Source organism: Drosophila willistoni, chromosome 3R, assembly GCF_018902025.1.
Source record: "Drosophila willistoni isolate 14030-0811.24 chromosome 3R, UCI_dwil_1.1, whole genome shotgun sequence".
In the NCBI taxonomy this organism is placed as follows: domain Eukaryota; kingdom Metazoa; phylum Arthropoda; class Insecta; order Diptera; family Drosophilidae; genus Drosophila; species Drosophila willistoni.
The window spans coordinates 32392115-32495589 of record NC_061086.1 but is presented as its reverse complement, the minus strand read 5'-3'; the positions used below and the strand labels follow the sequence as shown (position 1 = coordinate 32495589).

The 103475-nt window shown below is 38.3% G+C and overlaps 17 protein-coding genes and 1 non-coding gene across 23 annotated transcripts; 10 read left to right on the top strand and 8 right to left on the bottom strand.

The window, feature by feature from the left end:
- Positions 1-13296: 13296 nt before the first annotated feature.
- On the top strand, positions 13297-15003 carry LOC6649685. The gene is made up of 3 exons (XM_002072250.4): positions 13297-13365; positions 14311-14486; positions 14790-15003. Exons 2-3 carry the CDS (start codon positions 14358-14360, stop codon positions 14871-14873), a joined length of 213 nt encoding a protein of 70 aa, XP_002072286.1. The 5' UTR covers positions 13297-13365; positions 14311-14357; the 3' UTR covers positions 14874-15003.
- On the bottom strand, positions 14711-16397 carry LOC6649684 (protein suppressor of variegation 3-7). Its single transcript, XM_002072249.4, has 2 exons — positions 16305-16397; positions 14711-16243 (listed from the first exon to the last, which is right to left on the bottom strand). The coding sequence occupies exons 1-2, from the start codon at positions 16334-16336 to the stop codon at positions 15187-15189; spliced, it is 1089 nt and encodes a 362-aa protein (XP_002072285.1). The 5' UTR covers positions 16337-16397; the 3' UTR covers positions 14711-15186.
- A 412-nt stretch (positions 16398-16809) lies between these two features.
- On the top strand, positions 16810-21333 carry LOC6649683 (protein suppressor of variegation 3-7). Its single transcript, XM_023179831.2, has 5 exons — positions 16810-17661; positions 17730-18287; positions 18345-18695; positions 18756-19655; positions 19722-21333. The coding sequence occupies exons 1-5, from the start codon at positions 17000-17002 to the stop codon at positions 20833-20835; spliced, it is 3585 nt and encodes a 1194-aa protein (XP_023035599.1). The 5' UTR covers positions 16810-16999; the 3' UTR covers positions 20836-21333.
- Positions 21334-21445: 112 nt separating this feature from the next.
- Positions 21446-24118, bottom strand: LOC6649682 (TBC1 domain family member 5). The gene is made up of 6 exons (XM_002072247.4): positions 23272-24118; positions 23113-23206; positions 22793-22962; positions 22591-22733; positions 22150-22532; positions 21446-22096 (listed from the first exon to the last, which is right to left on the bottom strand). The coding sequence occupies exons 1-6, from the start codon at positions 23997-23999 to the stop codon at positions 21605-21607; spliced, it is 2010 nt and encodes a 669-aa protein (XP_002072283.1). The 5' UTR covers positions 24000-24118; the 3' UTR covers positions 21446-21604.
- Positions 24119-24818: 700 nt separating this feature from the next.
- On the top strand, positions 24819-26242 carry LOC6649681 (GTP-binding protein Rheb homolog). The gene is made up of 5 exons (XM_002072246.4): positions 24819-24951; positions 25119-25190; positions 25380-25587; positions 25656-25785; positions 25850-26242. The coding sequence occupies exons 1-5, from the start codon at positions 24903-24905 to the stop codon at positions 25937-25939; spliced, it is 549 nt and encodes a 182-aa protein (XP_002072282.1). The 5' UTR covers positions 24819-24902; the 3' UTR covers positions 25940-26242.
- Positions 26243-27064: 822 nt separating this feature from the next.
- On the top strand, positions 27065-28448 carry LOC6649737 (zinc finger protein 813). The gene is made up of 4 exons (XM_002072245.4): positions 27065-27373; positions 27437-27951; positions 28018-28152; positions 28222-28448. The coding sequence occupies exons 1-4, from the start codon at positions 27242-27244 to the stop codon at positions 28433-28435; spliced, it is 996 nt and encodes a 331-aa protein (XP_002072281.3). The 5' UTR covers positions 27065-27241; the 3' UTR covers positions 28436-28448.
- A 3-nt stretch (positions 28449-28451) lies between these two features.
- LOC6649736 (transcription factor Ouib) lies at positions 28452-29851 on the bottom strand. The gene is made up of 4 exons (XM_002072244.4): positions 29632-29851; positions 28972-29576; positions 28645-28890; positions 28452-28577 (listed from the first exon to the last, which is right to left on the bottom strand). The coding sequence occupies exons 1-4, from the start codon at positions 29776-29778 to the stop codon at positions 28463-28465; spliced, it is 1113 nt and encodes a 370-aa protein (XP_002072280.1). The 5' UTR covers positions 29779-29851; the 3' UTR covers positions 28452-28462.
- A 195-nt stretch (positions 29852-30046) lies between these two features.
- LOC6649735 (26S proteasome regulatory subunit 6A-B) lies at positions 30047-31601 on the top strand. Its single transcript, XM_047009277.1, has 4 exons — positions 30047-30063; positions 30125-30359; positions 30420-30840; positions 30900-31601. Exons 2-4 carry the CDS (start codon positions 30150-30152, stop codon positions 31553-31555), a joined length of 1287 nt encoding a protein of 428 aa, XP_046865233.1. The 5' UTR covers positions 30047-30063; positions 30125-30149; the 3' UTR covers positions 31556-31601.
- On the bottom strand, positions 31596-35155 carry LOC6649734 (protein sel-1 homolog 1). 2 transcript variants are annotated; one of them, XM_023179843.2, is made up of 8 exons: positions 35075-35155; positions 34247-34698; positions 33443-34188; positions 33208-33382; positions 32999-33147; positions 32601-32935; positions 32332-32536; positions 31596-32268 (listed from the first exon to the last, which is right to left on the bottom strand). In XM_023179843.2, the coding sequence occupies exons 2-8, from the start codon at positions 34659-34661 to the stop codon at positions 31840-31842; spliced, it is 2454 nt and encodes an 817-aa protein (XP_023035611.1). In that variant the 5' UTR covers positions 34662-34698; positions 35075-35155; the 3' UTR covers positions 31596-31839. The 2 variants fall into 2 exon arrangements, with proteins under 2 accessions (XP_023035611.1, XP_002072278.1); XM_002072242.4 differs by lacking the exon at positions 35075-35155 and adding an exon at positions 34840-35034.
- Positions 35156-35388: 233 nt separating this feature from the next.
- Positions 35389-36615, top strand: LOC6649733 (phosphatidylglycerophosphatase and protein-tyrosine phosphatase 1). The gene is made up of 4 exons (XM_002072241.4): positions 35389-35526; positions 35777-35920; positions 35976-36296; positions 36361-36615. Exons 1-4 carry the CDS (start codon positions 35515-35517, stop codon positions 36487-36489), a joined length of 606 nt encoding a protein of 201 aa, XP_002072277.1. The 5' UTR covers positions 35389-35514; the 3' UTR covers positions 36490-36615.
- On the bottom strand, positions 36607-37579 carry LOC6649732 (succinate dehydrogenase [ubiquinone] cytochrome b small subunit, mitochondrial). The gene is made up of 4 exons (XM_002072240.4): positions 37439-37579; positions 37219-37334; positions 36979-37160; positions 36607-36916 (listed from the first exon to the last, which is right to left on the bottom strand). Exons 1-4 carry the CDS (start codon positions 37479-37481, stop codon positions 36712-36714), a joined length of 546 nt encoding a protein of 181 aa, XP_002072276.1. The 5' UTR covers positions 37482-37579; the 3' UTR covers positions 36607-36711.
- A 69-nt stretch (positions 37580-37648) lies between these two features.
- Positions 37649-39975, bottom strand: LOC6649731. The gene is made up of 3 exons (XM_002072239.4): positions 39834-39975; positions 39322-39740; positions 37649-39259 (listed from the first exon to the last, which is right to left on the bottom strand). The coding sequence occupies exons 1-3, from the start codon at positions 39892-39894 to the stop codon at positions 37862-37864; spliced, it is 1878 nt and encodes a 625-aa protein (XP_002072275.3). The 5' UTR covers positions 39895-39975; the 3' UTR covers positions 37649-37861.
- A 1204-nt stretch (positions 39976-41179) lies between these two features.
- On the top strand, positions 41180-43417 carry LOC6649730 (lipid storage droplets surface-binding protein 1). 2 transcript variants are annotated; one of them, XM_023179720.2, is made up of 8 exons: positions 41180-41299; positions 41375-41673; positions 41733-41943; positions 42077-42214; positions 42351-42547; positions 42625-42815; positions 42878-43055; positions 43122-43417. In XM_023179720.2, exons 1-8 carry the CDS (start codon positions 41296-41298, stop codon positions 43293-43295), a joined length of 1392 nt encoding a protein of 463 aa, XP_023035488.1. In that variant the 5' UTR covers positions 41180-41295; the 3' UTR covers positions 43296-43417. The 2 variants fall into 2 exon arrangements, with proteins under 2 accessions (XP_023035488.1, XP_046865228.1); XM_047009272.1 differs by lacking the exon at positions 42077-42214 and having other exon boundaries at positions 41187-41299.
- LOC6649832 (probable oligoribonuclease) lies at positions 43300-44582 on the bottom strand. 2 transcript variants are annotated; one of them, XM_047009275.1, is made up of 2 exons: positions 44457-44582; positions 43300-44212 (listed from the first exon to the last, which is right to left on the bottom strand). In XM_047009275.1, exons 1-2 carry the CDS (start codon positions 44492-44494, stop codon positions 43609-43611), a joined length of 642 nt encoding a protein of 213 aa, XP_046865231.1. In that variant the 5' UTR covers positions 44495-44582; the 3' UTR covers positions 43300-43608. The 2 variants fall into 2 exon arrangements, with proteins under 2 accessions (XP_046865231.1, XP_046865232.1); XM_047009276.1 differs by lacking the exon at positions 44457-44582 and adding an exon at positions 44316-44345 and having other exon boundaries at positions 43300-44244.
- Positions 44583-44638: 56 nt separating this feature from the next.
- LOC6649831 (methylthioribose-1-phosphate isomerase) lies at positions 44639-47829 on the top strand. Of its 3 annotated transcripts, none has more exons than XM_047009273.1 (6): positions 44639-44744; positions 45815-45980; positions 46481-46716; positions 46787-47022; positions 47092-47255; positions 47316-47829. In XM_047009273.1, exons 2-6 carry the CDS (start codon positions 45849-45851, stop codon positions 47643-47645), a joined length of 1098 nt encoding a protein of 365 aa, XP_046865229.1. In that variant the 5' UTR covers positions 44639-44744; positions 45815-45848; the 3' UTR covers positions 47646-47829. The 3 variants fall into 3 exon arrangements, with proteins under 3 accessions (XP_046865229.1, XP_046865230.1, XP_002072272.1); XM_047009274.1 differs by lacking the exon at positions 44639-44744 and adding an exon at positions 44758-44799; XM_002072236.4 differs by lacking the exon at positions 44639-44744 and adding an exon at positions 45644-45737.
- Positions 47830-47892: 63 nt separating this feature from the next.
- On the top strand, positions 47893-49441 carry LOC6649830 (lysyl oxidase homolog 2A). The gene is made up of 2 exons (XM_002072235.3): positions 47893-48775; positions 48832-49441. Exons 1-2 carry the CDS (start codon positions 47911-47913, stop codon positions 49068-49070), a joined length of 1104 nt encoding a protein of 367 aa, XP_002072271.1. The 5' UTR covers positions 47893-47910; the 3' UTR covers positions 49071-49441.
- Positions 49442-50983: 1542 nt separating this feature from the next.
- Positions 50984-77303, bottom strand: LOC6649829 (G protein-coupled receptor kinase 2). The gene is made up of 11 exons (XM_002072234.4): positions 76681-77303; positions 54715-54810; positions 54525-54645; positions 53820-54449; positions 53655-53760; positions 53398-53587; positions 52291-52539; positions 52062-52219; positions 51778-51987; positions 51437-51700; positions 50984-51369 (listed from the first exon to the last, which is right to left on the bottom strand). The coding sequence occupies exons 1-11, from the start codon at positions 76730-76732 to the stop codon at positions 51277-51279; spliced, it is 2169 nt and encodes a 722-aa protein (XP_002072270.1). The 5' UTR covers positions 76733-77303; the 3' UTR covers positions 50984-51276.
- A 17636-nt stretch (positions 77304-94939) lies between these two features.
- Trnar-ucg lies at positions 94940-95012 on the top strand. Its single transcript has one exon. It is a non-coding gene; the product is annotated as a tRNA-Arg (tRNA).
- Positions 95013-103475: the final 8463 nt, after the last annotated feature.

Sequence of the window (103475 nt, the reverse complement as noted above, 5' to 3'; positions counted from 1 at the left end):
CTTCCTTTCTGTTTCTGTTTCTGTTTCCTTTTCTTTTTCGCTTTCGTTTGTTTTTAAAATTTTTTGGCCAATGCTTAAAACACAAAACGAGAGAACGAATGATAAAAAACAAAGCGGCTAAAAGCCAAAGGGAAAACAATACAATACAGAGGCAACGACTGAAGCAGGCCAAAGGCAAAGGCAAAGGCGAATTTTGATGTTTTTTGATGTTATTTCCCTTTTGTTTTTGTATACACGTTTAATTGATGAGTTGAAGAGGGTAGGCAAATGGGAGGCGAAAGTGGTGGGGAAGAAAGTGGCAGAGAGGAAGTCAGTTAATTGATACTGAGGCCAAAGGTGTGAGAGACAGGTGTCTATTATAGTCGAAATATTTCAGTTAACAGGATGAGGGTAATAAATGACACGAAACGAACCAAGAAAAAGGTTCAGCAGCAAAACCTTTAAGAGTCTAGATTAAATTGCCTAGAAAAAAGGAAGAAATTTAAAACAGAAAATCAATACAACATTTAAATTCAACATTATAGATTCTTTACAAGTAATTAAATTTATTTTCCAACCGATTAAATTACAACAACAACAACAACAAAATACAGCTGCCAGCTGTTTGACCTTTAGCGACGTTTTCATCGACCTCGATCATAGGTCATTAGCTAAATGTCTGGCGCCAAGCAAACTATAAAACAAATGCACGGGCGTGGCATTAAATTTACCCAAAAAACAAAAAACAAAAGAAATGTTTCAAAGAAGAAATAACCACGGCCCATAAGAAACTCAACTTATACATATTTTATGGTTCTATATAATGCACGGCAACTCGATTTAATGTCATTGTTTAGTAACAAATTTAACAGGTTACACTTATGTTTGTAAGTATTTATTAGGATATTTAAATTTTACTCTTTCAAAAGGGATTTAAAAACTTGCCTAAACATACCGATAGAATAAGTATGTATGAAAAAAAAACTTCTAAGGTATTTAATTAGTCAGAGTTAAAATTTTTACCATATTACATATTATTTTTTGTTTCTTAGGTGATAATTTTGATAAAACTGAAGTTTAATTAGGGCAATGAAATAATGGGTTATTGATTAACTTTTAAGAGAGTCTTTAAAACTAAAAGTCAGCATATAAAACTCGAGTCTGTGATATCACTAGCATAAGCTTACTCGGTCTGATTTAAAGTTTTCAGTAGTAATAATTGTCAAACTAACTAACTAACTGCAATGTTTTAGATGTTGCTTTGCTATTTTGCACTTGATTTAATTTAGCTATCTCTCAGTTCATTAAACTCACATTGTGTGCAATTTAAAAGTGGAGATTCATCCCACTTAAAAACACATTTTTTGCAAGTGTACACGCAAAAGTGGAAAAAAAACAAAACAGAATTCGCACAGCAGGCAACCAGCAGGAGAAGCAGTATCGACAGGAGGGGGCGGACGATATTTCGCCAGGTTTTTGCATTGAAGGCAGCCACGGGCTGGCGCTTAGTTTTTATTGCATGGCGCCGCATGTGGCGCCGAATGCCGCCGACTGCCTAGCGGGAGAGCTTCGAAGAAGTGGAAGGTGAACCAACATTAAACAAATGCCGCTTGGCCACGTCCGGTGCACGATTTTAGCTTTAGAGGCTTTACGCCATGTTCTATGCGACGAAGAAGTCGTCGTAGTCGTTGTCGTTGTCGCTCGTTAACGCTGAGACGCTCAATTTAGTGGGACTTATTCAGGTCTTGTGTTATTTTTTTCGCGCTCTGCTTGGCTCATTTGTGGGATTGACCTTGATGATATCACCACCTTCCCTCCTAGTGAAATCTCTCTTGAGCGAGCTTCAATCTCACACGTGCCTGATGTCTGTTTTCTACTGTTCCACCAACACACACACACACACGCACACACACACATTCACACACTCATCTCTTTATAATGTGGTGTCGATGTCTTGGGGTTTCAAATTACCCATGGGTGTGCTGCACTTCAGGCCAAACAAAAATCAATAATCGAGAAAATGACAAGTCAAATGCCAACAGCAGCTAAGCTGACATTTCTGGCTGCTCCTGCTCCTGTTCCTGTATCTGTTCCTATCCTGTTCCTGATAGCTTTAATACGCACTTGCAATTGGCCAAAAAAGACTCTCACACCAAGACTAACAAAAGTCTCTGTGGATAAGGTCATATAAAATATTCGACTCATTTTATTTCCCACAGGTTTGAATACTCTACACAGCACTTGATGGTCGATTTTAAAACCGTTTAATTAACAAAATATATATTTACATGTATCTCTTAAAAATGGAAACGCATTGTTCAATTTTAGCTTGTTAAGAAAAATAAAAAATTAAATATTTAGCCTGTTCTTTATCTAACGGTTCAAATCTTTATAGAATATAGATAGTTTTATTAATTGCCAGTGGTTAGCTTAATATAGCAGTTCAAAATTAAACAAACTCTAAGGGATCGTATTCAAAAATTTGGAATAATTCAACTGTTAAAAAGTTAGTTACCCTAGATCTTGAAAATCACCAAAGCGTTTACAAAAAAAATGTAGTATACTTAATTTAAATATGAATGATTAGGGAATCCCGGAGAGAAGGAAAATAACCCAAACTTCATTCGTTGAATTGAAAATATGAACTGATTTTATTTACAAAAGTACGGAGTTTATATAGGAAATCTTAGGCTCTAGTAGGTAACAATTGTTCTTAAGGAGATCTTATTCTAGTACGACTCACACCCACGTATTCGGGGGTTGAAAAATTATTTATTATTATTTTAGGCACGGCGTCGGCCACTTGACATCCTGCCGTTGTGATCGTTTGGGTTAGTTTACAATTACAAGTGTTTTTCCCACAACGCGTGTGGCTGATTGTAATTCTAGTCATATGCTAGGTTAGTTGTTTGTGACAAAAGTACAGTTGTTTTATATTTTCTTTAGTGCATCTGATTTGGTGAAGCCGCTTCAGATGAACACGATGTTTATTCTTAAACAGTTAGTAAGCCTAGATCTTGATCGTTTACAAAAAAATGTAGTATAATTAATTTAAATATGAATATAATTAACGTGTGGAATTTCACATTTTTTGTTAAAGTTGAGTCTAAAAGGTTTTTAAGGTTGCTTAAGATTAAACATCGGAGTCATCTGAATCGGCTTCATCAATTCAGTTAAACAAAACAAAAATTGGGTCATGAAGAAAAATGCCAAATTGGCATGATATTATGACATATAAACAATTTTACCCCCGGATGCGAGGGACATTAAAACAAGTATTTCTTTAGAAAAATTGTCGACTCGTAGCTTCTAAGAGTTCATATATTTCATATATGTGAACACAACACTTTGATAATAAAATCAGAATAAAGATTTTGTTTTTTTCTTCTCCCTGGAATCTCTATTCAAAAGTCGTGAAATTGGAGTTCAGATTATATGCAGTTCTTGGCTTCTTTAAGTTAATTCAAACTATAATTTTAATAAGCAATCTTTTGTTGTTAGAAAACAATTCAGACATGTTTTAGTAGAAAGCGAAAGAAAACATATTTTGTGAAAAATTTCTAAGCAATGCGAGTGTTTAACTGACTCTTCTGTATTATTATTTATAGGATAGCAATATGTTGATTAATTTGATACAAATATGTATAAACATTTACTGCTACTTTGGGTCAAAAGATAGATAGGTGTGTGTGTGTGTGTGTGTGTGTGTGTGTGTGTGTGTGTGTGTCATTAAAAGAAAATAAAAAGCTGTATGGCCACCATTGGGATGGCAGCAACTCTCGAATCTTTCAATGATTATAAAAAAAGAAGAAAAAAAAAAACCGAAAAGGAAGATGTCTGAAAATGTCAAATGTGAGCTTTGCTTTCATATAAAATGACGCAAGAAATGAAAAGCGGCTGCCTTTGGGGTGCTCATGATGTCAAAGGGCAGCAACCGAACAAATGGTGACCCAACTAGTGACGTCATGGCTGTGAATAAAATACCAAAGTTACTGTGTGAGAGTGTGTGTGTGCTTTTGAATGAATGCTGTGGCCATTACTGGCTATAGAATCAACATCAACATACAAAGGCTCTTCGAAATGTCATCGTTCATAGTTTGTTTTGTTGTTGTCCCAGCTCCAGGCTGAAAGATAGTCGGCATTTTCCAGCTAATTACTTGAAGCAACAATGCAGCCTGAGAACAACAACATCACTTGGAAAATTTTCTGACATATCACGCAAATGCCATATGTTGCTGCTATCTAATCATTGAAACGTGTAGACAATTTCAGTTATTCTACTATCTCTCTCTATCTCTCTCTCTGCGTAAATGCAAACTAGGCATCAACCTCACGCATCATTGGCCAACACCAACAACAACAACAACCACGACATCAACATCAACATCATGGCATAGCCCATAGCCCAAGACCTGTGCCTTGATAGGCGATACTCGACCCTTGTTGTTGTTGTTGTTGTTTGTAGGGTCTGCTATAATTAAGTTCATAAAAGCGTAAGAGTTTTAATTGGGCTACTTATTACAATAATCAGTGTATATGCAATGTGGTGTGGGCGTGCTCCCCATCCTAGAGCAGAAGGGGAGGGGGGGAGAACATTGTGCTGTCGATGTTGTGTTGTTGACGTTGATGGAGGGCAGCACAGAGGATGCTTGGATTGATGGGGCATGTGCGCTCGTGTGCATTTGCCTGCGTTATTCAATTTATAGTATAAGCCAAATTGCAGTAGCAGCCGGCAACAACAACAACAACAACACCAGCAACAGCAACAGCAGCAATCACAACGAAAAACAAATACGTTGAAAGTTAAATTGAAATTTAATTGGCATACGCATCAATTAATTTTTATTTGTTACATTAATTAAAATTATCTATCTATTATTTACACACACACACACACACACACACACACAAATTTGACGCTTGTCAATTAGATGAATCTATATAATTATGAAACAAGAAGCATTCCAATTAAACTCTGATGAATACAACTTAATTGCAATTAATAAAATTATGCAAAACCATCAATTAAAACGTTCCCATCAAAATACTTAATAGAACTTTAAATGTTTTAAAGTTCAGACGAAATTGAATCAATGGCAAAGTGTTTTAAAGCCAAACGCACTCTCTGGCCTTAGACGGGCAGTTCATTTGACATAATCGCGGACCAGATAATTGTGCAGTCATTCCAAACAGTTTGAATGTTGGCATCGCATACTCAAAATCACAATTGGCTATGTGAAATGCACATGAAGTTGGCTTTAAATAGATGTGCCTTATCCAACGATATGCCTAATTACATTTGGATTCATATACTCCTATCCTTGTGAATTAATTACACAGCATTTAGCACTTTGAAATGACCTGCTAAACCGAAAATCTAATTGCTTATCACGTTATCCTAATGCAGGTAAACATCTGACTGACCTCTGGCCTGCTTTAAAATCTGTTTAATAGATTTATTTAATTGCTTTAATCAATCTCATATTAGAAATTCTGTCGAAAGGAAAAGGAGAAGTTTTACTTTAAACTGTGGCGTTTGAGGACAACATCTTACTCTAAGATTCATCTTTGATATTAGCTTGCTTTTACTCCTTTTTTAACTTGTTCATCCATTACAACTAAAATTGTTAAAGACAAACGTACAATCGCTTAAAGTAAACTTCAACAACATAGTCGAAAAAAAAGAAGACAACAACAAGTAAAACAAATAAGAATCACTGGAAAGGTAAAACGATTTCCAAGCTAAAAGCCAAACAATCATACTAGAAAATCGCGCATACGCCGCGTATTCCCAAAGACGCAACAGAACTTGATGTTTTGTTGTGTTTCTTTTTATTTTTTTTTCTTTTTTTTCGTTTTTAGCCTTTTGCAGGTTGACTGGCACTTGCTTTTATTTTACCCTGGGTTATTTTTTAAGCCCTGCAACCGGGCGCACCAGGCACCAAGCACCAAGCAGCTTATTCCCCATACACCCAGCGAATGTTCGTGTTCCATGTGTGTGTGTGTGAGGCTGAATGTGTGCGTGTATGTATATAAGTATGTAAGTGATTATCTGCATGTAAAAATGGCATATCAAAGAACAACATATATATACCCTATATACTTGCATACTTTTCTCGTGAATGCGTATTTGAATATGCACACAAAATGGAGGGGAGCAACTGACTTTAAAGTCCCCATTGGGGACAAGCGGGAAATGACAGAAGCTAGGGGCGGCATTTTGACTCCCATGAGTTTCCAACTGTAACTATGTACGCCTTTTGTGGGGCACTTAGTGTAGTGCATACATATTCCCATAAGGAGCAACCAATAAAATCTAATGAGACTGCAGCACCAGACAACTTATTGCCATATTATCGCCAGGCAATGGCCAAGATGGGAAACGCAAAAGGAAGAAAAAAACACACACACACGAAGAAAGGAAAACCAACTACAACTACAACTCGTAGAAGAGAAGCAACCATAAAAGTAGCCAAAGCACAGACAAATAAAAACAATAGCATAAAACTAATGTTTAACAATTTCTGGGCCTGCGTTGTGCCATTTCTGATTGTTGTTGATGTTGTTGTTGTTGTTGTTGCTGTTGTCTTATTCGTGCTTTCTGCTTGTGGGTTTTGCTGTCATCGCCCATCGTCGTCATTGTCGGTTCGTTAAGACAATGATGGCGGCCCTAAAGCCCCCGAGGGTATGCAATAAAATTGCGTTTTAATGCTGCGCCAACTGTCGAGCGACCCATTTACATTTATCATCCATGGCAGCAGCTCAAGTGCACAAAAAGGACACACAACCAACCAAACATTGCCATTGCAAAAGTATTCATTTCTTTTTATCAACACACACATTAAAATACTCTTAAACTCAATAATATTATAAATCATCTCTATCGTTTCTTAATCTCTTTCTAAAACTCATATATCTAAAATTCAAATTAAAGACAGAACCAACCAATTTCTGTGTCTATTTCTTGAAATGGTTCCAAAAAACAAGCGTACAATCTGATTCGTATTGACTAAACAACAATTCTCTTGAAACTTTCTCAACATTCATATTTCTCATCTTAATTTTATGCCTTTTGTTTTTAGTTTTATATGACTTTTACTATTGTTTTATGGCATTTTATTTGCATATTTTTGCTCATGCTCCTCTCTGGTTAAATTCGAGTTTTATGTGTTTGTCGATTTTCAGCAAAATGTCAGACAAGACAACAACAAAGAAAACAAGCGAACAAAGCCAAAGAAGCAGATTGCACCACCTCCTCCGCCCTCCCGTAAGAGCTGTAAGCTGCCTTCTCTGACTACATGGGCAAGGATCTGGGAAAGGAATTTTCTTTTGCCATTTGCATTCAATGTTCATGCCACCAAAACAGAGAAACAAAACAAAAAAAAAATACAAGAAAAAATGGCGTCGAACCGACGAGGCGCAAAATATTATATATATTTTTTTCTCTTTGTGTGCAACACACACACACACACACACACACACAGTAGAATGAGGTAAAAGAACCAAAAAACAAAAAAAACGTAAAAATACAAAACAATTCTCAAGTGTTTCACGCTTTAAGCTTTGCGCCTTTTGCTGTGTTTGCTTTTGAGTGAGAAATTCTCCGAATTTTCCCTTATGGATGCCCTTTCAGAACGGGTGTATTAGTTTCGCAAGCTCTCCTGTGTTCTTCAAATACAGAGTTCCCTTCTGTCAAAAGTAATTGAATTAACTTGGATTAAAACAGTTTCCATGATAGGACACCCTTTTATCGAGTAGCTAGATATAAACGATCTTCATTGTTGTTCGCCTGAACTTTATCACTGATTTCTGTGCAATGCATTCAAAGTTCTCACGGGTTAAAGGCTTCCTTTGTGAGTTAATCACATTTGCAGAAAATACATTCAATAAAAAATATATATATATTCGCGATATACATACTTAGTAGTGCTATGATGTATGTTAAAGTGGTGCTCCCTATTGAAGTACTATGTTGTGTGTGTGTGTGGGTGCTTGTTAGGGAATTTTGAGGGCGACAGCTTGGATATTGTGAGGGCATTGTATGACCGACCCCTCAGCTTAATTTGCCAGTGCACATCTCCTTTTCACTGCTACTGTCTCCTCTGTTAGCCCTCGTCGTCCGAGTTTGAATGCAAATGTGCAGCCAAACGGTAATTGTGTACAAATGCATTCCATTGTGCGTGCAATTGATTGTCATGGTGGTCAGACCACCGTATATATGTACATATGTATGTATGCATATGTACGATTGGACTGGGGATAAGCCAATGTATAATAGAACGGATATCCATCCATGACGTTCAAAGACGTCAGTTGTTCGTTTTCAATTAATTTCCCAATACATATTCGATGCCTTGAGGACAGGTGAGAATACAGCAACGATCAATTTCACTTTAATTGATAATGCATTGAAAGGTATTTTAATTAATTTTAGTTCTCATTCATAATAACAGGCAATTTAATTAAATATATACACAGTTTGTTGTTAAAGTTCTTCCTAAGAATTCCCCATGCAAACTATTTTTCAATCAATAACCATTTTTATGTGTTATAGAAGTAAAGAGAACATTTTTGGCATGTCTTGTTTTTTTTTAAATTTAGTTTATGACATTTGTTTTTTATACTCATATTGTATTTGTTATGTGTGGCAGTAAAGCGGAATACGAAATCTACATCGGGGCATTTGCATTTACAACATAAATCTCAATTTAAAATGCACTTCACATAAAAAGATATAAGCCAGGTATCCCATAAAAACAAGCCGAACAAAAATCCAACAAAATCGTGTACATACAAATATAATAGATAATATCTATGTATGAGTGTTTCTATGTGTGTCTGTGTGTGTGTTTATGAGTATGTCAATCTCTCTATTGGATAAATCAGTCTGTGTCTAGGCATGTAAATAAGGCCCCCATCATCATTGAAGCTGCTGGCACCGACTAGAACAGAAACAATATGTATCAAAATGAATCCGACACGCAATCGCATGAATCTGGGCAACTAATCAGCATTTGTGTCTAATAAGCTGTTGGCAGTTGATACACATCTCTACCGCTGCTGCTGACGACGATGATGATAATGATGATGATGATGATGATGATGACGATGATGCCCAGAGCACACTCTATGAGTAAGTGGAACCATATGCCTATCTATGGGTATGATCATGTATGGGGTTAAGTGTGATAAATCGACAGTTGAATTAAGCTGAATATATGTGCATTTGTTGTATATGTATGTGTCTCATTTCTATGTGTGTGTGGCTACTGCTGGAAAACTATGTGAGCATATTCTTTTTAAACAAACTAAAGCCAGAGGAATCGGAATAAAAATCAGATGCCAGAAAACAGATGAAAAGAAAAGAAAGAATACAACACAATATTTGTGTTCCAAATAAAAAGTGTCTTTTCATCAGAATTTTAAATGTGCCCCCCCTCCCATCTCAGGCGACCAAATAGTATGAGTTGCCAAAAAGGTACATATATATATATTCCAGAGTGTGTATGTGTGTGTGAATAAATATGTATACGCGTATATGTATTCAAATGTATGAGAGTGGGTACAGGTGTGCGCGTGAGCCGACCGAGCGGAAGTTATGGAGCCTACGTGCCCTACAAAAAAATAAAACACCAACAAAAATTAGGCTGTCGCTTTCGCTCTCAGGTAGGACAAGGAGGCAGACATTGAGGCAGCCCCACGATGTAAGCCTGAGCAACGGGCACACGAGAACGCCATTCGATGAACCACCAATACCTATACCAATATACCCATATACATATGTACATATAAACATATATATGTATGTATGTAAAGAGGAATATGTAAAGCATCGAATTATGAGACACTTTCTCTTACTCCCATGAAAATATTTAGATGGTTTGTTTGTTTGTGTGCGTGCCCCAAAAATTTGTTAAAGACTTTACAGATCACGGAGCTCATCAAAAATCGTTAAATGCAAAAATCGAGCAAAAAATATAAATGACAGAAACAACAACAAAAGGATATATGTATGTATGTATGGAAGATACAGGACAATGGTTAATGGAATCCCTTAGTAATCGTAAACATTTTTCACTCACCTTTTTGTGCCTTTTGTGCGCTGCAAGACAAGTAAAATTCTCTGTGATTATTTCCTTTTCTTCTTCTTATTCTTTACTACATGTCACTGTATATTATAAAAATTATATTTTTTTTCTTTTAGTTTCTTGCTGTGAGAAAAATTATATATATTGAATTTTTTTGCGTATGTTTTTTTTTAAGTTATGATTATATTGGTTTTTTTTTTTTGCACAACAACATTTCACATATCACCAAGGCAGACACAGAAGGAATTCTTGCCCAAGTGTCTATAAGTGTGTGTGCGTTTGAATTAGAATTTTACTAGTGTTCCTTTTTTTTTATCTTTTTTTTGCGCACTGTGAATTTTGCCGTTAAGTCTTTTTTTTTTTTTTTGGCAAGCGTGTTTGGGTGGCTTTGGGGTCTGTGTGTTATCTCAGAGCTCTTCCATACAAAACACGACGATGTCTCTAGCTAAACTGAACCGAAATGCCATCGCATTGCGTACTTTAAACCGTTCGACGAGACGCTATGGCACACGGATGGGGCAAAGGAGCCAAGAGTTCGGAATTCGTTTGGTCCTTTCTCTCTCTCTCTCAGTCGCTCTCGCTCTTGCGTTGGCAGCTAAAATAGCGGGAACTGCGACTGGTGGTCATCTTTCATGGCTGTTAAACATGGTGGTCGTTTACCGTTACTGTGCTAAAACTTTTCTCTCGCAGCCATCTCTATGTATATATTCTCTTTCTCTCTCTCTCTCGACATTAATCTGCCGCTCTCTCTCTCTCTCTGAAGCTATGGGCCACTGTTATACACGCAAGCCGCATCCGCTCTCTTTGTATATTTTGCCTTTTTTTTTATTGTTGTTGTATTTTTTGCTCGACTCTCGATATTTTTTGCGGCGTTTGTTGTTTGTATGCTTAACGAAAATTTCATTATCTCGAGTGGCAGTTTGTTTATTTATTTGTTAAGCAGTTTTGGGGCCGGGCCAATTTATTGGGCAACAATTTTATGGGATATTATAAAGGAATATTATATCAACGAATGACAACTGAAGTGGCGTATGTGTTCAGACATCTGATCTCAAGTCGTAATAACCGTAAAAAGATCGAAAGATCAAAATTTCCGCTAATTAATATTTAGTCGGTCCTGGTTTAGACTAATATTAGAATTCCCCATCAGAATATGCCCCACTGTGAGGACCCCAAAAATCGATCGCACGTTGTGCGGATGTTGTTGTAAGTGTTACAAACACTCACCCATACAAAGGCAATAGCTCTCTTCTGCACACGGACACACACTTAGGCATACAAACACTCACACACACACACACATACACGCTTACTGCTGCAGCTGTTTTTATGCCGCAATATATGCTACATATTTTTTCTTTTCTTATCATTTATCAATGTTTACAAATTTAATATTTCGAGTATTAATAATTTTATTAAATTTTATTTCTATTGTTATTTTTTGTAATTTTTATATATTTTAAAAGTAACCGCCAGTTATAAAAAAAAAACAATGTACAGGTATATTTAGAAATTGCCAAGACCTACAGAAAGCCGTCCAAACAGCGACGACCACTCACGACAGAATGCAGAGATTGCTGGCAAAGAGCTAGAATAAGAAAGTAAACGAAAGAGGACAAGAAAATACCTCGATAGGAGGCGCAAAGCAACGCAATCAGCGAAAAGAGAAAGCTCAAAAATCCAGCCCGCGCATTTGGTTAAATGGTGGGTGGTTATCGATTTCGCCGGGTTCGTAACCATAGATGTGAAACTTGAATTCGCCCCGCTTCCAACAGCCACACTCTGTTAATTCTGAATGTCCGTCAAGTTACCGACACTGTTAAACTCGAGTTAGCGACGGTCCTCTGTTAACCCTCTGTTAATTTTTTTGTATTTTTATGTTTTAATTTTTCAGCTATTTATTAACGTTTTTTAAACAAATAAAGCCTTAAATTATAAAAAATATATGAAATTTTCGTTTTAATTCAGTTTTGGGGGTTTTTGAGCATTCCATGTATTGACAATTTCTCCTCGAAAAAGTCCTTTTTTCGCTTTCGTGTATATCCTTTCCAAAAACATGGCTCAATGAAGATTAAATGCCAGATTATCCCTCAGTTATTCATCTATATCCCCACCAAGTTTCATTATGTGGTTTCATACAGTTTTCGAGAAAATTGCATTTTTATGAACCAACCACGATTTTCCCCATACAAAATGTGCCAAAAAATAGATAGATTTCAACGGGCAAAAACTAGCTTCAAACAACACGGCTCAATGAAGATTGAATGCCAGAATCCTTGAAGGACTTTCTAGAGTGGGTTGGGAAAGCCTCAATACCCAATAGCGTAACGTTTTCGAAAAAAATGCATAAATGTAAGGGTACCTCGGTAAAAAAAAATTTTTCTTTAGCAAAAGCAATTCGCCGATCATCTCTTCTTCTTTTTCCTTAATTCGCTCAAACTAATTGTGTGAAAAACACGATATTTACTTTTATCGAATAAGCTCCTCTTAAAAATTCATACCGATATTGGCGCGTCTTCCATCTTTAATATTGTGAAATTCGACTGCGTAAAATCATTTGTAAATTGCAATGCCCAAAGAAAATTATAAGCAAAAAGTGGGAGATGTTTGGCTGCGGGCTGCAGAATTTAAGGCTTGGCTCAGGAAGGACCCAACCGACGCCACACGGGCATATTGCAGTTATTGCAAATGCACCATTACAGCCAAACTAAGTGATTTGCATGCACATGGTGCTACCAAAAAGCATGCTGCATCAATGGAGGGCCATCTGCAGCAGAACAAAATACCCTTTCTGGTTGAATTGCCGTCAAGAACAATTGAGCAGGAGGCAGCGCTTTGCCTATTTGCGGCCCAACATTGTGCAATCACCTCCGTTGATCATTTAAGTAATATTTGTATCAAAAAGTTTGATGACAGCAGCTCTGCGTCGAAAATAAAACTACATCGTACAAAATGTACATATATAATTAAGAAGAGGAGTCCATTGACGATTTGCCTAATATAATGTAAAAAACAATATCATTTATGTTTAATAAACATACCGAATGTATGGTATATGTATATAAAATTAAATCCACTTTTTTTCAACTTTTTTTTCTTGAAAGCAGCTTTTTTCAGCTTTTTTTTTCGCTGTTCCACCTTTTTTTGCTCAAAAAAAAATGACATCACTGTCTGTTAACTCCGACAGGGCGAAATTCCTCTGTATGGTTGGGCGAATATCATTGTTGTTTTTGCTTCGAAATTCAAAAGTTGTGCGATCGGAATCGGTCTTGTCTGAAAAATCAAATAGCATTTGCAGGTGAGTTTGTTTACTTGATTTGGTTTCTTTGGCTGTACGTGGGCGTAAGTTGGTAATTGATTTATAAATTTGAAGCATTGTTTAGCCTAATAAGATTAATTGACCTAACCACAGGAACTAAATCTTTGTTATTCTAATTAAACAAATCGTTGAAAGATGCATTAAACCGGTTTTATAACATGTTTTGATATTAGATGGGTCTTTAAATGCAATGACCTAAACCTGATGGTATCATAGACACACCCAATAAATTTAAATATTCTATATACATACTACAAATTGAAATTTGCATAATGACGACACTTGTTTATGTGAAACAATTTAATGTTTAATTAAAACAAACATTAGTCAGTCAGAAAATAAGCGGGGCCTTTTTCAATTGAAAGTTTTCCTTCTTTGGGCAGGGGGCAAGGCAATGCGATAAGCAATTTCGAAAACAAACCCAAATCGGTCAGATATATGTATGTATGTTTGTCACGTCAAACATTTCAAAGTCAGAAACGAAAAGTGAAATGCATGTTTATACACAGTGAATGAAAACATTTATATATAGAATATATATAGACATTTATAGTAAGCATTTGAATGCAATTTAGTTGTTTGACTTTGCACATTTATATATATAAATTGAGGACATTTTCTATTTATCATTAAAATCAATGAAAATCTTGCTAAAATAAAAAATTAGATGTCAGACAAACTCAACACGGCTTACTCATTTGGAAACCCCATTTATTGATAGATAAGAATCAGATAGGCCAGAATATGAATAATTGCTCATACTTTTTCGTGTAATTCACTCTTTTTGAAGTGCCGAATTGAGAACAACTAATTTAATTATGTTCTCAAAGAAATAATCTCATTCATTTCATTAGTCTCTGTGACTATCGCATAATCTCCACTCAAGTGTTTGTAAAAGATTCCCTTTCATTTCTTATCTTTCAGAAACGAATTGCATTTAAACAAAACATAACCCCCACACACTAACAATTATGGCAAATCCATTGTGGTTTATCTTCTGGCTTTTGGTCTTCTGGTTCGTTTCGTTCTTTGTGGCATTCTTCTGTGCCTTCTTCTACATCTGGGTGTATGCATTCGCCTCGTGCATTCCCGCCTTACAAGTAAGTGTTATATCAAGTCAATGATGTCATCATTCGTGTATACCCATAATTCTTGCGTACAAATGGGTGGGGTGGGGGAGGTGTTGGCCACTATCACTATCGCGGCAACTGTAGATTTTTAAGCAATTATTCATTGTGTCGCTTATCAAACGTTTCCATCCGGCAACGGAATTCCTACGCCAAGTAAATGGGCTTACACTGTGATATCTAAACTATATACTATATAAATATCCATGTGAAATGTTCGTTCTGTTTTTAGTTGAATTTTTCTAATCACAACTTTTAACATTTCATTTTATTTAGGGCATTGCAGATATATTACTTCAGGGCGTGCAGTTCCCATTCTATTGCGGCAAGGCTATGCTGGAGGGAAAACCGGCCTTTTAGGTCTCATAAATCAATCTATGCTCACACTTCTTTTTACACATAAGCGCATCATAATTTATATGTATTTCTAACTTGTCAGCAGCCTTCTTTTTTTAAATGATAAAGTGTAATTAATTGTTATTTTTAAAAATGGTCTTTTCTTAATCAATCGCTAATGTAATGTTAGCCTAGACATTGACGAATCGCCAGCCACTTTATTGAGGTGTTCCAGAGGCGTGACCGGATTACAGCCATCCCGTTCCTTCTGTCAAGGGCATGAGCAACGTTTTGAACTGGTTCCAGAGTGCAATCAGGAGGACGGCGATGCTCCACGTCACTTTGTAGTGGAAGCCACCGTGGCAATCTGCTGACTAGAGCCAGGTCCATCGGGAGCTCCGGCAGCAGCAGAAGCTAAGAGATCTAGGGCAGGGGGGCCGCCAGGGGTTTCCTCCTGCTCGCTGATAGCGCGCAACTCCAGCTCACCAATTAGTTGCATTACGCGTATTTTACCCTCCGTAGCCAGCTTTGGAGGAAGGGATTTGACTGTAGCGCAAATGCTATCGAAAAAGAGTTCAAGAGACCCGCGCTGCTGTGACTGGTATTGGTAGGGCACTGTCAATTGCCGAGATGCACACGTTTCTGGTTGACGCGGACTTGTGGTAAAAGAAGTGACGGTGGATGCTATGGGCGTTATAGTCGCCTTTGAGCTGATCTCATTCGACTGCCCAGCTATTGGTATTGACGCTGCAGATGCTGCTGCTCCTTCAGCCGCTGTGCTGGCCATCTTTGCCAATGGAGCGGCTATCTTCTTTATGGTAATACGGCATGGCGTTGTCGAAGGCGGCGGTGGGATTACCCCAGTTCCTGACAGCTGGCAATGCGGCATTTCATTAATTGACACGTGAAGTGGCAGATAGTCCAACATGCCGGAATGTTGTGAGTCTGACTCCGAATCACGCCTTTGCTGTTTTAGTGGCGGCTCCCCTTCACCGTCATCGTCTTCGTCTGCTGGAGGATCAGCCTCATCACCATCCGCCTCAGCTGACTCTTCTTCTTCATCATCCTCGTCGTCGTCGTTCTCATTGTTCGTGGCTTCAAAGGGCAACATAGCCTCATCATCATCATTGTAATTCCATTGCCTTTTAGCCTGCTTCATTTTGGCTTTTCTCTGGGCATTCTCAGAGTGTTTCATGCTGCCCTCATGTTTGCCCAGATCCGAGCGCTTAGCACTCAGCCTGCATTCGCATACAGCACAGAATACAAAATGAGGATCGGTCTCGTCCGGCACGAGCCATGGATATATTGATTGGTATTCTGGCTTTGTTTTGGGTCTTGGATACTTGAGCTGGGCGCAAGGCCTCCGTGGCCGGTACTCTGAGCGTAAAGCATCACTAAAATAAATAGTCAATGCTGATTAAAATTTACTCCAATCGAATAGTTAATAGAACTTACAGTCTTTCCTGAGTTAATCTTAAATTTGACATTTTTTAACTTTTTTCTTACAAAATATAAACAATTGGCACGCAGTAAAAGGACGCGACTCTACGATATCGTTATCGATTTTACGTTCGATAGTTTTTTAGTGGTGGCACTATCGACAAACAGAATCTGGCTAATATCTTTAAAAATAAAACTTTGAATTCTAATCCGTAATTATATAGTCGAAAAATTAAGGGATAGTCTAGAAAAAACTTGCCAATTATTTTCCAAGAAATTTAAATTGCATTTGGAACCTCCAACTTTTCCAACCTTAAATGTAAAATACACAGCGTGCTTTATTTGAATATTTATTTTCAAAAGGGTTGTAAACGATTAATTATCACTTTTAGTGGAGATTGGATTGTCTTTAATTTTCCATATACAACTCAGAAGTTTTGCGATCTAAAATAGATTTTGTGTATAGCTTAAAATCCCTCTCAATTCGTAACAATTTATCGACATCCATGTCTCACACGAGCAGCTTGTTACATCCCTATATATAGTAGTCGTCCCTGAATTTGCGAAAAAAAAAAGTTTCACTTCGACTGAAATATTGTGGCTTTGAGATTTAAGTTATATGGAAATCAGCAAACCGAAAAAGGGACTCTGGGATTGATCAGAACAGAGTTTCTCAAGTGAAAGTGACGACGAACGATCAGACACAAAAAATGCAAACTGGAAGAATAACCGCGTCTCAAAATCTTCCCGATGCCGGCAACAAAATGGCGTCAAAAACGATTCAAGAACACGAGCTAAAAATCATGGATGTGGAGGGAGCCGTGACAGTCTGTGAAGAGCCAAGCGTGACCATTGAAGTGGACGAAGATTCCGGCGAAGATGTGGATAACAACAATGTGTCCATCATGCTAGCCGAGCTTGAGTCGTCCCTGAATGGGAAGTCTGCTGACAAGTCACTGGATCCTCTAATGGAGGAAACCATGTCGGCCAAAGTAGAGCCCAGCGAGGATGAGGGCGAGTGCAACCCTTACCACGATCCCATGGGCTTGCTGTCACGCCTAGACTCCAATCCGGAGAACGATAGTCAGGACGACGACGACGATGTGAGCGCTGATGATGGCAGCAGCGGCATCAGCTTAAAGTCCCGCAAACAGAGTGAGTTCTCACGCTGGCTTATTTGGATGAAACGCTGGCCGTGGCTGCTCCATGACGAAACCGATGGCATTTACGCCTATTGTCTATACTGTAATACGACTCTTAGTGTGAACAAGCAGACAAAGTTTATCAAACAGCACAACTTGTGCATGTATCACCAGGAGAGGGAGAAGAACTACTTGGCCTTTAAGCAAATGGAGGCCAAGAAGAATGAAACGTAAGTGAAGACCAAAAGATGAATATTGATAGCGCTTAATTCAACTCTTTTTTTGTTCCTTCAATTAGCACCGATGATGACGAAGTCAAGCACGAATTCGGGACACACAGCTATGTCGTTGCCATGAAGAAGAAACGTTTAAGCGAAGTGGATGCATTTAATAATTTCAACTGGGAACGCTGGCTGCAAGAGCATGACTGGCTGAAGCGCCACGAACCTCAGGGGACAATCGGTTTTTGCAAAGTCTGTAATGTCTCCATGAATGTGGAGTTTGTTTATCTACGCAAGCGCCATGAGGCCAGCAAGGCCCATCAACATAACCAACGTCAGCAGGGTCAAGAGAAGTCCACACGGAAGCGTAAGCGCTCGGCCAGCACATCATGTGACGAGATATCCCAGCCTAGTCAGGAGACCAATGTGTCGAACGGACCGGTGGTTAGCATTGCCGATGGCGAAATGGAGGCTGGAAGTGACCCGAGCGCTTGGTGTGAGTTTATACCGGGCACAAAGTATCAGCAATGCCGCTGCACACTTTGCAATATCCGTATGGTCATTACCAGTTTCTTGCGCCACTGCAAGACTAAGGGACATTTGAGTAATCTCGAGGGCTATAATCAAAAGGATCAGTAAGTATCCCTCCCTTCCGATTCCTGACTTGGTGTAACTTTTCTCTTTCTCTCTAGACCAGATAAATATGGAATTTGGGCTCCGTATAAGACGGCACATCCCTGGATGGTCCCCGATCCTGAAGACTCAAGTTTGGCGTATTGTACCTTCTGCTGCAAGCGCTTTATGTACGGCCACTCGGAAATCAAGCGCAAGGTGCATGAAAATTCAGAGAAACATTTGGCTGCTATGGGCACAGGAGCCAACGAAGGTGCTGCTGCTGAGGACACGGCCAAAGAGATTCCAGAAGCGGAACAGCGGGCTCAAACTGAAAGCGACGACAGCGGTGACAACGATGATCGTGACGAAGATGATGACGATGAAGACGATGATGATGACGGGGCATCCATGTCACGCAAGAATACAAGGTAAGGGCGAAATATTTTCCTATTTGGATCGTCTTTTGAAGAGAATTATTAAACTTATAGACGCCGTGGACATGGCAAAATCAAGCAAACAGTGCGCCATTACTCTTGGTTGGGCTTGTCGAAGGATCGCAAAGTGCAGCTATGCAAATTTTGTCGTGTGCGCTTCCGGAACGAATCGGACAAGGCTCGTCATGAATATAGTGAACGACATAAGCTCCTGGTGAAGCAGTTTCATAAACGAAAATACGCACGTCAAGTGGAATTGCGTCGTCTGCGTAACGAACAGATTATCCAACAGGAGAAGATGGACGATGTTGAGGAGGACAACACCGAGAAGCCGGATTCATCGACTGAGCAAAAACCGTTGAATCCTGCTCAGATGGTTAAGCCACTGCCTCCTACGATGAGGGGAAAAGTTATGATCTGGAAGGATCGATATCCTTGGCTCTCGTATAAAAGGAACGAGGAGCGTCCGAACTATGGGTGGTGCAAACTCTGCGAGGTATCCGTCTTTCTGCCCAGCTATAAGTTTGCCTCGAAACATCAGCGCACTTCCAAGCACATACGACTGCGTCTTGAGCGCAAACGTATAGCCGTACAGAGCGGGAATGCAGAAGAATCGACAGCGTCAACACTAAGTGCCGGCGAGGCTAAGCACAAGGCGGCTATGCAGGAGCTGCAGGATAAATATGACTGGCTGGAACCAGATGCCACCGAGGAGAACTACTGCCATTGCCGCATCTGTGAGACGCGACTGCCCATTAAAGTGTTCTATTTGCGACAGCACGATGCATCCCGTAAGCATTCTGAGAATCTGGAGCGTCTTAAATCCAACAACGTGTCCAACACGACAGCACCAGAGGCAGAGGCTGAAACTCAGCAGCAACAGCAACCGAATCAGGAAGCACCAACCACGTCCCGTGAGCGTGAGCATGACTCTGACGATGATCTTAGCCAAAAGTATGTTTATCAACAAATTTATATATGTATATATATGTCTCATTGACTCTTATATTGCCTCTTTAGATCCGATAGCAGCACTGTGGAACCCCCACAGAAACGATCGCGTCGTTCGAATGAAATGCGTCGCATTATTCGTGCGCTCCGTGACTCTGTCGGTAAGCGACAAGATGATCGAAACCAGTTGGACTTGGCCAAGGATATGATTTGTTCGTCCTTTGATATTGTAACACGCCTACGAACTTTGGAGCGGGATCAAGTACCATCAGAGTCAGGTGCAACGCCTCAACCAAAGAATACCGAATCCGTAAACACCGAACCACGGCACGTTATGGATCTCTTTCTGGATAGTATATCGGCCACCATGAAAGACTTGCCATCCGACCTGGCAGCCAAGGGTAAAGCAAAAATTATGCAAATTGTTTGTGATCTAGAAGTGGAGGCCATGCAACGTAAAGCACCCATACCACAACCTCCACAGTCTTCGCCTACTAATCCGAATCCACCAATGGAGACACCACCTGTAAATGAAACACCTCGATCACCGGACACGATCAGTTGCTCGGAAGCAGCTGAAGATGAGGAGTTAAGTGATGAGCCAGTAATAGTCAACAGCACAAACGGCAATAATCTGAATCCCAAACCGTTTGTGACAACGACAGAGTTGCCAGAGATTAGTATAACGTCGCGACAGCAACGCGAAAGTGTTCCACCTAAAGGCAACAAAATAATATCATCGCCTCTACTGCCACATCATTCCGTCTTGAATAGGGGTTCTAAGGAGGCGCAGTCTCCTGGAAGTTTTCGCTGTCTAAGCAACACCGTTCAGGTGACCAAAGTTCGTGCCGATGGTGCCACCCAGGATGCAGTGCGTTGTGTTCCCCTCGACAAGCTGACTATGGGAAATCGTAGCAACGGGATCTCTCCAAGCAAATCCAATAACAACGAGCCTAACAACAGTGCCAACCCATCGTTCCTTCGTAATTTCCGTGTTAGCAATGGCAACGTAGCCAAAATGTCCCCAATGCCAAAACCTAGTACTCTTATGGTCCGCCTCAGCGGTGGCAATCCCACACTATTGACAAATGGAGGCACATCGGGAGTATCCCAGCAACATCAGGCCCCATATCCGAGGACTCCGAATTTAAATCAACAAAGAATACATCCTAGCGGCCGTTGAAATTGAAACAGTCAAATGACTAAAGTTTCCCGATTTGGGGTTTAAACTAAGCATAGCATATAATTTTTTTTTCCTCCTCTCCAGTGTCTTACATTAAAAAAAGAAAATGGAAAATGGAGTATATATTAGGTAATATGGATGACCGAGTTTTTTTTTTTCTTTCCCAACTCTTTTTAACCGTTTAGATTAAATAATTAGTATTATAACAATTCAATTTCCAAATGAACTGTTAAATTGAAAATTTTTAAGTTCTATTCTTGCGCTTATAACAAGCTACATTGTTAATCTTAGGTTCGATTAGTTTTCTTCATTCATTATGCAAATATATTGTCAGCAAATTTGCCTGCCATTTAGCATGTTATCTTGAAACCCAAAACTAATCACATTAATCCAGAGATATTTAACACCTGTCCCCAAAATAGATTGCATAAGGTTGTTGTTAAAAGGAAATATTTCAAAATTTCTTTTGAAATAAACCCATTTTTGTTCTCTTATGAATTCATGTCATGTAATGAATCTTTGTAATGATGTAATTGAGGAGATATCCTCTATTATCCTCTGCATATGAATAGTACACACACACACACACACACACACACAAACACATATGTTTAGTTATAAATACAAATATGATATATATTCCAGCACTTCAAAAACTGATTAATTAATTGGATTTCATTATTGGGTATTTTAGCCCCACTTAGTGGAGAATCCACAACTTAAGCTACAAAAATATTCGTGTTCAGTCGATACAATTGGGTGATTATAATCATTGAGGTCGTTGTTGCGGCTCTGCCGCAGGTAAACCATTTTGGAGCACCATTCCAGGTTTCTCATCGCTTGTAATGGTTGACAATTCAATCTCTCGCCTATCGCCGAGCAGACGACGAGTTGAGCTGTTCATAAAGGCATTCTCGGGCATCTCATAAGTTCCGCTGCCACTAGAAACTGCTTGTCCCGTGGGCATGCTAAGGGATTTCTGTGTTTTATCTGATGCCAACATCTTGGGTGTCTGTTGCCTTTGCTCGTTGGCCTCCAGCGCCTGATCAATTGGTGCCGAACGCGTGTGCAACGGAAACATGAATTTAACGTCAAGAAAACTGCACAATTCCTCGATGTTATCTAGAGTACGATTTAGTTCTTCATTACTCTTTTTGGCCACATGCTGGCGCACAGTACCCAAATAGTTTTGCAGCTTATTCCGTGCAATTTTAATAACTGTCTGCGCATTCTTCAGTTCCAATCGAAGTAGCTCAGGACTCTGTTGCAAGTATTAAAATATATATGCTGAGATAATAAATGATAAGTACTTACATCATCAAGGTAACCATCCATGGCTACGCGATGGGCATCTTGCAGTTTGGCCAATGCCGAGGCATCAGCGGCATTTCGTGTCTGCATGTAGGTTATTTGGCGATCTATTTGGCTGCTGCTGGCGGCACTTGAAGTCGTCGTTTCCGAGTTAGTGCGCTCGCGGGGCTGCATTTTAGTTGGCTGGGACTGTGTCGGCAATGATGATGGTGACCCACTGGATGGCACGCTATCGGCGAATGACACGCAGGTAAAGGCATTGGCTGGATAATCAAACTGTTTGGGATTCAGCATATTAAGAGCATGGCGGAGCACCATATTGACATCCACATTGCCAGGATAACGCATTAAATAAGTCATTGATGTTGTATAATCACTTAAAAGCACTGCAATATTTAAATATGAATCATTTGATTTCCAAGTTGTATAGTTGGTTTTACCCACATTTATCACGTATATGCACTAGCATAGCCACTAGTATATAGTTGGGTAAGTCAAACCGATCACTATCTGCAAAAATGGCATCCCAAAGGAGAAGCAAATCCAGCAGCATAAACTCACGACCAAAAAGTAGACGAAGCCATCGTCTGTTGAAAAGAAATTTTGGATTTACTTAAAGTTTGAATAATTTGTAGTTTCAACTTACATGCCGAATAAGTGCAAGGGAATTTCCTTTTTAAGTAGATAATGATGCAAGTGTTGATCCTGTTTGGCAAGTATTTTATCCCGAATGAAATTGAGCTGACTGATAACCTCCACCTCAGATGGCTGCTCGTTGCTTGTGTCGTCAGAAGACGATGAGGGAGATGTCGAGCCCTGTGAAATGAATGTCCAGCGATAAGTGGCCCACCCACCCGACAAAAGTTTACATTTTTAAATGAATCATAACAAAGATTAATAATTCAAACAAATAATCTGTGGGGTTATTCCCCATACAAATATATATGTCAATATTTAACCACTCACATCGCCCTGAGTTTCACTATCCGATTTGTTTGACAATGGATTGGAGACGCGATAATATGATTCCACCGAAGACATAAGTCGCGAAAAAATCGAGCTAAAAGTAAAGAAGAGGCATTGTATCAAGTCCAGCGATAAGCTCATAGATTGATTGTCACTTACTAGGTGTCTGCCTCCAGATAAGCAGGGTCTAGCACAGTCAACAACGTTGCATTTATATCAGTCTTGGCAATCTCGCTGAAGTGCAGCAGCGACTGATGATCGCTGTAGATTACAAATATAATGGGGGCCAATATCTCATGCATACCCTGGCGATAGCACATGTAAGGATGCTCCCGGGCATAGTAGAACAGTATGTTTGTCATGGCATTCTGAATTAGGGCTTTGCGGAAGAAATCGACACCGGGAAAGGTTCGTACCACATCCTGCCGTATAACGGCGAATAGCTCCTGGTCACCAAAGTATTGATTCCATATGCTTTTCGTTGACTGCGACAGCGGATCATCATCATAGGATGCAGCCAGCTCATGGGGATTGCACACATAATCTATCCGAAATTTGTCATATCTGCTTCGTTGTTGAAGTCGCTGACTGTGCCAGCTACGATGATCCGAATTCAGAACCCGCAGCAGCAGCGCCCAGTTGATGCTGCGGAATTTGGACATCTTCAAATCGCCATTAAAGGCTGCAAGGCGTAACTTTTCTGGATTGTCATCCAGATTGCTCAACAATTGCTCCCATTCTTGTCTATAGCGCTCCACAGAGTTCATTGCAACAGCCTCAGCCACAGGTTCAAAAGTCTGATCTCTCTCCTCGCGTACGTTTGTCGTGACGTCGCCTTTGGAGCTCGGCATATACAATTTGATAGCTTCAATTCCGCGCACGGTCATGTCATGGCTTCCCGCTGGTTGTGCACTAAATACAATCAGTATCAGTACAACATAAACGCGAGATTGTTTGTATAAATACTTTCGATTTACAAGTAAATTCCATATATAGCGGTACTACTCTAACAATAATAGAGATGCGCCACAATTGTAAATATTTAAATATCGCACTATCCACTATCTTTTCACTAGTCAGGTCACTAAATAATTGTAAATTAATAAATTAAAGTTTGAAATTGTCACTGCCTAAGTGAAACAGTAATAAGATACCTGATGCCTTTTTTCTTTGCTTATGCTTATATATCCAGAGCTAAGGCAATGGTTGGTCATTCATGACATTTTATTTCAGTAGTTAAAAATATACTTATAAATATAATTCAATATGGCTAGATTTCCAATTTAATGTATATGAATTTGGAAGAGTAGTTTTGAATATATATAATTTAACATTGAGAAGTGTTCGCCTGCTGTCCGCTGTCCATTTGAGGCACTGTTCGATAACACAGAAATGTTTGTAATGCATGTCGCACTATTTCAAAGACCGTTATCACGTTAATCAACACTACTTCGACTAATTCGACTGGCGCTGGCGAAAAGTTTTCGCTGATTAAAACGGATTTAAAATAAATGAAAAAAAAATTAAATTAAAAACGCAAATTAAAAGGCAATAAACTGCAACCAATTGCATCTATAATTACTGTGATAGCAACAAGTATATTGAGCAAGCAGGAATTCAAATCAGAATTTACCCACCCACACACACACACATAAGTTCACACACACGCCCACACACACACAAACATATTGGCTTGAAGCAACAACAATTGTGGCAAAAAGGAAAATCAGAAGCAACAAATAAAATTTGTTAAATCAAAAACTTACTGCTTCAAATCGATATTGAAGAAAATGGCACCAAAAGAAAGAAATATTGCGATGATGGGCTACCGCTCAGTCGGTGAGTTATTCCAGCTTTATTTATTTCGATATCTGTCTGTGTGAATGTTGCTATTGCTGTTGTTGCTGTTGCTGTTGTGTACTGTAATTGCGTAGTATTTTGACAACAGCAACAACAACTACAGCTGACGAATAATACATAATAATAATAATTACGCTTTATTTTAGGTAAATCATCGCTAAGTATTCAATTCGTTGAAGGACAATTCGTGGACTCATATGACCCGACTATTGAAAATAGTAAGAAAATAATTTTCACTGAAATCTGAATTTAACTTTGGCAAAAAAGCCTTGTAATTTGTTAAACCACAATTATCATTGTATAGTTCGTCTACGGGATGTTTTCTACCAGCATCATGATGGCATCATCATCAATATAACGTTTTGTAGCTTTTTATTAAATGAATCATTTTTTTCTACTACTTTCAGCATTTACCAAGGCCACACGCGTTAATTTACAGGATTATGTAGTAAAACTGGTCGATACAGCTGGCCAAGATGAATATAGTATATTCCCTGTACAATATAGCATGGACTTTCATGGTTACGTCTTAGTTTATTCTATTACAAGTCAAAAATCTTTTGAAGTGATTAAAATTATTTACGAAAAACTTTTGGATGTTATGGGCAAGAAATAGTAAGTCAAAAGAGAAGAAAAATTACTGCAAAACTATAAAAACGCATAAATTTCTTGATATTTTTCAGCGTACCTGTAGTGTTGGTAGGCAATAAAACTGATTTACATCAGGAGCGCACAGTTTCACATGAGGAGGGTAAAAAACTGGCTGAATCCTGGCGAGCAGCATTTCTCGAAACATCTGCCAAACAAAATGAGGTAACTTAAATTTTCCAATTCCACAACAACTATTTACAATAATAAATATTTTCAATTTAATTAGTCTGTGGGCGACATATTTCAACAATTGCTAATGCTAATTGAAAACGAAAATGGCAATCCCCAGGAGAAGAGCAGCTGCATTATATCATAAAAAAATATAAAAATGAAAGTTGGAAACACTAAACCCCATTACTTTAAGTCAAACAAAAAAACCAAAAGCAACCCACACAAATTAGTCGGTCTTAAGCAGTGATTGCCCAGCAATCACGCAGTTTCTTATGTTCTTTTTCAATGTGAGGTTTAGCATAAAAAAAAATAATAAAAGAAATGAAAAAACACAAACAGGTTTATATAAGTTAGTGCATATTTTTTCAACACAAAACAAATCAGTTACAAATCTTAAAATGTTGCGAAAGAAGAAAGAGTACACTTTGCTTTAGTTTCAATTTTATATATAATTTATTATTCAAGTAAATAAAATAAAAAATTATTGAATTTTTTTTAAAGAAAAGAAATTTATTTATTTATTTAACTTTTTTGTTTGTTTATTTCTTTCAAAACGAATATGTGTACTTTTCAAAAGTGATGGCTCTAACGGAAAAAATTTAATGGTAGATTTAAAAACGATAGGTTTGTAAATTTCGATAAATATTTCGCAAAAGATATCATCCCTATTGAGAACAGCTGATTCATCTCTAAATGTGTGTTTGGCTAGTTTTATTTTTGTTTTCAATCCATTAATTTAAAAATGGAGATCAGAATTAAATGGAGTATGTGTCGTAGAGCTGGGAATCCATCGATGGTTGCTCCACTCGATATTTTTTCCATCGATGGAAAAAACCATCGATACTATCGATGGTACCATCGAATATTTAAACGAGTTATTCAACATATATATTTTGGTGTCGTTTTTCAATATTACACAGTTTCAAATATTCATATGTCTATAATCATCTATACGAATTATCTAGCGTATAATTTAACTATAAGTTAGCCCTTTATAAATTAATTCAACCAAAAATATATTAAAAAGACTTAAGCTTGTAATTTCTGAAATATTCTTAAATAAAAAAACAAAATGTATAGTTTCAAGATAAAAACAAAAGAGTGACGTCCTAAGTCCAAAAAACGAAAACTAAAAACTCTTTAAGCACAACAAAACAATGGGCGATTTCCAAACTTACTGCTAATAAGAGGTTCTTATTTTAAAAAAAAAAAAAAAAAAAAAAAAAAACCTTACAAAAACTTGTCCATTTTACAAGAGGAACTGCCAGGGTTAAATAGGTACTTTGATAGAATTAAAGTACGTAGACCTGTATGTAAAGAAAGGCAGAAAAAACAATACATTGCAATTTACTTACACCCATGTTGGACCCAAAAAGAAATTCGATATATCGACATCGAAAAATTTCCATCGATTTATCGCACTCCATCGGTTCCATCGATAATATCGATGGTGCCATCGATGGTTTTCCCAGCTCTAATGTGTCGTGCTTGCACAACAATTCACAGCTCTGATTTACAAAATTTACACAGTCTGGACAGTGTGTATGGCTTTTATTTAAAAACTTACGCCGGCCTAGAGGTAATCCGCCTTCCTTGTCTTCACCATTCAAATCCATATTATAAAAGTTCTCTAAATTTACAGGTTGATCCAACAGATGGTCTACCGGATAAAATCTGCTCGGATTGCGTAGAAAAGCTAGAGATTATGCATCATTTTGTTGAGAAATGCAAACAATCGAATGAGTATCTCAAAAATCTAGTATTATGCACCATTATAGGCCATGATGAGGAATCCAATGCCAAAGTGGAAGGACACTCCATAGATGGTGATGATTGCACCACCAGCGATTTTCTGGTGGTGTCACAGGATCCCACCAACGCAGACAGGCAATCCCCAGACGACGATAGCAGTTCCAATGATTATAGCCCCAGTGATTTGCTAATTACAGCCCAAGAAGATCTCACACAATCGGATGAAATTCCAGAACCTGGAACACTTTCATCGGATGTAGTCGATTTAGGTGAAGCCTGCAAACCATCTAGTTATCAGTTTCAGTTTAATTGCTCCACGTGTGACAGTTTGTTCCCTAATGAAAACCAGCTTTTGGTCCACACTCGCAGTCACCACCAACGCAAGGACAAGAATTTCGAGTGCGAGTGAGTTTGATAAGACCAAGAAGGAAAAAAGCTTTATTTAAACAATAAGTTTTCTTTTTACAATAGACTCTGCTTGAAACGCTTCAATGCCGCATGCAATTTAACTACACACATGCGGACACACACGGGCGAGAAACCATTTAAATGTACCTTTTGTGAACGCGCTTTTGCTGATCGTAGTACACTCAGAAGACATGAAAGGTATAACCAAGAACCTAGTGACCACCTTGTGACTAACGTTGCAGATGTTAATAATTGATTTTATTGTAGGACGCACACCAAGGACAGGCCGTATGCGTGTAACATATGTGGCAAAACCTTTTCACTCTCCACCTCCCGAAAGGCGCACATTCTCTCCCATTCTGGGAAGAAACCACACAATTGTTTGACCTGCAATAAAAGTTTCTGTTTGCCTCACCAACTCAAGGCTCACCTGAACTCGCATGCCCATCGACATGAAATCGATTTTCAAAAAGAAGATTAGATCCTACAGTAAACCGTGTTGTTTAATTCAGTTTATTGCGGTTTGGGAAGATTGTTGGGCTGCCTTGTTTCTGTGTGTCAGCGTTTGGAGATGCGCTTTTAGCTGATGCAGCAAAGTAAAGGACTTGGAGCAAATGTCGCAACTGCAAGAATAAGGATCAAATGCAGATTAGAGAGAACAATTTAGGTGATAAGTTTAACTCAACTCACTTGTAATTTTTTTTCCCAGAATGAACGAGACTATGATTTTTCAAGATCGTTGAATGGGTGAATGTCTTTTCGCATACTGCACATTTATATGGACGCGTATTCGTATGGACCCGCTCATGTCTCAACTTCTCACTCCTATCGGAGAAGCTTCGATCACAATATAAGCATTTAAATGGGCGTTCTCCCGTATGGCGACGTATATGAGCACGCAGTTCTCCCATTTGGCGGAATGACTTGTCGCATAATCTAGTTTAAGAAAGGAAAAATCAAATCATCGAATGAAACAGAAATCAAATACAAGTAATTTGATGTTTAATTTAAACCTACTCGCACTGATGAGGCTTAAAATCCGTATGCGCTGTCGTCTTATGGGCCAAAAAGGTAGATTTTGTCTGATACAAATTACCACAGATATTGCACTCATATTTTAATGGTGCATCGTCCTCGAGTTTTAGTTCCTGTTGATTTTCACCTTTGGTCTGATGACGCTTAGATTTCAATTCAGGATCAGGCTTGCGTTGACGACCAGGATTCTGTTTGGGCTCGGGAGAGGGAACAGGCGATGACAAAGGTTCATCGAATTCTTCGTCCTCAAAATATATGTCATCCTGAGATGGAGATTTTTCCACATTTGGCTCCCCAACTAAACTTTGTGGGGCATTTAGATCACTCTCGTTTTCAATGGATACTAATTGGTCAGCTGGCTCGTCCACACAATTGTAATTATCCAATTCCATTTCGTTATCCACCTCCACTATAAATTGATCGACTGGAAATTCTAGTTCTTCCCCTAAATTAGAGGCACCCGAACCAGCGGAGCCTTCCCAATAAATTTCAGAATTTAGACACATTTGACGGAAACGAAGCCACATTCGCAGATATTCGGAGCAGGAATCACAGACCATTGAGGGCATTTCATCAGATTTACGCAGCTATGAGAGCATTAATCATTTTTATCCGCAACTAGACTCTTGATTTTGAACTCACCTTAATACCACAGCAGCATTCAATTTGCTCAGAGATACTTATTTTAGAAAACTCATCCTCATCCGGCACTTCTTCGAAAAGTGGGAGCATAGCATTTTCTTCGGAGTCACCCAAGCAAATTCGGCACTTTAGGATTACAGTAGACATTTCGCACTATTTACTATTTCTTCTCTCTCCAATTCGTTTTTGTTTCTCTTTTTATGAAATTGTGAATGAAATATTTGTTGTTGTTTTTTGATGCACTGAAAAATAATAATAATAAATGCAAATAACAGCTCTGTGTCACTGCAGGCTGTTAGCTAACAGCTATCGATAAGAAACTATCGATAGTTATATTGCGCTGAACCTCAAACGTTTGCCAACACTATTTATTTATGTTTAAGACAGAAAATTCAACGCTATTCAATACTAAGAAAATTTACAAGTCATCGAGTAGGAAAAGATCAGCGATTTTTGTTATTTTACGTACAAAATATATTTCAATTTTATATAGCATTTACACCACCAACAACTACACAATGGCTCAGACTCTTGAGGACAAATCCATATGGGAAGATGGGGAGGAGTCTTTGGGCGAAGACGTGATGCGTATGTCCACGGATGAAATTGTTAGCCGGACTCGCTTGCTGGACAACGAGATTAAAATTATGAAAAGCGAAGTGATGCGTATTACCCATGAAATACAAGCCCAAAATGAGAAAATTAAGGACAATACGGAGAAGATAAAGGTGGGCTCAACTAAAATACCAAGTAAAAATTAAACAAAAGCAATAACAAACGTTTTCTAGGTTAACAAAACATTGCCCTATCTGGTGTCTAATGTCATAGAGCTGTTGGATGTGGATCCACAGGAGGAGGAGGACGATGGTTCGGTTACCGTGCTGGATAATCAGCGTAAAGGTAAATGCGCCGTGATTAAGACATCTACACGGCAAGCATACTTTTTGCCTGTCATTGGCTTGGTCGATGCAGAGAAACTCAAGCCCGGCGATCTGGTGGGCGTCAACAAGGATTCATATTTAATTTTGGAAACGCTGCCAGCTGAGTACGATGCTCGTGTTAAGGCCATGGAAGTGGATGAACGACCCACAGAGCAATATTCTGATATTGGTGGTCTGGATAAACAGATCCAAGAGCTTATTGAAGCTGTGGTGCTGCCCATGACACATAAGGAAAAGTTCAAGAATTTGGGCATACATCCCCCCAAGGGTAAGAAGCAACACATATTAATGGCATACTTAATTTTCTTATGAATAATCTTATCCTAGGTGTCCTGCTGTATGGTCCTCCGGGTACTGGCAAAACATTGCTGGCTCGTGCTTGCGCTGCCCAGACCAAATCCACCTTCCTCAAGCTGGCCGGCCCTCAGCTGGTTCAGATGTTCATCGGCGATGGCGCCAAACTGGTACGTGATGCTTTCGCCTTGGCTAAGGAAAAGGCGCCGGCCATCATTTTCATTGATGAACTGGATGCCATTGGTACAAAACGTTTCGATTCCGAAAAAGCTGGCGATCGTGAAGTCCAGCGTACTATGTTGGAGCTACTTAACCAGTTGGATGGCTTTAGTTCAACAGCCGACATTAAGGTTATAGCTGCTACCAATCGTGTCGATATCCTGGATCCAGCCTTGTTGCGTTCAGGACGCTTGGATCGTAAGATTGAGTTCCCCCATCCCAATGAGGAGGCCAGGGCCCGCATTATGCAAATCCATTCGAGAAAAATGAACGTTAGCACCGATGTCAATTTCGAGGAGCTCTCCCGCTCCACCGATGACTTCAATGGTGCTCAATGCAAAGCGGTTTGTGTGGAAGCCGGCATGATTGCGCTACGCCGTTCGGCCACATCGGTGACACATGAGGATTTCATGGACGCCATTATGGAAGTACAGGCCAAGAAGAAAGCTAATCTTAACTACTATGCTTAAGTTTCGAAATTTGTTCGCCTACAAATAAAAACAAAAAAACTATCAATATTAAATGGATTTATCAGTACAACACACATATACACATACAGATTTATATATACAGTCACATATAAATTCTGAATTGTTTTTTGTTTGAGTAAGATATTTTTGAAATATCTAAAAAGAAAGTTTTGTGTTTTAGGAATTTTAAAAAATATTAAATCAGCGAAATTAGATGATAAATATTTACAGGCACACTCTCTAATTAAACTAGAAATAGGATAAGCTCCCATTATATTATGTTATTACAAATCAGTGGGATCGAGTGCGTTGGCGTTGGCGTTCGCATTCGCGATGGACGTCGCCGATGATGTAGAAGATGCTGTTGAGGATGCACCAGCAGTCGCAGATGAACTGCTTGGTCCTTCTGTTGCTGTCGTGCTGCCTCTAGAGGATGTACTCGCCGTTTGATCGGCAGTGTCTGCAACTCCTCTCGTTGTTTCTATTGGCACTGCAGCAGCTGCCGGTGATACAGCTACTGGATTCACCTGTGCAGGAGCAGCAGCAGGAGCAGCTATCTCATTAGCTGGTTGCGGTGCCGCCGGTTCCGGCTGTTGAAATGGTCTTCTTGTATACATTATAAGCGCCAGGACTAGGGTCAATATGGTTATCATATATAAATCCCAATTGGCCGCAATATTTTCATCAAGATAAAATATGAATCTGTAGGGCGTCTATTAAGGCCAAACAAATTATGGTCATTTAAATGAAAACTTTACAATGAATAATTCTTTTACCTCTTTAATGGATTCCATTTTGGCCAGCATTTGAAGTTTAAACAAAGCTATGGCAACTGGAACCTTGGCATCCGAATTGGTTTCGGCTGCCAAATCATATAGTCTTTTAGCCAAATGCCAATCCTTCTTCATGCCCAAACCCTGCTCATGCATATATCCCAAATTGAACATTGCCTGAGCGTTATATTGCTGCTCTGATGCTTTTCTGATGATGATAAAATAATATTGTTAGTCGCTTATTATTTGAAATGGAGCTAAATCGGAGGTACCTGTAAAGGGCAGCAGCTGTCTCAAAGTCCGTGGATGTGCCCCATCCATAGTAATAGTAATCGCCCAGTTTAACCTGAGCAGCCGAATAGCCTTGGCCAGCTGCCCGCTTCCAATAGTAAAATGCACGAATCAAATCCTCATGGCGATCATTAAAGACATGCACCTCCTCGCGATCCAACAAAAAGGCCGCATTACTTTGGGCCACCTCATAGCCCACCTCAGCCATTAAAGCATACTGCATGTAGGCCTCGTCGATGCGATTCTGTTTGTAGTCACTATAGGCATGCATCAATCGGGTGCTCCAGCGTCCCCGTTCGGCCACATTTTTGAAAAACTAAATTGGAAATCGAAGAAGTTAGGCCAAATAGCAAGGCTTTTATTTTCCATGCCAACTCACCTCGACAGCTGCTGGACAGGAGCGCAACATGCCCATGCCGTAGGCATGCATTACACCCAGATTATAATAGGCCAACACATGACCGGATTGAGTGGCCAAATTAAAGTATTTCATGGCCAATTTGTAATCGGTTTTTACGCCATTTCCAGCTGGTAAAAAATCAAATAATTAAACTAAACTAAATCCTAAAAGGATGACAGAATACATACTGAAATACATGGTGCCCAGTTGGAGTTGTCCGTCCACCCAACCTTGATCCGCTGCCTGTGTGAAATAGGATAAGGCCTTATTGGTATCCTTGGGCATTCCCAAACCCTTTAGATACATAAGTCCCAAGCCACTTTGGCCTACGGGATCTCCCATTTCCGATGCCTTGGAGAAATACTGTAAAGATTGATAGGATTAATAAGATAATCTCTAAGCATTGCCATGTTAGAAACGTACCTTGAAAGCTGTCTCATTGTCGGCCTTTATTTGTTCACTACCCTCGAGATACAGTTTACCCAGGAATGCAAAGCCAATGGCATTGCCTGCATTGGCGGCTTGGGTAAAGTATTCCAAAGCCTTTTGATGATCCTGTTGTATGGCCTTGCCGCCTTGATAATAAAGTTGGCCTAGGCCGACCTGTGATTGCACATCGCCCTTGTCGGCCAGCAGCTGATAGTAATCCACGATTTCTGTCTCATGGCTACCAGGATTCTCCAGTTCATCAAGTAGTCGCACTCGATGTACAACAGGTCCATTGGCGAATGTCACTCTAGATGCTACCTTCTTGGCCACACGCTTGTATTGGACCAAAGCCTTTTCGCAATTGATGGGCACGTTGATGCCATATAAGTAACGATAGCCCAGGGCCATTTGAGCCAATGTATCATCACCCAGTGCAGCCAAAGTGTAGTGGATCAGAGCTTGTGGTTGGCTCACATTCTTTCCGCCCACGCCGACGGAATAGAGGAACGCCAAGCCCATGTGTGCCTCGGCAACGCCATCGTTGGCCAAACTTTCAAACTCATCGGCAGCATGATGGAAATCAAAACCCATCCAATGACCCAGCAACACGGCCCAGGCAAGTTCCGCTCGGGCTTTCAGATGATTAAAGGCTGCCGCCTTGCGCAACAAAGTAAAGGCTACACGTTTATCTGTGCGTGGTTTGGCCAGCATATCCATGGCATTTTCATACATGGTTTGAGCTAAAAATAAAAAATTACAGTTTGTAATGTGTTAAGCCTTCTTGGAAACTAAGCTCACCTTCCACTTGCTCTGGAGTTAACTCTGGCGTCGCAACGGACAGGCGCTGTGCTTCTAGTCTTTCGATTTCCGCCTTCAGCTTCTCCTGTTTCATTACACTATCGTTCCACAGGCGCTCAAACAAAGCCGACGGCAACATCTTGGTGCGTGGAGCAAATTCGGCAGATTCCTTTGGCTTTGCTGCCTTCCGGTCATTCTCCCCAGGCGTCGTTGCCGCTCTTGTTTGATCTTCCTTAACATTAACGGTGGCTGTGGTAACCTCTTGAGCTTCGGCTGCAGCGGGCGGGTCTGTTACGGTTCGACTGGGACCCTGCAGCTGCTCACCATTTCCATTCTCAGAGTCATCCGCTCGCAACAGCTGACCTGGCTTTGCAACCATCAGCATGAGAATGCACAGCCAACATGCAACTTTCATCGTTCTGTGTGGGTATAACTTTTGGTGGCCAAAATGTCTATAGTGTAAAATACAAATTTTATTAACATTAGAAAATATATTTCCAAATTTTTGGGCTGTCTTCTTCGTCTATACTTCAAGTGTGTGTGTGTGTGTGTGTAGGCTTTACTTCTGACGTGTTGTGTGTTGTGTTATTTACTTTTTCTTGCGGCCACCAACAGCAGGCAGTTGTGTTGGAGTTTGGTGGCTAATTGATAGCGATGGAGTACTTTATGTGGCCCGTGTTATCACTAGCACATTTTAGATAAAGATTGCATTCGTTCTTTCAGTCTCTAAGTCTTTAAATTTTTAACTTTTCACACGTAAGAAGAAATAATCAAAATCGTTTTTTTTTTTTTTTTTGTTGTTACTAGAGGTGAGCGATATTTTCTTACCCGCGACTTATCACAAGCTGAACGGTGAATTCTATTAAAAAAAGTGATGTGCTGGTATTAAGATTTTTTATCAATATTCCATTATTAATAAATTGTTTTATTTTTATCAAATATATATGTAGATGAAATAAACACTGACAAATAAAGAAAAAAGGCATTAGTTTCACTCATTTCTCTAGAAGCTGTAAATAGAGTCACGAGAACGTGACTGGTGAAGCGATATTCCAATCAAGATCCATCACTATTAACAGTGTTGTAAAACTGTCATAAAATAACAAAAACAGAGACATTGGTTTTTTGTTATGCAAATATTTAAGATTTTTCTGATTACCGCTGTATAAATTGGGGTGATAATTACCCGAATATACTAATTAATATAAGAGGTTGACGTAAAGGAACCGTGAATCACTATTCTGCCCGCCAATACAAAAATAAAAGGCATGGAGATGAGTGTAAGTAGCATATTTAGTGCCAGACACCGCTCTATGACAGCGGCAAGCGCTGAAGCGAAGCAGAAACCTAAAACCAGTTTCAATTCGAGCTTCACACGAGACAGACAGTTGGCTATATACATATATAGTTTTGATAGACTGGCTCATCTGTCCATTGGTGAAAGTTTACAGCTGTTGTGCTTAACACACACATATTTTTAAAGTCCAGGAATTTTTTGAATTAAAAAGCTCTTCTTGTTCCTTTCCAAAGGCTGCTATGCTAGCAAGAGTTTCTTTTTACCCCACCCTGCTGTATAATGTCCTTATGGAAAAGGCCACATCCAGGAATTGGTATGATCGGATCGATGACAATGTCGTATTGGGGGCTCTGCCCTTTCGGAGTGAGGCCAATGACGTAAGTAAGACAGCGTCTTAATTTACAAAAATATAGAATTCTATCTATCCTTTAGCTAATCGCAAAGGAGGATATTAAAGCAGTGGTATCCATGAACGAGGACTATGAATTGTCGGCGTTTTCAAATAATTCTGTTAAGTGGAAGAATCTAGGCGTTGAGTTCCTTCAACTGGCAACCACGGACATTTTTGAATCACCCGATCAAAATAAACTTCATCAGGGTGTGGAATTCATGAATCGTTTCTTGCCACTGTCAAAACGCATAAGTGGTTTGAGTACATCGAACGACGAAAAGGAAAACGTGGGGTCTGTTTATGTTCATTGTAAGGCGGGAAGAACGCGAAGCGCCACATTGGTGGGATGCTATCTGATGATGGTAAGATTCGATTACGAAATATGAGTATATGGGAAAGTGATAATAATCTTTGATTTGATTATAGAAAAACGGATGGAGCCCCGATCAGGCAGTGTCACATATGCGTCAATGTCGGCCGCATATATTATTGCACACTAAACAATGGGATGCCCTACGGATATTCTACACAAACAATGTGGAGGCAAAGTCATGACCCAACACCAATTGTCACAGTTTATTATTTACATAGATAGATTAGACCATTCGTAACCAAAGGGTGCCTCTGTTTGTTGTTAACTAATTAATTTTAGTTGTGAATACATTTTTGTCGTTTATACAATTTTCTGTTCGTTTTTTATTAGTTTACTGCTTAGCTTCACATCTAATCTGATGAATAAATATATAACTGGGATCGCTGTTGGAGACATATATTGGCTTAATTCTGCTGGCTGCTGTCCTTGCCCTTGATGGCCCAGAAACGCTTAATGCCATTGGCTAGTCCCACATCATTCTTGATGAAATAGAAGAGACCGCCCAATGTTGCTACTGACAGAACAATCAGGGCGGCGTGGGCTCCCTTGGACACAACATTGCCCACTACTTGTGGACGTAAGTAGTCAACAACCATAGCCTCCACACCCCTGAAACAATTAGGAATCAATTAAATAGAACGAAACGGCATACAATTGTATTAGGACCTTACCAATGTGTGTGTATTACCACAGATATGGCCATTAGGGCATCCAAAACCTGGGAAGGAGCCAGGAAGGCAGCTGGAATAACAGCCAAAAGTCCTGCGGACACAAAACGTTCCAGAGTCCACAATGCGGTGTGGCTGGAGCTCGATGAGGCCATGCGGCAAGGAGCACTCATCAGAGAGACGGGCTAAAAGTAAAATTAATTATCTAAAGCCTTTACTTAAACGAATTAAATCCACACTTACTGTCACATTCTTGGCCAGAGCTAGCGGTTTAACCAAAGCCTGACGTTGCGAATTGGCAACAATTGTGGAGTATGCATTCAATGGCGTGATGCGCGCCGATTTTACGAGATTTGCGGCTAATTAGAATGTATCCAAAAGCAATTGTTTATGGTTATATAATGTTTGTCGTTTGACCATTTAAAATCAAGCATTACAAATTTGCATTCCAAAGTCAACTCACCATTGCACCGGAGAGCGCCACGCATTACCAAAGACATGGACATGATTTATTAATATTAAATTATAAACTTGTGTGCTGAAATGACAAAAAAAACTTTTGCTTTTGCCTTGCCTTACGCCCTGACACAACAGCTGATGTAAAGTACTAACTCTGGTGTTGAACAGCGCACGAACAGTATTGGAAGGTACAAAAACTTTTAACTGTTTGGCGTCAGATTTAAAATAAGTTTTTATTCAAGCATTTTGAGATTCTTTAGTACGGTGGACGGATATGTTGACATTAATTTCAAAAATTTGATATGTACTTAAAGACTAAGCTAAAAATTTATGATTTACATAAAGGCACTCAATTATCTGTATGGGGGATGTAAAAATTAATTCGTTCGTTGGACTTAAAAATAGTTTTTGAACTCTATTGGATTGACTATATATACTTGGTCATGACCACTATAAAAGTGACAAGGCCGAGGAGAGAGCTTATTGTTTGTTTATTTAGGGATGTGGCCCCAGCTCTATAGAAATCCCAATCGAACACAATATTGGAAGCGTCGGAGGGCTTCCAGGGATTCAAACCATCATCAAAATACATGGGGCAATCATCTCGTTCTCGTTCATATTCAACAGCATCGATAGCAACGGCAGCGCCTTCTGAATGATTCCATGAGGTGACATCCTGATTCAGTTTGCAGAATGCACCTACAGCCTGGGACATAAGGACACGATTGAGGTCAGCACGCTGATATACCCAGCAACGGTATTTCGACAAGGGATCCAAATCATCGTAGGTGATCAAATAGGACTTTAGGTTTTCCTTCCAGAAACCGATGCATTTCATGCGATAATCTGGATCACTGTAAATATCGACAGGACGACCCAGATGGTCCACAGACAAGCAATAGTTTTCATCCACAGCTAGTTCCTTCTGATCCGTATCACACACCGATAAATCCGATATATTCTGTTTGCAATGAATATCGGGACGAGGACTGAGTGTGACACCGCCCAGAATTCTTGTTTTAAATGGATGTTCGCCTCTTTGGGTGAAGTTGAATTTGCCAGCAACAGGACAACGCACTGGAACAGGATTCCTGGCCAGAAACAGATCATATTTCCATGCTTCGGCATTAGGGAACTGAACCCAAGAACAAACTGTACTGAAATCATCCTTAATCACAGCCAGACCCTTGCGATAGCGTATAATATTGTGATGACGGGGCATAAAGTCGAAACACACATAATCCTTCTGACAACCGTCAACCGTGAGGCGCGCCATCATTACACGATTTCCTCGTCGTTCCCGACACACGTAAATGGTTTTTCTGTAACGTGCCTTATCCGGATAATAGGTCTCGTTTATATGGGTCTCGCTAATGGACACATCGGCGTCTATGTTGGCCGTATTCACCCATTCACCCGTGAAGTTCTGTGGCAAGGTGCATCCGGGTTCAACGAATTCCGCTTTTACGGGTGTTAATTTCAAACGTTCGGGCGATGCTTCTGGTGTCTTTAAAGTGTTGCACTCCGCCGTAATGGACACACCCACGTACAAATCATCGTCACGATTCTTAAGGAAGCAACGGTATTTCTCATCCTTACGCGATTCCTTGGTATTTGCCACAGCGAAATAATGATTCTTTCCCACAAACCAATCGCCCAGACAACTGAACTCCACTGTCCCACTGAAAGTTCCCTCCATGCCCTCACATTTTTGATATGTGATATTGAATTTCTGATTCTGGATGAGAAACTGCGTTCCTGCTGTTTGACACGATTGAATGCGAGCATCGGGTTTATTGCACACACCTGTGAAGCGGAATCGGTTCTAAGGAAAAACAAATTGAATCGTTAATGTGCCCAAATTTAGCGGTTTCGTTTATTCTTTACCTGATAGGTGAAATGCCAAACTCCTTCCAGCGAAGACCGACAATTGATGGGCACGAAATTCTCATTGAATAGGGTGATCAGTTGCTGATCATCCTTAATACCTTTGCACACATTTTCCACTGTGGGCCTCTGTCCATCTGGTAGACCCACGCAAGGTCCTTCGAATTTTTCAAATATATTCAATGTCCTGATTATTGTTCGCACGCAGTGATAACAATTTGTTGAACGCTCCTTGAAAACAAACGAATACTCATCTCCGTGATGCCGCTGGTAGTTGATGCAATAGCCACGCCTTGACATGGAGGTGGCATCAATGACCGTTTGAGTGGGTAAACCAACTTCCCATGAAAACCAAGATCCTTGCAATATTTTGGGTATAATGCAATTCCTTTGCTCCAGGTCATTGAATTGCGACAAAGCTGAAGATTTATTACAAATTATTTTATTATTTATATATATGTATCACATTGGGTGTGGCTTAAGCCAGGCTTGGTCCGCTTTAAAGTACTCACCCAAGTTTAGGCTGCCCATCAGGCAGATTAAACTAAAGTACACTTTCATCTTACTAATCATCTTACTAAATTAGATTTATTAAAACATTACTTGGACGGTAAACAAAAAAATTAAGTCTTTTTCTTAAAAAAAAACAAAGTAAGACACACTTTACAATTAGTATTGACTAACAATAATTAACTAGTGTTGCAAAATGCACCAAAAAGGTTACTCCGCCATCGTTACTTTTTTTTGAAAGTAGCAGTTACAAATTTTTGGCCGTTAAAAAATTTGTATATATTATGTGTATATTTTTTATGTTACGAATCCTGCTAGATTGGGCGGTGGATTCGAAATGATTTTTAATATAATATGGCCCCATGTTAAAATGTTTGACTTGGCAAGTTTGGTACAGTATTTTTAGGATTAACTGAAATCAAAGAATCGTGCGATAATTTAAAAAATAAAAATATGAGACATTTTTAATAGGTTAATTGCTGCATAGTCTTTTATTATTTGTCGCCATCAGAATCTCGACATATTTGGTTCAAATTTTTCCGATTGTAAATTACATGTATGTAGATTTAAACGCATCTCTTTAATTGTAATAAAAAGTGTCTGGCTGATAGTCAGAGTCAGTGTCAGTGAACAAGCAATAGCAAAAGCGTGGAGTTAAAATTGAATGCTGTCTGGGCCATCGACCTGATTTTGTTGTATCATCGTGGATTCCCACCCACGCTTCTATTTGTATTTTGAACTGTATCATCAATTTGAATAGAAAATTAGCTCAACAATTTGTTATACGATAAGTACCTAAGTACCCCAAATAGGTATTATAATTTGAGATTAAGATAGTCCAACCGGTCACATACTACGACAAATGATTCACATGCCTGGAGTTCCTAGGAGACGTACCCAAAACGAAATGCACTTTGGAATCGACTTGTTTGAAATGGAAATGGCATGTTGTTGATAAGTGTATTAAGAGAATGCAGGTTTTCACGAGCACCGACAACTTCCATACCCTTTCCAAATGTACCGACTAATTAAAGGTTATAAGATTTTGTAATCAAAGAGTTTAAAGTTCTAACCACATGTTTAAGTTAAGAAATACCAACTAATTTTAAGTCGTTGAGTTACAATGATATTACCTGAAAACGTTTTCTAAATCGAATGTTTTCTCTTTGGCGCCAATCTAATATACCCATTATGTCGAGTGTGTTAATAAATCGTAATCATTGTTCTTATCGGGACGGTGTTAAAGATCAAAATGTGAACATGTTTCGATTTCGTCTTAGTCTCAATACTTGATTCTATTTAAAAGTAAAGCGTGCTTGGTGATTTTGGGTAGTTCCGAAGCGACGACAGAAAGGTTACTCGGTCCAAGGCGGATCTTGTCGAGACAGTAGCATTTTAGCTTTCACTAAGAGCAGTTCATAATTATTGATTAAGAATTAAGAATAATTTAATATACTATAACAAATGGGTAAGTTAACAAAATAAATGTAGAATACTAGAAGTCTGACATACAATCCTTTCCGTTTATAATTTTTTCGCTTAGCGACTGCAACAAGCGGTAGTGCACTTCATTTGGAGGCCATCGATCGTCTGGGCTCTATACCATTGGTAGAGACAAGTCTGAAGCGAGTGGAAAATATTTATGGAAAGGTGAAAAACAATAATCGCCTCTTCTCCTGGTACTTTGATACGGCGGAGGCCACAGTAGCCGCTGCCTATGACAGCCTTCAGCCGGCAGTGAAACTCTTTGAGCATCCCTTGAAGCGTTTGGACAATGTAATGTGCAAGAGTCTGGATATCCTGGAGCAACACATACCCTTGGTATATTTGCCTCCAGAAATGGTGAGAGTAAAAGCAAGCCTTTTAGATATTCTCTTCTAACATTCTAATGATCATCACAGATGTATTGGAATACCAAGGAATATATGTCCGATCATCTTGTGCGTCCTGTACTTAAACGTGCCGATTCTGTAAAACTAATTGGTAATGCTGTACTCGAATCTCCTCTAACCACCTATGCTGCGGATCGTATTGATGGAGCTTTTACGGCTGGTGATAAATTCGTTGACAAATATCTTGTGCCCATACGCACGGATCAGGATCAGACAGATGGTAAGTGGGATGGGAAACAACCTTGAGACAAGGTGCTTGTCATAGTTTATTTATAAAATGGCATCTTTCTGCGGGGTTATCACTGATGAATTATAGAATCCATGCGATTTTTGTTTTGTGTTTTTGTCGGTAGAAAGAAGTCACGAGATAAGAGGCTGTTCGGCTTATGTCACGTCGAAGTATATATACCCTAGCAAAGAACAGAGCCTAGTCCTAGCTACACAAAGCAAAGAACTTATTTTGCGTACTGTGACGGCTTTAATAAACGCATGTACGTACCTCTGAGAAGAGTATGCAAATGCTAAGCCAAAAAACTTATTATTATATACCTATCTATTTAAATGTATTATTTTTTTTTTTTGCCGAGCCTATGTAGCTATTAATGTATCTCCATTGCTCCATTGCAGCCCCTCAAGATGATGATAATGAGGCTGCTGCAGGCGCTGCGCTAAACGAGAAGGGGGCCATCAAAGCAATTCATCACGGTCAACGCTTCTCCCGTAAGCTAAGGCGACGTCTCACACAAAGAACCCTGGCCGAAGCTAGGGCTTTGAAGAAACAGAGCAAAGAGGCCATCCATGTGCTTATCTATGCAGCAGAATTGGTAAGAATCATGCAAAGTCTCTCTAGTCCTTCATTTTCGGGTAAATTAAAGATGATTTTCTCCTCTTGGTAAAACAGATTGCCACGGATCCAAAACAGGCCATGCAAAGGGCCAAGGAACTGTGGGGATATCTGAGTGCCGATGAGCCGGAGAATCAGGCAAGACCAGTGACTTTGGAGCAATTGTTAGTACTGCTGACACGTGAATCCGCCAGAAGAGTTGTACATTTTGTTAATTTCAGTGCCAGTGTTGCATCTAATTTGCCTAGGTAAGAACTAAGAGACAAAATGATTAATTTATAATCTTGTATTTAATACGTACCATACACAGAAATCTGGCCCACACAACCACAGAGGTTGTCCATCATATAATCTACATTAATAATCGTTTAATAACCATAACACGACTGGATAAGGTCAAAGATTTGTCCAAGGAGGAAGCCGAATCTCTTCTTAAGCGTATGCTGGCCTTCTATGGCAATCTTCAGGTTCTAACCAATAGCTATTTGGTAAGAATAATTGTCTTTACTTTCCCCGTCATTGTGGTGTGCTAATTTAATGTTTTCTCTTTTTAGGAACGGGTGGCAAGTTTCCTATCCGGCCGCATCGAGGCAGAAAAGGTGACTGGCACCGATAGCAATAGCAGTAGTGTTAATGCCATTAACCGATCCTCCCGAAGACGTCAACAGCAGGAACATGCGGCAAATCATTTTGCAGCTGCCCATAATAATATAAATGGCGTATACTAGGAAATCGAGTTCTTTATAGCTATCGTATTTTTATTTGTAATCATAGAGTTTTGTTTCTGCTTACATATTCGAACTAATTAAAGCAAAAACACAATTATATATATACAACTTTATCTAACAAATTGAAGAAATCTACTATACAATTTTTTGAATCTTTGTGACCTTATAAAGTATATATATTCTCGATGAGCACGACGAGACGAGTTCATATAGGCATGACAGTCTCTCCGACTATGCCGAAGTTGTCTTCTTTGATATTTTTTACGAAATAATCCTGAGGTGTTATATAATATTCAGAAAGTTTATCATATGTTTACTTGAACAAGTGCTCCTTGTAGAATTTCAGCTCTGCAATGCTATCCTTGATGTCATCCAGACTTCGATGAGCAAAGGCCTTTTTGGGAGCTTTTTCTATTATATCCGGATTCCATCGGCGGGCTAATTCCTTGATGGTGGACACATCGACTATACGATAGTGCAGGTATTTATTGACGATGGGCATATATTTATATAGAAATAATCGATCCATGTATACCGAGTTGCCGGCCAGTACGCATGTCTTTTCTGGTATATTCTGTTTTAGATAAGTTAAAATCAAGTCCTCCGCAGCTTCTGGCGTTACGGTCGACTTTTTACAGCTGTCCACCAGTCCGGATGCGTAATGTTGCTTTATACACCATTCGTTCATTTGCTCATAAACTTCCTGGGGGTGATTAATGGCAAATGAAAGTCCGTTTGATTGAATGTTCAAATCCTTGTCCGTTATCAAGCATGAGACCTCCAATATTTTATCCTTTTGTATGTCAAGTCCTGTCATTTCCAGGTCCATCCAGACCATATAAGTATTTTTGCCGCCTTTTTGATCACATGCATTTGCAGTCGTCATATTATTAACTTGAATTAGTCCAGTGGCACGGCTGAGGAGTGGTTGCAAGAAACGAGTGGCGTTCTTAGCAATTACGTTTAATTTCAATTGAAAAATCATTGATTATTTATAAAAATTTAAAAATATTTAGTTACAGAGTTTTGAACACATGTTTGTGAATTTTAGAGATGAGCGATGCAAAAATATTTGTGATGGAACCTAGGTTTTTTAGTTAACTGCTTTAATTCTTATCGTTCTTTAAACTTGGCCAAAGCTGAACTACTTGTTAAACTTACACAGTAATCTTTGTTAGCCGGCTTTGCTGCTTTTTCATTTAATTTAATACATTTTCATGTTTAGTTTTAAATAAAACCGTTGGCAAACAGTCTGGCATCACAACTTTCTAAACATATGAGCGTAATAAAAATGCGTGTGCCAACACTGACAATTTTTCTAGTGTTTTTACTGTTTGACATAAGTTTCAAGTAAATAAAAAAAATGAGTGCGGTATTTTGCTTTTGAATATGCTTAAGAATTATAAACTCTAATTATTTATTAAATCAATCAATTTTGAAGTTAAAAGAGTAAGCAAAGCGAAGTAGTCAACAGTCATTTAGTCTCACTATAAGTTTTGCCGGAGTAAGTGAATTCTCTTGGCCTTCGTTCTACCAACCAACCAACCACCAGTTGGACCTCTTGCACACGATATTTTAACATCCGCAATAAATTTGAATCCCCTACCCCATTTTCTTGCCGCCCAGCTTTTATTTTGGCTGCCTAAATTGGCCGAGAGAAATGTGAAATGCATTCAATATTGCTTAATATTCATTTTTCACATATCAAGATGGGCGGCTGGGCGATTAATTTTGTGCTTGGCTGTCATTACCAAATGTCAACAACAACATTTAACGTCAGCAGAATTGTACCTCTGTCTGCCGCTGTCCGCTGTCTGTATTCCCTCCTGTCATTTCCTCTCTGCCGACTGTGTGTGTCTTTATCAATTGGCAACGCCTACATCTGTCATGTTGAATTAACCGGTGCGATTAAAACATGGGAGTAGACACGTGGGGATCATATACGAATCTCTCTACGCCTATGGGGGTTATGCCCTACAGATTCCTTAGTGACATGAAACATCCTTATCGTTTACTAGTGTAATCTAGCAATTTATATACATATGTGAATGATCAGTTCAAACTTCCTTCCCCTCGCTCGGACAGTGTTATTTTTGAGTTGTCATCGTTGGCTCTACTATCAGCATATTTAATTGCTCTACCTTATCAGCATTCTTAGGCATAAACATATTAGTTTAAAATTTTGTTGTTCCATGTCTGAGAATTAACAACAAAAGGGCATATAAAATTCGTGAAATCGAGAGTCTGTACCTCATCTTTTCGCTCTCCCACATAAATCTGTTGCTCTCTACTTTTTGAACTCTTTTCCGAATCTGAATAGACCGTAACCGCAATTGCTTTTAGTTGCTCACCGATCAGGCGTATGACCAGACGTCGTTCGTTCAATATTGATAAATTCGATTTCATACGTCTTTCGACGTCTTGCGACCGCCTCCAAAATTTGTGGGTTTCGCCTTATTGATGATCACAATCTCAACAAAAACATTTAATGTTATTTAATTTCTTATTGTATTTTCTAGTTCAGCTTCGAGTGCTAGTACAAATTGAGCAAGGATGAGCCTTCAATCGATCAAATATAATCGTGGTAGCCTGGAGATACTCGATCAGCTTTTGCTGCCTGTTCAATCCAAATATGTGGCAGTGCGTGGTGTGGAGGACGGCTGGAAGGTCATCAATAAGATGCAGGTGAGAAGCCATTACCCGCCGCCCTTAATGATGAGTGTGAATGCGACTATTAGGTGCAACAGATTGCCATCATTCATTTTAGGCATTAGGCCATTAAAATTTCTTGTTCTATGAACATTTTTCTTAATCTCTGCACAAATCGTATAGCCGTCGTTTGTCGCTCTATAAATAACGTAATTGAAATTATACATTTTTGAAAAACGCTTGCCAAAAATGTTAAAGAAAATGAAATTCAGATTTAAATTTTTTTTCCCGTACATCATACAAGATCGTTGTATAGGTGTGTGTGTGTGTGTGCGTGTGTGTGGCATGGGTAAAACAATTACTTGGGCGCCTCATCCCTTGGTAACATCGCACCTGATAAGTGAGATTACCTATGCAAAGAGCACGCGGCTTATCACGTGGCGCGCTCATTTGGGAAAACAAAAAAGAAACACTTTGCTCATGACAACGTCATCGTAAAATGCCTAAGATTACTAAGATCACTGCCCGTTTTCCAGGTGCGTGGTGCCCCTGCAATTGCGATAGTGGGATGCCTTTCGCTGGCTGTGGAAATCTATCCGGAGGAGTTTGAAAGCAAGAAATCGCTACGCCAGGAAATTGAGGGAAAGCTCAACTATTTGGTCTCCGCACGTCCCACGGCAGTTAATATGAAAATTGCCGCCGATGAATTGTTGTCTCTGGCCAATGACTTGACCAAGGCTGAGGATGTCTCAGTGCCCGATATGAAGCAAAGGTAACGCTAACGACGCTAAGCAAGCAACCTTAACCGAGGTGCAGCCAAAACTGTTCCCATGTAATTCAAGATTCCTGAACGCCACCGAAGCCATGCTGCAGAAAGATATTGCCGATAATCGAGCAATCGGAGCCAATGGGGCCCAGGCCATACTCAAACGCGTTGCCACAACATTGGGAGCTGCTGGCACTTCGGGCAATGGATCGGTTCGTGTGTTAACCCATTGCAATACAGGATCATTGGCAACAGCCGGTTATGGTACGGCCCTTGGAGTTATACGTAACCTGCATGAGCTTGGCAAGCTGGGTGAGCATTTGTGTTTAATTGTTTAAGAGATGCGGATTTTAATTTCCAGATCACATCAACTTTTTCCAGAGCATGTCTACTGCACAGAGACACGGCCATACAATCAGGGAGCCCGTTTAACCGCTTACGAGTTGGTCCATGAGAAATTCCCTGCCACATTGGTCTTGGACAGCATGGTGGCGGCTCTTTTGCGCGCCAAAAATGTGGCTGCTGTGGTGGTCGGTGCCGATCGGGTAGGTTGTTAAAGCAATGTATTTATTATGATGCAAATACAATTTCCGTATCCCCCCCAGGTGGCAGCCAATGGTGATACAGCAAACAAGATTGGAACCTATCAAATTGCAGTGGTGGCCAAGCATCATGGTGTTCCCTTTTATGTGGCTGCGCCATTGACCTCGATTGATTTGCAAATACCAAGTGGCGATCATATTATAATCGAAGAGCGTCCCGATCGTGAGATGACGCACGTGGGAGAGCATAGGATTGCTGCTCCAGGCATTAATTGCTGGAATCCCGCTTTCGATGTCACTCCCGCCTCCCTGATTACGGGCATTATTACAGAGCGCGGCGTTTTTGAGCCCCAGGAACTTAAAGAGGCGATTACCAAGCTACTGGGGTTATAACACATACACATAAAACACACAGACACACACAGACGCACACAAATTGTTAACGCATGCACTCCACCCAAAACAAAAAAAAGAAAAAACAAAAACAACAACAAAATAGTACCCCAGTCTAGCCACTGATGTGGGTCGAAATACATCGCACAATATACCTCCTACCATATGTGTAGCCCCAATATGACAGGTGTTGCCTTTGGCTATTGTTTGCCTTGCCTTTAAAAAGCAGCTCAGGTGGCTTGCCACAGTTTTTTAATTGACTATCATGGAGTTACAAGTGCTGCCTCTGCCCATTTTGCTGCTAATGCTCGGCCTGATATCAACCAGTCAGGCCAACAAACCACGCCTCACCATCGACAATAACTACAAAAATATGTTGGTTCGCCTAGCCGTAGGTCCAGCTGGAAAGCGTGGTGAAGTGCAAAAATTGCGAGCTGGCCGCGTCGAGGTTAGCTTTGATTTTGGGGCCTCATGGGGCACCATTTGCAGTACCGGCTGGAGCATGCGGGAGGCGAATGTGGTATGCCGTCAATTAGGATTGGGCTATGCCTCCAGGGCCACACAAAACACAGAGTATGGCGATAGCAAAAATCATCCCTGGGCAATGGTGGGAACACTTTGCCGTGGTACAGAGCGACGTCTGGCTGACTGCTTCCGTGAATCGCGTTATCCGCAAATTTGCAATGCCCCTAACAAAAATATTAGCATCGTCACCTGCGTGAGTAAGTCCCCAGATTTGGAAATCGGCTTGAGGGACATCGAGAGAAGTGCTCGACTCGAGTCCGTTCCCATGACGCGCTTGACTTGTGCCATGGAAGAGAATTGCCTATCGGCCGATGCTTATGTGATACGACAAACCCAACCTAAGGCCGAGCGCATTCTGCTGCGCTTCTCCGTTAAGGCCATGAATGTGGGCACTGCAGATGTGAGTCCTTATGCCAATTACAGGGACTGGACGTGGCATCAGTGCCACAGACACTATCACAGTATGAATGTCTTTGCCACCTTCGATGTGTATGACTTGAGGTACAGGAAAGTTGCCCAGGGTCACAAGGCCTCCTTCTGCCTGATGGACTCGGAGTGCAATGCAGGTGTGGCCAGGAAATACACCTGTGGCAACACCACCCAAGGTAAGTGGCATCTTAAATGTTGCCCTTTGTTTCAGCTACTCAAATGTGATTCATAGGTATCTCTGTTGGTTGTGCGGACACCTATACCGATGTCCTAGACTGTCAGTGGGTCGATGTGACCAGAATTCCGGTCAATAGGCGTTATATTTTGCGTGTAGCCTTGAATCCGGAATATAAATTGGGCGAGAGATCCTTTGAGAATAATGGAGCCGAGTGCATACTCGATTATACGGGAGTTCATGGAACTACCAGGATATCCAGATGCAAAAGATCGCCATTGTGGTTTAGAATTTAGTTAACACCGTCACCACCGTCAATGTGATTAAATCACATTTCTAAATACATGTTGCATACTTTTGGGCGGCCCTAGTAATAATTACTCTTAATTTAAGTCAACTTTTAGTTAATATTTCACGATTTCTCTTTGATTTTCAAATCATACAATTTTAAAGAAAGAAACTTTTGCCATCAATTTGGGGATAATTTAGAGACTGTGGGCTTGGATGAGGAAATCTTCTAACTTCTTAAAAAAAGGATCCTCTTTATATTTTAAAGACTTGAGTTAAATTACAACTAAACACCCGCTAATTGATGGATATATATAAATGGCATTAAAGATTTGAAATACACTTTTCTTTCTGTAGTTAAATATATTTATTGTTTGTTGAAAGTTTTGTCTTCTGGTATTTTTGTATTGGTTTTTGCATTTCGTTTCTTCTTACACAGTAAATTTATTTTACTTTATTTTATTTTATTTTATGTAGTTGTTGTATGTGTGTAATTCATTACGATGCTCTATAAATATGCCTTTAATTACTATAGATAAATATTTAGCGGCGCTTGCATAGTTTTTCCTTTATTGTGCTGAAATTCAATTTCATATATTATTATTATGGGGCTGGTGTCGAATCATTTGTTATGGGTTGTTGTTGGTGGTTCTTGCTGATGATAATATTCCATATATATTTATATAAAGTTGTTCAATTCTATATATGCTTTACCAATATATACTCTAGTTGTGCCTAAAATCAATTAATTTTTAACTAAGGAGGTTTTAACAAAATTTAAATTTCAAAATGTTTTCCTTTCGTTTCATATTTAACATAATAAATTCTCCAATTGGTTATTCTCACGTTTTGTTTTTTTTATAGTTTTTTTTTTGTTGCTAATTACAAAAAATGCCTACACTACATTTTACACACAAAAACTTAGATGCTAATCGGACATCGATATATGTACGTGGCTCAATTGGCATTATATTTATATGTTTCTATGTATGCATGTAGTTTTGCTTGGCTAACCGAAAAAGAATGAACAAAATATCAATATTTACGACAATATATGGCCAACTTAAACTTAGGCAACAGAATAAGTCATCATCATTGGGTTAATGACAAAAGCGTAGCAAAAGTGAGCGGCGGCGATGGCGGCATAAGATAAGTATCAACTAAAAAAAGGATCACTTAGAAACAAAAAATGTACATTAATTCGTTTTCGAGCAAGTTGAAAATGACTTTCTTTTCTGGCTGGTTGAAATTTCGTATTAGAAACTAATTAAATAACTAAAAATCATGTACAAAGAAAAACCAGTCGCATGTTCTTTATATATTATATATATTATACATACATATATAATATTAATGTTGAGACAAATTTTTATGTTTTTGCTGGTATTGTATTTTAAGTGTTTTCTTTTTTTGTTTTGTTTTGTTTTACGTTTTTTTCTTTTTGTTAAAAATGCATTAAAGTTCTCGAGTATTTTTGACATTTGCTTAACTTGCCTTACATATGCTAACTAAGAACATTTATTTGTTGTGTTACATCGCTGCTTGGCCCCCCCCCACATCGTTGCAGTGACAAGGGCGGGGGGGAGGCGAGCGAACTACTTTACAAAATTACATTGTTACTCTCTGGCGTCTCATGTATGTATGTGTGTGTGTGTGTGTGCGTGTGTTTCAAATGTGAAATTGCATTCATTTTTTTTTACGGTTTTTTCTCTTTTAAGTTTTAGGTGCTATGACAAAAACTGACGGGCCAATTTGGCGGCTTGTGTTGGCTTTTGTTAAATTTCATTGAATTATTTAAGCATTATTCAATTACTAAATTAAGTAACGCTGTAACATGTGTGTGTGCTTTACCGAGTTTTCTTTGTGTGTTTGTTGTGTGTGAGTCTTTTTCGAAAACATTTATAAATATTAGTTATACATATATATATATATATATATGTATATGTACGTAGTTATCGTTGAAATCAATCAATCAGTACAAAATACAATTCTCTGAAAATTGAGAACCCATTATGGGCTCTCCTCCTTGGGTTGTTTGTTGTTGTTGAATGTTATATTGAATACCCCCCATTACATTTGGATAATTGTGCGGCGAATGGAGCTCAATTTGTGCTATGTATCTAGGATAGGAGCTGCGTCGTCGTCTTCGTCGTCATCTTCATTGTTCGCGTCATAATCTGGTTGTGGCTTATTCACTTTCTTCATCCTATGCTATCAGCTCTCGACCGTCGTTGAGGACACGCTGTGACTAGTGGTTAGCAAATGCTCAGGAATGGGTATGGGCTGTGTGCGAGCTGGTTGCTTCTTCTGAAATAAATAGATACATAATTATTAATAGGTTGTTGCTTTTTGTTAGAGATATGTGTGTGCATACCTTCCGCCTGAAGGGGAAACAACCCGCCTTGTCCGGCTCTGGTACTGCATTGATCTGCAAATCTGGCGTTGGGCATTCTTCGGAACCGAAGACATTTAGTTCGCGAAAACATTCAGTTTCCATCATTTCATTCTGCCATGAAATGGACACAGAACCAGTATTGAATTTCGTATAGAAATTGGTGTCGGATTCATCGATATTGACGCCTTTGACTGTGGAGAACTGTTCAATATCGAGCACATCTTTGGCATATACGGCATGTGGCTGCAAATTGACCAAAGAAGAATTAGAATCAAATCTGTTTAAGGTGGGTGGGGTGGGGTGGGGGGATAACAACTTACGTCTGGCACAAAGGGCGGCTCTAGCATACCGGCCTCTAAGCGACGCCAATTCAGCTGGGTAGAATGGAAAAATGGATGTGCCATCACATCCTGAGCTCCCATGCGTCCATTGCGGCAACCCAAACGTTGTTTTATAGACTTAGCTAACAGCTGTTGGCACATTGATTTGGCTTCATCACTAAACTTGCTTGAATACTTTTCGGGATCCTCCTATTGAGAGTTAGAAAAAGATAAAGGAAATATTTAGCTTGCTTAAATTAAGGCGATTTGGATTATAATCTTACCTTAACACGCCTATCAACTTCCTCGCGCTTAACCTTCTCCTTGCGCATCCGAAATGGTGCCTGACCCTCAATCATTTCGTATAACAGGCAACCGAAACTAAACCAATCGGGGGAAAATGCATACTTCTCATTGTCGATAACCTCGGGTGCCATGTAGCCTAATAAAAATTGAAATGAAAAGGTTAAATTTCTCTCAGGTTCCTTTAGGTGAGTCTATACGGATACTTACCCACAGTGCCCACTCGTCCTCGTACCATTTCACCTTCGGGTATCTCTACAGCTAAACCCAAATCGGATATTCGCACATGACCATGATCATCCAAGAGGATGTTCTCCGGCTTGCAATCCCTATAAACAATTCCCTGCTTATGCAGATGCTGCAGCCCACAAGCCACTTCGGCGGCATAGAAACGTGCCCGTTCCAATTCAAATCCAGGCTCTCCGCCCATATTGTAAATGTGAAATTTTAAATCGCCGCCTGCGAAAAAAGGAAACCAAATGATTTCGATTGTGAATTTCAAACAATATGCCGCCTTCCCCCGCGCTAATCCCCGCCTCTGCTGTGTGCTTGACAGCTGTTTTCAAGTCCTACGACTTGCTGAGCTTAGCATTGACTGACTGACTGACTGACTGACTGAGTGGCTTTTGTATTTAAATTGAATTAGGTCGCTCTGAGAATTGAATCGGGCATTGAGCACAGCGACAACTTTCGCTGATGAGAAGAGAAATTTAATTAAAATGACAATTCAATAATGGACACATGAATGGATGGATGGATGGCTAAATGGTTGATTCGTTATCATTGTAATGAATGAACGTATGCCAATTTAAATTTCCATTCTATATACATATGTATGCGTGTGTATATAGATGAAAGCTAAAAGGATATGTGAATGTTGTTTGACCAGTAAATAGACTTAATTAGCTCAAACAATGTGAGGAATGGCAAATCAAGTTGAAGGTCCTTAGTTTAGAACACTTTTTCAATGATTCTATGACTTGACTGTTCTTGAGTTGGTTTAAAACAACCAATTCCAGTTTGTGGAATTAGATGCAACTAATGTTAAGTATCCCTCATCCGTCTATGGGTCTATACTTGTTGTTTGTTAATTAATCAAAGTACAAAAACAAAAACTCGCCTTCAATAGCCCACAGTAATGAAATTCTGGTTATCGAAGCTTACAATCAAACAAAGGGAATCAAATCAAATCAATGAAATTGGCAGTATTCCATATTCTTGCATGCTCACTAGTTGGCTCGCCCGCAGCTTTTCAATATGACAGGAACTATGTACACTGGAGAAGCACAACAAAAAACAAAATGCCTGTACACATACCATTCATTATGGTCAGCACCAGGCAGAGGGCATCTTTTGTCTCGTAGGCGTAGGCCAGATTGACCACGAATGGCGAGTTGATTTTTTGCAAAATCTGCTTCTCGATAAGGACCATCGATTCGCCCTTGCGTTTCTTGATGCGTTTTTTCTCCAGTTTCTTGCACGCGTACATTTTACCCGTGGCACGAACCTGTCAAAAGGATTTGAACGAAAGTACATATATAAATGTGTGAGCATGGGTGAGCTTTTGTTCTTACCTGACAGGCGCAAACTTCGCCAAAGCCTCCTTTGCCCAGAACACGATACATGCGAAACGTTTTGTATGTGATTGGCTGTGCCTCCAGCCACTTCCACTGCAAATAACTAAGGATAGAGAGAGAGATGTGAGTGGATTGCTGAGTCTTACTTATTGGATAACATACCGATAAAAGTACATGGAATTTTCAAACTCCCTGAATGGTTCACCGGCCAGAAATGCTTTCACTGCATTCATACACTGGGCAAAGATATCCTTGCCGCCGCTGTTTAGTTTGCTACGCACTTGCGCAATGAGATCATCGTTCAGCACATCCAAAACGAGTTCATCCCCAGATCCGGCAGTGCCCTCGCCTTTCTTGGATGCTGTGCCTCCCTCATCATTGTGGCTGCCCTCGCATTCAACGCCCTCGTCGTCACCTTCGCCATCGCCATCGCCGTCACCATTGCCATTGCCGTTGCCGTTGCCATTACCATTTCCAGTTGCATCGTCACCGTTGTAATGCCTTGTATCAACAATTTTCTCATGATTATTGTGGCTGTTGTTAATGTTGTTCAATTTATTGGCGGTGGTTTTGTTGCAGTGTTCAGTCTCAGCAGTTTCAGTTGGATTTGGATTGGCATTGCTACTTTTAAGCCGCAGCTCCTCCTGTGTCTCCGCATCCAGTGCATCGCCTCCTCCTCCCCCGCCATCACCGCCGCCGTTGCGCAGCTCCAACTGTGGCTCAATGTCCAGAAAGCGACGTCCAATGTCATGGCCAATGAATATCCGATTCACAATATACTCGATTTCATATCTACACAATAATAATTGGTTGATTAATCAATTAATTACGGATTGACGGGACGGATTTCATTTTTACTTCACTTACTTCACCACCTGATCTAGAAAACTAATGTAGCGAAAATAAATCGGCCTTTTGTTCTCGCAGAACTGACGAAAGAGCTCACGACCAATGGGCTGCTGATCTATCACGTATCCATAGCTTATATCTGCAATATATTGCCAAATCGATTGAATTAATTGCCCTAATGACCATTGGTCAATCAATGTGGTTTTACCTAATTTGTCTTTCAGATTGATGCACTGCGATATGTGTGGAAATTGTAATATTTTTCGCCATTTTTTACTTTTTCCTTTGTTGCTGTCGGAACCGCCTACAAGAGAAAAAGATGAAATAAAACACAAGTTAAATATATATAATTCTTAAGCCGATTTATATTTCTCCTCTTAGATCTCAATAATAAGTGACCATGCCCCCATCGATGTCAAGAGTGATTTAAATAATATTTCAATTGAATTTGCTCTTCATTGTGAACTGACCAAACCAATAACTGACACTTGACACTTGTAATGACTGGTGGCAAAAGGTCGAATGAAGTGTAGATGCTAGGTAGGGAGTAAAGTGAGCATTGTTGTTGGTGATTGTTGGTGTCTGTACCCTTGATTGCCACTTCTACGTACATACGTACATACCCATCTACCTTCTCTCCTACATACACTTAAACATACCTTGGAGAGGCATGTCTCTGTCTGGTTTAACGTCATCATGCTGGCAACAAGCCATAAAACAATATTTCCAATGGGGAAATGTGAACAGAAAATTGCATTGCATTGCAATTTTACTAGTTTTTTTGTGAAATGTGCATCTAGACTCGTCAACAAGGTTGGGGATTTATTGATTTATTTTGGAACTAAAATAAATTTAGTTACAGTCATTGATTGGATTCGCTGAAACCATAATCCAAGGCAAAAAAAAAACTAAAAATCTATAAAAAAGACAAAGCAGAATTTTAATCTCTAAAAATTGTTTAGATGGCTTCAAGTTCTAAACTTAACTTGGCTTAATATTGTCTGTTTAATATCTTGATTGGCAAAGACCTCCAAATGCGGCAAACTGCAATCTCCAATTCACATTAAGATCGGCTGTTCGTTCGCCTTTCAATTTCATTTTAACTCACTTCATTTCATTTCTTGAGCAACTGACCGCTCAAGCGACCCACCGAACCGCCTTAACAAAAGCCTCATTACACTGAATAAATCACTTTATCAACTGGTGCGCGCCTCTCTGACCTCACTCTCCACCGTTGTCCTGATGACTGTTCGCTCTTGGTCTGTCGATAATAGTAAAGCCATAAAATGTAACAAGGAAATTAAGTACATGATGTCCAGAGACGCGGAGAATGTAGAGAAACCAAGCGGATGTTTCAAGGAGCATAAATGTCAAAAGCAGTCAAATCAAGTACAAAATGTTGAAGAACTTTTCTACAATGTAGTTGAGAGAAAGAGAGGCAGAGAGAGAAAGAGAGAGAGAGAGGTAGAGTCGAAGAACAAGAGATAGAGCTTGGGCCAGTTGAATTTTTGCCCTTTAATGGTGTGCTCTGAAAAGTATGCTATACTTTCCAACATCTCTTTTTCCGTCTCTCTCTCTCTAATGCCACTCTGCCCACTTGTGCTTGTGATAAGGGGCGTGGCACAGCAGCCATAAAACCCATGTGGTAATTGTACTTGGAAAATTTTCACATCTGTGGTTGCTGGCAATTTCAGAGCAGCGATAGAAAGAGACAGGGAGAGGAAGAGGAAGAGAAGGAGCGAAAAAGCAGTTGAAGTTGAATTTTGAAGATGAATGAAAGTGAATAATCATCACACATGTCTGCTCAGCAGCATTAAGCACTTATTCATATTCCTATTCCATGGCCAAGTCCGCTTGCTTTCTGACTGGCAACAGTCGCAAAAACATTTGTTCAATTTAAAGTTTCTCTCTCTCTCTCTCTCGCTCTCAAAAACTTCTAACTCAACTCAAGCCCAACAAGCCGAAGTTAGTTGGTTGGGTTCTGAGCTGAGCTGAGCTGAGTGAGGAGCATTTAATTTAGTCTCACAGCGCAAATATGCAAAAATGAACTTTAAAAGAATAAACTTGTCCAACAACGAGCAACTCGGCTGGCTTTACCTGCTTCTGCAGCTCTCGTCGTACTGGCTAAGTGAGTGAGTTTGTTTAGCTTTTGCCTTTAACTTGCCAAAGAAGAATTAAGTTTGTTGCCTTAAATAAAATTACCAACACAAAGTTATATAGAAGTCCTAGTCCAAATGAAAACCCAAAGAGAAAGAAAGTTTCTTCGTTGCGTGGGCTGCCTACACACGGTTGACTTGGGGTGGACTCTGTCAGATTCGTTCGTTGGCAAGTTAATCAAAAGTAACAATTAGCTGACAATACTAAGCGCTAGAGCAAATACTTATTAAATGTTTGTATACATATAGACGGATTAAGGTACGAAATGGTAACGAGAGTTGAAAAGTTAAGGGACTATTACAAATACTTTAGCAATCGCAGCTTAATACGATCTGGAGATAGTTTACTAGAATTTTATAAGAAAGATAAGAATTTTCAGAATGAGTAACAATTGGAAAGTAAGACTCTTAGGTGTGTCAACTAAGCGTATACGCAATATTTTATATATGCAGATGAGAAAACCTTTGGCTTGACTAATCAGAATGACCATTTTAAATAGTCCTTTGACTAAAGCAACTCAATTTACCACAAAAGAAGAGAAAAGGGAGCCCTCAATAGGGCAAAGCAAACTTGAGAATATACAAAGATAACATACATAAATTAAATAGAATTAATTATATTTCATTTATGAATGGAAACCATGAGAGTTTTGTCGAATGAAGTGATGAAAACCTTTTTGCTTTGAAGATGAAAACCTTTCTGCCATAAGTTCTTTTTGTAATTATACACGGAATATTATTTTTAAACCTTTTTATGGTAGTTCTTATCAGATGGTAACGGGTTGCCAATGCCCAACTGACTTCTCTTTCTGCTACTTTGGTCCATCTGGGCGATGTTGGTGGAAAACTACAGCCCTATCCGACGACCATCATCTTCTCGTCCCTCTCCCCCTGCTACTTCTATGCTGTTTCTTTTAGGTTTTGGGAAAAGTTTTTGTAAACTTTTTGCAATTATTAGACGAAGCGTAAAAACAGACGCAACGGCACATTTCAATGAGATGATACACCCACACACACACACACACAAACAGAAACACGCACACAGAGGGACACATGGCTAAAAAGAAAAGCGGAAAAACTTGTCCAATAGAAGACAATAGTAGAAATAACATGGGCAAAGAAATACAAGAGCAAAAAGTCAGTAAGTAAACATTTTCAAAACAAATAAATCGTATTATGCAATTCTTTTATTTATATCGACTAGATGAGAAACGTGCGTCGTGTGTGAATCGCAAAGAAACACAACAACAACAACAACAACGACGACACAAAAAAAAGAGCAATAAAAACTTATTAATGAAGCCATGGCAAGGCTAATTTGTGGTCGATGGTTCCTCTAATTAAAACCAATCAACAAGAAAAATGGCGACTACTTTTCCACTGTTCTTCGCTTCTCATCTCTCCAGCATTCTCTTCTATCCTGTCAAGTGGCCACAAACTGCAATTTGTCAGTCTTACTTAACCGAAACGAACCCAAGCAACTTATATTGACCGCAACGGCTTGGGATGTGAGTGATGCAATGAGTTGTATAAAGGAAAAATCTTTAATTTATGGCTCAACAAGTTGTCACTAGATTAGGACATGCTCAGAAAACGATGCTCCTCATTGGCTTGGAATGTGGAAAATAGAGATTACAATTTACATTGAACATTCTTCAATTTATTGCCATGCATTAAAACTTTTTTACTCCCCCATTATGATCAATTTTCCCGCTGGACGCCAGAGAAAGTATATGGATATAATTTGTAAGTGTCAAGTTTTGTCGCCGTCGCCGCTGCCGCCTTTGCTCCAGCTAATCCAACATTTTCGGGATGGGGATGCGGCAGTTTTTCTTGGGGTTTTTTGTATAATTTGATGTCATTTTTCAGCTGCTGGTCACCAACAGTTGTTAACTGCAATTATTTATTGTCCACTGTTTATTTGGACCCAAAATGACACCCAGTCATAGGTCCTAAGCTAACTGTGTGTTAATCAGCAGCAGATGCCCCTATAAGGAGCAGAGCACTGCGAAAATGAGATAGGCTTGTAAAAAAAGATACAGAATTGCAAGAAAATGTTATCCTCTTTTTCTGTAGGTTAACTGAATGTACACAATTATCTCTCTAAAAATACGTGATTTATAAATATTTTTCGGTAACTAAAGTTCACATTAATAAATTTAATATTTCTTGGAATTAAAAAATAAATATGTTCAACAAATTTTTCAAGCAAATTGTTCTGGGAATTTATTTCGTTTCAAGTTGTAAAATTTGTTTTTTTTTTTTTTGCCTTTTTCAGTTTTTATAGTAGGTCTAATTACTGAGGACATTAAATTCATTTTCAAACAGACATTTATATTTGTTTTTATTTAATCGTTGAATGCGCCGCTTCACGACGATAACAAGCCATAAAATAAACAAAAACAAAAATAAAACAAACATTAAAATGTTTTATTTTAAACATCATAAAATGTATTTCAACTGAAATTTTGAAATCAAATAAAAATTCCATGAAAATGGCTAAAATGTTCAATATGAATAGGAACTGGAACTGGAACTTGACTTAGTCAGTAACATCATCGAGACGTCAATGATTTGTATACAGCCCATTTACCTACAGCGAAGCGCGCACATTAAATTAATTATTACTGTTAAAAAACCATAAAAAAAGAGCAAAAAAATAACAATAAAAAGCCATAAAAGTTACGCCGTCGGCTATCGAAAAAATTTTGATTGGCAGTCGCGCAACGTATTTTTATTTCCATATTAATGGAAAGCATTGACGTGAGGTAGGGTGGTAGGAGGTGTGGGATGGTGGGGAGGGGAGGGGTCGTGTAGTACACACACATCTATAGATACAAGCTTGGTGGGTGGTCGGTAAATGTATGTATGTATGCAAATGTAGGTTTGATTGGTCAAGGTGGCCAGCATCCCAGGACATTGTCCATTAAGGTCATCATTCAGAGAGGATGGTTTTCTTTTTTTTTTTGCGCCATCGGAATGTTCATAATTACATTTTAAATATTCATTCAACTGCAGTTCAACGACAACGATGAGGCACACGCAACTAATTAATAGAATGAGCTATTAAATAATTACCATGGCAAGGTAAAATGTGGGAATCACGCATACGCCACCATAGCCAACGATCTTGCTGTCTATATATACATAAGTACTATGTACATTTCCATGCCATGTATATATATATATGTGTGTGTGTGTGTCTGTGTGTAGACAATTAATCGACAGTAAAAGTCGTAAAATGCAATTTATTACAGCAATAGAAATGAAGCAGAGCGGAAGTAGCAAATAATCAGCAGATATCGGAAATGTATGTAGAAGAATATTGAAGTAAGTTGGAATCACAAGTCAGACAGAATTAATTAACTTTAACGCATATTAACATTGAGGCAGGGCCAATAAAACACAGAGAGACAAAGACAGATAAATGGCCAGAATGACACAAAGAGAACGAGACAGAGCGAGAGAAAGAGACAGGAGGCATAGGCAAATTTCAAAGACGAATTGCATAGAGATGTAGTCGAATGGCAATAAATATCTCACAAAATGACATTAAAGCAACTAGAAAACGTATACAGAATTTTAGAGAAACAACCCAACATAACGAATATTAATACAATTTAATGTGCAAGTTATAAACTTAATTAAATCAGTGCTTGCTTTTAGTAAATTATTGTATTCTGCTTGACATTGCATATTCTTGCAGGTAAACAGAAATTGAGATAAATAAATTCTGAACTTCATATTTCATTTGATGAATTATATTTATGGGCATTGCTTTTAAAATTTGTAACTTTGAGACATGAGTTGATGATGTTTCTTTATATTCTTAGAGATCAAAGGTGAAAGTTATCGAATAACTCTCATATTAATCCATTTTCTGTAGAATAAAATGTACCTTTGAACAATTTTAAAGTATCGCCTACAAAAAGCATTTTAACTACACCTGTAAAAAATAAATAGAAGAAAATTACTTTTTATACTCATGCCTATGTATGTATATTGGTTGGATAACTACTTTACTCGCTTAAATCTGCTTCTTCTGGCCATGATTCTAAGGCTTTTGGTATCCATCGTTTGCCCTTTGGAAAATTTGTTTCGCTACTTGACCAATAAATGAACATAAACTGACTGGCAACCAAAGAAGAAGTACAACGGCAACGACTTACAGTTCACAGTTTTTATATGACGCACATGATGTCGTAAAACGCACAATAAACCAAAACGTTAAGATGCCCCCCGAAAAATAAGGGAAATGGCCAAACGTTCGTTCGGTGGCGTACATGGCGTATACGTTATGGCTCCCAAGCGGTTTACCTGTGGACCCGTTTGCCTCATATCGTAACAATGGGCTCTATGTTCACGTCTCTAACTAAAACTAAAAGAGAAAGAACCATTCTATATATTGTGCTGGTGGTGATGCTGGCTCTGGTTTGGCCATGGTTCTGACTCTGACTGGTCTAATGGCCAATATTAAAAGTTGATAAGCATTTTGGCTCCCTTTCATTCGAATGATTCGCTAGCCAAATTGCCAACAACAACAAGAATGAACTCTACGGATCTCTTTTAATTACACAGGCGAACGGAGTCTTTTGTGTGGACTGCAAACTGCAAATATTGACACAAACGACTGACATGGCATAAACAAAAGATACACCATGTATCTACATATATAAAAGCATGTACATATGTACACACATGTATATACAATGTACATTATATACCCTTTCAAATATAGTAGTTTCTGAATGCACAGAGAATACAACAACTAAAGCCCAAAGCATTGGGTAAATATACACAGCGTTTCCCTTCGCCGACGACGACCACCGACCAACGACCAACGACCAGTCAGGCATGCCAGAGTGTCCCGCTTCCAAATAACAACATTGCGGTTTGGCTTTTGTTTCTTCATCCATGCCCCAAGCATGTGGCACATGCATTATGCCACCATGTTTGCAACTGATTCAAAAATTGTGGTAGCATGAAAAGGTAATTTAATGAAGTCATCTAAAAGTCTTCTATTTGATGTTTTTAAATTCCATTTAAAGTCTGTGCAATTGTTTAAGAGTATTAAATCTTCGCCAGCGCCAAAGAGCAACTCTGACTTTGTATGTAGTTCGTTTTCAGTTTTTCTGTATGGTTAGTTGGCGCAATGCGCCAGCTTTTACATGAAAATGTTTTCCTTTTATTTGGTTTGCGAAAAAAGAAACGAAACGAAAAGAAAAGTCACAAATCTATATGAATTTTGTTATAAAATAGATTTTTCAAAAAGTTTCTCCACTCGTGTGTGTGTGTGTGAAACTACGTGACGCTTGTTGTAAATAAATGATGACAGACTGGAATGTGGGTGGAAATCAAAATTGGTAAATCAATAGAATTGAAATAAAAATTATATGATTTCTGAATTTCTTTGCTTTTCAATTTAAAGAGCAGCCCGAAAACGGTTTAGTGTAACAAATCAATTAAGATCAATCTACAGCTGAAATATTCAATATTGTAAAATTGTTTGTAACTGGATCTCATAATGTTGACTTGATTTAATGTTTTTTTCTCAGTCATCTACCTAATTGGACTTTTCTTCTAGACATTTCTTAGCACCTAATCCCATCATCTTTTCTAGCTACCCACAGTGAAATAACCTTTTAATTAAAGTGCTGTCTGGAAATTAACCGCTGTCTGTAGTTTAAGCCTCAAGCATTTTAATTCGTTGATTTATACTTTCCGTCCTTTCATTACTTCATCGCTACGTTTTTCTCCACTTTCGTTTAATCAGGTGGTCGGAAAATTTATGAAACTTGAAAGTTTTTAAAGCCTTTGGGGTGGGTGGATGTGTGGTGGGTGGTGGAAAAGCAGTAATCCAAACCAAGTCAAACTACCTTATTCGCCGCATTCAAGTGCATTTTCTCGTTATAATAATTTCCAGCCCCCACTCGCGTTGTTATTACAAAAATTGCACGAAAAGAGAAAATAAAAAATCGAAAGGAATAAGGAAAAACTCATATCCTACTCAAGAAAATTGTCGTTGCATGTTAGAGTGGGTTGAGCTTAGCTTTTGCACACACGAACACCGAGTAAAGTTAACTCCAAGGACTTCCTGCTGTGCCTGTGGCAGCTGCTGCTGCTGCTGCTGTTGCTCCTGTGACATTGTATTTGGAGAATATTTCATTTCCAACACTTACTGTTGAAATTTTAGAGAAATATACATTTTACCGGCAATTCGTTTGGGCCGGACCAGTCTGGATTATGGCAATGGGGTTAACATTAATTTTAAATGCTTAGCACAAATTGTTGGCCAATTATAATTATCGTTTTGAGTGCTTGGAAATTGTAATTACTTCAAACTGACATTTGTTTGCCTATAAAACTTTGCAATTAAATTTTTCTGATTGTGAGTGAAAAGCAAAAGAAGTTTTTCAATTGGCATAGTGGATTTCCGCCAGTTCTTCCGGCAAATGTTGACAATTATTGCCAAGTTTTTATCAAGAATATTATTAATATTATTAAATAGTAATTACTCGCGGAATTGACTATCTAAGGTTCAGTTAATCATTATAATAATTAGTATATGAACAGACTAGTAAGGATTTCCGTAAGACTCATCTCATTTCTGTTGTCTCGATTTCTATTTTATCTCCTCTCGCTTTTTGCCACTTGTCGTTGGTGTGGCAGCAATAAAATGATTTCAACAGTTTTAATCCTTTCATTTTTCTAGTATTTGCTTTCAACTTGCTTAATAATAACAAGCATCATTGGAAGCAGCTACAGAAAGTGCAGTTAATATTGTTGGCCAACTTGTTTTGAGACTCTTCTTGTCCGGCTGGCAATGATGTTGATTTATGTAGCTTGGGTTAATATTGATTTTGGGTTAAACAAGTTGAAATCGAAAACTGGCCATGAGCCAAAGTCGTGTCTATCCATTGGCTAGATAATTCTGCTGGTCTTTTTTTGCTCCTTAATGTTCTGCATTTAACCTTTTTTGCGTTGTTGTGAGGGTGGAATAGTTTTTGACATCTGTTCTCTGGGCATCTCTAATGAGCAACTAAAATTAATTCAGCACTCAAGCAGGCAAAAACAAATCCCACAATATAAATATGAACCAAGACTTGCTGGCCCAGTTGTTGTTTGTTGCGTATGTGTCAAGTTACGAGCTCATAATAAGCGCAAATATGTTGCAATAAACATAAAAGCCAAACAAAACGTCCAGAAAAAAACAAAACAAAACAAAAACAAGGAAAACACAAATGCTAACCAACAATGGAAAGGCGCGAACATGAAAATTTATTGTGTGTCACAGCAGAGTTATGAGAGAAAAAGGGGGAGTTGGTTAGAGGAGAAAGTAAGTAGAACAGAGATGAAAAGGCTATAAGGCTATATTCATTAAAACAAAAACCGCAAAACGGTAAATTGACGCAGCATAAAAATCAATAAATGTGTTAAATTACGGCGCTTTTTTATTCCAAGAATTGTATTAATCATACGCCGCGTGTGCAACACACAGTCAAGTTAAGAGAATACTCTGACTTTTCAATGCCAAGGATAACGAGTGACCAAAAGTTAGGGTATTAATAGCTTTGGTCTTCCCTGCATCAATTCAGAGCTGTTGTCATGGGCTCTGACCTTTTGATAAGTGACAGGCAGCGGCACGTGGATTTGAGAGGATAAGAAACAAAAAAGGAAAGGCAACACCAGCTTCAAACCAATATCAAAGGATCTCCTCCAACCATCTGAGAGGCATTTAAGATATTTGAGTGGTTGTTTTGCTTTTTGTGTTAAATTAATGCAATGCCGCAAAAGCAAAAATGTCCCTCCTCGAATGGAGTTTTAAGCGCAGATGCGTTTAGTTAGATTTTCTTTTTGGTTTGAAGTCATTGCACGTTTCACTAGCTAACGTAGAAAACAAAGAAAATACACAAAAACTGCGAAAAGCTAAAAACAATCAACAACAATTCGTAAAGTTCGAAGGGAAAATGCCAAAGAAACAAACTTCTTCTGATACAAAACTAAATGCAAAACAAAGCAGCAACACATGGCGCGTGTCTGGCATTACAACTTTTGCTCAAAGAGTAGTTTATACATAATTTAAATAATTCTTTGCCAAAACGTTGACAGTTCAAACGTGCTGCTACAATTTTTTTATTCACTGGCCATTAGGCCAACGCACTCGCTGCAGAGAGGAAGCTGGCCCCAGAAATCTCTAGGCCAGCCTTTTGCGAAAAAAGCCTTTTGCATTGCAGCTGTCAAAGCATTTGTCAAAATGTTGCATATTTCAACGTCAGTAAAATGAATTTCTTAAATGTTTTCGCCGTTACGCTTTGAATACTTCCAGGGTATTACCGAGTGTTTTGGACATTGTCCACTCTTTGCAAAAAGAAAACAGGAACTGTTAAAAGTGTTTATATAAATTAGGTTGAAATAATTTACACATTGGTCTTTATTTCAGTAAAGATTTTCAAAAGAATATTGACATAGGAGATATCCAGAAACCGATTCTTTAACTGAATATGTTTTTTTTTTACTTTTCTTTGTACTGCAAACCCACACGCACACACAAACACACACAGAGACACAACATGCAGTTGGTTATGTCTCGCCAAACTAGTTTGTCATCTAATTGCCTTCCTTTTTTTTTTATTTGTTTAAAAAAGTATTTAGTTGCAATGAAAAATGTTGTTGTATGTATGTACATGAAACACTCGGTTAGAATATGTTTTTTTTTTTTATCTGCTAAAGGCATAAATATATACGTCTAAAGTTAAAAACTTTGATTACTGTATAAATTAGTTTCCAATGGTTAAGGATTAAATATATATATGACATTTATTTTGCAAAAAACAGAAAACCATACATTTAGCTTTGTCCCAGTGGTTGCTAATGACAATTATCCATTATTATCATTATGACTATTATTATTTTTGATATACTATTGGATTAATGTTGATAAATATCTAATAAGTATGTTATCAATGTGTGTCTACTGGATGACAGCGGCAAGCTGCTGTTTGGCTGAGTTATCAGCACACAAAAGTAACACAGGAAAGGGCCTTGTTTTGATATGGCCATGTTGATTTTTTGATGGCCTTTGCATAAATTATACCCTTAAGCTAGTAGAAAAGTGACGAAAAGTGCACTCAAGCGTTTTATGCCTCAAGGTTATAACAAAGGCAAAGCCAGATAGAAACATACAATTCAGAATTCGAAACATAAACAAGCAAGAATATTAATAACAATAACAAAAAACTTAGCAACAATTATTCTCAATCTACGCCAATTTGACAATGCTCATTCATATATTAAAAGACCCAAATGCAAACGCGATTAGATATATACATATATTATATGTATATGTCGCCTGTATCTCAATACAAATCAATTAAATCGGACAATTTTCGTATTGTTGCTTTGTTGCTTTGTCGCTGACTTGACGGCGCATGCGAAATTGTTATAAATTGCCACTGCGACTCCTTTATATACATATAAGTATATATATAATATGTATGCTCTATGGTTTGGTTTTGTCTGTGCGACGTTTCGATTGAATTATTTATGAATGAATTTTATTAGTTGCCCTCATTGGCAGCTCATCAGTGTCCGCGACTTGACACTAATTGCGGCAGAGTCGAGTCGTCGTACAGATAGACAGACAGACCGTCAGATAGCCAAATAGTCAGAGAGTCAATTAAATGCGCTACATTTTATCCAAAACATTTTAACAGATTTCATTTGGGCAGCAGCAGCAGCTGACTAGATATACACACCTACAGCCAGTTAGACAGACCGACAGACAGACAGACAGACAGAGAGACAGACCGATGGCGACAACTAACCAAAAGTCGATAAAAATGAGTACACAGATGCCGCATTCCCACGTTGAATGTTGGCCCCCGTTTCGGCCCGTTTGTGTTGATTCAGCTCAGTTGACAGCTCTACAAGCCGTTTGATGTTTGCTTTTGCTGCTGCTGTTCAATGCATTTGCATTTTGCCTTATCATAACAGAAGATTTATTTATTTTTTGCCTTGATTAATGACTCCAACAGGTTCAATTTCTCCTTTATGCTGCTACGCACTTTCTCTAGCCTTTTACCAATTTTGCATGTCTAGTTAAACGAATTTCGGTTGAAAAATGAATGCAGTCAAACAGCATAAGCAATATACAAACTACCAACCGATTGCCGGGATTACAAACTATTGACCAAGCATATAAATGAGATTTTCCAAAGAGCGAACACCAGATATGAGAAAGATTGATGCACTATGTATGGACAGAGAGGAGGAGAGGAGAATGCAAGGCGTTGGCATGGTCTGCAAACTTTAAATAGCTTTTCTATATGTTTATAATCTATAGCAAGAGAAAAACACTTTGTAAACTTTCACCTACAGCAAATAAATGGCTTAAATTATGAGATTACAACACTCTCTCCCTCTCTTTCTTGTTCTCTGGTTAGAATTGTTCGATTGGCTTTGCTGCATAAATTAGATAACAGCCAAAGTGTTGGCCAATTTGAAATTCGCATTGAATATTTAATATATGAGTAGAATACAACAAACACATTTAATGAATGTACAATAAATAAATACAAACAGTTTGCTTAATTTGTATTTGAAAACATAAACATAAACGAGTCAAAGACTAATAACAATTGATAGACAGACAGCTGACAGTTAATTAAAACAAAAAATTAATTAAAAATGTTGTAAACATTATTCTTGATTGTTGTTGTTTGTTCATATGTGGATTATGATAAAACGTGATGGCTTATCAGCTTTTTGGCTCTCTGTCAGTACTCCGATCGGGTTATACGATACGCCTTTCTTATGATGCATTGCTATTTTTACAATATATAATGCTGTAAAGTGCAAACAACAATACATTGTCTAACCCCACCATCATATTCAGTCGCCCATCTTTTCTACTCCCATTACGACAGCTCGCTGTCAAGTAGCAAAGCAAATATGCAATGTGCAAAATGCATTGACAGCACCCTCAACAACAACAATAACAAAGACAAGAACAACAACATTATCAACGCTATTCTAATATGTCAAGCCGCTTATGCTCTCCGCTATATAATATGACATAAGAGTGATGCACGAGTGCTCGCATTCATGAAGAGAAAAGAACGTTAGGGACTGATTCTGCTTCTGACTAAAGTGGGAGTGGGAGTGGGAGAGGGAGTGGTTGTGGTTGGTTTACAATTGAACATTAAGCGCATTAGGCGAGATGTAAGCAGCAATTATAATTAAATTCGCATAATCAGTGAAAACCAGCCAAGTGCCAGCTATATGCATAAATACCTACATAGGCATCCAACATGTCGCATACATAATCATACTCGTACAAAGCACTCATACGCAGTGTTGTGCATGCTCAAATACCTAAACACGTGTGTATGTATGCGTGCAATTGCATTTACTATTGCCAAAATCCATATTGCATAACGAATTAATTATACATATATGTATTTTAGAGCCCAACTAATTCCCCAGATTCTTAGGAAGAAAAAGCTTGTGTGTTTATTATATGAGACATCCATGAATTCTTAGAACTTATCAATTTTTGAGCTTGTTCTATTTAGATTACTAGAATGCTAAAGATATTTTAGGGTGTTTTAAAATCAACAATACATTCTATTTAATGTTTGTTCCCGAATAAAAGAAATTTGTTGCAAAGTAAATCTGCAATTTACTTAAATGCCAATAAATTAAATGGGATTTCGTAAATAATTAGAGTTGTGTTTGCAACTCAATGGATGGAAGCTTAATTAACTTAAACAACCAAATACAATTTGCCTCTCTTATACATTGACTCGAGCAGCAATCGGTCACAACATGAGTTCTCGAAATGCTTAGTCAATGCTTATTTTGAGGCTGCCTCTGTGTTAGTAGTTTGTATTTATTTGTCATGAATTTAATTTGAGTCTGCCATTTGTATGGCCGTTTGTTGTGCCACCACATGGGACCAACGAGGCAGGCAACTAACCAAATCAAACAACTGATTCAAACTATTGCGGCAGCTTCAGCTTTAGCAGCAGCAGCAGCAGCAGCTCGTCAGCTCTAGTGGTAAAGGAAAATTTAATTGAAATTGCATTTTGCAATGGGCTTTTGTTATCAATAAATAAAATCAATTTCAACATTTTTCCCATTTTGCTTCTTCATCAGTTCTGTTCTTTATTGTAGCCTTTGCTTTGCTTTCTATTATATTTTCTATTTTTGTATTTCAGTTTACTTTTGGGATTGAATCTGATGGCAGGACCTTTCGTGTGGGCATTATTCTGTTCTGTTCTGTCTATGCTTATGAAGCTGCAAATGCAATTTAAATGCTAAATGGAAATCGAAATTACAATGCACACACACTAATATATATACACGCACACACACACACACACACACACACACAGAAACAGAGGCACAAGTTTAGCTGTCGTTGCATTTTATAATTGCTTTTAAGGCTCAGCGGATTTTACCTTTGGTTGACATTTATTTATTTATTTATTTGCCTTGGGGAATTGTTGTCGTTGTCGTTGTCGTTGACAACATTTGAAGTCTGCCTGCAACTGTTGCTGCAACATTTGGCAATCAATGAAGTGTAAAGATCTGCGTTACATTAGTAGAAATTAAAGCCGCTGCTCTGTTGTGGCATCACCTGGTGGTGTGTGTGTATAGTGTGTGTGTGATGCATATATCATAGTTGGATAATGGATGTCGTCTATGCTGCTGCTGCTGGTGAATTGAAATTGATATGCGAAACGCGGCTGAGAATCGCAAAATGACAACCTGAAATGCTGTCATTTTTATAAGGCAAAATTGCGCATACGACACGTTGTCACTCAGTGAGTTAGCAGCATAGAGAATTCCTCTCGCTTTCTTCATATATCACAGTGAACAAATTTTTGCTCTCACAGTGGTCTTAAATATTTTTTTCTTAGAATTCTCGTAGCAATTTTGTTTACTTTAGGTTTCGAATTCGGTTTAATGTTTGTGTTTAAGATCATTATGTGATGTAGAAAGTTATATTTTGTTTAAGAGATTTACTCTAATGTAGAATACTTGACAGTTTGTGACTTCATTAAAATAATCACATAAGATTAAAGACAAAATATCATAGAAAAACTCTAAAATAAACGAATCCTGTTATGCATAAAGTCTAAATAATTCATTGGCAATATTTATTGAATTTTTTGTGAATTATTTATCACTGCATAGCAGGCAATGTGCATTCGACATACATATGTAGGTACATATATAACGTATAACTCACTTTTCTTTCATCAGCAAAAAATTTTCACTACGACACTTACATTTTCATGGCAGACGCAAGCATAAAATCAGCCATCATATAAAACACGCCCCGAAAAACAAAAAAAAGGAGATCTAGAGTGACTAGGAAGTTACTGGCATTCTCTTACTTTCTTTGGTTCTTTGCTTTTGTTTTTGGTTTAAGCCGTGTCTCTTTTTGTTTCTGGAATTGTTGTTATTAAAGTGCTCGTAAAACATCAGGCGACAGCGCCTAAAAGCAAGCAACACGCACTGAACTGGACTTGAGGCCCATCAATCATAGGAAATCCTTGAAAATGTGGATGGATGTTGGCTCCCTTTGCTGCTGCTGCTGCTGCTTAACAAAGACAAATAAGCAAGTTATCTCTCACTGACTACCGCCTCCTGTGAGCGGCTCTTGTTGTCTATTGGGTTTTGTCTGGCATTTTTGGATACAATGCTTCATATGAAGCAACGTTGTTGCCACGCCGACAAATTAATCACAGTCTGCCCTTTTTTGTCTTGGCCTGCCTTGGCTAAAATCCTTTCTCACATCACTTTTTGACTTTTTCGCAACGCTTAATTTATGAGTCTGGCACGCTTGTTCGTTCGTTCGTTCGTTTGTTTGTGCTCTGTTGCAGTCTCCATTCTTCTAATAACAACAATAAATATATGCATACATAATAAATATAAATTAATATTCAACATTTCGTTCAAAAATTGTGTATTTGCCTAGCCATATAAATAATGCACAACAAAATAAAATTAAGCAACAGAGAGTGAGAGAGGGGAGAGAGACAGGGAGAAAAACATTAATTGTCAAAACAATCAATAAATTTGCTTTATGGCCTCCAATTTCTATTCGCTGCGGGCTCGTGGCAAGCTAATGGCGCTTAAGTTGATTTGCTTATCCGCCGGTCTGGTCAGATGCTATTTGCCTCAAACATTAAAACAGTAGCAGAAACAGCAGCAGCAGCCAAAAGTCGACGTCGACGGCGGCTTCTTTTGTTTGATTATTATTTTTGGGCAACAAAAGTGAATAGATTGAATTTACACACACACACACACACACGCGCACTCCGATTAACATTTCGTGGGTAGCATATGAAAGATAAGGGAGAGAGGCAATTTCACATACTTATGCGAGGGTTGTTCTTGATGTAGCAGAAACAATTGAAATGAATTGAAATGACAGTCAATCATACAAATGCATGTTTTGTGAAGAACTTTTGGTTTAAACTCAAACTCATAGTGATTTGTCAGTCTTTGTCTAGATGACTTTACAGAGAGAACCCAATAAACACTTGTATTTCACATATTACGTATACGCCAACGAGTTGAGAGCTAAATATTTCGATTAAATATTCATTTGCTGACGCAGCAGCAGCAGCAGCAACAAAGTGAGCGTCGTCACTGAAACATGCGATGAGGTCGTCGTATCGACATTTTCTTGTTATTGTTATTATTATTAATAAATGTGTTTTTTTTTTGTTTTTTTTTTGTGGTTGGTTTAAGATTTCTGTGTTATTTGCCGACGTCAGAGAACAATTTGCTTCTCATGTGCAAATAGAAGGCGGCAGCAACAGCAAGCCCCAAGAATAACATCAATCCACACAAGGGGCTACCGGGTTTCTTTTTTTTTTTTTTTTTGTTCGCCTTCTCTTGTTGATATTCAATTTTAAAGGCAATCTTCTCAATTCCCTCAACAGCAGCAGCAGCAGCGGCAGTGGCAGCAACAAGAAATAATAAATAACATTTTTTTTTTTGTTTTGTTCTCCTTTTCCAATAAGCAAATAAACTTTTAACATACAATACCTTGTGGGGGCTGGCATTTGGAATTAAGATTGTAGCAGACATACTCAGTTACCAATATTGGGAAGCAAACAAAAACAATTGAAGTTAAGGCCAACATCTAATTGATCATTAAATATTTTGCAAAACACTCTTAAGTATTTGAAATTGATAAATTGTTTAAGTTATTCGATTTCATAAGAGAGAGTGCAAAATATTCGGCATAATTTAGAAGAAAATCTCTGTTTTTTATGTCGTAGCAATGCCAATCAATATTACTTTATCTTTTATATGTATTTAAATCTTGGGGGATTGTTTTGCTAATCTGTTTGACATTAAAAGCTTTTTTATTGACAACGTTTTGCATATGATTAAAATCAACAGGGATTTTCTTGCAACAATCATGTGAATGATTCTCTTGCTTATCACATGACATTTGATGCCAATCAATGCTTGCAAGTCTTCAATTTGCGAAACAACAATCGTTTTGATTGCAATTACCAGACAAATAGCGGAATATCTGATGATGTTGCTTTCGTTTCGACAGCAAATTGGGTCACTGCATGGCAACAATGACAAGGCAACACAATGCAACACAAGGATGCATGAGAAAAACAGCTTCCCATTCGATTCCGTCATTGTGTATGCTACGTGCTGCAACTGCAGATAAGCAACCTCGAACCACGCACCGCAACGACAAGCAACCAAAAGCAACTGACTCCAACTGATAAGGCATAAGGCCCACCCCCCCAACTGGCAGGACATGGACATAACAACGTACCAACTAACTAATTAACCGACCGACCAACCGACCGACCGACCAACCAAACCGACATCAGCATGTTGATAAATGCCTGCAGTTAAGAAGAGAAACATACCGACCCACCAAACTGACGAGCTGACTGAGTAGACAGACTAGCAGTTACCTTTAATTAGAGCATGTGAGTGTGCGATTGTTGTGTGCCAGTATGTGTGTGTGTGTGTGTACACGCCTCCAAGCTGGCCAAGCTGGTTGTATTTCCTTTGTTAGATTGCGTGCGATAATTAACAACTAGATTCTTAACTGTTTAGCATACAACATAACTAAAGGCTTGTTAAGTCCGATAAAAAGAGTAAAAGCAACAGCCGACCAACCGACCACTCCAAATGAATTTGCGTGTTTTCTGCCGTTTTCTACTTTCTGCTGTTGCCCACGCGGCTTGTCCATGTGATGTCCATGCCCAGGCCCAGGCCGAAGCACAAGCCCAAGGCGAGTTGTTGACCAACGGGGCCAATGACCTGCTAGCTAGAACCCATGTAGGTGAATGGTAGGATGACTGGTGGGAAATTGCACCTGCAATAACAACAAAAGCAAAAGCCAAATGGAAATTAGGCTAGAGGAGCGACAAACGCTTTTACTCTATAATTAAAAAATTCGCCATGACAATAGACAAAAAAAAACAGACTTTGTGTGTGTTGAAACTTTCTTTTAATTAAGCGATTAGAAATTTAATTTCATAGTCCAAAGCATTTAAGCATTTGGGAGTATACAAGGACCCAAAACCTACTAGAAAAAGTTATGAATTATGTTTTAAAACAATTTGCTTAGTTTGGAAAGTTATTTGCTATAATAGATTCATTAGCTCGAGTGGCATATCATTCCAAACAGATGATAACCTAATAAAATCCTCACGGCACTAAAAACCCTTTCGAATTTAAAGTTAAAATTGATCAAGTTAATTAATTTGTGTACATAATTTTGCATTTTGTGTCAAGATAATAAAACTAAACTGCATTTGAGTCATGAACTTGGTCTAAAGGCTATTGGCTAATCGAGATTATGTTGAAGAACTTTTCATTTTAAATCTCGTTTTAGCTGCTGCAAAGGGGATTTCTTTTTCTTTTTCTTTATTTTTTTTTTTTAATACGCTATAAATTTCATTGTTTATAGATAGCCAAGCGCAGTGGGAATAACACCCAGAAGCAGCAGCAGCAACAACAGCAACAGCGAAGGCAAATTAAATTTTTCACTTCATTCTAACTATAAATGGTGTATGTAAGAGGGGCAGGGCAGGGCAGGGCAGGGGAGGGCAGGACGTTAGCAGGTGGTGGCGGGGGGCTTTGGAATTGGTATGCTGCTTCTGGCTCCATTTTCAGCTTCTCGAGCATAATCAGCATTATGGGATGGCATTAAGGGCGAAATTTATGCGCCGTTGGGCGACTGTTGGTCGATGTTGTCGTCGTCGCAGCTTTTAGTTTTATACCCTGTACTCGACTAGGTTAAAATGTTATATTAAAAGTCGACAAAATATGTTGCACAGTTTGCTAGAAGAGAAATGTTTTAAATTCTAAAATTCACGGATTAAACTTTTTCAGGTTTATTAAGGAATTTTCTATATTGTCGTGGACTTTGTTGAAATGTCAGCAGAAAACGGAATGATGCAACAAAGAGACTTTTGAATACAAAACTAGGGTAGGTCCAATTCTATATTGAAGTTTTTTTCTTCTTTCTTGCTGCTACGTCCATTTTAATGCGTTGTCATTTTTTAAATGCGCAATATGAAGAAGCAACAAAAGTAGCAGCATTAGACGAGAAGCAGAGCTTTGTGGCATGGAAAGAGAAAACCAACTAACAATGCAAACACAATGCCAAAGTTGAAAAGAAGATAATGGGATTTGAGCAACCATCTTTGAATTGCATTCAATTAGTCAACGCAATTGTTTTAAATAAACATAAAAAGATGCTAAAAATAAATATTAAGAAATTCTTTGACTGGGGCGTGGCTACATTATGTCGAAGCTTAGTATTGGCTATCGCCAAAAGGAAGGAAAAAAACACACACACTCACACACACATATTCATATCAAAAACGACTCTAATGAGTGTGTATTGGCGATAAGCGAGCAACGCCGCCGCCGCCGCCGGATCTGTGACGCAGTGCAGCGTCTGAATGACGTAGGCAATCGTCAGTTGACCCTGTGTGTGATCCCTTTGCATATGAGCGATAGAGAGCGACCACTGACAGCTGACATATACCTAAAAAAAAGCCACACCGCATTTCATGGTCAAATTCATATTTTAACAAATTTGTATCAAGCCCACAAATCATAAAGCTCGAGGACGCGAATAAATTTCATTTTCATGTATTTGCATCCTTTCGCCGTAACAAAACCAAGGGAAAAAGAAAATTCGACAATGCTTAAGCATAAAATTTAGCAATAACTTTTCCAAGCAGGCAGACAAAAGTGTAAGGAAACCGAGATTTTATGCGAATGGATTTTCTTGTTGATGCCAGCGGCTTCGGCTGTGGGTTCAAATGCTGCGATTTGATTTTATGGTATCTGAGTTCCAGTTGTTTCCTTGAATCTTAGGACTGTATAGAAAACTCAAGACTTCAAACTTAACTTCGACACTTGAAAAAAGGCAGGAGATCAAAGTTAGTCTGAGTTTAGAAGCAAACTACAAACATTTCCTTTCCGCTTTTCGTTAACGTGTCATTTTCGTACTATGCAATTGCCTCATTCCTAGTTCAAAGCCAAAGGAAAGTGTAGAGTTCTTTTTTCCAGCACAGTCTTTATTAAATATGGGAAAACAAACTCGCTTTTATTTTTCTTTTCATTTTTTTGTGGCTCGTAAAATGTATGGCTAGGCAAGTATGTATGCAAAGATATGATGCCCTAGGCAAGTAAAAAGGCATTGCGAAATATAAAAAAGACAAGCCCCTTTCGATTTACTCTCTTCCAGTTGCGCCTCCCGCGCGTTACCACTTTTTCCCATTGCCTTTTGCACATTCCCAAAGTCAACTCTAAAATATTACATTACTACAAATTGAAATTTTGTGCACGTTTCTGTCATTTAAATCTGTTGAGGCATCGACGGCAACGACAGCGGCCTGAACGAAACGAAAACAAATTCAAATGTATCTACTAGGACGTACATACGTACATACAAACCTACATAGGTAGTGTATGTCGAGAGCTTGGCAACAATAAAATAAACAACATCAAAATGAAATATTTGATTGTGCGAATGCAAAAGAATGGTCTATGCAATAACATCAAAGCCCACAGAATGCCACAAACGCGAGGTTAGCTCGAAAAGTATCAAATAAAAAAGCTGAACCATATTTCTTCTTTAGAAGTCATTTCCTTTTCATTCCTAAGAAATCTGGTTAATCTTAGAAATTCGATCTCTTTACAATCTTTTAGATATGTTTAGAACAGAAAAGCAATCTCTATTCCTTTTATGGCTTCGCTCTCGGGCGTGTGTATTGGAAAATTATTTTCTACTATGATGACCTTTGAGTCGATGCATAATTTTGCATAAATTTGTTGAATACTCTCAATCGCTAAAGTTTAACTTTTTTTGAATAAACAACAGAACAATGGCGCCCCCAACAATAGAAGAAGATGACACTGAAATTAAAGGGGCGGGGAGGGGAGCGGCGGGGATGCAAAGTCGAAGGCCAAGATAGGGGCTGATTGTATAAAGTTTTTTTTTTGGCATGAAAGTCCTGCAATTGAAGTGTGACCTCGATAAGGGAACATGGTAAGTGGGTTTTTTTTTCGAGACAGTCCAATAGAGCACTTAAAGCTTGTAACATGAACCATGAAAATGAATAAGTTGCTGGAGCGCAAACATTTAACGCTTCATTAACTTTAGATAAAGCACAGCTCCAGGCGTTTTCAGCTGCTGCTCCCTCCCTCTCCACTTTCCCTTTCAAAAGCCACGCGCAAAAAAGAGGAAACAACAAGCGAAATAAAAAAAAAGAACAAAAAACAAATACAAAAAAAAAACAAGTAAAGTAAATCTGACAATTAACATGCCCAACCACTTTGCGCTCCCCCGCATTCTCTCAAGGAGGAAAAATCGATGACAAGGTGACAACACTACAGCACGCGCCCCCATTTCATTTTGGGATGAGGATAAAGTTCGTACTATATAGTTTTTTTTTTTTTGTTGTTGGTCCTTAATTTACTAACACACTTGCACTTACCTTCTCTTGCTTTCAAGTAGACCGTATTGGCCACAATATTCTCTAATTCCATTAGTTCCAGGTTGGCGGTTTTTTAATGAATCCTTTGGCGCTCTTGAAAAAATTGTTGCACACACAACACGTCGCTCTCAACTCTGTGTTGCTTATTGTTGTTGTTCTTGTTGTTGTTGTTGCTGCTGTTGTGCGCCTGTAGAAGGATTGTGCTTTTGATGTAGATTCACTAGCTTTCCTTCGTTTGTGCTGAGCCTAAATTCCTTTTCCTTTCCTCTCTGGCTTCTCTCCTGTTGCTTTTTGGGCTGGCTTCTTTCTATTTCCTTCTTGGGCTTCTAAATTTGCAAGTCTACAAATGGTTGGCTAATAATTTTGAACCGTCGTCTTGGGTCCAGCGTTGTGGTATGTGAAAAATTTGTTATAGACACAGGCGTCATTTAGTTTCAAGGTTCGGAATTTGCAGAATTTAAAAAATATTCTTGCCGTCGTCGTCGTCGTCGATTCCACACAAAAGCTTTAGCTTGATTGAATTTCAATCAGTATGTGTGAGTGTGTGCGTGTGTTGTGCGTATGTGTGGGTAGTTAGTTTTCTGCCGCCTTCTACAATTGTATGGAATTTGATCAAAAGATTCTGCTGTAACGAAAGTATTTTGGGTAGAAGAAAAAAAAGGAAAAAATATATATGTTAGTTAATTGGATTAGGCATAACAAATTTCTAAATTTGTATAAAAAAAATTAAATTCATCTTGAAATCGACAGCTGAAAGCATTTGAATAAAGCTAATGAAACCACAAAGTCCTTACTCAAGCAGCTCAACCAAATTGCACATTGGGACTAAAGCAGCAGTAATGACTATTAAATTAACAATACTTTGTTCTTTATATACATATGTATGTATGTTTATATATAACAGTTATGTACGTCTTTGGGAATACTGATTACAACAGACGTCATAAAGCAAGCGAAACTTATGTAAATAACCGAAAATGAAATTCCAACTAATTTGATATATGTAGACCCAAAAGAATCTTAGACTTATAATCGACAAACGGCTCAAGTTTAGTATTAGTCATGAGACAATTATTTATGATGACGAGTTAATTATCAAATTGGTTTGCATTAAAATGTATTTGACTTGGATAAAGTTACAAGAAAGATAATCTTTTCTTGACTCTTTCAATGGAGTCGATTTGCGAATTGAAACTGGACCAGTTATTACCATTTTTGGATTGACTGGCCACAGTGTGGGCTGTTTTGTGCTCGAAAAATTTCAACAACACTTTAACATTTCAAGTCTCAATCTGCCTGCCATGGTTAAGTCTTCTGAAAGCAGTCTGAAGCAAGTCTTATTCTGGATTCTGGGCTGACGTTCCTGTATCGTCTTTTAGTAGATGTTATGCCTACGTGTACCTGTTTTGTCACCTGTTTGTGACAAAAGAGCTCTGCGTATGCACACTGCGTGAGTGAGTGTGTGTGTGTGAGAGAGAGTGTGTGTTTATTGTGGTTGGGCCTGACACTGACAACAATCTCAAGAGATATAGAGGCCAAAAGGAGGGTAAAGCCACAGCATATTTTGCCCACACTCTTTGGTTGGCTCCGTTGTTGTCATCATGGCACAACATGGAGGTGTCGGTAATGTTGCGGTCGAAAGAGAGTGTTGTCGCATTTATTAATCATGGCGAGAAGGAGACACCACCAAGATGCCAAGAGATGCCAAACGGCTGCTGGAGCATACGTGTGGGCATGCCTGTCGAAGTGGCGCGTCACGAGTAACCCAACTAATAGCAAAATAATTGAATGACACAAGTTTTCTTTAAGCCTCGCGCTGTCTCTTTCTCTTTCTCTCCCCCTCACTCTCTGTCTCTCTTGTATGCGTGATGGCATCCGGCCTAGATGATTATGTACTTTCTTTGATCAACAGTTTTATATATATTTATTTATTAATTCCCTTTTGATAAATGTATGTAAATTCTACTTATTGTTTCAGAGCGATAAATTTCCTTTTTTTTCAGTTATCAACTTTTTATTTCGCTTGTGCGTCAATCGAAATTTTTAATGTTTATATAAAATAAATGTGTTTTTATTAAGCGATCTCTCTCCTCTTATTGTGCATAGGCAATTTTTAATTAAAAATGAACTCATGTTGATTGTACATATGTACAATACATACACAACACACACACACACACACACACTTATATATAGGAGGTTATGCTTTTCTGTTTTATTATAAGAAAAATCAACACCATGTGCGCCATTACCGCTGGTTGCCAACTGAAGGAGGAGCCTGGAGCCAAAAAGCTGGAAGCTGGCGCACATCAATCAAAGCATGAAAGTGTGCCCATCCATGGTGTCTGGGGGCCCATGTGAGTGCTTATTTTCAAAACAATATTTTTTTTTTTTTTTCTTTTTTGTTGTTCGATTGAAACACGACGAACGGATAGTGAATCGGACGGGTTGACGCGGCAGCAAAATTTGTGTACCCGTGGCAAATTAATTGTTTCTCCAATGTGTAGCCAAATAAACAAAGACAAGCAGCAAGCTAGACAAAGAGAAAGAGAGAGGGGTAAATCGCCACACTATATCTATTCATTTAACTAGCTGCTTGACAAAAAAGATGATAAACCATTACATTTTTGTTTTTTCTCGAGGATATTTTGAGTTAACTTTTGTCTTTAAACTTCTGCCTTAGCTTACTATTGGTTTTCAATCTTCTTGAATTTTCTTTTTACACATATTATTTCCTTTTGTTTTTGATTTTTTCAAGTGTAACATTGGATAAAAAATATATTTGAAATTCATATGAAATGGCCGTGCTATAAAATGTTTTATTTAACATTCGGGATTTTTTTTTCCGTTTTATTTGAAAAGGTAAAAACATAAAGTGCGTTCTGTAGTGGCTACTAAAAATAAAATGAGCGCAGATTGTAAACCATTGACGTGGGTGTGTGCCAATCACATGAGGCCTTTCGTCTAGTCTATCAGTGTGTGTATGTGGGTGTTGGTGTGTGTGTGTGTGTGTGTGAACGCGTTAAAAGCCTCTTTATTGAACATTTGCGCCATTAGGCCAGGCAATGGAGAGGATGTTGGCGACGACGACAACGACGACGACGACGAGGATGGTAGCATAAAAAACGCAAACGACGTTGTCAGTCATCCACTCACACACACACTCCCCTCTGTACACACACACACACACAGACGTGTGTATATAGGCAGGCAGAAGGCTGCTGCCATTATGAAAATGTTGCGAAATGGCGTGAATGTGCATGAAGCTCATAACAAAATTAAGAAGCGCCAACAACTAAGAGAAAGAAGGTGAAAGGACACTTTCAATTGCCACTTTTACCCATTTACCGAGTTCACGAAAATTCATTTAACAGGTACAAAACGAAACTTTGTATAAGTGTATTAAGGATTTTAAGCATCATCTCAGCATTTACCTCTTAATATTTAAGAATTCTCAAACTCAATTGCTATGTTTGCATTGGAAAAGATAAGTGTGATCCTTAAAAACTTTTCAATTTCTATATTTTATCCTTTTTCTTAAACTTTCGCCTTGAAGAGACATTTTTACAGGGTACAACTAATTCGTTTAATAATAAGTATTAATCCTGTTGCTTTTAGGTTAACATTTTTATTGCCTCGATTACTTGCCCCTGCCCCTGGGATCAGCTTTAGCCTCGACATCCGGCTTTAGATCCTTTTATGCGGGTCCAGCCGTTGGTTTCCTTTTGCTTTTTGTCTTTTATCGTCGTTTTTTCTGTGCCAAATTGCTTTTGGTCTGCCCCACTTAATATGTATCACTGATTTGGCAAGCTGTGGCCCCCTTCAGTTGAGGCGCATCAGAAACAGCAGCAGCAGCAGCTGCCTTCAACAACGCAGCTATTGACTTATTAATTAGGGCAAAACAATGGCCCAAGATGCCAGTTAAGGATATGGAATGGTCGAACAAGACAGCACCAGAGCATACCAGAGAGTCCTGTCCCTTGTCACATTTATGACAGGCAGGAAGACTCGAAGGCATGGCTCGGCTTGGCTTGGCTTGGCTCTTACCACCCACTTGCGGGTCTGAATTCGAAATGCGTCAATTTAAATGCCAAACGCGTTTCATGCATAGGCAGTTCCGACACAAAGACACCTTACTGATGACCATATACTGAAATGAGAGCCAGTTTTAACTATAATACAGATCTAGAGGTATGTATGCAGGTCCTATGTTGTCTGCACTCTGTTCTATTCCTTCTCTTTTCATTCTGCATTTTATTGCTGATGTTGGCAAAGAGCAAAAAGAAAAGAAAAAGAAACTGTACAAGAGAGAAAACCATAAAGCAAATGAAAATCTCCCTTTTTACCAAACCAAATCATATTGTCCATTTGGCTTTTGCCATTTTCCTAACTTGCTGCTTCTGCTTCTACTTCTTCTTCTTTTTGTGGTTTTTCGCCATATTTTCTGTTTTTTTTTTTCTTTTCTACACTGTGTTGCCAGACATTTTTTTCCACTTCTCTTCCTTCACGTTTTGTGTTAATTTTGCTCTGAATGCGCAATTTATTTGCTTTAAACTTGAACGTGTATGTATGTGGGGCTCTTTTTGTGGGGGGGTTTGGGGCGCGTCTGGTTGTGGGTGTGTCCTGGCACAAGGATCAACTTTTAGTCAGACGAGCATCAACCCTGCGGCATTGCATGTTTCTGGCTTGCATTCTGTAAATGTATATATATCTCTGTGTTTGTGTATGTGTGTGTGTGTTTGAGTGGGTGGTGGGTTGACGCCCTGAAAATGTTTTCACTTTAATTTGCGGTCGCTGCAAAATTTTAATCAGCTCTCATTTTTTAGTTGTTCTTTTTTTTTTTCCTACATCTTTTTGTGGTATTTTTATAATGGGGGATCAGGATGGAATCATTTCGGTGAGAGAGGGTGGCTACCAAAGTGGTTGAGTGGTCGGAATTATGAGCCATAGAATTTCATAAATTTTAATTTCTGTGGAGAAAGAAAAAAAACTGCCAACCTTGCACAAGAACTTCATCAAAGTTTGGACTTAACCATAGCTCGATTCAACTAAGTAAGTACATAGCTATTTAAAGGACCCAAGACTGATTTCCTGGGTCCACCCGTCCGTACACCGCAAAGTACATGCAATCCGATTTAACTACTTAGTCAACCGCAAAGATGTGTCAGTAACAGTTAGATAACATGGCAATCGCATTAGGTTAAAGTTAAGAGCGGGGCAATAGAGGGGAAAACACAACCACAAGTATGCAGCTCTCACAGATTAACATTTGCGGTTACTTCGGAAATATACGATTTACTTAATTATCACAATCGGAAGAAAAAACACCATTATCTTCATCATTCTCATCGTTATCATTATCGTTAATATGATTCAATGCCGCATCAAATGAAATGTGATATAATAATGGCCCAAAATCGTTGAGCAAGAGATACAATTATTGCTTAATGATAGATATCGATATTTATTTATTGATTTAATGTCTTGTCAAAGGTAAATTGAAATTTTTGGGATTTAAATTTCATTACTCGAGTTACAATTGCTGGTTTCTGACAAAGCGTTCAAATCGCATTCTTAACAATCATAAAATGCTCCATGAAGGACATAAGAAAAAACAATAGAAAAACTACATCAATCATGAATGCTGAACAACACATTCCATTTGCGTTTAGTCCAGTCCAGCTCAGTCCAGTCCAGTCCGGGGCAATCAATAATCCCAACAACTATGCCAAAAATGACCCAGTTTGATGGTCGACTGGTCTGGGGGCAAGGACAAGAAAACATTGTGAATTGATGCAGCTGCCAAGTGACATCGAATTTTGTATGCCCCTCCCCCCCTACCATTTCCAACAGGAGATTGCTAGGATTTGGTTGCTAGCTTGCTTTTTTTTTCAAATCATGATAAATATGGCGTTTTAAGACTGTATTTTTCTTTTTGTTTGGGGGTAGAATTTTTATCATCAATCTCAGCTTTATTATTTTTATTTTTTGTAAAACTTTTCTTTCTTTCCTTCGATTTGCTAACCTCTATTTTCTATATCAAATAATACTATGAGTCATTTTATTATTTTTTAATTGAACAAAATTCGAAAGGACATGGGAAATTGTTAACTTTCTGTTTCGATATGAGCTGATAATAGCCTTATACATTTCCATAAAGCTTAATAAATAAAACACTATGAGTGTGTGTGTGTGTGTGTGTGTGTGTGTGTGATGATTTCTCGTTTGCCAAATCCCTTTTACAAAAGGACACATTTCGATGTGTTTGTTCACACACACACACGGGCAGAATATGAAGGCTGTTGCATACTTTGCAGCGCACTAGAGCATTAGATTGCCAGTGTCCTGTTTCTGCTGTTCTCTTCTGTCCTGTCTTGTTTTCCTGGCTCCATTTTGCACTTTGCAGTTCCCTGCGACCTGTTTGCATGCATAATTTGCCAAGTCCCGCCCCCTTTTCCACCTAAGACAAGCATATGTAAAAGACCTCATCACACATACACACAACACACCACATACATATGTACATATGTGTAGTTTGTTGGTATGCGTGTGTGAAAAGCTTTTTGCTTATTCATATATTTCTTGATTTCCCCAAACGCTTTCAACGCTTGCTCCTCTACTACTGGATGGTCTATATGGGTTGGTTGTATGTGGGGACTTTTGCCGACGCTTGTCGCTAATTTATGCTTTAATAAATTGCATTTATTCTTCTCCTTTTCGCCTTTATTTTTATTTAAATTATTCCTCGGGCGTGGCCAAGACATATTCTGGGTTCATGATGAACCTTAAACATCAAAGAGATGGCAAATTTTTGGGGTTTTTAAATATTTTCTTTAACTTTTCTAAAGTGAATTTTCAAAGAATTTCTTGTCGGTTGAATGTCCTACCACCCTCCCCTTTCAATCTTGCCTTCGCGCAATCTTCCCACAACCGCAATTTTCAATATTTCTCTGCCTGTGTGTGTGTGTGTGTACAAGTTATGATTTATGCATGTGGGTCACTGCTGTCAACACAAAGTGAAATAAAGCAAACATATTGCCCCCGAAACGCCCTGCAACAAAAACAACACAAAATGTACAAAGAGAATAGAACAGAATTCCGATAGAGGGGAGGGTATGGGGAAAGTGAGAGAGCAAGGGGCATCGGAGCCTATCTGTTGAGACGCTTTCTGTTTTCATGCCTCAATAGACCGCACAGACATTGAGAACAAAATGTATTTAAACTTATGCAATATATCCGAATACCATGGAATATTTATGCGAAAATGATTTATGAACTTAACCCACAAAACTGAGGCGACTTCCATTTCATCTGACCACCACGAGGAGAGACAACAATAATCACACAACTAGTCACAGACATCATTTGAATACTAATTGGAATTGAAATTTTGTGGATAAAAACAAATGTCAATAAATAAATACAAAGAAACGAAATTTTCATGTACATATCTGCAATTTAGTTTTTGTGGCCGTAAAACTTATCTTTCAATGAATTTTCATTGAAAATGAAGTTAGTTAAATTGGATTTACAATTAGTTTAGTCAACAAAGTGACAGAGAAAATGCAAGGACAATGCAAAAGAGATGCCTTTAGAAAATGTAAATGCGCGCTTAATTGAGCAATAAAAGTAAGCTGCAAAACAAAAAACGAAAAGGATAAAAGATGACGATCAACTTCAAAAGACTCGAAAAAAAGTGCAATTTTAAAACTTTCGTTGAAATTTGAAAACTTTATGCTTTATTTTGGTTCAGACAAAATGGGTTTTTCCTCAACCTAAAAACCCATTGCCTAATTACCAGGGTGAGAAGAAAGGGAACGAAGAGCTTACCAAATCGCTTATCTTAACATTTATCTATTCAGATGAAAACTTTCTCAGATCAAAGAACAAAAAAAAAAACCAAACCACCCGTCAGCTGCTTTTGCTTAATGTATGTATTTGTACATATATATTGTATATAGGCAAGTAGTATATATATTTTATAGTCCTTTCCCCGGCACGTTTATACACTTTTCCGCAAACTTTGATGGCTGCTCTTGGCTCCCATTGGTCCGATTAGCATATTTTTACGTTGCTTTGCTACTTAAAATTCGATTTATGCGCTGACACAAAAAGCATTGACAGGCAATTAAAGTGCTCGGTTGGGCACGAGGAGTACGACTCCTCGGAGAGGCAAAGATGAAATGATGCTGCCAAAGAAGCAAATGAAATTCTTAACCGGAAGATGCGTTCAATAGGAGTGTATCACAGAGAGGAGGGAGAGAGGGAGAAAGAGAGAGCATGATTTGATGCCTTATGCATTTTCTTCACTTGTTTTTTTATATGTTTTTTAATAAACATTTCTTGCCTTTGATCGGGCAACGACGGGCAGAAAGAAATAGATTAAAAGTCCGTTAAATTATTTTGTGCCCCACAATATAAATGGCAGTAAATTGCCGTAAACTTGCCCATAAGGCAAGGCAAACAGGACTAAGTCTTCTCTCTTCCTCAGTCCCTTTCTACTCTGCACGATTTTCACTTTCTTTTCGTGTAGGCATTAAAAATTTATTGCAAACAAAAAATGAAAATTTACAATAAAAGCAAAAAGCGAAACATTTTCAATATGAGCAACCATTGAATACCCTATATGAGAATATTATACAGCTTATTCTCGATTGGGTCCCATCTACCCTTCTGATTTAGACCAAAAGTCGCTGGGGACCACATTTTTAAATTACCAAAAACCCACGTAGTCCCTAACACCTTTCGGAGGACGAACTCACAGACAAAACTGAAGTGCATAAATAATGACAACAGATAAAAACACAAATAGGTAGTCGACGCCATTCAACCAGCCATCCAGTCAAGTAAATGCGAGGAGGGGAGGGGAGGAGCAGACCAAAGGCACACATTTTTGAAGGGCACGAAGCCTAAATGATTTACAAAAAGCAAGATATATGAGCTCGAGGAATTGCATGTTAAATATTTAAGAGGCATCCTCGCACCAAAAAAATATATATATATAAATATAAAGAAAAGGCAAATAGACAGCAACAAAGAAGAAGAGAGTCACTAGATGAAGATGTAGATACATACATAGAGATGCCATGTGCGTGTCGCGTTTCGTTATCGGCATGTTATAAATTGGCTTTTAAGCAGCGGAACGGTAACGAGACTTGCTTTCTCCTCCCTTTTCTCAGACTACTCCAACTGTGACTACATCTGTGACTGCGAAAATGTAACTTCGTGTCTGGGTCTAGGGATCACTTTATAGCCAGGCATAAAATATGATGGTCTCTGATATTATTCTGGCACTTACCTTCTACTGCGCGACCTTCTCTTTTTTTTTTTTACCTATCGTAATTGAATAGAGCACTACCGTAATGAAGTCGACTGTTAAAATGAGTAAAAGTCCTCCTTTTCTTTTGCACATCTCGGCCCTACCCCCCCTGCCGCTGTGTACCCCATTACCTAGCTAACAATCAACATTGCTTTCAGCATTTTGCGGTGGGTAAACAACACAGGAAAAATGTCTGCGGTTAGAAGTGGCAAAATTGAGGTATGGGAATCATAGTCAGAGTCAGTCTATTTGATTCGATGTTTGCATCAAATGCGGCACAAGCAGACAACACACACACACACACACACACACAAACACTCATTGATACGAGGGAAATTTCAAGAGTTTACAAAAGGTTAAATGAAATTTCCATTTCGCTTCTCATTGTTCTCATTTTCTTTGTTTTTTGATGTTCGTTTTTCTTTTTAGTTATGAGATATTTATTAAAGTATTGATTTTTTGATCTACGCATCAAATTATTCGTCTTTTAAAAATTTCCACTATAAATCACGTAGGTATTATGAATTTATAAAGTACTGAATGAATCTGAGAATTTTCTTGAGAATTCATTGAATAAATCTCATTTTTATACAAAGAGACACAAAGAACACGCACTTTCTCTCTCCCTCACTTCCCACTCTGTCGCTGCATCTCTATCGCAGTCACACACGTTCTTTTTTTTCATCGATATCTCTTTGCTGCTCTGCTCACTCCGTTACACCCATCCGCACACATTTCTACACTCTTCACCCACCCGCTCTCCCTATTAGAACGCGCGGGAAACAGCACTCGCTCTCTCGCAACCTTCTACTCACTAACTGCAACTCACAGAACGAAAGAGTGGGGGAGAACAGTTCAGTGAGAGAGCAATTCTTGCACGTTCTCCCGCCTATAAAAGAAGCTGCACCTGAGGGCTGCATTGCCCCGCTCGTTGGTCGACTTTCCCAGTTTTTGTGACGTAATATTGTGGAAGTAGCTGATCAAAGTCACTCTAAGTAAGCAAATTATTACAAACATTGTTATAAGTATTACTATATTTATATAAATTATTATTATTTTTATTATTATTGCAGAATGGACTCTCGAAAACCAAACAACTCCACTTTTTGGAGCCACATTCTAATATCATTGTTACAGGCTTGGATCTTAATTTAGTTTCTTCTTATCCTATCTCTAAATAGGATCAATAAGATCTTTTGATAAAGAAGAGATATTTTATTGTCTCATGGCAACTTTTCGACCATCCCATGTAATATGATAAGAATGTATGTAGGGAATTGTATGCCGCCTTAGGGGTCTTTGACTTTCGTACTTCATTCTGGATAGGAAAAAAAAAAACAAAATTTATTCAATCTATTTGATGCCAGGATGCGTAGTAGTTGTATGTTCTCTATATATTTGAGAGGATTAGAAAGTATTGCTCTAACTGACTAGCGAGGGGTCGATGGGATCCGTTACGATTAGTTCGCATTTTGCTTTTAGATAAATTGCCTTTGGCACTCAATTATTGCGTGGCCAAGATGCTGTAGCTACATCTCCTCCACATTCAATTACCTTGGTCACTTTGTGGGTCTTATTAATGCTTGGGGATTATGAATGACAGGGAGCAAAACCAAGTGGCAGTGCGCGGAAGGGGACGGGCCAATCAAACAGGCAACAGACAAAATACAAATAAAGCGCCTCATCAATAAAATAGGCAATCCAACCAGTCCTACCTAACTACCTACCCACCTACCTATCTTGTACATACTTTGCCCACTGTACCAAATAAACACGTTTCGTGCTCGCGTCCTAAGCTGGCCCATTAACAGATTCCATTGCCATGTCGTAGAAAACTTTAGATCCGACTGAGGGAATTTACGCTTCATTGAGCCATGAGATTTCATTAATAAAATAAGAGAAAAAATTGCAAGGAATTTTACAGTTGAAAAAAGAAGCACACAAAAAGCACATTTAGATTCACAACTTTTGATTTAAATGGAATGAATGTTTACATTTCGCTAAGTGTAGCCATTGGGCATTGGCACATTCAGAATGGCAAGCGGATTTAACTATTCATGAGTGAAAGCAGCTCACACAGACACAAGAACACACACCCACACACAAAACTAGAAATTTCTACATATATATAAATGTGTTTTTGCGGACAGGCATTTGGCAGCAGCAGCAGCTTTTAGGCCAGAGTTTAGATGTATGTATGAAATGGCTTTTGGCTTTGCATACTCAGAGCAATTTTCCACGTCCCTTATCAATGATGAATCCATCAGAGATGATTCGAGATGATTGACCCGAACATTGGGACTGAACTATCGTTAGTTTTCCTTCATATTGGGTGAGTTTTCCCACTAGAGTTATATAGTCATAAGTAAGAAAAGGTATTTCCAAACAACCGATTAGCATTAGTTAATATTTTCTTGATATTAATAGAAATAGCTATTCGATTAAATTGTTATAGACTTAAAATCTTAAAGAATATATTTATTTAAACAAGTTCCTGCAAGATAACATATAATCTGCTCTGTCTCTTATGGGTTTTGCCACAATCGTACGAAAGTCTTTAGACACATCCTTCAATATTTGACTGTCAGTTGCTTTGGGGACCCTATTGAAAATTGGAAAATCATGTTGCAATGTTGGTAAATGACATGTACGTCACGAGGCAGAGGGATGAAATATGGAGCGAAAAGCGGAAACATGTTTGAATGTTTCCTGTCAGCCAGCCGGCAAGTCTTTGCCACCTCTGAGCAAGGGCGTTCATTTGTAAACAGCAAGGCAAAATGCCAAAATATAAAAAAAAAAGTTGTAGTAGTAGATGAGGAATATATATTCACATTTATATGTATATGTATATATATATTGGTTGGGTTTTTTTTTTTGTTTTGGTTTCCTTCTTTTTTTGGGTGCTTTATTTGGTTAACAGGAACTAGGCATGAAAGGACACACACACAACACACACAAACCAAGAACATTCAGCCTGTCGGTAGATCCTGTTAATTTCTAAAGCTGGGGGCGACATTTTAATTGAAATTTCTGGGGCGTCTTCCAGTGTGTGTGTCTGTCTCTGTCTCTCTAATCAACAGAACAACAAAGCGGGTCCACACTTTTCCTCCGGCTAAATACAAACAATTTGGAAATTGTATGACATGTTAACAACAATTCCCAAACAAGCGGCAGCGGCCACTGGGTCGAGTACAAGGACAAGGAGGAGCTTATTATTACCATAGAGCTCTTGGCCAAACAATCACAATAACAATTCCCTACAAAAACGAAAAGCCTGCACAAGACTAGCGAATGCTTCAGCAATCTTATGTAGATTACAGTCGAAGGTTTCTTTCAGCAACAGCAAAAGCAAAAGCAGCAGCGACATAATATAGGGGAAACATCATCAACATGGCTTGTGGGGTCAGTGAGTACATAAAATGTCATGACCATAAACCCTTTTTCAGACAATTTAAGCCAAGTGAGGATGAGGATGAGGATAAGGAGAATGCTGCTGAGTTTGGCTGGCTGTTGGTCGGCTTTCAGCTCAAGGTTTACGATTGAACTGGATTTAATTTGGCAAAATTGTGCGGCCACTTAAATTGGCCCAAAACAACTTGACTCGACTCAACTTCCAGCCCCATTCTCTCTCCCTCTCTCACTCTGTTTCTTTCGCTGATTTATTGAACATTTGCAATTCTATTTGCCTTTCATGCGTTTCATGCGGCAAAAAACAATTACACGACTTTTCGACATCTATTGAAAAACTCTAAAAAGTTATCAATGTCACATGAAAATTTAGTTAAACTAACAAATGAGTTATCCCTTTTGTGTTTAGGATTTCATAGATTTGTCTAAAAGCTTTTAGTTTCAAACTTATTTAATTAAATTAAACAAAACTATAAATATTTTTTTACTGCTTTGTAAACTTATTTGAAATCTCCTAATGGTAGAAACCAAAATGAATTGAACGTTGTGGTCTATAAAAATTGGTTAAATTGCCACCTCTGTGTAAAAGGAACTTAGTTCACTATTTAAACTCTCTCTATGCAAATGTAAGATGTAATAACCAAAATTTAATACGACATTATACTTGCACATTCGATTAACCATTGACCTCATCGTTTAATTAGTTGGCGTTATTGCCAGCAATTCGGCAGCAAACTAAAATGCACAAATACCATTAAATGAGTTGGCTCAGATGGGTGGAAATACCCATTCAATTCATCTAACCCCATGTTATTGTTGTTGTTGCTGCCGCTGTTTTTGCAAATTGGCGCCATTCGGTTGTAAATGTTGCATTTATTATTTGCAATGTGGCTGGCGGTGGCGGCGCCCACCAGAATATGACCATAATTGGGACGCAGGACCGAAAATAGATGCATAAATCTTGTTGGCGCTGACAGCCTTAATGGATCCTTTTTGTCTCTCTCGCTCTCTCTCTCTCTTTCTCTGGTCTACTAATATTGATGACCAAAACACAAACACTAACACCAACACCAACACCAACATCAACATCAACATAAACATAAACTTACAAATGCATAGACAAAATGCAACACACACACACGTATACAGTTTTGTGTTGCCTACTTTGGGGCGTCGCAGTGTCTCAACTTAAAAAGGGGAGCCAAAAGAATGAACATACAAAACTTTTAGTAATATTTTTATTGCCCTTGGCTGGTAGTTTTTAGTTTCCTGCATACAGAATTTCACTTTTCATTTTTCCCATTTCTTTTGACACATCAAATATTTTATTATCATTTTATATGCATATACATATTCCATTTAGTCTTTTTCTCTCTCGGTAGAAATGCACAAAAAGTTTATGGAATGCAATAAAAAAAAAAAAGGAAATGTTTTCTTTTCACTTTAGTTTCAGTTTCATTTAAATCCGGATTATATAAAAAAGCTTTGAAAATTGTGCGCTTTTGTTGGACATATTTTTTTAAAAGGATTTTTTTATTTGCTCCTAATTTACTTTGCCAGCATCAACGGCATTTGGATCTCATTTTGTCAACAGGGTAATTAGCTAAAATTGCTTTGGCAACAAGAAAGTCAAGGGTCAGGGAGAACTTCTCCCTCTCTCTCACCATTAGACAGAAGAAAATTCATGATAAAAGAAGGCAAGGACAAAAAATAAAAGATAACTTTTCAAACTTGTCTGTTAATCAGCAAAACTTCTAGACACAAAAGAGACTTGATCTTTATAATATTCTTCTCCCGCTTTCTTTACGTAATGCACGCCAAAAATCACGACTAGAATTTAATTTAAGTGCAGCTAACACGACAGCAGAAGGAGAAGGACCAAAGTTGAAGTTTCTTTACTGCTCCCTGTTCTTTGCTCTGCTCTGCTCTGCTCATATGGCAGTAAAATGAAATAAATTGCACAGAATGCAGAGCACAAGTAGCGTTATATTTATGCAGCGGAAGCAGGCAACCCGGGGGAACAACCGAACCAAGAGATGCTTGGCTGCATTTCAATGGGTTTCTTCTCCGTTTTTTTTTTTTAACCACCCCCAAAACCATTCCACACCACCCCCACCCATACCCGAATTATTTATGCCGCCCTTTTTGCACCCGGTCTCTTAAAATAAGGGAAGAAATTTTGCAAATGAACACAAAAAATGCAGCGGAAAGAAACGCTGCAAAACGAATATTCGAATAAATAAATATCCTTTCAATGTTGCAATCAAAGTCGCTTGATCAGCAATTGTAATGGTTTTGGAAATGTTTAGATCTTTGGCATCAGTTCAATTTTTTCCATTGATCATACTTTACCATTAAACACATATACCTTTTCATGGTACCCTAACAATCTGCGAAAAAAAAGTGAAATACGGAAACAACAACAGTTGAACAGAAAAAATCTTTTGTATGTAACACAAAAGAAGCGAAAACAGCAACAAAAAAAAAATTAAAGAAAAACGAACTGCAAAATTGACAGAGAACATCATGAAGGGGGAGAAATGGAAAACAACTTGGGATACGGTCTACCAGAAAGACCAAAGGACCAAGCAAGGAGCAAAACAAATGCCATTCTGGTTGCTGCTTTAGATGCTGCATTTTCTTTCATTTTCAGTTTCTTGCAACGAATGCAATTTTCAAGGGATGCGTGTCCAATGTCGGCTCAAGGGCTGAAGCCCCCATTCAATGTCAAATGTCATTAACCCTTTTTTTCTTCAAATGGCCAAACTCTCTGTCTCTCTCTCTCTTCTATCTTCCTTCTCTGCCATTATATAACAGAATGCAAATCACAGAGACATGTCGTATGATAATCATGTGATAATTTCCTCCTCTGACTCAGTTCAGACCGTCTCCGCGGGCTGACATACAGACAGGCCTATTGAGAAATACAATTAGTCGAGTCCAAAAAGAAACAACAACAACAACAACTGAACAACTATAATACAATATATATAATTTGAAAGCGCAATAAACTTGTGCGATAATTTGCATGGTGTGAAAATTATCACGACACGACACACAACAGCTAAAGCAATTGGGACAGTTTGAATAGTCAATCATAGTAATATAGTACACACACACATTCAGAGGTGTGTGTGTGTGGGAATGAATAAATCCATATAGATAGCTGTGACTCATTCCAAATTGAACTAGTTCTTAATATTGAAATTACTTTGCTATTTTTCAATAGAAATTCCAATGCAGCTGATAATTTGATTTTGTAAACAGTTTTTTTCTTTTATGCCGCACGCATTCCAAATGACTCTCTGTCTCTATCGATCTCTTCCCATATTGACGCCTTCCATTCATTGAATTTTAATAGCAAAGGCAGTCAATTGTTTGGGTTACAATAAAAAAAAAAACACAAAAAATATTCTAATGCCGAAACCTTGAGAGCTCGTTCTATACAACACAATACAACAAAGTGACAGATCTGTTAATGATATGCACGCCGCCCGCCTCAAAGATGAACGAGCTGATGTTGTCTGTCCGTGCCTTTGGAATTGTGAAACATTGTGCTCAATTTGTTTATTTGTTTTCTATTTTTACATAATTATACATATATATGTTTGTACATGCAATTACATTAAAATTACAACAAACTATCCTGGAAGCTATGTACATATGTATGTAAACCGCAATAAATTTTAATCAGCATAATAAACAATGCGGTTATGATTGAAATTATGAAAATTCGATGAGTTATTATTACACTACACATTGCATTTTATTTTTGTTTTTATTTTATTTATTATTCATTTTGATTTAAATTCCCATGCATTTTCATTTAATTTCATTTTCGTTTCACTATTTTATTCATTGCCTTTTCAATCCCTTTCATTTTTATCTCTTTTAACTTTTTTATTCATTTCATTCCGTTTCTATTTTATTCTATGTTATTTCCTTTCCGTTTTAAAATATTCTATTTTATTTTCCTTCCGTTTCATTTTCTTTCCATTGATTCCTTGCGATTTCTATTTCGATTTTTCGATTTTTTTTCATTTTTGTTTTATACCAATTTTTCCCGAATTTTTATTTCATTCCAATTTTTTTTTCGATTTTTATTTCATTCCATTTTTATTTTGTTCCATTTTTATATCATTTTCTTTTGATTTACGCTTTATTTATTTTAAGTGAAAATTACTAATTGTTTTATTAAATACTTTATATGTATTATTAGACTACTAATAAAACGTTTAGATATTTTTTAGGTATTTTTTTTGGTAATACCAAATATTAAATGGCTTATAACCAAAAAACCTTTCTAATGAATATAAACGTTTTTCAAGTCAATAAGTGCATTTTGTGAGGAATAACATTTTTTATAGTTCAAGTGTTGTTAAGACGGCTACATGGAAATAGTCTGTCTCATTAAGGGAGTATTTACTGTATGCAGCTTTGGTGTTTTGTTTGTGAGAATTTTAATTGTCATACTTCAATTTATAATGACTATATTAATTATACATAGAGGGGGTCCGAAACAGTTTTATTTCGGCTTTGCACACAGGCCTTCTTTTTCGCTGAATTCCAAAATATGTACATACATATGTACACATGTACATGTACATAAATATATTTATTTGCACGAAGATAGACAAACGCACTTGCATGTGTGTGTGTATATGCACATATGTATGTATATGTATATATCTAGCGGCAACATGCAGCCCACATTACAACCAAGGCTGGGCCCGCATTTGACCCATTGTGATGGAGAGAGGGGGGGCGGGGTTCGCCTTTGGTTAAGGCTTTACTTTGTCGTCCCGTTACCTGCCAGCTACTGGAGCTGCCACCTGTGTCTACACATTCCTCATGTCTACCCCTCTCTCTCTCTCTCTCTCTCTCTCGCTCTTTTGGTGTCTGCTATGCGTGTGTCTGTCAAACCTCGTTTGAATACTATGACGATGTCTTATTGACATTGTATATGTGTATATGTTTTAATTTGGCATTTGCCTCTTGCTTCTCGCACCATTCACCGTTTGCCCGCTTGGTCGCTAGCTGGCTCACTCGCACCTGCTATAAATAAAAAGCGGTCTGCTTTGACGTCATAGTGACGTCATTTGGAATTGACAAGCTAGAGAACACAATGCATAAACATTCATTTAATCATTGTATTTAAAAAAAAAAAATAACACAACACTTAAACACTGTCTAAGCAAGTCAAAGCGCCGTCTTGCCTCTAAAACAGGTTTTCATTTTGTCCGATTAGCTAGCTGCCAGTTGTTGTAGGGTACTCAAAAAGCATTTAAGTTAAAATGCCTTAGTACTAGTACTAACTTATATTACAAAAATTTTAAAAATGAAAAATAAAACATAACCTAAATGGTTAACAATAAAGTTTATTGATCTCCTCAATAATAATGAATAAATATTTTTTTATATTTGCATCGTTTCAGTTAATTCACATGGAGTAATAATGTTTTTTCCATAATTTTTTTATGTGTGCCAACGAAAGTTCTTTCAAGTAGCGCAAAAATTACCCGACACACATGCGACCGTGTGGCCTAATGGATAAGGCGTCGGACTTCGGATCCGAAGATTGCAGGTTCGAGTCCTGTCACGGTCGAAGCAAAAGTAATTTTTTTTTCTTTTTTTTTTAAGCAGTTTAAAATTATTACAAAAATATTTACTACCAGGCAATATAAAAAAAACGTTAACTTTTTAATTTAAACAAAAAAAAAACTTAAAAATGAGTATGTAAATTTTTTTTTGGCATATCAATTTATAATATTAATAAAATAAAAAAGCAATTATTTTATATGATGAGATTTTAATATAAATAATTTACCAAATTTTAAAATGTAAAAGAATTGTGCAACTTGTTTTAATATTGTAAAAGACTTGATTAATGACAAAACAAAAAACATTAAAAAAAACTTAATTATGGATAGTTCGCTTTAAATTTGACAGATGAGCGTGAGAGAGGTTTTTACAAACATTAACATTGTTTGTTGCTCACCCAAGAGTCTAGAATTCACATAATTTGTTATTTTTAAAATTGTTTACTTTATTTCAAATCTTTTTTTTGACATGAAAAATAGTTTTTGATGACAAAAAACATAAAAAGAGAAGAAAAAAAAAACTTGTCATGAACACGGTTTGAACCTCGGCCCATTGCCTTAGAGTTAAGGCCTCTAGCCACTAAGCCGGCAAAATCTGAGATTAGAAGTAAAAGTCGCAATGGAAATTGAATTTTGCATTTCACTAGATAAATATTATCATAAGTTTTGGACTAGAACAGATTAAGTTGTTTACCAACTAGTCACTCTATAGTATTTCCAATGAATCTGTGTCTGTATTGCGTAGGGCAAGTATAATTTTGTTTTTTTCGGCAAATAAATATTTATTTCAAACGAAAAGAGGATATTTAAAAGTCTGTCATTCACACGCTTCTCTTCGATCTATTACAACAACAACTTGGCATAACTTTTATCGTAATTCAGTGATTGTTTTAACAATTATCTGTACAAACAAATACATACTTTTAATTCATCTTTTTTTTTCTTCTGTATATTGAATAATCTGCTTTAAATTTATGCGACATAAATTCATTTGAAGTTCTCAATTAAAATTTGTTTTTATTAACTGGCACGGAATTCGAATTCGAAACTCAGTTTATAGTTGCAGATGCAGATTAAATTGCAGTTTCAGATGCAGAGATGGATGTTTACATTTAATTTCCATTATCCCACCGTGTCTCTCTCTCCCTCTCTCTCTCTCTCTTTCGTTCTCTCGATGTCTTATTCACTCTAGATTTAGTTTATTTTTTTTGGGGCAATTTGCATTAATTGCAAGTGACGTTGGCAATTTTAATTGATTTTTCAACACTAAGTGCATGCGATTTTTTAATGTAAATATAAACTTGAAACATTTATTGTCGATTTGTTGTTGTTGTAAATATATATGTATATATACATATGTATTTGTTGCTGTTGTTGCTATGTTTCTTTATTTTTATTTTGTATCATTTTTTTCTGTTTTCAGTTTTTTTTTTGCGCATTATTACTATTATTATTTTTTGGCACAAGGCTGGCGATTGCGTAAAATGCTTGTTGTTATTGTTGCTGCTGTTGTTGTTGTTATTGTTGGTGCAGCTTTATGAATGGTTGGCCGGTTGGTTGCTTGTTCGTTCGTTCGTTTGTCGTTCAATTCAGACCGTTTGCTTGTTGTTGGTCAAATCTTTTGGGTCTTTCGCCGTGTAATGCATAAATAAATAAATAGTAGAAGGTGAACACAGAGAAGAAAAAGTAAACTAAAAGAAAACAAAACGTGGCAGCAGATAAATAACCAAGTTGTTAATTCAAATGTCGTAATTACAGTTGAATTCAAATTGCCAACGAGAGTAAATGTATGTATTTGTTTCTTCTTCTCCTCGCCAAACTAACTAATCTTAAATGCAAACAAACAAATAAAATGTACATATATAAAAATATAAAATCGACAAAAATAGAGCTTCAGTGAAATGTTTCTGCTTTGCATTTTACATATTCTCGCTAACGAATTTATCAATCAATCGCTCGCAATGGCAATGGCTGGGGCATAGAAAGAGGCGGGGCGGGGCGGCCATGCCCATGCCCATGCCATGCCATCCCATCCATATATTCGATATTTTCGGCTTTATGGCACTCAAACGATCCCACGAATTTGCATGGAGCACGTAGAGAGGTATCTCCAATACCCGACCATCGAACACATTAGCTTTGCGCGTGCAAATTACTGAGCTCCAAGAATTTCGACTATTTTAGGAAAGGTAATTTATTTTTTGAGGCAAAAGGAATGCACATACATACAAATATAGGAGGTAATGCATTGGTTTATCTAATATTTCACACGAAAAGTATACGAATTTACTTTCGCATTACTTCAAGCCAAGTATCTGTTGACCCTGTGTGCTTGACCAGCCCAATGAAAACGATAACATAAACTAAAAGGCAATAAAAATGCTTTTAATTATAAATAAGAGAAAAAAGCATCGAGTATCCTCAGAGTAGCTGACTCAAGAGTCAGCAGAGCTCAATGAAATCTGACCCAACTGACCAGACCAGACCAGAGACCGAGGCTGAAGCTGGAGTTGGAGGTCAGTATTAAAGCCATCATAGGCTGTTAAGTAAATGTCATGGCCAGGCGGCGGGCGGCAGGCATTCAATAACGATGTTCAGCAGGGAAAAGTCCCTAGCCCAAATGGCCACCAACTAAACCAACATCAGATGATGATGATGATGACGATGTCGACCAGGGAACGCAGATAGAGAACTGCGACGTGCACAGTGGGACACAGCATTCAATATCACAGTGTAAAACCTGGAGGACTACGCCAAGTCTTCACCTATTCTACCTACCGATTTGTAAATCGTTTTCCACTGTATCCCTAGACTGATGATGAGTGAGTGCTGCGAGGAAAGGAAGAGGATGGGGCTTTAGCTCAGCTCACATATGCATATGCATAAATGTGAAATGTTTTATTTACACATCGGCCGACATGGAGCGCCGACGCACAATAAAAGCAGTCCCAATGACTGAGTCAATATTTGCTCAAAGTTTTTGCCTCTTGCTACTGCCACCAGGCGAGCGAGAGAGCTGCTTCAGCTGGCTACTGCCTCTGATAGTTGTAGTAGTGGTTGTTGATATTTTTTTTGCTGCTGTTGGTGGCACCGTTGGCTTTTTGCTACCAAAATAACCATCAAATTGACCAAAAACAAAAAGGAGGGGTAAAATATAGAGAACTTATCCCTCCCCCCTGCTCTTTACAGGATGAGGAATGATGACGTGGCCTGGTTACATGTTTTATGTAACCGAAAAGTGGTATGCCAATTGCTTGATAAATGATTTAAGCGTCAACCATTAACCAACTTGTAATAATATTCCAGCAAAAACAAACAAAACATAAATTTTACATTAGTCAATTCACAAATTCATTTGGCATTTAATCCGCACCAAATCTCCTGCTCCTGCTCCTGCTTACCTTCCCTTTTCGAATTTTCTCTTAATGCAAATGCTCAATCATTTCGCTCTATCAGATGTTCTTGCTTAATTTGATGTACGACAAATGTGTCAAAAAATGTCAGAAATAATAAAAAACCAAAAAAGAAGAGAGAGTTCAAGTCGTTAAGGAACTGTCCATACGACTAACCAACCACTACTGGGTGTGAATTCCAAAAAAACGATAGAAATTTATGACCTCACATAAACATTTCTACTCGAAAATTCGTTATGACAAAGTGCCAGGTTGTCAATGACGTTGACAATCGTCCTGATGTGGAACGACGAATCGAATGGCGAACGTGGCGGATGAGATACATAGAGGGAACTGACAAAAAACAGTAACATAACTTTCGTTCATGTTCGAAAAGCGTTCCATAAAGTTGGCAAGTTTATGTTGCAAGTTGAAGGAAAGTGCAGCAACAAAACTTTTTCAACTCTCTCTCAGCCAAAATACGGAAAAAATGTATATCTTCTCTTTTTGTTGCTAATCGACATCTGTCCTGGCCACACCTACAACTTTGTTACTCCTCCCAGATCCTTTAGGCTAAAGTGTTGAAATATGTTACGAAGATTTTTGCAGTCATTGTATATCCCGGATTTAGACGGGATCAGACCATTATATAATATAGCTTCAAGAAATATCGGGCAGATTAAATAACTAGATCATGGATAGAAGCAGAAACAGAGGGAGAGTAGCACAACAACTTAAAAGAGTATACACACTTCGTTACATCCAAAGTTATCCCGCCCAGTCCTCGGGTTTCCTTTTTTTTATAGGCGTTGCTGGCAAATTACCTAAGCAAAAGTTGTGTGGGTGGATGGGGAGAGGGGCGGATGGGTGGCTGAGTGAAGTGGACAAATGTCACAAAAGGAAAAACTTTACGAGGGATGCAGAAGAGAAAACAGAAAGAAAACTTTCACACTAAAAATGTTTGTACAATGTGATTGTTGTTGTTGTATATGTATGTATATAATAAATGTACATAAATATCTATATAAAGACATAAAATTAAAATCAAGCTGATATGTGGATATGTATGTGTAAACTTTAAATCAATAATTGATAGGGTTTAAAAGGGTTTCTGGTCCCTTAATGGCCTTTGGCCGATGTGTTTAGAAACTTTAGCTGCAGTTTTAATATATCTAGAAGTTAAACAAATCAATGTTAACTGTAATTTATGCACTCTGTATTACAAGAACAACCAGTAAGCATCTTCACTCTATCTGCTTGAATTCTGATATCCTTTATGGCGATTTCTTAATAATAACCAGCAACCAACAACAACAACAACAACAACAAGAGCAACACACAACGCGCTGTCAAGTTCAAAGAGGGACCACCCAGTAGGATTAGTCTTAAAAAGAATTCTTGGTAACCAAGGAAACGTTGCTGCTCCTCCTTCTCCTCGTTCAGCTTCCCTTTCTTCTTCTTCAATCCACTCCACTGTGCAGCATTATTGTTAATGAATTCTACACGTATGCTGAGACATTGGACGCGCGCGCGTCGAGACATTCGCCCAATCCAAAAGCCAACCAAGAAGTTGGTTGTTGGTCTGTTGGAGCCTGTTTTGCCAGTCGTTGCCACAATTTTTGTTGTATTCTTTTTCGTTTCTTTTTTTGCATAAAATACCTCGCAAAATGCGCCATATGCAAGAATTAATGTGAACACTTTGTGTAAAATTTAAAACAAGAAAACATAGTCTACTAAAGAAAGCTGGAGAGATATTATATCTATTGTAAGTACTCATTCATTTTATTCTACTCATTCCGATCTATACTCATTCGAATTCGATTTCTGCGTCACATTCGTGCGGTTCCTTATGTGTGGATAAATGTCTCAAGAGTCGATTTGAATGCATTCGTGAAGCTCTTTGTTTGTTTTCTTGAATTCAGCAATGACCAAAACAAAAATTAGCAAAATGGCAAACAGGTATTTGGTTTCTTCTTCTTCTCTCTTTGAGTTGGCGTTTCAGCGGTTTCGCCTTGTCGCTTAATGCATATTTTATTTTACAGCTGCTTCAGGCCCAGATCAGGGGTTCAATGCACAATTGATTGATTTTTAAGTGCAGCCACCGGCGGCGGTGACTCTGTGACACGCCGTGGCAGACGCCGACAACAACAACAACAACAACAACAAGGAGAACGACGACGATGACTTTTTACCTAGAATACATTTGTTTTATTGTCATACAAAATAAAAAAAAAGAAAAGAACCAAAATCTGAGAACTGCGTAACTTGGGTCGTCTCAAATGATGGATCATGATATCCTATTTTGGCTGTTGACAGTGGCACACAAAAATCCAATTTATGCACCTCACTCAAACGCAGACAGAAGAGAGAGAAAAAGGTAAATGGCCAAGTTTAAAGGTTTTTTTTTTTTGGTAATAACACTCATTGTCAGGCCAAAAAGCAAAGTAAATATATATTGGAAGCGACCGAAGGTCCGTGGCGAAGGTTTGTCTTTAATCAAAAGTAAAAAATAAATATATATAGAAAAAAAAAAGAAACAGCAAACAAAACCCGTAAAGGGGCTAGCACCCACAAAAAAATGTCAAAACAACTTTAATTCCATCTCCCTCTCCTTCTCTCTCTCTCTCTATCTATCTCTCACACACACCCACGCCCTTTTTCAGTTGAATGTAGATACATCCTTGCGGGACATAAAACGTTTTCGACAACAACAAAAATATGCGTAGACAAAGGGCACATCAAATTGCCGTGAGCTAAACAGAGCAAACATCCTAAGAAAGCAAAAGAGGCAACTTCTTGCCCCGGACTTTGCCTCGAATAACAAGGTATTTGAAAATACCCTGTGACCAACGCCACGCCACGAATTGAATAGATTTTTTAACTCAAAGAAGCTTAAAATTTTGTATTTCTTTGATAAGTAAAATTTTCAAAAACTCACAAAATAGTTGGCAAATGAAAAAAGGATAAAAGGACGATTATATAATATTGGAATACCAAGGAAATCAAGATTTTGGAGTTTGTGTATTAATTATTTCTCGCAGTGCGTTAAAAACAATCGTTAATCCTTGAAAAAAAGGACGACTAAGAGTTTTCACCACGAAACTCTTAAGTTTATGCATTGATTATTTGTCCAGGGTATATAGAAGTCGTTGCAGCTGCTGCTCATGTCAGAACCAATGACTTTTTTACTTACAAAAAAGTTTATCAAGGTCATTACAGCAGGTTTGGTTTTTTGTTTGACAGGCAGACTGTCCGCTTGCCTGTCTGTCTGTCCTAGTGTCTGTCTGTAGTTGATTAGCACAAATTTCTTATCAAAATGAAGGCAGGCAAGCGAAATGAAATGAAATAAAATGAAATACAAAAAGGTGTGTTCGTCCTGTGAGGTGTGTTAAGGTACATTCAAAGGTATTAAAGTTAGGAATATGAAACTAAATCAAACAGGATTTGCGGTGTTAAAAAACAAAGGACTTGGGCCTGAACGAAATTTCCAGGCAATAAATCGAACCGCCAAATCCAATTGGTTGTCTTTCGTTTTTCTCTCTATTTGTAAAGAATTTTCATATGTAATTATTATCAAAGAGTCTCACTTTAGACATTTCATTCTTTTTTTCTCAAAGTTTCTCCACAAGTTTTCAAATTTTCTGAACCCAAAGAGAATTCTCCATGTGTTTTGCATTTACCTCAGTTCTCATCAAAACTAAAGAAACTTTTTCATACATCATATTTTTCCATTTTCACACTGACACACACACACACACACACATACATACATACACATGTTCTATAACTTTTTTAATTGAATTTGGTTACTTTTCTTTTCAAAAAGAACTAAAAGGAAACTTGAGACACTTTCTCTGTTGAAAATGGAAACAAAAGAAAATGTTGAAATGAAATCAAATTTTCTCAGGGGTTGATTAAAGAAAAACTCTTTTAAAAAGTTACTACATGAACGAGAAGATGGTATTAAAGCGGTTGGAGGAAAAAAATGTTACTTTAAGCCGATTTTCATTGTTTCATTAATCGGACCATGTCTCTACACTACGCCCATTCGGTTAATGGTGTGGGCGTTGGCCGGGGGACAATTAATATCAATTCCCATCGGAGCATTAACATGGGCCAAAAACATATTGGCTAACAAGTGTCAAAGTCGCGCCAAATTAGAACAAAAAGGCGATGACGCGACACGATGAGGCGCAGGCGACGGCGACGGCGAGAGGGGCGGTGATAAGAGGGAGGATTAGTGGACAAAGTGCGGGATGGGCGCAATATCCTGGCGCGCGCATTTTCACGCCATGGCAAACGGCATGTGGCCAGGCAACCCCCTCATCGAAAGCAAATGGGAGAAAGGGGAGGGGGATGGGTTTCCGTTTTGGATCCTGATAATAATATTCGATTGAGTTTTATTTGCTTTGGGGGTTGGGTCCCCTACATACATACATACATACATACATACATACATGTCTCTTCTCTCTCTTTTGGAACCTTTGTCCTGACCATTGATAGTTTATTATTGTCTTTGCCCGCAGACAGAATATGTATGAGTTTTTCGTGGGGATTGCCTACGTCATCCTAAGACACAGGTCCCGTCCCTTTGCCTACCCTGCTCCTCTCTCTTAGTTTATAAACTATGACGCAACACGGAGAATGCAGTGGGTGGAGACGGAAGCGTCTTATCAGCGATGCAGAGAACAAGATCAATCCCAAGAAATCACTTAAAACTAATTACACTGAAACAAAGCCAAAAGGCAAATCTCCAGACACCATAAATGAGTTCAGAAATGATTAAAAATAAATGCAAATTGTAGACTAAGATAATGGAAATTTTGTTTATAGGCTCTCTCACTCTCACTCACTGTAGTTATTTAAAGAAAAGAACTCAAACAAAAAGGAACAAAACACAAGGAAAAGTTATGAATGAGTTTATTTTCGCAATGAACGACAAACTGGAATTCACGTCATCATCAACCGACACTCTCACTATAAATATATACACAGAGATATATACATATATATATATATATATATGTATGTATAGCAACAAGGTTAAAGCAAAACACATCAAAAGATAACACTAAC

Excerpts from the sequence above, each read along its gene's own strand:
- LOC6649681 (XM_002072246.4), top strand. The coding sequence starts at position 24,903 with ATGGCACCAAAAGAAAGAAATATTGCGATGATGGGCTACCGCTCAGTC. Across the intron at positions 24,952-25,118 it reads GATGGGCTACCGCTCAGTCG|GTAAATCATCGCTAAGTATT; the intron begins GTGAGTTATTCC and ends GCTTTATTTTAG. Across the intron at positions 25,786-25,849 it reads CATCTGCCAAACAAAATGAG|TCTGTGGGCGACATATTTCA; the intron begins GTAACTTAAATT and ends CAATTTAATTAG.
- LOC6649732 (XM_002072240.4), bottom strand. The coding sequence starts at position 37,481 with ATGTCCATGTCTTTGGTAATGCGTGGCGCTCTCCGGTGCAATG. Across the intron at positions 37,335-37,438 it reads TGGCGCTCTCCGGTGCAATG|CCGCAAATCTCGTAAAATCG; the intron begins GTGAGTTGACTT and ends CATTCTAATTAG. Across the intron at positions 36,917-36,978 it reads GTGGTAATACACACACATTG|GGGTGTGGAGGCTATGGTTG; the intron begins GTAAGGTCCTAA and ends TAATTGTTTCAG.
- LOC6649737 (XM_002072245.4), top strand. The coding sequence starts at position 27,242 with ATGGTGCCATCGATGGTTTTCCCAGCTCTAATGTGTCGTGCTTGCACA. Across the intron at positions 27,374-27,436 it reads AAACTTACGCCGGCCTAGAG|GTTGATCCAACAGATGGTCT; the intron begins GTAATCCGCCTT and ends CTAAATTTACAG. Across the intron at positions 27,952-28,017 it reads GACAAGAATTTCGAGTGCGA|ACTCTGCTTGAAACGCTTCA; the intron begins GTGAGTTTGATA and ends TTTTTACAATAG.
- LOC6649830 (XM_002072235.3), top strand. The coding sequence starts at position 47,911 with ATGGAGTTACAAGTGCTGCCTCTGCCCATTTTGCTGCTAATGCTCGGC. Across the intron at positions 48,776-48,831 it reads CTGTGGCAACACCACCCAAG|GTATCTCTGTTGGTTGTGCG; the intron begins GTAAGTGGCATC and ends TGTGATTCATAG.
- LOC6649736 (XM_002072244.4), bottom strand. The coding sequence starts at position 29,778 with ATGTCTACTGTAATCCTAAAGTGCCGAATTTGCTTGGGTGACTCCGAA. Across the intron at positions 29,577-29,631 it reads AATGCTGCTGTGGTATTAAG|CTGCGTAAATCTGATGAAAT; the intron begins GTGAGTTCAAAA and ends ATGCTCTCATAG. Across the intron at positions 28,891-28,971 it reads TTTAAGCCTCATCAGTGCGA|ATTATGCGACAAGTCATTCC; the intron begins GTAGGTTTAAAT and ends TTCTTAAACTAG.
- LOC6649735 (XM_047009277.1), top strand. The coding sequence starts at position 30,150 with ATGGCTCAGACTCTTGAGGACAAATCCATATGGGAAGATGGGGAGGAG. Across the intron at positions 30,360-30,419 it reads ACAATACGGAGAAGATAAAG|GTTAACAAAACATTGCCCTA; the intron begins GTGGGCTCAACT and ends AACGTTTTCTAG. Across the intron at positions 30,841-30,899 it reads GGGCATACATCCCCCCAAGG|GTGTCCTGCTGTATGGTCCT; the intron begins GTAAGAAGCAAC and ends ATCTTATCCTAG.
- LOC6649829 (XM_002072234.4), bottom strand. The coding sequence starts at position 76,732 with ATGGAATTAGAGAATATTGTGGCCAATACGGTCTACTTGAAAGCAAGA. Across the intron at positions 54,450-54,524 it reads TTTCTAGATCAGGTGGTGAA|ATATGAAATCGAGTATATTG; the intron begins GTAAGTGAAGTA and ends ATTATTGTGTAG. Across the intron at positions 52,540-53,397 it reads GGTGCTGACCATAATGAATG|GCGGCGATTTAAAATTTCAC; the intron begins GTATGTGTACAG and ends CTTTTTTCGCAG.
- LOC6649734 (XM_023179843.2), bottom strand. The coding sequence starts at position 34,661 with ATGAAAGTTGCATGTTGGCTGTGCATTCTCATGCTGATGGTTGCAAAG. Across the intron at positions 32,537-32,600 it reads ACAGCTGCTGCCCTTTACAG|AAAAGCATCAGAGCAGCAAT; the intron begins GTACCTCCGATT and ends TATCATCATCAG. Across the intron at positions 32,269-32,331 it reads AAATGGAATCCATTAAAGAG|ACGCCCTACAGATTCATATT; the intron begins GTAAAAGAATTA and ends TGGCCTTAATAG.
- LOC6649683 (XM_023179831.2), top strand. The coding sequence starts at position 17,000 with ATGCAAACTGGAAGAATAACCGCGTCTCAAAATCTTCCCGATGCCGGC. Across the intron at positions 18,288-18,344 it reads GGCTATAATCAAAAGGATCA|ACCAGATAAATATGGAATTT; the intron begins GTAAGTATCCCT and ends CTTTCTCTCTAG. Across the intron at positions 18,696-18,755 it reads ATGTCACGCAAGAATACAAG|ACGCCGTGGACATGGCAAAA; the intron begins GTAAGGGCGAAA and ends TTAAACTTATAG.
- LOC6649730 (XM_023179720.2), top strand. Across the intron at positions 41,674-41,732 it reads TATATTTGCCTCCAGAAATG|ATGTATTGGAATACCAAGGA; the intron begins GTGAGAGTAAAA and ends TGATCATCACAG. Across the intron at positions 41,944-42,076 it reads GGATCAGGATCAGACAGATG|AAAGAAGTCACGAGATAAGA; the intron begins GTAAGTGGGATG and ends TTTTGTCGGTAG.
- LOC6649684 (XM_002072249.4), bottom strand. The coding sequence starts at position 16,336 with ATGTCAAATTTAAGATTAACTCAGGAAAGACT. Across the intron at positions 16,244-16,304 it reads AGATTAACTCAGGAAAGACT|TGATGCTTTACGCTCAGAGT; the intron begins GTAAGTTCTATT and ends TATTTATTTTAG.
- LOC6649831 (XM_047009273.1), top strand. The coding sequence starts at position 45,849 with ATGAGCCTTCAATCGATCAAATATAATCGTGGTAGCCTGGAGATACTC. Across the intron at positions 45,981-46,480 it reads AGGTCATCAATAAGATGCAG|GTGCGTGGTGCCCCTGCAAT; the intron begins GTGAGAAGCCAT and ends CCCGTTTTCCAG. Across the intron at positions 46,717-46,786 it reads GTGCCCGATATGAAGCAAAG|ATTCCTGAACGCCACCGAAG; the intron begins GTAACGCTAACG and ends ATGTAATTCAAG.
- LOC6649685 (XM_002072250.4), top strand. The coding sequence starts at position 14,358 with ATGGCAAATCCATTGTGGTTTATCTTCTGGCTTTTGGTCTTCTGGTTC. Across the intron at positions 14,487-14,789 it reads CGTGCATTCCCGCCTTACAA|GGCATTGCAGATATATTACT; the intron begins GTAAGTGTTATA and ends CATTTTATTTAG.
- LOC6649733 (XM_002072241.4), top strand. Across the intron at positions 35,921-35,975 it reads TTCGGAGTGAGGCCAATGAC|CTAATCGCAAAGGAGGATAT; the intron begins GTAAGTAAGACA and ends TCTATCCTTTAG. Across the intron at positions 36,297-36,360 it reads TGGGATGCTATCTGATGATG|AAAAACGGATGGAGCCCCGA; the intron begins GTAAGATTCGAT and ends ATTTGATTATAG.
- LOC6649682 (XM_002072247.4), bottom strand. The coding sequence starts at position 23,999 with ATGACCGTGCGCGGAATTGAAGCTATCAAATTGTATATGCCGAGCTCC. Across the intron at positions 22,734-22,792 it reads CCCTTGCACTTATTCGGCAT|ACGATGGCTTCGTCTACTTT; the intron begins GTAAGTTGAAAC and ends TCTTTTCAACAG. Across the intron at positions 22,533-22,590 it reads AGTGCATATACGTGATAAAT|TGCTTTTAAGTGATTATACA; the intron begins GTGGGTAAAACC and ends TAAATATTGCAG.
- LOC6649832 (XM_047009275.1), bottom strand. The coding sequence starts at position 44,494 with ATGAAAAAGCAGCAAAGCCGGCTAACAAAGATTACTGT. Across the intron at positions 44,213-44,456 it reads CGGCTAACAAAGATTACTGT|CCGTGCCACTGGACTAATTC; the intron begins GTAAGTTTAACA and ends ACCACTCCTCAG.
- LOC6649731 (XM_002072239.4), bottom strand. The coding sequence starts at position 39,894 with ATGATTAGTAAGATGAAAGTGTACTTTAGTTTAATCTGCCTGATGGGC. Across the intron at positions 39,741-39,833 it reads GATGGGCAGCCTAAACTTGG|CTTTGTCGCAATTCAATGAC; the intron begins GTGAGTACTTTA and ends ATAAATCTTCAG. Across the intron at positions 39,260-39,321 it reads TTTGGCATTTCACCTATCAG|AACCGATTCCGCTTCACAGG; the intron begins GTAAAGAATAAA and ends GTTTTTCCTTAG.